Consider the following 144,179-nt stretch of genomic DNA (forward strand, 5'->3'; position numbering starts at 1 on the left):
CTCAGAAGGCCACACTGGTCTTCTAAGTGTCCTTGAATTCATCATACTCATTTGCATCACACTCTTGCTCAAGGACATTTGCCAAGAATGCCCCAAACCCCTTTTTTAAAATGGTTTTCTTTCTGTCTATAACTGATGACTTCTTATCAGGCAGATCTCAGCTTAAATGTCACCTTTCAGAGTGGCATTTCCTGACCAATAAATTTCAAGTGTCATTCACTCAAACTTTATGACAGTTTAACATTTTAATTGTCTGCATCAAGGAGAGCACTTTTAGAAAGCTTATTATCTGTGCATTTATTACCTGCACTCATCAGCTTTGCTGTGGTAACAAACAATCCCAAGTCACAATGGCTTATAACAACAAAGGGTTATTTCTTCATCACATGATGTGTGCACTGCTGGAGACTACAGTTGTGCTCCAGGCTTAGGCTGTATGCCAGTCTGTGACTTGGTTATAGCTTTATTTCACAAAGTACTGCATTCCAGACCTCAAGCTGAAATCATATACTTATGAAGACATATGTATTCTTATAATGGGAGAAACTTGTGACATTTAAACTGTAGACATATTGTATATCATGTCCACTCACATTCCATTGTCAAGGACAAGTCATCTGGCCAAGACCAAAATCAATGCAATAAGGTTATATCCGTATATTCCTCCTATGAAGGACCTAGGCAAACCACCTGGCAATAAGTGGGAATGCATAATCCTTTTTAAAGGAAGAGAAGAATGAAAGAGTGCAAAAAATATTATAATCAACAACGTAATGTTTTAGCCACTTGAAGCAAGTTGTTTTTTCTCTTGACCATTGCCCTAACTCCAGAACCCAGCAGTATCTGATATACGTATTTGTTTAATAAATGCACATATGGGAAATAAATAATGAGTAAATGTATAAATATTCCTGTGTTTCATCAACACATCATCCTATTGCCAATTAGCTATGTGTGGATCTATAGTAGCTTCATGTTCTTCCACACTGATATAAAATCTTTAGTGTCAACTGGAAGGTAAAAATGAGTATAGGCAGCATATTCTAGGATGAGGAATTCAGCTACACTTGTCATTTTATTGTAATTAAATGGCAAATATAATATGGTAAGTAAGCTATTATAGATAGGCATTAAAATATACTCTATGCAATTTATTTTCAACTGGAGAATCAAGACTGTAAAGACAGTCATGAATTATCAAGTTCTTACTATATGTCAGATACTGTGCTAAGCAATTTTCCTATGTTGTCTCAAACTGTCTTCATAACAATTGTTTGAAATGTATTATTCCTTCTTGAGAAAAAAGATAAATCGAGTTAGCTAGTTGTATACAACTGACAATAATGTGAAACAGAGTTGATTTGGACACAGTTCTGATTAACTAGAAAAGAGCCCATGTTCACTGTTATGTGATTTAATGTCAACTGTTTACCCATAAATAAATATTTAGCTTATAAAGTAAAATAAATAAATAAATAAATAATAATAATAATGTATTTAATGAAGAGGATTATTATTTTTAACAGAGATAATAACAATGATACCACATTGACAAGAGTTAAGAATTGATTACTAATAACTCCCTGTTATAGCCAGCAGGACTTGTTCATGAATAAAGTGTCTGCTTATATAATTATCCTTGAAAAACTGTATTCTGGGCCAACCAAGTCATCTACCATTTATCAGATTTTCTGTCTTTAAGAAAAACCCTGTCGCCTCTGAATTATACATATTTGATTAGGTGTAAACTTAAGAATGGAATAAATAATGAAAGGAATAAAAAGAAGGAAAGAAGGAAGGAAGGAAGGAAGGAAGGAAGGAAGGAAGGAAGGAAGGAAGGAAGGAAGGAAGGAAGAAAGGAAGGAAGGAAGGAAGGAAGGAAAGAAGGAAGGAAGGAAGGAAGGAAGGAAGAAAAACAAAAAAGATGAACAAAAAGCATCCCCCATTTTTTTTTCCAAATCTCATTTCAACATAGATAAAACAAATAAATAAATATGAATGCATTATTTGCTACCTGGAAATAGAATGTGCTCTCATTAAAAAAAAAAAAAATTATATAAAAATGAGAACCAACCCTCTTTTTAGATAAGTTGTAGAAGTTTATGTTGTAAATGTGATTTAATAGGAAAAGTGAAGAGTTTCTCCTCCTCTCTCACGTTGACATTTGTATTGAAAGTAAATGCTTTGCTGACTGAAATAATGAGGATTTCCTGGGGGGGGGGTGAAATACATATATATATATATATATATGGAATGTGAGTTATTGGGCTTGTAATTGATAATGGGAGTCGACCACTTTTGTTTGAACAATTAAAAATCCTAGTAAAAAAGTATACTGTGATTCTGCCAATGGAGAAATAAATCCATAATGAGGTTCAGTGTCTGGTAGAGTGACTCCCTTCACATTTGAAAAGTAAAAACTACACAAAGTAGTTTTCTGTTGATCAGATATTTAAGAATTTTGTTTTTCATTTTTTCCAACTATTTTTTTTTATTCCCAGATATTTGTAAGCAAACTGGAACAATAACATTTGAAAATAAATGTTAGTGGATGATGTCACAGAAATTGCAGCATGAGGAGTGCTTTTTGAAATCTTGTCTGGACGCCACAACAAATTGAACAGCTATAATTCAACAAAGGACTCCTTGCACATGACACAAGTACACCTGAAAGACTCACACTGTGAATCAGCTGAATGTGGGAAAATCAGGCTAATGGGAGAGAAGGGAAGGGGGAAGTGCAAAGATGCGGTCCTCGGCCTGCAGGACCCCAGAATGCAGACCAGAGTGGCAGCCTGGGGAAAGGGAAGAATTCAGGCTCCTGGCACACCCCTTGTGATCCACAGTTCTGCCTGAGGGATCAGCATACAAGACGGGTGAATGCAGCAATTGAGGCAGAGACCTCAGGTAAGAACTGTGGTCTAAGCTCACATGGCCAGGTAGAAAACAGAAAATAAAGACACAGAGCCTGACTGCCTGCCCCCCACCCTTCCAGAGCTTGCCCCACCCTCGCCCTCCCAGTGTTAGAAGTGGGCTCCAGAAGAGGCAGGTAGCAGTATCGGATTAAAGAACAAAATATGTACAACCCTGAGAACTGTACCGACAGTCCTGCGCACTCTGGACTACAGGGAAAGAGCAGTGGGTGGGGGGGTTTGAGACAGCTCTGGGCTAGTCAAAGCTACACTGAATTTGTAGAAACCACTGACTACATCCTGTAGACCCCTGTAACTCTGCCCTGTCCACTTACAGCTGCATTGCCAGGTGCACTCTGGGCACCTGGGTGAGTGGCCCTACCCCCACCGACTGCAGAGGAGATTTTTACAGCAGTGAACAATCCACAACAGCCTAGGGAGATTTTGGTGGTAAACAGTCACCCAAAAACTGCACTGAAACCTTTCAGGAGCAGATCTCAGGAATTTGTGAGCCTGATGTGGAGGCTGGCTGCAGTGTCCTTGGGACAAGATAAAAGGTGGTCACAGGCCAGGTACAGGCATAAGATCTGAGTCTGCATTAATGTAGTAAAAACAACTGGTCGCATTTTGTGATTCACTTGAACTCCACTACACCCAGCTAGTGCTGCATCACTGAGGGCACCCTCAACACCAGGTCAACCAGCCACATGCACACTCCTAAGGAGACTCTTTCAACATTTGGGCCTTATAGGCAAGTGACAGGTGGAAATAGGCATATAGGGCCTGGGCATTTTGCTAAGTGCCTCAATCCCAGTATTGGTGGCAGCCAGCTTCAGTTCACACAGAGGCCACCTCCACATACCTCCAGATCCAGCACATGCAGCAACGAACTGCATACAGGTTTGAGGCACCTACCAGGTAGCCATGGGCCAGCAACAGGCAGGGCTGAAACTGTCCTGTATGTGACCCCACCCAGGAGACACAAGAAACAATACAAACACAGACCAGCTTCTGACCACACCAGAGCACTACCTGGTTTAAGCTATAAGTGGCACACCCAAAGGGAACTCCCAATAGGCATAAGAGCCTGAAGGAGCAAAGCTTCCACTGAGGGTGTCAGCTGTCACACAGCAGCTCATACACTGTGGGCATAGCCAATCCTCATTGCTAGTCAGCCTGGGAGTCAGCCCCACCTAATGACACGCCAAAAGCAACCAAGGCTCACCTACAACAGGAGAATACACACAACACAAGGGACACCTCTGGAACACACACACATGAGATGAGAGAGACTGAGCAATTATACTACAAAGGACACATACTACATTGGGTCACTGAGCAAAGACTGAGAGACATAGGTGATCTACTAAATACATAGAAGCAAGCACAGAGCCATAGCCAGAATGAGGAAACAAAGAAATGTGTCCCCAACAAAAGGACAGAAGAAACCTCCAGAAATGGAACCAAATGAAATGGAGGCAATCAACCTACCAGATACAAAGTTTAAAATACTGATGATAAGAATGATTAAGGAACTTAATGAGAATTTCAACAAAGAGATAGCAAGCATAAAGGATATAGAAATCATGAGAAATAAAGAATATAATAACTGAACCGAAGAATACACTACAAGGAATCACCAGCAGATTAGATGAAGCAGAGGATCAAATCATTGATTTAGAAGACAAAGTAGAGTTCACCCAATCAGAACAAAAAAAACAAAACAAAAACAAAGAAAAAGAAAAAGAATAAAAAACACATGAAAATAGTTTAAGAGACTAGTTGCACAATATCAAGTTCAACAACATTTGCATCACAGGAATATCACAAAAAGAAGAAAGGGATCGAAGGATCAAGATTATATCTGAAGAAATAATGACTGAAAACCTCTCTAACCTGGTGAAGGAAAATGACATACAAGCCCAACCTGCACAGAGAGTTCCAACAAAATGAAACCAAACAAGCCCACACCAAGATACATCATAGTTAAAATGGCAAAGTTTAAGGACAAAAAGAGAATCCTAAAAGCAGCACGAAAAAGACAGCTAGTTACTTACAAGGGAGCTCCCATAGGATAATCAGCTGACTTTTCTACAGGAACTTTGCAGGCCAGAAGGGAATGACAGGAAATATTCGAAGTAATGAAAAAGGCTTACTACCCAGATTGCTCTATCCAGCAAGGCTATCATTTAAAATGAAAGGAGAGATAAAGAGCTTCCCAGAAAAGAATAAGCTAAAGGAATTCCACCAAACCAGTATTGCAGGAAATGTTAAAAGGGCTTATTCAAGCAGAAGAAAGGTGAAAACAAACTAACTAATAAAGACCAGAAATACAAATAATAAAATGGCAATAATGGTACCTATCAACAATCACTTTAAATGCAAATGAGTCAAATGCTTCAATCAAATGACATAGGGTAGTTGAGTGGATAAGAAAACAAGACCCATTCGTATTCTGTTTACCAAAGACCCATATAAGATCAAAAGACACACACAGACTAAAAGTAAAGAGAAGGAATAAGATATTTCACACAAATGGAAATGAGAAAAAAGCTGGGGTAGCAATACTTACATAAGACAAAACAGACTTTAAAATGAAGACTATAATAAAAGATAAACAAAGGCACTACATAATAATAAAGGAATTGATCCAACAAGAGGACATAACCCTAGTAAAGATCTATGCACCCAACATAGGAGCACCTAAATATATAACACGGATACTGACCCACATAAAGACACTGACCCACATAAACAGTAACACCATCAGAGTAGGGCACTTCAACACCCCACTGACAGCAATGGACAGATCCTCCAGACAGAAAATCAATATGGAAACAGTGGCCTTAAATGACACATTAGACCACTTGGATTTAATCAATATTTTTAGACCATTTCGCTCCAAAGCAGCAGAGTATACACTCTTCTCAAGCGCACATGGAACATTTTCCAAAACAGACCACATGTTAGGCCACAAAACAAGTCTCAGTAAATTTAAGACAACTGAAATCATATCAAGCATCTTCTCTGACCACAGTGTTATGAAACTAGAAATCAATTACAAGAAGAAAACCAGAAAACACACAAACACATGGATGCTGAATCACTTGTTACTAAATAATGAATGGATCAACAATGAGATCAAGGAAGAAATCAAAATATACTTTAGACAAATGAAAATGAAAACATAATAACCCAAAATCTATGGGATGCAGTGAAAGCATTTGTAAGGGGAAAATTCATAGCAATGCAGGCCTAACTAAAGAAACCAGAAAACTGTCAAATCTTTACACCAAAGAAAACTGGAAAAAAGAACAGCAAAATAAGCCCAAAAGGAGTACACAAAAGAAAATAATAAAGATAAGAGTGGAAATAAATGAAATAGAAAACAAAAACAAACAAACAAAAAGTACAAAAAAGACAAGTAAAACCAAAAGCTTTTTTTTTTTTTTAAAGATAAACATAATTGACAAATTCATAGCCAGACTCATCAAGAAAAAGACATAGAGGACACAAATTGATAAAATCAGAAATGAAAGAGGAGAAATGACAACAGACATCACAGAAACACACACATACACACACACGCAAACACAGACGCACACATACACAAACACAAATCAAGAAAATACTATGAGCAACTATATGCCAACAAATTAGACAATTTGAGAAAAATGCATACATTTCTAGAAGCATACAATCTTTCAAGGCTGAATCAAGAAGAAACAGAAAATCTGTGTAGACCAATAACTACCAATGAAACTTAATCAGTAATCAACAAGTACCTTACAAACAAAAGCCCTGGACCAGATGGCTTCACAGGTGAATTTTACAAAACATTCAAAAAAGAATTATCACCTATTCTCCTCAAACTATTCCAAAAAATCCACAAGGAGGGAAGTCTTCCAAGCTCATTTTATGAGGCCACTATCATCCTTATCCCAAAATCAAAGACATTACAAAAAAAGAATCTATAGGCCGATATCCTTAATGAACTTTAATGCAAAAATCCTCAACAAAATATTAGCAAATCAAATTTAGCAATACATTAAAAAGATCATACACAACGATCAAGTGGAATTCATTCCTGGTATGCACGGTAGGTTCATTCAATATCCACAAATCAATTAATGTGATACACCACATTTTATTAACAAAATAAAAAATAAAAATCATATTGTCACGTCAATAGATGCAGAAAAAACATTTAACAAAATCCAGCAGCCATTTATGATAAAAACTCTTAGCAAAATGGGAATAGAGGGATATCACAACATAATAAAGGCCGTGTATGATAAACCCACAGCTAACATCATACTCAATGGGGAAAAGCTAAACCCTCAAGATCAGGAACAAGATAAGGTTACCCACTTTCACCATTTTTATTCAACATAGTTCTGGAAGTTCTAGCAACAGTAATCAACAAGAAAAATAAATAAAAGACATCGAAATTGGAAAGAAGGAAGTAAAATTGTCGTTATATGTAGATGGCATGATACTATATATAGAGAACCTCAAAGACTCCACCAAAAACTATTAAAACTGATAAATGAATTTAGTAAAGTATCAGGACACAAAATTAATATTCAGAAATCAGTTGCATTTGTAAATACCAGTAACAAACTATCAGAAGAAGAAACTAAGAAAACAATCCCATTTACAATTGCTTCAAAAACAATAAAATACTTAGGAATAAATTTAACCAAGGGAGTAAAAGACATATACTCAGAAAATTATAAGACATTGAAGAGAGAAATTAAAGAAGATACAAATTAATGGAAACATATATCATGATCATGGATAAGAAGAGATAATATAGTTAAAATGTTCATATTACTGAAGGTAATATATAGATTCAATGGAATTCTATCAAATTACTTTTGACATTTTTCACAGAACTAGAACATATAATCCTAAGATTTATATGGAACCATAAAAGACATGGAATAGCCATAGCAATCTTGAGAAATAAGAACAAAGTGGGAGGTATCATGCTAGCTGACAACAAATCATACTACAAAGCTATAACAATCAAAACGGCATAGTATTGGCACAAAAACAGACACATAGATCAATGGAAAAGAATAGAAAGCAAAGACATAAATTCATACCTATATGGTCATTAATCTATGACAATGAAAGCAAGAATTTACACTGGGGTAAAGACAGTCTATTTAATAAATGGTACTGGGAAAACTGAACAGACACATGCAAAAAAATGAATCTGGACCACCTTCTTATGCCATATACAAGAGTAAATTCAAAATGGATTAAAGACTTAAATGTAAGACCCAAGACCATAAAACTCCTAGAAGAAAATATAGGAAGTAAATTTGCAGACATTACGCTTAGTAATATTTTTACTGATACATCCCATCAGGCAAGGGAAGCAAAAGAAAAAGTAAACATGTGGGCAACATCAAACTAAAAAAAGTTTTTTCCACAACAAAAGAAACCATCAATAAAACAAAAGGCATCCTACTGAATAGGAGAAGATATTTGCCAATGATACATCTGATAAGAGGTAAATATCCAAAATTCATAAAAAACTCATACAACTCAATACTAAAAAAAATACACAACCCAATTAAAAAATGGGCAGAGAACATGAAGAGACATTTCTCTAAAGAGGCCATACAGATGGCCAAGAGACATATGAAAAAATGCTCAATCTCACTAATCATTAGAGAAATTCAAATAAGAACCACAATGAGATCCCACCTCACTCCAGTCAGAATGGCTATCATCAATAAATCAACAAACAACAAGTGCGGGCAAGGATGTGGAGAAAAGGGAACCTTCATGCACTGTTGGTGGGATTGCATATTAGAGCAACCACTGAGGAAAACAGTATGGAGGTACCTCAAAAATTTGAAAATGGAGCTACCTTATGATGCAGCAATTCCACATTTGGGTATCTAGCAAAATAAATCCAAAACACTAATTAAAAAAATATATATTCATGCCTATGATTATTGCAGCACTATTCACAATAGCCAAGATATGGAAACAATTGAAGTGTTCATCAATAGATGATTGGATAAAGAAACTGTGGTACATTTATACCATGCAATATTACTTGGCCATAAAGAAGAATGAAATCTTACCATTTGCAATGATGTGGATGGACCTAGAGAATATTATGCTAAGTGAAATAAGTCAGGCAGAGAAAGTGAAATACCATATGATCTCACTTATATGTGGAATCTAAAGAACAGAATAAACAAACAAAATAAAAAGACTCAGAGATACAGGGGGAAAAAAAAACAAAACTGATAGTTGCTAGGTGGGAGGGGGATGGGAATTGGTTAGAAGGTAAAGAGATTACAAAGTACAAATTATTAGTCACAATATTGCCACAGGTATATGAAATACAGTTTGCAAAATATAAGTAATAATGTTGTAAAGATTATGTAGGGTGCCAGATGGGCCCTAGACTTACTAGGGAGAACACGTCATAGACTGTGTAGATGCCTGATCACTGGGCTATACATCTGAAATTGAATAATATTGAATGGCAACTATATATATATATATATATATTTAAATTATGGTTGACATTCAATATTGTTATATACATATATATATATATATATATATATATATATATATATATATATATTCCCCCCCCACAGGATGTGGAGTACCGTGCAGGGAATATAGTCAATGGAATTGTAAGAGCTATATTCAAAGTCAGAGGGATAGTAGATTGGGGGGCTTAGGGGCTCATGACTTTGTGAGGGGTGTAAATGTCTAACTATCACATTGTTTTGTATACCTGAAACTAAGAATAAATAAATAAAATAAATTTTTAAAAAGACAACAAATGTTAGTGTTGTTCTTTTAAAAACAATTTAAGTAGTTTCTATTTAGGCTTTATTCACATGTACATGGATAAATATGAAAAGTAAAAGAAGAAAAACAAATATTTTTGAGTCCATTTTAGAGACTGGGCACTTTTGCATAAACTATGTCATTTAATCTTCTAAAAATCCTCATGGGTAGGTATTTTTAGCTTCATTTTTGCAGATGAGAAAAATGAGGCTCAGAGAAGTAATGTTATGGGAATATAATACCACTAGTCTAATCAAGACTCCACATTTTCTGTTGACAAGCATTTTGATGGCCTTGGGAGAAACGAGTTCGTTACTGTTTTTAGCCTTTGCTCCAAATCAACTGTGCTATAGCAGCATAGCTTACTGTATGGTATTCATTGGTAGCAAACTTGTGTCTTTTCCCTGAAGCAGAGAAAATAAACATTCTAATCTCTCTAGATTGCTGTGAAGATACATTAGCTCCCTTTCACCAAAGAAATATGGCTCATAAGTATAACAAATAAAGAAGTAACAAACATAAATGCGATCTCAGAGTATTCAAATCAATTGGAAATATTTTTGACAAATTTTGAGAAGCTGTAACAGAGGTAACAGAAATGTCCATTAGCTTTTCAGAACATTTCCCTATTGTCAATCCTAATAGATGATTAAGTAAAAAAAAGTGAAGTGGATAAGACTAGGATGAGCAAGGGTGAGTAGCACTTTTTATCACTGCTAAAGTATTGAAGTGAATTTATAGTGATGAACTTTTGCAAGGATTGGAGTAAAATAAAATATTGACCAATACTTTGAAGTCGTATAATATCAGGATTGCTAAGAAAGCATATAACAAACAGAATGCCAATGGAGGGCATATAAATGTGCTACATACAGAAGTAAGGAAGGATACTTTTGCAATGTTTATCATTATGTGAAGAAGAATCTTTCACTTATGAGACCAAAGGGAACCATCCTATTCTTCTATCCCCAAAGGTAGCATAAGTAGGAAAAATACAAATGATTATTTCAGTTTTCCCAGGCTTTCCAAATTATAGGCACTCTATGAATATCCTATTAATAAAGCTCGGTTTTGGGGGTTTTAGCACACAGTTAGTCTTACCACATTAACGTTAAACTTTGGAATCTGACTCTAGATAGGCTTCACAGACTCTAGACAGGCTTCACAGACCAGTATTTCTTGCGTGACATTGCCTACACAATGATCTTAACATGCTCCTCTTTTGTTCTAGAAGTGATTTTAGAACTTAATGACACACAATTGAAAATATGTAACTTATTTTCCATCACTTAGGACATTTTCCTCTTCAACTATATGTAATTTTGTTTCCACTAAAGTGTACTTTAAATGTCATTTTCATTCATATTCATTCATTAAGCATTTGATAGGAGATAATAACAGTGTATAAACAATTAGAATATAAAGTCATATATCATAAGTACAGATGAGAGATAGAAATCCTGTGCTGTACGAGTGTAGAAAGGAAAATCTTTGTTCAAGAGAGTGATTAGGAATGGCATGGCAAGAAAACGGTGTTTAAACTCAACTGAAAAAGGTAAGATGTGAAATGGCAATTATAAAAGAGAGAGAGAGAGAGAGAGAGGGAGAGAGAGAGAGAGAGAGAGAGACATATGGTGAGAGTATTAAAAACACAGTCATAAAAATTAGTAATGTAAACATACATATCAACCATTGGGCTTGGGCTGAAATAAAGGAATAATGAAGACAATGAGAGAATTAAGAATTGCAGATTGTGTAGGGCCTAAATCTCAGTTGTATTTCTAAAATATTCGTTTTTATCATATATATCATGAAGTGGGGGGGATATATATATATATATATATATATATATATATATATAAATATATAGATAGATATATAGATATATATGTAGATATAGATCTTTATATCTATCTATATCAATCTATCATATATATATATGTGTGTGTATATATATATACACATATACATATACATATACATATACATATATATATATATATATATATATATATATATTTAAGGTCTTTGAGACCAGAAGTTGGTTAATTCTTTCATTCAGCAACAATAATACAATTGTAGGTTCTTATATGGATCAGTTATTGAGAGAAACACAAGAAGGTATGGTTCCTAACATGAAAGGGGAGAAATGTGAACAACTGGGATGATTACTAAATGCTTCTTACTGTGTTTCCCCAAAAATAAGACCTAGTTGGACCATCAGCTCTAATGTGTCTTTTGGAGCAAAAATTAATATAAGACCCGTCTTATTTTACTATAATATAAGACCAGGTCTTTAGAATAGAATAGAACAGAACAGAACAGAACAGAATAGAATAGAATAGACTGAGTCTTACATTAATTTTTGCTCCAAAAGATGCATTAGAGCTAATGATTTGACTAGGTCTTATTTTCAAGGAAACACGGTAGAAATAATGCATGGTAACTTAGAGGGACATGGTAAATCTGTTAATACCGAGCATAATGGAGTCAAATGGACAGACTAGCAAGGTAGAACACCCATTAAAATTTAAGTAATAAGAACCTATACTCAAGCTACTATAAAGAAAAGTGAAATAAAGACATTTCAGTGAACTATTCTGTGAGAGGTCAAATAGTAGGTCATAGCAAAGGATACCATGTCAAAAGTGATTCTGAAATTTTCCAAACATGGTGGTGTGAAAATACTTTGGTTTTGGAAATTTGACAATTCACTTTTAGGTTATACATGGACAAACAGAAAATGGTTAAAGTTAAAGATTTACATCTAGAAACAAAAAAAGGCAGATCCAGGGAAATAAGTTTTATATACCCGTGTAAAGCTGGTAGTTGAGAATGGTGGAGTAAATTCGATATCCAAGGAATAAACTATAGAAACATAATGAAAGATGATTAAAGATAGACTTACTATTATACATAATTAGATGGCAGAAATCAGAAAAAAAAAGGTTAGCAAAGAAGATAAAAAAGAATAGTCGAATGACAGTATTGTTAATTGAATTAAAGTTTCAAAGAGAAAGGTTGAAGAGGAAGGTGGTATGTTATCACCAGAGTGAAATTATGCAGAGAGATCTGGCAAGTTAAAGATGTGGAAAGGATCTGGACACTAATTAATCATTAGACATTTTCAGAAAACAGCTTTACTGAAGTAGAAGAAGAAAGAAAACTCATTGTAAGAGGTTCAGAATAAGTCTATGGTGAGGTTATGGGGTCAATAAATGTAGGTTTCTCTTTTAAAAAATGTGACAGTGGAATAAAGGGACAATATAGGGCAGAAGCTTTAGACTAATAACTTCAGTGGTAATAAAAATATTGAAAGTATTTCTGAGTATAGAAGATACCTTAACAAATTAGTCATTGGTGAGCAAGGAACAGATACAGTGGGAAACAGACAAGGATTATACAAGAAATAATAATAATAAAATCTTAGTCCAAAGAAAAGCTTTGGAATTCCTGTAGTGATAAATGCATTTTCAAGTAAGAGAGATAAAAACCTGGCTGTAAAGAAGTGAGGAAGCAGTTGAAAGTTTATAAACAGAAACATAAAATTATGAAACTTAAAAATTACTATATTGGCTTAAAAATGACTTTAAACTTAGAAGTTAAAATTAGTGTATTGGCTAATTTTGTTACTTTTTTGGGGAATAGAGGTCATGTTGGAAAAAATGTAAGCTGAGCAGTGAGAAGAAGGAAAAGGGAAACCTGCTGGGATGAACTTGAGGGATAGCACACTGACTTGAAAGAAAAACAAGATCGTTGTTAGTAAGTAGGAGTCTCTACAACAGAGCTATTCTGAATGATGGAAATGTATAAGATATAAATATGCCAAATAAGAATATAAACTGATGAAAATCACATCGTTGAGATGGTTGAGAAATCAAGGTACAGCCTGTTCATCAAAAAGAGCTTTCAGAGTGGCTGATAATGATAAAAGGGAACCAGGAAAGAAAGGAACATGTGAATTAGGTGATGAAATTATTTTTTAAAAATGTTAGAGTGCTCCTTCAATATGTAGTTCATAAAATTTGGTGTGCTTCATAATAACTCTAGGGGATTTTTAAAGATTCAGCTAGTACCTCTCAGATTTAAGGGTTCAGGTAGAACTTGAACATTTATATTTTGACTAGTCTCCCTGAAGGACTCCTGCTGCACTCTAAAATTGAGAAGTCTCCATCCTAGGTACAGATATATAATATAAGCACATGGAATAAATGATGGAGGAGGACATATTGAAATAAAGTATAAATAACAGACAAAAAGTTTTAAGGAATTTAGAAAAAAGATTTCCAGTATTTCTTAGAAGCAAGAAAAGGGAAATTTTCTGAAGGGTCATTCAGTGAATCAAAAGTATGCCCTCACTCAACGTTGCATTTTGAGTAGCTGTGTGTGTGTGTGTGTGTGTCTGTGTGTGTGTGTGTGTGTCTGTGTGTGTGTGTGTGTGAGAGAGAGAGAGAGAGAGAGAGAGAGAGAGAGAGAGAGAGAGAGAGAGAGAGAGAGAGAGAGAGCGCTGAGCTATACAATCCATCAAATCCCACTTCAGAGTAAATTTTTCAAGGACAGGTTTTGGTGTCTACCAATTTTGTGGTGTCTACCAATTATTAGCAAATTGCAAAAAAAAGTCAGTGAATAGTTTAATGGACCTACAATCTCCCATACTGACTCCAAGCAGAACACTGAAGCAAGCTGTACTATTTGAATTGTGATTACTGATAAAGATATTTTACTTTCCATGCTACAGATAAAAGCAAAAGCCTGAAATTTATTTTAGTGAGAAATTTAATATTCAAAGTTGCTAGCACTTAGTGACAAGGAAAGCAAGTCAATTAACAATAGGCCTTATTTTTGTTTGTTGGTTTCTGGAAAATATCCAGTATAGTCCTTAAGTTCATACACTTAAGAAAATTATCCATTCATGATTCTTGGATATCTCACTCAATACTAAGAAAACACCCATGTTGAGATATTATTATGAGGCTTTTGCTTAAACAAATAAAGGTTGTCTCATGAGGGAGAAATGAGTATATTTGTAAGTGAGATTTTATTATAAAGAGTTGCTTTGGTAGGTTGAGCAGAAAGGAGGAAATGTGTTGAAAGTTTTAGGAAGTATCAAAGACCTAGCCCTTAGATCTAAGCAGATGTGGGCAGCAGGCTGAGGAGAGACAGAGATGGAAGGAGAGCAGGGATCAGACTGCAACTCCTGGGACAAGGAATGGCCAATTGACTTTAAGAGGCAATGATATCTGGCATCCAATTTTGTAACTTTCTTTTCTGTGTTGTAAATTCTCTATGATATCCTCAAGTAGTTCTGAGTGACTACTGTCTTAGGGAATAAAGGAGAAGGCTGTGTCCATTTTCACAGCAAAGGATAGGCAAAGAAACCACAAAAGCATGGCTCCCAATAAAGGAGATATCTAGAAAGAATGAAGAGCAGCTTCCAACAAAATTTCAAAGGAAGATGTGACAAGTAAAAACAAAGGCATGTAAGTGCTCCTTAGGGGTACTCAGAAATATTCTGGAGGACAGATCCTCATGCAACAGATGGGAACTTTATTTAATTTAGATATTAAGGGACAGGGTATAAAATAACTTTGGGACATGGGACTGCATGTTTTAGAACATTGGTTGAAACCTACTGCTACATGCACAAACATGATACATATCAAGATGCTTCAAAAGTGAAAGTTCATCTCACAGTTCATTCTCTATTTTTATTTCCCTCCTAAGGAGTGGTTGGCTTTTTAGAGACAGTCTTCTCTCTTCCCACTTTAACTCCCTTCCCGTGGCAGAATCCCTAAAAGGACACTACCTAAAGAGCTTTAGAATTTTAGACTAGTGACTGAAAAAGATTAAAGTACACCTAAAAACACATTTGTATGTTGAACATGTTTTAATTGAAATAATGAGCCTATGCAGCAAGCTACTAAAATATACTTACTGTATATTAAAACTACTGATTAATCCTGAGAAATGTGTTGGGATGTAATTGTAAAGTTTGAGTGAATTAAATAAGCTTCTCAGATAACTTGTTCCATGGGGGAAAAAAATCCCAGGAGATATTTTTAGTCATTTGGTAATATTACACGTTAAAATTCTCTGTCTATAAATCTCTCTTTCTCTTTCTGTGTGAGTGTGTGCATTTGTGTGTGAATGTGTATACTGATCAAGCCTAAATTATTTGGGTGGAAAATTTACTGTTAGGTAATTTTACTCAGTGACTATTTATAATTTTGCTGATAATGATAGAAAACACTGATAACACCTGTGCAGTTATACACATACACATTATTTTTTCTATTTATATTTCAACCTACACATGCAGACACACACACACATATATACATATGAATATATCTAAAACATTTATACATAAAGTTTTTATTTCTGAGTTTCTGTATGGAATACAGCAAAGACTTGATTCCTTCAACATTTTCTAAGCACAAGGGACTTTTTTTTGCCTTTGTTTCACCTATTGTGTTTCACGTAACACTATTGTGATTCTCCCCATCTCTTCCCCTTTCCCTTCTCCATGCTCTCACATCAGGATGAAACTTATTACTTTTTATTTTAACCTAAATCCTAAAATGTACAAATATAATAATCTAAAGGGGGGAAATAAGCCAACATCAAAAATAATTAAAGCACACTAGTATGGCTTTGCAGATGTGCTGTTTTTCATGACTGGGCTCAAAGCCGTGACTGGCTCTACGGAATTTTGTTCAAATGTATTCAGTCTTCCATTGTAACATTCTATTATGTCTCCCTATTCGGGAATCCAGTTACCACAAGCTAGCTTTTGGATTTCTCAAATTCATTTTCACTCATCAAATTTTGTTTGCCCTAATGTCTTAATCCTTTAGCCCTTTATTGATGTTACATTGATAAAATAATCAAGTAACAAATTTATATATGAGCTCTCCTGTATTTTAACTGGGTATTGAAAAGATAATCAAGTCACATGTATCTACACTATTCATTCATTTATTTTTTATTCATTCAAGAGATACTAATTTAGTTCCTATTGTGCACCAGAATTTATATTGTATTTAGGGGCAATCATAACCAAATTTTTCTACTCTATTTAACAGAAACTTCAAGGATCCAGGCATGAAATACAGTTAAAGCATATAAGCAAATAGCTGCCTTTTCATCTCCTACCCTCAGCTTTGCCAAAATTGACTAAAATTTTATATCCTGATGACTTGAACTGTAACTTTCATGATGCTCAATGACAACATCAAAAGTTACCTGCTGGTCCAGGTGCTTCCTGTAGGATTATAATATTTGTGTTTCCTGTTGGGCTAAGATGTTTTTATTTATTATGTATCTAGGCAGTTGTGTTTATACACCAGCTAGGTAATTTGGTAGCCCTCTGCCTGACTCCGGAAGTATTTGCTATCACTTATAATACAAAGTGCCAAGATCTCATTCTTTGAGGGACATAAAAGGAATGACTATCCCAGACTCACAATCAGAACAGATCTAAAATACTTCTAACACCAGTACGAAGTATATTTAAATGGAATTACTGACTCCGTGGCAAAATGTTTTGTCTGTGTGTTTATTTTTGTACCTTTAGTTTATGGATTCATTGGACAACAGTCAAACAATAGGCCTAAAAATCGAACTGCTTACGAACCACTAAGTAACGTAACTAGACCAATATCTCTGAAAATGTCTTCTCATATCTACAAAAATTCTTTATATATAGGAATTGAGGGAGCATAATTTTACTCGATGTTTTTTCCCAGAATATATTCAGCATTCCTTCACTAAGCATTAACTGACTCTATTCTTAAGTTGATACAGATCTGTTGTAGCTTTGTTTAATAACCTCTTCTTTCTTTCACCTGTGTAATGAAAATATCAATTTGAAAGAAGTGTTATAAGAAAACATTTTACTGGAGACTCTCAGAAAGATGACACATTAACACCTAAAATAAACACCAAAATAATTCCCTGAACTTTGCTAATTATAAGAGAATTATTACGATGACATGTAAATTGCCTCTAATGATTGTAGTTACATATACATGGGAGAAACAGAAGTGGAATGTTTGGAAATTAATTTGTTAGTCTGATTTTTAGATAGATAACTCAAATTTTATTTTTAAAATGTACTTTAGAACATTATTCAATTTGTTTATCTGTAAGAATAAAGTTAACTAGCCAGTTATATCTGTACCACATCTTATATTTTATTATTTTGTCTTCACATACAAATAGCACAATTACTTTATTAAAAAAAACACTAAATAAATTCAGTAAGAGAACTGCTGATACTTATACTGAATAGTGTAATCAATGGAAAAGTCCATGTGGTTATTTCACGTCAGTCATTTATCTGTTCATTTTTATGTAGTTGCAAGTCACCATATATACCTATATATTTATTGTGATCATTTACCTTCTAATTATCATGTAAGCTACTAAATTTCCTATAAAAATTATCTTGATAGCAATATACTTCCTCATTACATGGTTAAAGTATAATTTACTTAGTATCCAATTCACAATAGGTTTTTGTGGATGGAAACTATCTGAAAAATGCATAAATTAATTAATTTAACAGTTAACCAATTACTTTAATTTAGAATGAGACGTTTATAATACTAATTATTTTTTAAATCTGAATTACTCAGATAAGTATTTGAACCTAAATCTCCAATGATAGCCAATGATACATAATTTATTTTTTATAAATAATGTATTTCATATGCTTTAATCCAATTGCATAATCATTAAGTGTGTTAACCTTTATACTGTGGGCTTTAGAATGCTAATATAAATGAATATCCAAACAAATGATCTATTTAGTGTAGTATATTTAACATGTCTCTATGAGGGGGTTAACTAAAAAATAAAATGATGAAAAGGTTCTAGCTGTTTTGATTGAGCATGATGAAGCTGACAATTTCCTCTTTACTTCACCTCGTTGTGCTTCAGATTGCTTTTCTGTCAAGTACAGCAATAATAACAGCAACAATACTGTATAACAGCAACAATACTCAATGTCAAAATCATAAAAGTTTTGAGATTTTTTACTCTACTTGCAAGTTAACTGGTTATTCTGTCATAATTTCATGGATTCTGGTAGAAGACATCAAATTCCTGGGTTAGGGTCAATAAATGATTCATTACTCATAAGCAATAGTAGTAGTAGCTGAATTATCAGTATTTTTGTGTTTGTTCTCAGAGCCCCAGCTCCTACAGAGCTATGCAAAGATGGTCTGATGACACTTGTACAGTGCATTGTATTACAGGAGAGGACCCTTGCTTTTTTAGGTAACCTGAACCTTTTATAATGGGCTATAAGCATTCTTACTTCTTTTGCTCTGGAGTGAGAGATTATCTTTATTATACTGGACAGTAAGCATGCCTATCACTTGTTCTGGAGGAAGGCATTATCTCTAGCTTCCTAAACTATACTCTATACAAATATCCTTGAAAGGTAATTCAGGACCAAGGACAGTGTCTCCCTTCAAGGTGAACAAATATCCATAGAGGACTGTCTCCCAGTGCTCAACTCATAGATTTTATATAAGAATTGAGTGTGTGTAATATTCTGGGGGTGCCAAAGAAATCTATACAAGTGGACTCTTTGGTTAACGTTGCTCAAGCAGTAGTTTGCTGTAATCAGAAGCATCTGGACACCGATGGTAATCACTCTGAGCAACTCTTGTAATTGCAGAAGTCAAACGTGATTTGTATTAATCTTTTGTTATTGGTATACATTGAGTATTACAATTTTAATAGATTTTCTTTTCTTAAAATGTGTATACTTTTTTGGCATTATATATATGTATATATATGTTATATATATGTGTATATATATACATATATAGTCATTTTATATTTCATATATATAGTCATTTTACACTTCAAATATATAAAGAATACAGTGACCTATTATTGTTATTATCCAATTTATGCAATAATTATTCTATGAATATCTCTATAGTACAAGGAAATCTGATAGGTGTTGAAGATAAAAAATAAAAAGTTCAATCAAAGAAAATGCAAACTCAGGTTTCAGGCAAATAAACACAAAAATAAACAATTTGGAACTGATTAGAATGAATAGTTTTGAGTATATATTTCAAGGGTAATGACCTAGTCTGTGGTGACCTGAGGAATCTATCTTTGATTTGAAATCTGAAACATGAGCAGAACTATGCAAATGGTTTGGGGAATGGGGAACATTCTAAGCACAAACATTGAAAATTTCTAAGGTTAACAAGAACATGATGGCTTCAAGAAATAAAAGCAGACAGATGTGGCTTGAGTATAGGAACCTGAAAAAGAAAGGTAAAATATGACCCTGGAGAATTTGATTAGTCTAGATCAGGCAAGGATTTTCCGGTCATGCTAGTATTTTGGTATTGATTCTATGGGCAATGCAGTATTAGCAGAGAAGACATACTTCTCTTACACGTCAAACAATCAGGATTCCAGCTCAGTTACTTTTATTCACTCAATCACTATTTCCATTCTTCACAGAAAACTGAGTGCATAAAAAACCCCAGCTTCTTTTCTCTTTGGTACATTCAATTAAGTTGAAGTTACTGTGTTCTCCATAATGATGTAAACGCAATTTTTAGACAAGTTTAAACCTGAGAAAATTGGGGAGAAAAGAACCGCAGAGTGCTAATTATTTCCTGGGATTACATATTAATTTTGTCATTTTTTAAAAAATGGAAACAATAATGTATTTTACTTGCAAATAATGAGTTATTTGAAAAAAAATAATGATGAAGGCTCTATACTGGTGAAATACACACACAACGAAAATGAATTTTATCAACTGAGCTCCCCTTTTTAAACTTCAGTTGAAAAGTTAAAGAACCATATAAATTGCAAGCAGCCTGGCCAAACAAGTTCAGCATTAGACTTATGGCTTTGAACTATTTGCTAACTGTAGTAACTATTTAGTAGGCTAAATTTTGAATTTATTTCAAAGTCTCTAGAGGCCAAGGGAATTTTATTATGTAAATTGAGGTCCATAGAGGCTTAATTCTCTCATATTCAAAATTTAATATTCTAGAGTAATGGTTGGCAGGGAGTATAGAAAAGGACTATGTCACTTTAATAAATGATACAGTATAATCTGAATGTAGAGAATGAAGATCACATGCATTCCCTGCAATGTAAAATTTGAGAATTTTTATATACTACGTAGCATTTTAAGAGCAGAACAATTTGATTATCATAATCTAAATTCACAGAAATATAATTTTTTATAACATCATTCACACTTTAATTCTTCACCCAGCTACATTATCTCATGACAACTTCTGCTACCATAACCAAGACTGTTAATGAAGATTTTGGAAATATACAAGATAATTATAAAGCCATGATAAAATTATTAAAGAAATATTGAGGTCATGTTGTTGGGGCTAAAACTTCTCCAAATAAAGAATTTGGAGGTGTCATTCCTTTTAGATACATATATGTGTCTACCAACAAAAGAAACTATTCAGTGTAAATTATTAAATAATCAACATGTTAGTGGGAAACAACCAGCTAGACTTATTATAAGAAAACCGAGCTGGTAATTAAAAACAAAAAAGCTTTCCAGTCTTCACTCATGTTTGAGATCTAGTGCACATATTTATGTTGCCCAATATGTTTGCATAAAGATTCTGTGCAGAACGACAACAAACTTTATAATGTATAGGTACAATTTCCTAAATGATGTCCTGTGGCTTTTGTGCTACTATTTTTGCAATATATGTTACAGAAACATGTCTTCAGACAACAGAAATGTCAATAAATTAGAGTTATTAGAGTTACATATAATAGTTATAGTTATATAATAGAGTTACAAAGGTACTAAAAATAATTATAGTATATTTATTAATTTATCAGATATTTATAGAGTGCTAATATTAAGCTAGGATCTAGAGGCATACAAAAATAAATGTCATGATATCTACCTTCAAAAAAAATTACTGTTAGGAAGGCAGCATGCATACACAAATAACTATGAAATCTAATGATAAAACTGATATATCCCTGGGACACTTTATATATTTGTCTCCCTCATCAGTGCTAAAATCAGAATTCCTTTTTTTTTTCAATTACAGTTGACATTCAATATTATTTTATATTAGTTTCAGGTATGTAGCATGGTGGTTAAAAATTTATATAATGCATGAAGTGATCCCCCAACTAGTTTAGTACCCACCAAGCACTATACATACTTATTACAATTTTATGGACTATGTTCCCTATGCTGTACTTTACATCCCCGGGAGTCTTTTGTAACTACCAATTTGCACTTCTTATCCCCTTCCCCTTTTTTACCCATCTCACCAAACTCCCTCCCATATGGCAGCCATCAATTTCTTCTCTGCATCTATGAGTTTGTTTTTGTTTTGTTTGTTCATTTATTTTGTTCTTTAGATTACACATATAAGTGAGATCATATGGTATTTGCCTTTTTCTGTCTGACTTAGCATAATACCCTCTAGGTTCATCCATGTTGATGCAAACTATAAGAATCATTCTCATTAGCACATAATTAAGGTATATTTTAAAGACAGGGCTCATTAAGTTTAGCATGCTATGATTTCATATACAACCAAAATATCAATTATTTTCGTGTTCTATTTGAGGCCTTTCAAATGATATCTGAATATGTCATACTCCACTGCCTCTCACCTATATCCAGTTAGAGGGTGACTCTCTCATATTTCTCTACCCTTTCCGAAGTTGTATTTTCAATTATCATGCCCACTGTGGGAAGCAAATTTTTAAGACAGCTCCTCATGATTCCCATCCCATTGCATGTTCCCCTCCCCTTGAGAGTAGGCAGAACCTGTAACTATGATAGGGTATGGCTCCTTTCATTAAGTTACTTACTAGTCAGTACTTTGAGGTAATGAAAAGAGATATTCTGTGTGGGTCAGACCTAATCAAGTGAGCCCTTAAAAGAAGTACTGGGTTCTTTCTGAGTCAGAGAAATCCAAAGGAGGAGAAAGCCTGTGGAAGAGGTTATGTGACAAGGAATTTCAGGGTGCCGCTGGATGCTGACGTGGCCCCAGGCCAAGAGGTAGCAAAACAACGGTGGCCTTAGGTCTATAACTACAAGGGACTGAAATTTGACAACAACCCATTGAGCTTAAAAGAGGATCCCAGGCTCGAAGAAGGAACGCAGGCCAACTGAAACTTTGATTGCAACTTTGCAAGACTCAAAGCAGAGAACCCAGTTCAAATGTATCTAGGCTTCTAACCAACAAAAACTGTGAAATAATAAATGTTGTTTTTAGTTACTAAGATTGTGGTAATTTGTTATGCAGTAACAAAAAACTAAAACACCTATTTTCCATCCTAAAACCAAAGGTGAAGGCACATTTTGTCCCCTATCCCATAAACAGTTCATTCAAACTGCTGGGAAGCCAGGCCTGCTGGGCTTGTCCCTGTCTCTTTATTATACCTTATTGAGCCTCCCACACTGAATATTTGCGTGTGCACCAACCCTCCTTAGAATCTCAACTGAATAAGAGATTCTGTTAACCACTCTCCCTAGAGGCCAGATATTTGCTAATTTCTCTCACATTTTGATGGCCTTAAAGGACTTTTTCCCTTAAAAACCAAACAAACAAACAAAAAAAACAATGAAGTTCTTTTCCCAGAATTCTATGTAGCTGCTGTCGTGACATGGTAGCTTAGCGTTCATAACTCTGCTATAGGTTAATGATAGCAGAAAGGTGCCCATGTGTATTTCTGTATCTTTGTTGTGCTTCCATCTTGTTGCTTGTGATCGATAGCCCTATTTAAACCTGCTGTATAGGTACAACATTTCATCTTTAACATTTTGAGAGTCACTTCAGTATTACTTTCTCACAGAACATTATTTATTCTTGATTTAGGCGTTTTAGATTCTTTTTTGTTGCTACTGTTTTTGCTGCAATAATGACACATCCAGACCTACATTTTCTCTTTACAGAATATTAATTTATGAAGCAGGATTCAAGTAATTGAAAGTAATTAAAAGAGGAAGGAGGATAAGTAGGAAAAAAATTCTACTTTCTTATTTACTTCATGTTAAATATTTTATAAGGTCTAATTTAAACTGCTCCAAATAACAGAGTTCTTTTTTTCTTTTTAACTGCAGCCCCTCCCAGCCTATACTACTCATATCTGATACCCCAAAACCACGACTCCACCCCAACAGTATGAATCTTAGCCAAGTGTTCCCTACTCGTCTCCCTCAGGTACCTCCCAGCTTTTGGTATGTGGAGCAATCTACCTCATCTTGTCGATTTTATTTTCTTTTTAGCTTTTTTAGGTCTAATCTCTTTCTGTTCAATTTTAGATTCTGTGTTCCAAAGTTACAACAACCTGTTTGATCTTCTCCTCAAAAGGAGAGCAGGACACATACATAGAGAAGTTTCTTGGGCAAAACCCAGTTGTGTTCTGCTTGCTTGTTCCTAGCTAGTAGAGGAGTACAGGCTGGTTATCAACTGATATATTTCTTTGTCCTTTTTTTTTCTAACTCTCCCATATGAATGAATTCACTTAAAATTTCTGAGTAAATATTTCTATTTGTAGATTTAAAAAATATGTATATAGCCAAAAAGAGCACATAACTCAAAGGACTTTTGACTCAATCTCTGACACTTACTTCAACCTGATGTAGCTAACAGTCATACTTTTCATCTAGAAATTGAACAAGTTAACTCCCTTTCAATTAGAGGGCTGTAGTGCAGTGCATAGAAGTGTGAATATATGGACTGTGCCCTCTGGTATATTTGTTAAGAGCAAGTTACCAGAACAGACCCCAGAGAAATCCTGGCTTGTTTTGCATCCGCATTCAGGTAACCTGATTTCCCACAAGCATCTCTGGAAGTCTTACACTACAAGAGATTCCCTTAACCTGGCATTAGTTGTGATGTAGTCTGTGTGCACATTCTGTTGATAGGACTGATAAGAGCTTAGAATGTGTAGGAAACAGGAAGAAAGAGAAAATGTCTCTGGAACGTATAAACAGCAGAGTGACCATAATTAACAATACTGTACGGTGTATTTGAAACTTGCTAAGAGAGGAAGTCTTTGAAATTCTCACCACAAAAACAAACAAATAAAAACTGTAACTAAGTAAGGTGATGGGTGTGTTATCTAAACTTATTGTGGTCATCATTTTACAATATATACACATATCTAATTATTATGTGCACATTTTGAACTTATACAATGTTATACATCAATTGTATCACAAGAAAGCTAGAAGAAAACAAAACAAGCGAAATGATAGCAACTTGCAAAATATTAACCAATACAGTCCGGAGGCATTTGTTGTTTTTTTCTTATTCTCTTTTAATGAGTTTAACTAGTGGAGATTTAGACATCAAATTCTGCATTTACAATAAAAAGCATTTTAATAGAAAAAAGGAAAGATAACATGCATCAGGCAAAAAAAAAAAAGGAATATCAAAAATACTGCGTTACTCATAAAGATGGCATTTGACTTAAATGTTTTAAATTATGTTTTGTTGTAATGTGTTTAAGATATTGACATTTATATGGTCATGTATTTGCATACTTATATATGTACATTTATGTATATATGCACATACATGTATTTATAGGTGTGATCTATACATGTGTGTGTATGTAAATATATATATGTGTATGTATATATATATATGTATATATATATACATATATATATATTTGTGGGCACATAGGAGCTACTGCTCTGTCTATGCAAATTACACACAGGATTGCAAGATAGTATTTGTAAAACAAGTAAGCCTGCTGGGTTTAATCACCGCAAATAATAAGTCTCTTTAAATTTGCTACTAACAGCACTTTGGTGTCTTTTATTAGTATATGTATAAAGACCCCTTTGAATTTTTAAAATCCTTTGCTGTTGCTTTCCTTACAAGTGTTGGTACAGCAATATTCTGACTGACCCACTTTCTCCAGATTAATATTGTACAGCTCCCCTTCTTACTATTAAAATAACGTACCCGGGCAATGGATTTGGAAGATCAGTAATTGCTTTTTCTTCCCAGGATTACGGCCAAAAATATGCTTTAGGAAATAAAACATTCCATTCTGGGTAACACCTCTTGTCTGGGTGAAATAAATCCACTAGCCTGCATAGCTCCTCAGTTAGCTATCTACATTAAACAACGGAACCCGCTGCTTGCTAGTACCCTGGGACACTCTATTCTTGTCCCTTCACCAGAGACGTAACTTTCCCGAGGACTGATGAACCTTCAAAAGTATGTATTTATACATGTGACATGGGCAAGTGGGAGACAGGGCTTTCACTCCTCTTTACACAAATAAATTGGTCTGTGCACAATTTTACCAGCCCAAATTTTACTTCTGAACTTCAACGTCACTTTTTTTCATGGTTTAAATCTATTTATAAATGGATTTATAGTTTCATTTCTTGTGTAGAGATGGTACTAGTGGCAATGATTGAGGTGTGTGTGTGTGTGTGTGTGTGTGTGTGTGTGTGTGTGTGTCTGAAATCAAATGGTGATTACTCGGTGTTTAAAAGCAACCTGTGTCAGCAGCAGGAATTTCTAGTGGATCTGTTTGTGTGACTGTGTCTTCAGTTTGGGTTCTTTCTAGCTCTTTTGTTAAAAAGCCTCCTTGTTTGCATTATTCTGCCATTGCATCATATGTCCTAGCCTATATATGCTCATTTTCTTTTTTTTTTTTACTCAGTAATGAGTGTTTTAAGAAGTGTCTTCCATTTTCCCTGTCTTTAGCTGTTCCATTTCAAATCACTACTGTAAAGAACCCAGGAGTCAGATATTACAGGGTCTCTGTAAAGAGGCAACCAAGAATATAAGAAAAAAATTGTAGCCAGAAAACCCTGGATATATTTTCACTGTCAGATATTTATAAGGCCTTGGGAAAATTATGTATAACAAATTGCCATTTTACTCTCATCTGCAAAATGTGCCTAACAATGAGTGCCTACTTTGTTGTTTCAATTATGACATTGTAAAGAGAAAATACACAATGAAAAGTAACAAATGGATAGTATAATACATCTTGCAAAGAGCTAGAAGTTAGTAGAAGACAAAGACCTTAGAATTATAGTGAGAAGAGCTTTGGAAAGCGTTGGGAAACAATTCTCTATAGGGGTATTGTATTTTTGCATCTCTTTTCAGCAGAAATATTAATCCCATTTGTATGGAAGAATCTTCTCAAGGATGTATATATAGCAAACAGCCCAAGAAGGTAGAGAGAGTGTCTTCCTATGGAACAAACAACAGGTTTGTTTAATGTTCAGTATAATAAAGAAGTTTCCTATCAGGAAAATAAGGCAGGCTTACTGCCCATTAAAAATATTTGGTTTTCCCTACACTCAAGGCTTCCCTCCTACCACACAATGAACTGAAAGAGCAGGTGTCATCTGGCACTCTTCATGTCACCTGTGGAAACTGGAACTCAGGGAAGAAGCAAAAATGCTGATAATCTGGCTACTGCTAGTGCTATGAGTAATAAACTGATCCAAGGGTCTCCAGCCTTCTGCCAGCATTCATGAAACGGTGGTGGGTCTACTTAACAGCTCGTAAACAGATTACACCTCCAATCACTCAGCTTTTGGCAGACTGATCAGGAAACCCAAAGTCAACTTTTTTCAAATTTGTGATCAGAATTAGAGCAACTTACTTAAACTAACCAAGTCTCAGGTTTCTATATTGTGACATTAGGGGATTGGCTTCATACTTTCTAAATTATGTCAAATATTATAGACCAGGTCCTAGAAATGGAATTTCTGATAAATGGGGAAAGAGATAAGAAAAGACGGAGTTGTTTTGAGGGAACTTTATGTATGGAGTGGTTGCAATATCATTTAGAGTTATGTGATATAGGGTAGTTGATTAATAAATGATCAGATATGTTTTAAAATATCATAATGCTATCATTAGAGCTAAAGGTTTCCAATTTAATATCTTATACAGTTTGCGATAATAGCAAATTTCAGATTTAGTTCTATCAGTCACACTAGCACCTATTCACAAGGTGGCACGTGAAGAGTCACAAAAATTGTACTATGTGTTTTATAACTTCCCTCATAGCACTGTGCATGAAAAGTACATTCAAAGAAATTGCAAAGATATTATAGTATCAGGATGCAGCCCATGGCATGATCTGTTCAGACAGGAACAATACTTAGAGTAGAAGGCAAAACAGAAGGATAAAATGGGAACAAAGAACTGATAGCACAAAGAAGAACAAATAGTAGAATGGCAGATTTAAACCCAAACCTATCAAGAATCACATTATACATAATTTTTTAAATACCACAACGATAAGACAGATTATAATATTCATTAAAACTCAAGCCCAACTATGTATTGCTAAAAAAGAAAACCACTTTAAACATAAAGGTAGAAATAAGTTAAAAGTAAAAGGCTTGTTTAAAAAAAGTATACCATACTAATATAAATCAAAAGAAAGCTCAACTGCTTATATTAATGTCAGACAAAGTAGCTTTCAAAGCAAAACATAATACTAGGGATAAAGAGAGTCATTTCATGGGACACAAGATCATAAAGAGACATACAATCAAAATGACTTAACAAGCATAAATACTTATGTGTCTAACAGCAGAACTTCAAAATACATGAAGTAAAAATTGATAGAACTGAAAACAGACTTAAATAAATCTTCAATTACAGTTGGAAATTTCCACACTCCTCTCTCTGCAATTAATATAGCAAGTAGACACAAAATCAGTTAGGATATAGCATACTAGGATATAATGAGACTATTAACAAACACCCAATTATGACATTTACAGAACTCTCCACTCGACAGCAGCAGAATACACATTTTCTTCAAATGCACATAAAACATATTCCAAGGTAAACTATATTTCGGCTCATAAAATAGATGTCAGTACGTCTAAAAGGAGTTAAATAATGTAAAGTATGTTATCTGATCATGCTATGCCAATTCTCTGCAAACTGATTTACAGATGCAATGCAGTCTCAATCAAAAATCCCAGCAGTCTGTAGAAAGTTTCAGGTAAATTGATTCTAAACTGTGTATGGCAATATAAAGGAGCTAGAATTGTCAAAAGACACTTAAAAAAGGAGAGCAAAATTGGAAGATCTGTACTCCCTGATTTTGAGACTTATAAAGTACACTAATGAAGCAAGTTTGTTATTGGTGGAAATAAGAAATATAAATGAAACAGAAAAAAGAGACAGAAATAGACCCACACATACATGGTAAACTGATTTTTGAAAAACAGTATCAATTAATGAGAAATAGATACTTTTTTCAAAACCTGTTGCTGAATCCTTTGCATAATCACACAGAAAAGGAACTTCAACCCTTCCCTCATGCAGTATAAAATGTTAATTCAAAATGGGTAATAGCTGTACGTGTAAGAGCTAAACTGAACTTCTAAAGGGAAACTTGTAAAATAAAAGCTAAAACAAACTTTTTTAGTATAAAATCTTACTGACCTTTGGCAAAGTTTGGAAAATGTTTCTTTAATAGACACCAAAAGCACAAACTAAAAAAATAAATAAATAAATAAAATAATAATAATAATAAGAAGAATAAGAATAAGAAGAAGAAGAAGAAGAAGAAGAAGAAGAAGAAGAAGAAGAAGAATGAATTCGATTTCCTAAAAATTAAAACATTTTATTTTAAAAGGAAAACACTATTAAGCAAATCAAATTCGGAGATAGTGTATGCAAAATATACATGTGACAAAGATTTGTTTGTTTGTTTTTAACATAAAATAAGTAGAGAACTCACAATGTGATAGTAAGACCAATAACCCAATTGAAAATAGCCAAAGATTTGAACAATAACTTCATCAAAAATGGGGGTGGGTAGGAAAAATAGGTGAAGTGGTCAAAACGTACAGACTTCCAGTTATAACATAAATAAGTCCTGGGGATGTAAATGTATGACATAATGACTATAGTTAACAATACTGTATTTTATTTTCGAAAGTGAGTGGATCTTAAAAGTTCTCATCAGAAGAAAGAAAATTCTAACTATGTGTGGTGATGGATGTTACTGTGGTATAAAATCACCTAATAAAAATCATATGATCATATCAATAGATGCAGAAAAAGCATTTGACAAAATCCAGCAGCCATTTATGATAAAAACTTTTAAGAAAGTGGGAATAGAGGAACCATATCTCATATATGATAAACCCACAGCTAGCATCATACTCAATGGGGGAAAGATAAAACCATTCCCCTTAAGACCAGGAGCAAGGCGACGTTGCCCACTTTCTCCACTTCTATTCAACATAGTGCTGGAAGTTCTAGCCACAGCAATCAAACAAGAAAAATAAATAAAAAGCATCCAAATCGGTAAGGAGGAAGTAACATTGTTATTACATGCAGATAACATGATACTATATAGAGAGAATACTAAGACTCCATCAAAAAACTATTAGAACTGATAAATGAATTTAGTAAAGTGGCAGAATACAAAATTAACATTCAGAAATCAGTTGTATTTGTATATACTGATAATAAAATATCAGAAAGAGAAATTAAGAAAACAATCCCATTTACAATTGCTTCAAAGACTATAAAATACTGAGGAATTAATTTAACCAAAGAAGTAAAAGATCTGTACTCAGAAAATTATGAGACACTGAAGATAGAAATTAAAGAAGATACAAATAGATGGAAACACATATCATGCTCATGGATAGGAAGAATTAATATCGTTAAAATGTCCATACTGCCTAAGGAAATATACAGATTCAACACAATTCCTATCAAACTACCAAGGACATTTTTCACAGAAATAGAACATATAATCGTAAAATTCATATGGAACTGTAAAAGACCCTGGTTAGCCTCGGCAATCTTGAGAAATAAAAACTAAATGGGAGGTATAATGATACCTGACATCAAATTATACTACAAGGCTACAATAATCAAAACAGCATGGTACTGGCATAAACACAGACACATAGAACAATGGAAGAGTGTTGAGAGCCCGGAAATAAATCTATGCCTATATAATCATTTAATCTATGACAATGGAAGCAAGAATTTACAGTGGGGTAAAGACAGTCTGTTCAATAAATGGTGCTGGGAAACCTGGACAGACACATGCAAAAAAATGAAGCTGGACCCCTCCTTACACCATATACAAGAATAAATTCAAAATGGATTAAAGACTTAAATGTAACATCTGAAACCATAAAACTCCTAGGAGAAAATATAGGAAGAAAGTTTACAGACATTACCCGGAGTAAGATTTTTACTGATATATCCCCTCGGGCAAGGGAAGTAAGAGAAAAAATAAACATGTGGGATTATATCAAACTAAAAAGTTTTTTCACAGCAAAGGAAACCATCAATAAAACGAGAAGGGATCCTACTGAATGGGAGAAGATATTTGCAAATGATATATCCGATAAGGGTTTAATATCCAAAATTTATAAAAACTCACTCAGCTCAACTCCAGAAAAACAAACAACTCAATTAAAAAAATGGGCAGAGGACATGAAGAGACATTTTTCTAAAGAGGACAAATAGATGACAAACCGACATATGAAAAAATGCTCAACCTCACTAATCATTAGAGAAACACAAATAAAAACCACAATGAGATACCACCGCATCCCAGTCAAAATGGCTATCATCAATAAATCAACAAACATCAAGTGCTAGCGAGGCTGTGGAGAAAAGGGAACCCTCGTGCACTGTTGGTGGAATTGCAGACTGATACAGCCACAATGGAAAACAGTATGGAGGTATTTAAAAAAATGAAAATGGAACTACCTTATGAACCAGCAATTCCACTCCTAGGTATCTATCTGGAGAAATCCATAATTCTAATTTGAAAAATTTTATGTACCCCCATGTTTATTGCAGCACAACACACAATAGCCAAGACATGGAAACAACTGAAATGGCCATTGGTAGATGACTGGATTAGGAAACTGTGGTACATTTGTACAATGGAATATTATGCAGCTATAAAGAAGAATGAAATCTTACCATTTACAACAATATAGTTGGACCTAGGGAACATTATGCTAAGTGAAATAAGTCAGACAGAGAAAATACAAATACCATATCATCTCACTTATATGTGGAATCTAAAGAAAATAATAAATGATTGAACTAATCAGAAACAGTCTCAGAGACATAGAGGAAATACTGAGGGTTGCTAAATGGTAGGGAGGGTGGGGTAAGGGCAAGGTGCAGGGATTAGAAAGCACAATCGATAACCACAAGATGGCCATGGGAATGTGAAAGTGAATTTGGGGAATGTAACCAATAATGTTGTAAAGATTTTGTAGGGTATCCGATGGACACTTGTCTCATTAGGGAGACCACCTCAGGGATGATGTAGATGCCTGATCACTGCACTGTACACCTGAAAGCAGAGTACCGCATTAGGAATAGAGACAGTGGAAATGCAATGGCTGTATGCGATGTCAGAGGGGTAGTGGATGGGGGGAGGGTGGTTATCACTGTGTGAGGGATATACATGCTAAATGTCTAACTATTACAGTGTTTTGTGCACGTGAAACTAAAAAAAAAAAAAAAAAAGACATTTTAACCTGAAGGTGATACCTGGAACAGATAACAGATGTTGTCATAACATAGCAATATGCTCATAAGTGCTAGAGAAGAAAGATGGATCCTTCATAATGCCATTGAGTCACTGATTTAACCTTGAAACAACCTACTATCTAGAGTTTTGTTATATGTGTCAATATAGATTCATCCATTATTGCTCAAAACCAAAATTATCTCATGTGGCACAAAATATTTGCTATATTATGAACATGAGTTCCAAGTAATGATTTAATTAAGCTAAAAAAAAATGGCCATAGGAATAGCATGCTGTTGATCTATAATGTTGATATGGAAAAGTAGATGAGTGAGAATGTCCAGGAAGATGTGAAAAATAAATAATGAAAGAGGACTAGCCCAACAGTATATTAAAACAAAGAGCTATACAGAATATCGTCCAATAACAGAGCTATGTGCATATAGGAACTTACTATATCATAAAAGTTTCATATCAAATTAGTGGAGAAAAGACACAATAAATATTTGGGTTTGGGAAAAACATAAAATAAAATCACCATGCCGTACACCTAAGACTAATACAACATTGTATGTCAAATATATCTCATTTAGGAAAAAAACAGAAAAAAGAAATAAAAAAAATCTATACAGTCACATAATCGAAAAACAAGGTATGCCTGGAATACTATTTGGCCATAAGAAAATATAAAATAGTACCATTTGTGACAACATGAATGGATCTTGAGATTATAAGGCTAAGCAAGATAAGTCAGATAGAAAAAGTAGAGAACCATATGACTTCACTGATATGTGGGACATAAAATTGAAAACAACAAAGGAACAAGATAAACAAATGAAGAAACAAAAACTCATAGACACAGATAATAGGTTAGTGGTTACCAGAGTGTAAGGGAGCAGGGCGGTGGGAGATGAGGGTAAAGGGGATCCAATATATGGTGATGGAAGGAGAACTGACTCTGGGTGGTGAACACACAGTGTGATACATAGATGATGTATTACAGAGCTGTACACCTGAAATCTATGTAACTTTACTAATTGTCACTCCAGTAAACTTTAATTTAAAAAAATAAAGTATATACCACCAAAAAACAAAAACAAAAAAAAAGGAAAAGAAAAGGTATGCCACATCATTATTTATTAGAAGTGCAAACAAAAGCTACATTAAGTTTCTACTATACATTCAATATGATGGCTAAAATTTAAAGGACTGAACATGTCAAGTGTTAGTGAGCATGAAGAACAACTGAAAATCTCATGCACTGCTGGCAGGAATGGGAAATGATAAATTTTGCAAATTCCTTACATAGTTTCTTAAAAAGTTAAACATACACCCACTATCTGATATAGTCATTCTACTATTTTGCATGAACGTTCTCAGTGATTTTTATTTCCAATAGCTTCAAAATGGAAAAAACAACAACAACAACAAAACAAGAAAACACACACACAAATACACAGTATGTATCAACAGATGAATAAATAAACACATTTTGGTATATTCATACAGTAGAGTATTATTCAGCAACAAATAGGAATGAACTCACATATGCAAAAAACATGGGGGAATCTCAAAATAGAGAGGGTGCCACAAAATGTATACCCATTTTAAGAAAGAAAAAAATTGTATTAAACTGGGAATACTCGATATATACTGATAAAAGATGAATCAAGTCATGTGTATACATGTTTTTGAGACCCAAATTTTTTGGCACCCCCGGCATACAGAGTAAAAAAAAAAAAAGACATATAAATATAAATGCTATACACTATGATTATATGCTTATAAAATTCCAGAAAATTTGAACTAATCTATAATGGAAGAAGCAGATCAATGATTACTTGAGGACCAGAAACCGAAAGAGGGAGGGAGTGAGAAATACTGGGAGGGGATGGAGGAAGTAATCACAAAGTGGCATCAGGACATATTTCCAGTGATGCACATGATCGTTATCATAACTGTACACTTTTAATACATACAATTTGTTGTACCCAATGATATCCTAATAAAACTGTACAAAGGAAGAACACGGGATATTCTGGACTTTGAAGTCCTTGTCAGAATCAAGTATATCACATTCTAAAAGGAATTGACTACGGGGCTATCTAGATTTTTTTCATACTACTCAGACAAGGGTAAAGTATGTTATTCAGGTAAGTTAACAGAGGTCTCTAGTGTTGTCTAGAGATCAAGAAAGCCAAATCATTTTTAATATTTTTACGGCCATATCTAAAGTATGCTCTTCAGATTAGAAGCTTTCAATTGGTAGCTGACTAGCCTTTGGATAAATATCTTCTTTTAGAAAAATTCACAATAGCTACATTACAGATTAAAAGTGATATATACACACACACACATATATGTCACACATGCACAGTAATATAATGTACAGGCACACCTTGGAGATATTGCAGGTTCAGTTTCAGACCACCGCAATAAAGTAAGTATCGCAACAAAGTGAGTCACACTAATTTATTTGGGTCTCCCAGTACACATAAACATTAGGTTTACCCTATACTGTAGTCTATTAAATGTGCAATAAAAGTATGTCTAAGAAAACAACGTACATACTTTAATTAAAATATACTTTATTGCCAAAAAATGCTAACCATCATCTGAGCCTACAGTGAGTTGTAATCTTTTTCGTGATTAGTCAGCAGCCATCAACACTGAGGGTGATGGTTGCTGAAGGTTAGGGTGGTTGTGGCAATTTCTTAAAATAAGACAACAATAAACTTTGATGCATCGATTGACTCTTCCTTTCACAAACAGTTTCAATGTGGCATGCGATGCTGTTTGATAGCATTTTACGCACAGTGGAACTTTCAAAATTGGAGTCAATCCTCTAAAATCCTGCTGCTGCTTCATCAACTAAGTTTTCATGTAATATTGTAAATCCTTTGTGGTCATTTCAACAATCTTCACAACATCTTCAACAGGTAGATTACATCTCAAGAAACCACTTTCTTTGCTCATCCACAGGAAGCAACTCATCATCCATTCAAGTTTTATCATGAAATTGCAGGAATTTAGTCACATCTTTAGAACTCACTTTGAATTCTGGTTCTCTTGCTATTTCTACCACATCTGCAGTTACTTCCTGCACTAAAGTCTTGAACCCCTCAAAGCCATCCATGTGGGTTGAAATCAACTTTTTCCACACTTCTGATAATATTAATATATTTCACCTCTTTACATGAATCATGAATGTTTTTAATGGTGAATCTTTCCAGAGATTTTCAATTTACTTTGCCCAGATCCAAGAGGAATCAATGTCTATGGCAGATATAGCCTTACTAGATGTATTTTCTTAAATAATAAGACTTGAAAGTCGAAATTACTCCTGATCCATGGGCTATAGAATGGAATTGTGTTAGCAGGTATGAAAACATTAATATTGTTGTGCTTCTTGACCAGAGTTCTTGAGTGACCAGGTGCACTGTCAAAGAACAGTCATATTTTGAAAGAAATCTCTTTTTTTTTTTTTTGAACAGTCGGTCTCAACAGTGGACTTAAAATATTCAATAAACCATGCTGTAAACAGAGGTGCTGTCATGCAGACTTTGTTGTTCCATTTATAGAGTGCAGGCAGAGTAGGATTTTGCATAATTTTCAGAATGGTCAATGAGTATTGGCTTCAACTTCAAGTCACCGGCTGCATTAGCTCCTATCAGAAGAGTTAGCTAGTCCTTTGAATCTTTGAAGCCAGGAATTAACCTTTTCTCGCTAGTTATAAAAGTCCTAAATGGCCTGTTCTTCCAATAGAAGGCTGTTTCACCTACACTGAAAATCTGTTGTTTTGCGTAGCCAATTTCATTAATTATCTTTCTAGATCTTCTGGATAACTTGCTGTAGTTTCTACATCAGCACTTGCTGCTTCACCAGGCACTTCTGTTATGGATACGGCTTCTTTCCTTAAACCTCATGGACCAACCTCTGCTAGCTTCTACTTTTTTTTCTCTAGCTTCCTCACTTCTCTCAGTTTTCATAGAATTGAAGAGAGTTAGGGCCTTGCTTTCTATTAGGAATTTGCTGAAGGGAATATTGTAGCGGGTTTGACCTTCTATCCAGACCACTAAAACTTTTTCCATGTCAGCAAGAAGGCTGTTTCACTTTCTTATCATTTGTTTGTTCACTGCAGTAGCACTTTAATTTTCCTCAGGAACTTTTCCTTTGCATCTACAATTTGGCTAACTATTTTGCTCGAGAGGCCTATCTTTCAACCTATCTCAGCTTTGACATGCCTTCCTTACTAGTTATAATTATTTGCAGCTTTGATTTAAAATGAGAGACTTGGGACTCTTTGTTTCATTGAACACTTAGAGGCCATTGTAGCGTTATTAACTGGCCTATTTTCAATACTGTTGTCTAAGAGAATAAGGAGGCCCACGAAGAGGGAGAGAGACGGGGAGAAGCTGGTGGGTGGAACAGTCAGAACACGCACATTTATAAATTAAGTTTGCCATCTTATATGGGTGCAGTTTGTGGCACCCCCAAAACAATTACAACAGTGACATCAAAGATCACTGGTTACAGATCACAATAATGAAAAAGTCTGAAATACTGTGAGAATGACCAAAATGTGACAGAGAGGCAAAGTAAGCAAATACTGTTGGAAAAATGGTATGGAGAGATTTGGTTGATGCAGAGTTTCCATAAACCTTCCAGTACATTGTGAAAATGTACTCTCTGCAATCTACAATAAACTGAAGTGCAATAAAACAAGGTACGCCTGTAAGTGAAACAATCATTCATTACCTAATTTATTAGGAAATGTTGTTCATCTTAATAATTTATTAGGTGATGTTGTTCATCTTAGCCTTGTTGTACATCTTAATAAAAAATAACGATATCATTTATACTGCTTGTAAAGATCAAAAGAGATAATGCGTATAAAGCATGAGTACATAGTAAGTATTCACTTCTTATTATTTAATATGGGATAAACTGCTTTCCTACAGCGAGGAAAATCAATTCATGAAATAATCTTTTTCTGACTTTGCCAGTTGGAGTTTCAGCAGTTGTCCTGGGATTGTTTTTGTGACTTCAGTGGGGGCTAACAATAATCAGAGGAGGTTTGAAAGGTTTTTTTGTTTTGTTTTGTTTTCTATCTCATTCTCTTTTTCTGACTTGAGAGAGAATACTGTTTCGATTATATTATGTTCAAAAGGAGATAATAGAGGCCGTTTATTTTTATAGCCCAGTGGTTTCCATCCTGACTACATATTAGAATCAAATGGAGAATTGTTTAAATGCTTCTAACTGGGCCCTATTGCAAACCTTAGAATCTCTAAGGGTGTGACATAGGCGTCGGTATTTAAAAAAATAAACATCCTGATAATTTCTAATGTCCAGCAAAGACTGAGAATGATCAAGTAATACTTTCTGTTAAGAACTTTCCTACAGGACTTCAATAAATAAATACTCTGACAATTCTATGAAATTAGAAATTTATTCCAGAGAGGGGAATAGATACATACTATAATATACTATTTATATATGTAATATATAAACTTTATAGTATACTATATGTGATGTAAAAAACTTAAAGTCAAATAGCAAGTTAGACTATTTTTACAACTTTTTGAACTGTTCTTTTCCTGACATGTTCTTCCTGACTTTTGCCTCTGTACGTTATCTATGTGTGACAAAGAGTTAACAACAAGCATAGCACATCGGACCACTTGTTGACTGTGCACTTTGAATCATTTATTAAATTTATTAAATTGTGCTTACTGCGAGTGCCTCAAATCTGAAACTAAAATTAAATCAAGAGGAGTCAAACCTAGGGACTGGTAGCAGATGCTAGCCTTCCACTTAATTGTCTTACAGCATATGCAGAGAGACAATCTCCAAGGCAACTGAGACATAGAATCACGCAGAGATTTGATTTTGGTGATTGAAGTCACAATGAAGAAATTACACAATAAAGAAAAAAGGAAGTCATACGAAAGAATAGGTTAGTATAGGTTGGTAGAAAGCATGGGAAACATGATCTTTAGAAATTACCATTTGTGTGCTGAGGTTTAAAGCCCAGATCAATGCTGGGGATAGGATATGGATGAACAGACTCCATTTTACCCAGGGTAGCAAAGATACATACATATATGCCTATGTATGTTCCTTTACATATACTGGAGACTGGAGACACTTCTTCTATTCAGCTTAAAGAGTCCACGTAAGGCTGTGGTACAAAACATATTGTCCATTGTTCACTGGGTATGAATATACCCACTTTTGGGTCTCAGTGAGGTGAATGACTGATTTTAATAGTTAGGAGTACTATGAATTTTCCCTGTAAAGATGTAAAACCAAACAAATTACTATTTTTTTAAAATTTCCTTTGCTTAGTCAACAGTCAAAGCATAAGAAATAGATAGGGCCCAATGCATTTATACAATGAATAATTGCAAAGGAAAGGTTATACTGAGAAACTATGATTACTTCACTGTGAGGGGAGTACGCTTTACTTTAAATCCAACCTCTCAGGATTCCTCTAGGTGAGAAATCATTAAAAATTTAGTCAGAATTTTTTACAAAATATCCTTCACTTTATCACAGCATTGATAGTTTGATGCCTCTCTTAATTTCTTAATACCATAATGAGATACACACTGACAAACTCAGCATTGTATTTGTTTTTGCTGGGTAACAAATCAGTTTTAGTTCCTCAAAATTAACAACCATTTGTTGAGCTCTTGATTCTGAGGGTTAATTTGGATTGGACTTGGCTAGGTAATTCTCTGCTGGCCTAAGCTGGCCTCACTCATTCATCTGTGGTCAGCTTCTGGTCAACTCAACGGATCTGTTTCAGGAGATTAAGTGGATGACAGCTGGGTAACAGGGGTTACTAGGCCACATGCCCTCTTTCATACAGCAGTCAAATCTGTTCTGATTTGCAGGAGGACAAAATGTTCCCAAAACAGCAAGTACAAATGGTCTTCAAATTGATTCACGCTTCACACTGGTCAATTTCCCATTGGCTGAGGCCAGTCACATGGCCAGTACTGATTCAAGAGGTAGAGAAGGAGACTCCTCCATCTCTTGATGGAAGAAGAAAATTGTGACCAGTTTTGCAATCTCTCATATTGTTCCTTCTGGCAATAATCATTCATATTCCCTCCACTAGCAAATTATATTCACTCTATCCCAACACTCAAAATTCTCATCCAGGTTCGGAGTCTAGGATCAAATGACATTAATGAATTCCTGGTACAGCTCTCTTCATCCAGAAAAACCTATTTGTTTCCCAATCTGAATAGATTAACAGCTCTCCCATCCCAGATACTTCTGTGATTTTATTTCCATTGGTCACAGTGCATTTTTGTTTGAACCAACTTTCATCCTAGCATGAGTACAAGGGCAGAGTCAGAATTTCATATATTTCTGCATATCAAACCCTAATTTACTTTTGTATGGTCATGTTTTATACAGATTTTTAAAATTTCTGCATGAACAAATAGTTGAATAAATGAATGATAAAAACTGATAGCGTGACGATGCGAGGAGGTGTTCTTTATGCAATCTGACGTAGGCTATTTTTTGTAAGAGTAATATCCACAATTCAGCTTTCATGGGATAACAAAAAGGTGAAAGCGCCAACATGACAATACCCAAATGAATCTTTAATTAGTGTATAGCAGGCCACTTTTCAACTTTGATTGTCACTGTTTAACTCATACATTATTCATAAACTCATAGACATAACCAGAAAGAATTGGTCAATTCAGAAAATATCAGAGGTCCTACCTGTAACTTCTGATTTCTAAGGATTTTCTATCATCTCAATGTTATCATTTATGTTATTTTTGGTCATCTGCTTTTACATAAAGTCTAAAACCAAATGCAAATGGGTAACATAGTAAATCCTTTTTTTTATCGTTATATCCCTGCCATTTTGGACCAGAAGAGTCAGGAAGACTTAGGCTTATTTAAAAATATGAAGATATTCAGAATGTAAAAACAACTCTGAGTATGTATTTTTAATATAGAGCATGCGTGGGCATATCTTTGTGTGTCAGTGCACATTTACTCTATGACCCATGTTTGATCTGTACAGGAGCACCTTTATAAGGGGCACATTTGCATTTCTCTGTGTTTTTGCATTACTGTATTATTTTGGTATTTCTATTTTTGGGGTATAAATTTGTGCATAATGGAATTAGGATATCTATGGGTATATTATTTGTGTGTGCAGTTGTAGTTTGGGGATTCAAGGGTTGGTCAGGGGATCATGAATTTCAGAAGATTGCGTTACTTCTAGGAGCATTTCACAAGTATATGGCTATAGTATACTTTGTGGCATATGTCTACTTATGACAGTCCCATACAGTTAGACATACCTAGGCTTTCTAGATCTGCCTCCAAAGCAAACTATTTAGCTCAGCTGAGATATCTGGTTATCAGAAACTTTTCAATCATTTTATTTATTTTTTAACTTTAAGATAACTAGGGGAAAACCAATCAAATTTATATTCTAGTTATTATTTTACCATTTATCCATAGTTTTGAATGAATTATTTACCAGATGTCATTGAATTGCCAAATCATAATATAGCTGTGTTAGAGGGTCTGTAACTGTATGTGCATACTTGTATTGAATACTAGAATCACCACTAACTGTATATGTGACTTTGGGCAAATTATATCCCCAAACCTCAATCTCATCATCTGTGTAATGATTATACTAATAAATACTGACTCGAGTGTGTGACAATCACATAATATAAAATCACGTAAGAATTACATGAAATTAAGTGGCTTAAGTAGAGTGCAAAGTGCTTGGCAAGTAAAAGGTGTTGAATAAATCGTAACTCCACTTCCTTTTAAGGAGTAGTGCAAGAGAGAGAATGCAGATAAAGTTAAAGTGGGAGTATCACTTTATTTGCATTATCTGTACAAATACAAACAATATCCATTTTTTATTATACCAATTACAGTATAGTTCTGTATGATATTGATTTGATATTATATCAAATATTTTGTACCAATATACACAAAAGCCTATTATGGAATACCACGAAATAAGAGATATGGTATAAAAATATCCATCTTCAAAATTAAGTAAAGGGATGCGAAAACAAAACTAATCAAGAATCAGAAACTATTTAATATATACCACTAATATCTTGATTATCATATGAATTTTAAGATCAGATTGACTTTCTTATTCTTTTAAAAATCCAAAGCTAGATACTGAAAAATAACCCATAAATTCAAGGATGCTCGATGGTGTCTTTCTCATCTGCATTCAAATCTGAAAACTAGGTTATATCCTTTTTTAAAAAAAATTCAAATAGTCACTAAATAATAAAGAATATTATCCTATAATTTTTATTATGCATCGCCTATTATCTATTAACACCCTGAAATAATGTGCCTTCTAAAATATTCCATCACTAGTTTTTTAAAGGATTATTTTTAGAGCAGTTTCATATTCAAAGCAGAACTGATAAGAAGGTACAGAGATACCCTACATACGGCCTGCTCCAAACATGTACAGTCTCCCTCCATTTTCAACTTCCCTCACCAAAGGGGTATATTTATTACCAATGCTGAACCCACATTGACAGGTCACTAACATATATTTTTTTCATTTTTAAGTTTTGGACCTTTTTACACTTAGCTGAGTAAGTCTTCCCTGTTTCTCGTCTTATTTGTCAATATGTACTAACCTTTCCACTAAGGTAAGCATTAAAGCACTCACAATATTTACATCAATGAACTGGCAGTAAACATTTCTTAAATCTCACTAAGAATTCTATGCATCAAAACAACTAATTAGGATATATAAATATAGATAAATATATAGAATTTGGGGGTATAAGACATGAGCATATTGGATTAATTCAAAATTGACAGCACACCTTGACCTTGACCTTCCCCCTGACACTTTTAAGAGAACATTTGAAAAAACGCAGTCTACGTATTCTTTTTTTCTTCATATATCCTCCCCCTTTCCAGGTTCTATTTTATTTATTCAACTAGATTTCTTTTAAAGCAGTTAATTTATACATCAAACAGGATGACCTAACGATCATGTATAATTTTTTTCTCATCTCCCTTAATAAACTATTACAATAACTGACTTTTATTTAGCATAGTAAGCAACATTTCTAATACTGTAAGGAGGAAATGAATGAAAGAACAAACAAAATCAAATCAGATTTATTTTTAACTTAGGTATAACATTAAGTATTTTGAAAATTTCATAAGTTTTAAAAGAAATATACATATTGATATGAGTGTTTTCTCTTTTTTAAATTAACTTGGCCTTTATTAAAACTCATCACATATTTCTGTATTAATCTAAGAACTTTCTTTAATGTAGTAGTGACCAATTATTTTTCTTTCTTTCATGCCATCCGCTTACACAGAGCACATCGAAACATTTATTTTATTAAACATTCTCTACCACGAAGATACCATCCCAAGGGCCACTTAAAAGAACCTCCAGATATTCTAGGTGATTGTGTATCAAATACTCCCTCCCTCATGTACCCTAAACACCATTTCAACTACAACTATAACTCAAATGTGTTAGGTAGAATCGTAAAATATTCCTAAAATCTCTGAGCATAATTCTGCAGACTGTGAATATGATGATATTATCACTTCCATGATTATATGATGCAAGTATGGCACAGTTGACCTTAACATAGGGAGATAATCTAGGTGAGCCTAATTTAATGAACAAGCCCTTTAAGAACAGAGAGTTTTCCCTGGCTGGTAGCAGAAGATAGAGTTTCCAGGCATGGGAGGGATTTGACTCATCCTTGATGGCTTTTAAAGGTGCCATGGGATAAGGAATTCTAGCAGCCTGTAGAAGCTGACAGGAGCCCCTACTACCATGTTTACCTGAATATCAGACCTAGTGGGACAATCAGCTCTAATGCGTCTTTTGGAACAAAAATTAATATAAGACCCAGTATTATAGTACATTATATTATATATTATATTATTATACCCAATATTATATTAATTATTATATTATATTATATACTTTGTCTTATATTATAGTAAAATTAGACCAGGTCTTATATAAATTTTTGCTCCAAAAGATGTGTTAGAGTTGATTGTCCGGCTAGGTCTTATTTTCGGGGAAACACAGTAGTTAAGAGCCAGCAAACAGATAAAGAACTTCAGTCCTCCCTTTCCTTTTTCCTCCCCTTCCCCCCTTCTCCAACTTCTCCTTCCTCCCCTGCTTCTTCTTCTTCCCAGGTACAAGGCTGCTGACTTTGACCAGCAACCTAAAGACCTAAATGAGTATGGAAGCTGATTCTTCTGAAGAGTTTATAGTTAAGAACCCTGCCTGGCTGACACCTTGATTTCAAGCATAAGCACAAAACCTAGTTGACGCCACCTAAACTTATGACCTACATAACTGTGAGATATTAAATGGGTGTTGGTTTAAATTGTTAGTTTTAGGTAATTTGCTCCCTACCAGTGGAAAACTAATTCAGTCTAATGTGATTATTTTCAAAATGCTGGAGCAGATCCTATTTTTCAAATTAAGCCTTGCAGAACGTCAGTATGCAAAACTTATATAAGCAGAGTTTCTTGGATTAAAAAGGTGGTCAACTCTACACATCAACACAGACCCTCACTGTATCTCCTGTGGCCTCTTACTGAACCCCAGGATTCTTCAGAATCCCAGGAGAATCCTTGAACACCAGATGAGTATTATTTGAATCTTGAAAAAGGTGTTTCAAACTAAAAATTTATTCCATCTACTCCTGATATAGGATACAAGTAACATTTAATTAGCCACTTGGATTTATCAAAGGCTAGACACAGCTTTTACCTATATCTTTAATAGTTCCTACATCCTAATTCTGGCAACAGCTCTTTGTGTTTCATAGTTCAAGCAGAAAATAGCCTACTGCTACCTCTAACCTTCCTTTTGGCTCAAACTGAAGGAAAACATAAGAGAAAGCATGTGATGGCATATATCCCACATTGTAATGCTTTCTTGCCAAGCTGCAGAGCATGCAAAACTGCAATCTTCCCTCCCACACTTCGGAAAGCCATGAACCTTTTCAAGAGTGAATTTCATCAAAAAAGAAAAAAAAAATCAAACAGCTAGGTTGTAGCTGAGAAATTAACCATTCGAACAAAGGATCCTCAAGAAAACAAATAGATTTACTGAGAAAGCAAGCAATTCTTAAACTTAAAACTCTTTTCAGTTTAAAAAACTGAATATGCCTTTTAGACGATACTCAGAGAATTGAGCAGGATGATTTATTTTTACAATAATTATTGGGTCAGTTATTCACATTTGACATCTATTGGCAAATACCTTCTCAGTGAAATATGTGCATGTATAATTTCTCTTTCCACACACAGAGCATTTCTCTATTGTCTTTGCACTGCAAGGTGTTTGTTGAGCTTCTCAAACAGAAGTTCCACGAAACAGATAATGAACTGAATACATTTGGGAGATTATTTTCCCTGTGTGATAGAGCATCCCTGCATAGCTAAACAACACAGGGCTTGCTTTGGCAGAAGCATTGCTGGCACCTCTTTCTGAGGACTCTTGTTTGTAAGTATTCCTAGTAGATCTTCAAGCAGCTATTACTCATTTGTTTGAATGGTGTTAGTGATAATTACAATTTCCATGTGAGTAACACTCCCAAATGCCTGCTCTTTCTGCACTCTTTTATTAATTTGAAGTAAGTTGATTAAATATCACATACCTATTTTGTTTGGTCAGGAAATTTTATGGAAAAAACCTTTCAATGAGCAAAACTGATAAGTGAGTGTCCTGTCTAGTGCATCTTTCTGGGTTATCTGATTCTATGTATCTGTTATTGTCTTTGAACTCTACAACTCTTTAAGTCGCAGGAAAAACAGTGATGGCAATGTCGATGATACTTGTCCATGGAAATGCAAATGAGTTTTATCCAGTGGATGTAGTTGATCACTACCCTGCAGATATTGATCAGTTTTACATCTATTTGCAAAATCGTTTCAACATTCCTGATCACCTATATACATGTTATTTGAATTATCCTTTGAATCAGTTATGACATGTTATTGGTTTCCTCATTAATTAATGAGTATATTGGTTTTCTATTGCTGCATAACAGTTACCACAAACATAGCACAAAAAGCACAAATGAATTATTTCATAGTTTCTGTGTGTCAATAGTCTGGGCAATTCTTAGATGTGTCCTTCGTTTGGATAGTGAGGGTACAGCCTCAGATTGTAATCTCGTCTGAGGACTGGGGTCTTTTTCCAAGCTCACTGAGTGTCGGCAGAATTCATTTCTTTTGACTAGAGGGCTGACTCCTTGGTTCCTATAGGGCTTTGGCTGTTCCCTGTCATGTGGCTCTCTCCAGAACATGGCAGTGTGCTGCTTCAAGGTCAATGGGAAAGTGCTTTGCTGCTTCTAGTCCCTCTGACTTCCTCCATCTCAGAACTGGAGACCTGCTTTTAAAGACTTCACCTAATTAGATCAGGCCTACCTAGGATGTGAAGTTAGAATGAGGAGCTGTAACATACATACTATCAGCATTCCAGAAAGAGAAAAGAAAAGTAACGAGAAAGACATTATATTAAGAGGTAATGGCTAAAAATTCTCCAGAAATGTTGAATGTACCAATGCTCAGCTCTAGAAAATCTAAATGAATTCCAAGTGAGATACAAGGAAAAATACATTATTTTACATAATTTTCCAGTGTGGTGAAAACCTCAGAACATGACAGAATATGAGATGACTTCAAATGCAGCCAATACAAGATAAATTAACTACAAAGGAATGACAGATTTAAAATAACTTCTCCATATGCTGCCAACAAGAGACTTACTTCACATCAAAAGACACACACAGACTGAAAGTAAGGGGATGGGAAGAGATATTTCATGAAAATGGAGACAAACAAATCAACAAACAAAAGCTGGGGTAGCAATACTTAACACCAGACAAAACTGACTTTAAAGCAAAGACTATAATAAAAGACAAAGAAGGACCTAGTAAGCTTCTGGGTATTTATCTGAAGAAACAAAAATGCAACTTCGAAGGGATGTGCTCATCCATATGTTCATTGCAGCATTATTTACAATAGCCAAGATCTGAAGGCAACTTGGGTGTCCCTAAATGGATGAATGGATACAGAAGAGTTGGTAAATATATACAATGGAATATTACTCAGCCATTAGAAAGAATTAAATCATGCCATCAGCAACAACACGGATGGACCTAGAGTATAGTGAGTCAGACAGCGAAAGACAAATCTCATATGATTTCACTTATAAGTGGAATCTAAAGAACAAAATAAACAAAAAAATAATGAAACTAAAACAAACTCATAGATACAGAGAACCTTTTGATGGTTACCAGATGGGAGGGAGGTTGGCGGTGGGTGAAAAAAAGGAAGGGATTAAGAAGCACAAATTTGTTGTCACACAGTAGTCAAGGGGCAGTAGAGTATAGAGAATATAATCAATAATATGATAATAACTATGTATAGTGCCAGGTGGGGACTAGTCAGGGTGATCAATTCCTAGATTACATAAATGTCTAACCACTATGCTGTACACCTGAAACTAATATAAAATAATATTGAATGTCAACTGTAATTGAAAAATTTAAAAAGGGGGTAAAAGATAAAGAAGAATAAGAGGCTCAAAGTCCCAGGTATAAAACAAATAAGTCTTGGGGATGTAATATACAGCATAGGAAATACAGCCAATAATATAATAGCGTGGTACAGTGTTAGATTGTTGCTGGACTTATCATGGCGATCACTTCTTTAGCATAGGGAACATAATCAATAAAATGGTAATAACTATGTATAGTGCCAGGTGGGTACTGTTGAATAACTATGAGGTACACCTGAAACTAATATAATATTGTATGTTCGCTATATTTCAATAAAAACCTTAAAAAATAAATAACTTCTCTATAGAAAATAAAATGGAAGTTGGAAAACAGTGATATATCTCTAAAGAATCAAAAGAAAATTTCTGGAAAGTTAACTTTATACCAAGCAAAATTATCCTTTAAAAAAAGAGAGTTGAATAAACATTTTCAGACAAACATTAGCCAACAAAGTTTCGCCTCAATAAATGGTCACTAACAGAAATTCTAAAGGATGTATTTCAAGCAGAATGAAAATGATTCCCTGATGTGGACTGAATCACAGAAAGTAAGGATAGATGAAAAATATTGGTGAACAACTGAGCAAATTTAAACCAATTCGCAATTGATAGAACTTAAAGTTATTTCTAGATCCTTTTATTATTAGTAAGGGAGGTATTTGAATGTTAAGTATGCTTCTTAAAGCAGCAAGAGTAACAATACCCAAGACAGACATAATGCATATAATACAAAAATACAATATAACACAGAAATACAAAAAAAAAATCTGAAGAGGAAAAAAAAATCTTACATTTGAAGGAGTAACTCATTTAAAAACACAAGTTCATGCATTGAGACAAGAATAGAGGAAACAAAGGAATGAGAAAGAAAGAAAGTTAAAAACATTGATTCAGTCTAAAAGATGTCACAAAAGGAAGAAAGAAACCATAGAGGAGTCAGGAATAGAGCTGTTTGTGAGACAGAGTAAAGTTTTTCAAGACAGAGAGGGCAAAAGGTGGGCACTAAAATTCCATAATTGTGACAATAAACATCTAATGGCAAAAAAATACATACAGAAAATGTTGGGTATGGAGGATGAGAATATATTTAATTGTCTATTTAAATGAAGAGTAATTGAGGATGAAGCTGTTTGATGTGGAAAAATATCTTGGTTTAGTGGACTGGAGTGTAGACTGGGCTCTACTCCCAGTTCAGCTATTGAATCCGGCCGACTTTAAACAGATTACAGGAGACCAGGAATTGAAAAGGATTTACGGGCTCCTTGTCCACTTTCCTCCAGAGCCCTCAGTTTTTAACTGCATCTTGGAAAATCTAAAAGTCTGCTCCCAAATGTTATTCACCTCCCTTTAAAAACATTGTCACACATAGAGTATGGATAGATACAGCATAGAACAAATAAAGGCATATGTAGTAAGGAGAAAGGTATATCATCAGCAAGTTGGTGTTTATGAGTTTGTAATTGTGAGTATGAAACTCTGCTAAATTGGTTAAAACATAATGATAGGTTGTACATGACTGTGTGCCCTCATCCTACCGCTCATGATTGGACAGCATCAATCCCTTATTTTCAGACGCACGAGGAAAATGATGGTATTTCTTACATGAACAATTTTGTGCTTCATTGCTCTTAATTGCGTGCTTAAACCCCACTCTTTGAAGGCCTGCAACTTCTTAGAAATAAAGGAGGTTAATATGTGAGATCCTGCAGAAATACAAAAAAAAAAAAAAAAAAAGTTGAAGAAGAGGCAAAAAAATCTGCTGTTTGAAGGAGTAACTCATTTAAAAATACAAGTTCATGCATTGAAATTAAGTACAAGCATAGCCTATAGGCAATTCAAAAGAATTTCATTACACAAAAGAGTAGTTGAAATAAGTAACAAACTGCCAAATTCAATAATAAAAGCAGAGTGGTATAAATCAGCTCAAGAGGGGACTGAATCAATTTTTGAAAAGAAAGAAACCAGGGCTACTGCCTTGATTCTTCTAGTAGAAAAAAATATCTAAATCAACTTATTCGGGTTATCATTGAATTTGAACTATTCCTTACTAGAGCTAACATGATTTATAATCTCACAGGAATAGATTTTAATTTATTATATTTGCTAAATAAAACTATAGTTTTCCTTTTACTTAACCTCAGTTCTATGAAGAATGAGACTCTGAGTAATTTTTCATTGTTTTATTCCTACACCCAGGGTAATGCTTAGCAAAGAGTAGACCCTTGGTTATTAGTTATTAAATGACTTAATAAAGAAATGAAGAAAAACTCTCACTCATGACATGTGAGATATTTGATCAAAATATACCTGATTAAGGCTACTTGCACCAATTCTAGCTCACAACAGCAAGAACCATCTATTACTCTTCCAACAATAGAGCACTGTGGCTCAAAACAAATCTTATCCTTAGAACTATGATTTCTTTTATTTCTGGTGTGTCAGTCTTATTACCCTCTATTCTCCATGCTTCTACAGTAGTCACTCATATATACATTTCTTTTCCTTTCTAAAAGAGTTAGGGCTAGTGATTTTTGATTGCCGTGGACACTTGCTGCCATATTTCTTTAGTGAGTGTATGGAGTAGACAGACAGGACTAGGTACCACGCTTTCATTGAAAGCATTTCTTATTTTTTGTGATGCTCTCATTGCTTGACAGACTTAATCATCTTTCATAAGCTCCTCATATGCTACTTACTTGAGCACTAGGAGGAAAAGAGCCCAGTAAATACAAGGAGACCCTTTTTAAAATCAGGCCATAATGAAGATCTAAAAATTTGCATGTTCCATGGATTCCCCCTAGAAGATTCATTTTTAAAGTAATTTCAAAATGAGGTTGGTTTCACACTAAGTGGGATGCGAAGACTTTGTTTGGGCGCATTTTGGTACATACAAACAATATTGGAAATCTGTCCCTAAATTATTTTTGAAATCCATTTTCAGTAGAAGAAATTCTTCTTCTACTATCTAAGGAATCTAGCATTTCTTTTTATTAAAAACCCATTAATTACTTGACTTGGGGCTGTTGCTTGCAGGAGAATGCTTATTTTCCTAAAGATACCCCTCCCCTATTTGTCAGTGCCTCTGGATCCAAACTTCAGAAATGCAATCTCTACAGAAGAAGATAGGCTATACACCAAATAAACTGCAAGATTTTACCACCTCTCAGGGTATTAAATCTGACAGGACCATATTTATCAACAAAAGTGGTTTTAATCCAGTATCCGACATTTAACATGTTGGTCCAAGAGCTCGAAAATGTACTTAAAAGTTTGACTTTAGCATATTGAAGCCTGGGGAAAATAGTGACCTACAATTAATGAGGCGAATAGGCTATACTTCTTGGTATACTATACAGGAAGGGATTCAAAGGCTGACTGAGAGGGGCATGTTGGAACTGACCTGAGTGTTCCAAAAGTTAAGAAATACACTTTGTTTCTTTGTTTGTTTGTTTTATGTTTTTGTTTTGTTTTGTTTTTTGGTGGGGAATACCAGCATCTATGAAAAGATCCATAGTGAGTCTCCTCTGTAAGCCAGAGATAAACATGGGCAATGATATCTTGAAATTGAGATCCCTGGTTTTCAAAAGGAATAATGGCATCTCTGAATGAAGGCCATTTGGTAGTGCTGAATGGACAGAAATTGGATAGGAGTAACTGCCCAATAAGACTCATGGACCGAGTTTTAATCAATTATTTGAAACAACTAGGCTTTACTAAAGATGCCGATGGATCAGAAGGTCCCTAGAAATAGATGAGCAACCGATTAATATGCTATTTAATATTTATGAATGGGAAATTTATGTCTGGTGGGCGGCAATCTGACTTTAGGCTCCAAAAGAAAGGTTCAAAGCTTCTCGCACAATATTCAGACTGAAGTCAATTCACAGACATGGGACATACTGAGGAAGGTGGAAGGGCTCCTTTTAAGAAAGACCTAAAACTTAGCCACAGATATGTACATTGATATTTCCTCCAAACTTTCTCTAGAAGCACTTTGGCCATTTATACAGTGATTAGGCATCTGGGCAACATAAAACATAAAGATCTACTAAGATTATTTATTATGAGTTATGAAAAAATGTTGGGCTCTACCAACATTTGGGATCTACCATGCAGAGTGGAACTGCCAGAAGTCAGCTTGTAAATGGTCCAGTAATCCATCCTGTAGTTAGAGCCTGGACTGTTGAATGAGTAATTTAAAAAGCCACACTGAACAACTAGCAAGAGTCTTTCAATTGTTCCCTGACCCTTGTTAAGATAAGATCAAATAGAAGTCATCAGAATATTACGCATTTTATACCCTATTTTCACCAAAATAGTAAGCAAAAATAAAATCAATACCACTTACAATAGAAAAATGTAGATTATACCGCTATTTTCAAAATTGTGATAGGTCAAGGTTGGTTGGTACTCTTTCGCCTTTGGCTGGTGAAAATGTTTGATTACTCCTGGAGAGGAACTGTGTGCATTACCATAAATGTGATAAGATAGTATTACCCATCACTGAAGGTCAAGATGCTTATACCTTTACTGAAAAGAAATAGCACATTCCCTGGTAGCTGGCACAAAGTAACTTATCTGGGAAATGCTTTTTTTGTTTGCTTGTTCCTGTTTCCAATTCATTCAGTAAGGAAAGTTGGAAGCATGCTTCTTTGAGCAGGGAGGATATTACCCCTTTATCGAAAGCTATGACAAGTCTCTGCTCTTTTTCATAATGTAATCTGCAGAGACCTCAGTTACCTGAATACCCCTGCAGGCAGGAGAAGCAAGTACCCTAAATATCTTAATAAGACACATGAATTCTGGAGAATGGGGAATCAAAACATAAAATTTTACATGAAAGCATTATTGTTAACTTTTCTAGGAGTTCAATGGTCTCTCAGAAGATTCTTTCTAAAGTAAAAGACAAACTGCTGCATGTAGCTCCACCCATCACTAACAAAGAGGTGTGGAGGGCATGTTTGGATTTTGTATGTAACACATAACACATTCGGATGAGGTTCTTTGAATTATCTACCAGGTAATCCATGAAGATATCAGTTTTGAATAAAGAAAGACTCCACAGCAGGTCCATTCTGTGACACAAACTGTTTTGCCCTTGTACTTACAGCCAACAAAATGGTCCTTGAAGAATCCATGGCAGATGAGGATGCTATACGGAGCCTTTCTGAAGCCCCACTGGGAAAATCATAGTACGTATTCGTAGAATGTGGGGCTAAAGCCATGTCCTTTTCTGCCAATAACTATCTTTATCTGCCAATAATTATAGCCCAGGACTTATAATTGTGCTATGATAGAAATTCAGTGCTTCATCTAGGGCACCAAGTACGTTGGTATACCAAACTGGGTGGTATACAATGCATCAAATCATTAAATCGGACTTATGCTACACAGCATTGTATCAGTAAAGAAAAGTTTATATGACACCAGGCTCAAGCAGGTCAAAGAGGCACAATGAAGATTCATAAGTAGGCACCTCAAACTATACAGTAATTAGTCCTGATATTTTGCAACCTCCTTCTAAACCAACACTAAGAGCTTCTTCCTCTTAACAGAAAAAGAAAACATGCAAACAAACCAACAAACACGGAGTTGCAGATGCTTCTGTATGGCATACTGAGTGACAGTAGTGGAGAGAACTTTTCCCTTAAAGTAAAACTTAAACACAGAACATGTTGTTTTTCACTTTGATTGGAAGAAAAGATGGACTAAGGAATGGATTTATACCACCTTATGGGTAATAGTTAAATAAACTGCATAGCCACTCAGTGATTTATTTTGAATAAACCTTACAGGTTGGTAACAACGAGGTCTGGAAAAGAGGTATATACGTGGACTTCTGGGAAAAGGCAACAACTGAGGTCTTCCACTTTTAATAATGAGTTAGACAAGATCAACAATCCTCTGTACACCAATTGTCTTTATCCATCAACCCTGGAGCTTGCTCAATGAACCTATGTATAAAGTAGCCTTACCTTTAACAGGTTAGAAAGTCGGCATGATTTCAAAAAGATTCATTTCACTTAATCAAGACTAGTGTGACTACTACCCTCTTTGCTGAGTGCCAAACTTGCAAATGACAAAGAGCAATATGGAGTTTCTGATTTTGCACCACTACCCAGTTAGACCTGTTAAACACTTGGAAAAAATGACTACATTATACTCCTCTATTCATTGATGAGGCAGACATTCATCCTCTTGAGAATAACTAATCTGAGTATGTTTTTTTTTTCTTTCCATGTCTTAAACAATTCTGCTACTATTATCAGGTACAAACTTATAGATAGTTTCATTCATTACCATGCTAACCCTACACAATATTGCGTCTGCCAAGGAAACTCATTTTACCATGATATTATTGACGAAGTGGGCCCATACCCATACAATTAGTTTTACCATGTACCTCACACTCAGGAAGAGCTGACCTGAGAGAAGAATGGAATGGACTATTGAAAGCTCAGTTATGACACTATCAGTTTGAAAGGATGGGGTGCTATCCAGCACAATATGATATATATTTTAAGCCAGCAACCAATACATGGCACTTTTTCCTTAGAATTTAAGGGGATGGGTACCAAGAAGTGAAGGTAGGAGTGGCCTAAATTATACATAATAATCTATTTATGTTCTTGTTTTTTTGTTTTATTACTGTTTTGCCTTCCTCTCTCATAACCTAGTGAGTTTGGAGATTTTACTTCCCAAGAAAGAAAAGCTTCCACTAGGGAATACAGCCATGATTTCATTAAGGTGGTTGTTAAAACTACCTCCTTGATACATTGTGCTTCTCATGCATCAAAAATGCAAATAAGGGAGTTACCTTTCTGGCCAGAGTGATTGATTGATGTTTTAGTTAGCTTGGGCTGCCATAACAGAATATCAGAGATTAGATGGCTTAAAAAACAAATGTTTATTTCCCAGTTCTGGAGGCTGGGGATACTGAGATCAAGGTACCAGCATGGCTGGATTCTTGGTGAGGGATCTCTTTCTTGTTTATATACAGCTTCCTTCTTGCTGTATCATCACATGGCAGAGAGAGCTCTAGTTTCTTCATCTGCTTATTCAGGCCACAAACATTCTGCCCATAACTATCTTGATTATCAAGGGGAAACTAGATTGCTGCTATACAGTGGGGACAAGAAGTGACTCAATAAAGACAGAACCAGTAACAAGTAGATGTTATGGAAATGGAGTTTTTTTGTTACCCCTGATCAAGCCAATATGCTGCCTAGGATAAGGCAAATATGAAATAATGGAAATTAATTTTTTATGCAACGATGGAGTTTCTTCAAATATTTCAACCAAAACAAAATACTGAAACAGATTAAATGCAGAAGCATGTATGGCAATCCAGCTGTCTTCAATTAATTAAGACAATAAGGTAATTTGCAAAAATGTAAAATGAAACAATTATTTTCAATTTATATTTTATTTTTGAAAAAATGACGTTTTCTTAAAAAATATATAACGTAATGGATTTATTATTATTTACTTCAAATTAATCAATTAAATTTGATTTATTTCAAATTAATTAAATTCTATTAATCAATAAAATTGATTAATTTAAATAATTAATCAGTTTCCATTTTAATACAGTAAATAGTGACAGATTTAACCCACATAAACAAAAACTTTTTGTGGTCCTCACCTTTTTAAAATATGTGTTGTTGTTTTTTTAAGTACGTAAAGTATTTATTTTTTAACTATGTGAAGGGATCCTCAGAGGAAAAACTTTGAGAACTGCTGAATTAAAAATTCTATATAATTTAGTTTCCTAACAGAATCCTTATTACGTAAGTACTTCTTAGCCCATGGATTTTTTTTTAAAGGATAAAAAAGTATATAAATTTTATAAGGAAATCACACATAGACAAAAATAAAATGTAATCCAAGAAGTGTTACAACTGAAGACTAACCCAGTCTAGAAAAATCTTCAAAGGGAAGATTTAGAATCAGTTTGGAAAGTAAATGATAGTATCTCTGTCCTTATAGTCTAGGATCATGAACATAATAATAAGGCTGGTATCTTTATTTGTAATTTAAAATAAGGAATATAGTAGAAGAAGCATTATATCACAGTCAGCAAGAGAACAACAGTAAATACAGCACCGTGATTTCGGAAGAGAAAGAGGCAAAATACATGAGAGCTTTTGCTATAAAAGCCAACCCTTTCTTCGGGTGATGAAAATAATTTATATTCATAACCATTAACATGGGTTATTATATGTATTTAGAGAAAATAATATTGTGGTTAAAAGAAATTGAGTAACAAGCTTAAAGTCGCACAGGAAGTAAATACTGGAGCCAGTAGGAAAAATACTGGATCCATGTCCAAGGCCTCTCCTTTTATCCTTACATTACATAATAATTTTGTCAAAACATATTAGAATTGCTCTATTCTTCCCTAGCATATATAATGCATACTTTGAATATTAAAAATGTAATCCCTTCATTAAAATTCTAGCCTACATATATTGCAAAGAATGTGGATTGTGCATTAGTGTTAAATTTGTATTAATATGCACTGTGAGCCTAAATAAATGGAAAAATCAATAAATGCCAGTGGCATGCTATGCACTCTATAAGGCGAGATTAGGCAATATTTATACATATCAGCAGCGCTGTGTGGGGAGAAATTTAAACTAGTATAGGACTCATTGCTTATGGAACATAAAATGTATTATACATTCTTTAAAAGGGTTTTGGACTACAAGAATATTCACTGGAAAATCATGACACATGTGGCTAATAATAAAAGGTACATTCTTGCCTTAGTATTTAGAGGGCTTGACTGGACAGACATAAGAACTATAAAAGAAATATAGACCCTCAGCTTTCCCATAGGTCTTATAAAAGTATTTCAAATTCTGTATTTCAGGAATTCCTTCCCAAAATAGCCTTCCTCCATCTGTCCTCTATCACTGATGCTTGGCATGCCTGAGTAAAGGGGCAGGATTTCATTCTATCATCATGGGTATGGCAGAGCATAAGGCAAGAGCAGAGTCTCTGGAGCTTAGGTTCTCTGGATTAAAAATCTTCACTGCTTACTTACTGGGACTCTCGGCAATTTACCTCAATTATCTGTGCCTCAGTGTTCTTGTGGGTTAAAACTGACATGTTAATAGTATCTGCCTCCCAGCTATTATCTTATTAGTGATAAATTAAATAACCCTGAGACAAGTTTAGATGACTTAAATTTTCATATTAGCATGAATTAATCATGGCAGATACTTTTCTGGGAACAACTTTTGCTCAGAGATAATGCGAGAGCCAGAAGTGAAAACTTCTATTCCTGGAGTTTAGAGGAACATATGGTACAGGTCCTAAAGATGCTAAAAGGCATTAAAAATACAATGTAGTTAATTGTTGCCTGACAAGCAACCACAGAACTACAGTGGCATACAATAGTAAATATTTCTGTCTTGCATATTTGTAAGCGTGTATATGATTCTGGCTGGGCTTAGTTAGTTTGTTTTACTGAGCCTCGCTGGACTCTATCTTGCATCTACAAGTAAGCTGGGGTTTGGTTCTAGCCTGGGTTTGGCTGGACACCACATCTGGAGCATCAACATGTTATCCTCCTCCTTTGACCGGAAGACTAGCTCAAGCATGTACTTTTCATGGAGATGACAGACGTACAAGAGAGAATGCCCAGTTTCACAAGTGCTGTTTGCAGATCACCTGGTACCTCTCATTGGTCAAAGCAGATGTAGCAGGTTGGATAGTGGTCTCTAAAAAGATATGTCCATGTCCCAGAACCTGCTACCCTGAGCTTATTTAAAAGAGGCATCTTGCAGATGTAATTAAGTTGAGGAACTCAAGAAAGATGGTCCTGGATTATTGTAGTGGGTCCTAAACCCAGTGACAAGGGTACTTAAAACAGAGAGAAGAGGAATGGACACAAAGACAGAGGAGAGGATCATGGGAAGACAGAAGCAGAGCTGGAGTTATGGATAAACAGTCAAGGAGTGCTTGAAGCCACTAAACCTGCAAGAGGCCAGGAAGGGTTCTTCCCCAGAGCTTCTGAAAGGCAGCATGACCCTGCCGACACTTTGATCTTGGGCATCCGCCATCCAGAACTCAAGAGAATAAATTCCTATTGTGTTAAGCCACCAAATTTGTGGTGTTTTGTTATGGCAGCCTCCTAATATTACTGTAACCGGTAACATTTTGAACTTAGATTCAAGGAATTAGAAAAGTAAGCACTGCTCAGTGAAGAGGCACTGAAACATTTGTATGGAAAAAGGGCTGGATACAGAGAAGTTTGAAGATTTAAGGTAACTGATTTAATCCACCATATCTACCAGGATTCAGTCCCACTCCTAAGGAAATGGAGAAGCCTCGTGGCACTTTTGTTTACAAAAAAGTTCTAAGAAACACTACAAATAAACATCTATCATATACTCTGATGCTATATTACTTGACACTGTTTTGATTAATTATGTGTTTCGAGAAAGACTGGAAGAGGGCACCTATGATCCCTGCCTCCTGGTGACCACGTTTCTTTTCTTTTTTTTTTTTTGTTTGTTTGTTTGTTTTGAATGGTAACATCCGTGACTTGTTTGTAACTAATAGAATATGGCAAAGGTGATGGGATGTCACTCCTATGATTATATTACCTTACAGAAGACTTCATCTTGTCAGCTCACTCACTCTTTTGCTGGCTTTGAAGAAGTAAACCTCCACGTTAGTAAGCTCACAGGGCAAGTTGCTGAGGGCAGCCTCTGGGACCTGAGGGAAGCCTCCAGCCCTCAGCCATCAAGAGGCCAGGCAGTTCTACAGCCACATGGAAATAAATTCTGCCAACAACCTGAGTGAGTTTGGAAACGCTCCTTCCCCGTCAAGTTCCCCATATAAGAACACAGCTTGGATGACACTTATTGCATCCTTGCGATGTCCTAAGCGAAGAGCCCAGCTAAGCTGAGCCTAGATTTCTGACTCACAGAAACAATGAGATGATAATTGTAAGCTTGTTTAAGCTGCTAAAATTGTAATAATTTATTAAACAGCAATAAACAAATAATACAAGTGGGTAAGTGAAAAAGGGCATTTTCAAGCTTGTTAATCATATGTTAGTGTCAATATTTAGGGAAGCAATCCAACATTAGCCACAGTTCTAAGATTTCTTTGTTTCTAAATCTGACACAGTAATTTAAATAAAAGGGAGAGTGATGAGTTTGTAGGTGGGCAGGAAAGAATTATTGTAGTACAACATCAAAAGACTGCATCCTGGGAAGTAGAGTTTATTTACAAGAGTGAAAAAAAGGGTTGAATTAAAAAAAGAAAATATATATTAGCTTTCTTTAAAAATCTGGAGATTTTTCAGCAGGAAAGGGTAGTACACTCATTTTTTTCCTGCTCTGGAGAACAAAGCCATGACTAATGAATGAAAAATCATAAAAAATGCTCTTAAGTCTCTTTACTCTTAGTAAAAAGTAACTAGATGTAGACAACTAGAGAATTGGCTACCAGAGAGACTGGTGAGTTTTTGTTCCTGGAGAAATTTAAGCAAAGGTTGAATGAAAACCTATTCATGATATTATGGGGTGGGTTAGGGTGAGATAGATAAATGATACATAGATCGATAGATAGATAGATAGATAGATAGATAGATAGATAGATAGATAGATGATAGATAATGGGCAGATGAATGGATGGATAGGTGGACAGTTCGATAGATGGAAATATGAGAGATAGACTGATACATGGAGAGATGGAAGAGAATTGGATAAATAAATGGACAGACAGTATTATGGATAGTCTAACAGAATTTAGATAGGTAACAGATAGATGAGAGAGAGGCTTAGCTGGGTAAGTGAAGAGATAGATGTATGGGTGAATAGTAGGATGGTCAGGAATATATGGAGAAGATAGAGAGATAGATTAGATAGATAGATAGATAGATAGATGATAGATAGATAGATAGATAGATAGATAGATAGATAGATAGATAGATAGACAAAATAGATTGAGGATTTTGTTTTGTTTTTTCCTACCCTCCTCTTCCTTGAGTCCTAAACAATTTCAAGGTTTTTTTTTTTTTTTTACTGATCTATTGCCCGGGGATGAAAATACTACCAATGGTGTAAACTGCTGTGCTAAAAGCATCAGAAGTACGCTATGTACCATAAGCAGCAGGGAGTGATAGTCCCTTTATCAATCAATCCCATTCCTCTCAATGGCTGATATATTTCTTTTTTAGACTAATTTGTTTGCTGGATGGTGAGTGGATTACAAGCAGTGCACGTTGGAATGCTTACTCTATCAAAACAGAAGTCAGCTGCTTTCTATAGCAATGGCTTATGCCAGCTGGCTAAAGAATGGCATTGGTTCCAGCTGTGTTTTGAAGCTACACTTCATGTTTTACAGTCCAATCAGATGCACGGGCACTGAACGAAATGGTTTCAGAAAATACAAGAGAAGATGAAATGAATAGAAAAAGAGGATAATGCTATGCAGTATAATAAATTCTAGTCAGGATTCGACTTAATCGATCACATTACATACACATATTCACAATTAAAAATGTGGAAGCATTATTTCCTTTTCTATGAAGCCTTTCATATGTAGATTTCAGTTACATTATATGTATATATTTACATGAACAAGTGGTACAAGTTAGGAAAAAAGGAAGAAAAGATGTCATCTTTAGATTTGTTTCATTTACATTTTTGCAAATTATTCCTATATTTCTTTATTTAGCATTTAAATAAGTCATTCAAATTTTAATTTCTTTAACATTATAAAAAGAGAGTGACGCTTCTAGATTTTTGAGTAAGTGAATATTAATATAAAGTATATTATTTCTACCAAATCTCAACTTTCTTAATCCCCCGATGTTTTCATTCACCTATTCAAATCTTGAACACTTACCGTGTGCCAGAAACTATGGATACGAAGACAAGTGCGTTATTACCGTTAGTCTTAGGAAATTATAAGCAGAAAAGAGGCACAGGAATAAATATAAATGATTTATAATAGGTGTTAGAATAGAGATTTTTCACAATATGACAAAGGCTCAAAGGAAGGAAATTCTCTCTGATGGGACTTGTGAAATTTGTTTAGAAAAAAATGAAATTTTGTCACACCCTCTAGCATAAGTAGGAAAACCATGAAGAGAAAAGAACAACGAGAGGAATGGAATGTCACCAGGTCAAAAACACAACAAGAGGTTTTGGGCATTTGGAAGAAGAGTGAGTAAAATGGTATGTTTTCTTGCCCAGGAAAAACTTTTAATGCAGTCCTGAATAAAACGGGGAAAGATGGAATACGGATGTAAAGGAGTGAATAAAACAGAAAAAAAAAAAAAAAGAAAGAAAGAAATGAAAGAGGCAAAGTAAATAGACTAACTAGAGTGTGAGCAAGTGGAAATGAAAAGAACTAAGATAGAAGGGGAGGAGAGTCAGACAAGTGTACAGATGTGAAAAAATCATTTATCTTATCATGTTCATAAAGTATTTTGTGTAATTAATGTAAAACAACTTACATAGTCATGTATCTTATCATGTTCATAAAGTATTTTGTGTAATTAATGTAAAACAAGCTACATAGTCATGTATATTTTAATGTTTTATTATTAAAAGTAAATCATTAGAAAAACAACAGCTAGCAATGTAGTTTCTAGGCTTAATTTGATGGTATCTCCTATATTCATATTCCAGGACTTTCAAGGGAACTTTTACCAGTGTGATTATTTATTGCTTAAATTCATTTACTCATCTATTATATCTATCCATTCATCCATTCATTCAAAAATGTTTCATGAGTCCCTGTGAATTTAGAAATAATGCAAATGTTAGAGCTGTCAATGAACAAAATGGTCCAAGTTCTTGCCTTCTAACTAAAATAACTTTTCTAACTAAAACGATATCAGAGTTGATAAAAAGACCCAAATTAAGAATACAAAGTTTCAGATATCTTTGCTTGCCATTTAAAATTGTCATCACTTCTTGTATTTACTTTCATGGGCATGGCGCTTACTTTGCCTCTGAAGAGTTCTGATTTGTCCAAAACGACCACATTCCATCTTTCTGAATGCAAGTGGAGACATCTGTATAAGAGCTTTGTGTATTGATTTTCTTTGTGGTTTATTTTGGGCCACTATACCACAGCCTTTAATTAAACACAATTGTTATCCCTATATTTATCTCGTTATAATAATCGGTACCTTAATTTTTATGCCAACTTTTCTCCATAAGCTGCCACAGGAGGGTCCTGGTAATTGAAAAGCCTACAAAGAGGTGGGGATAATTACTGTGACCTGCTTGTCATCAGAACAAATTCTATTAATCCTCAGAGAAAGTCCTTCCAATCCAGCAACCTTTCTTTCCCACTGGGAGGCTAAAGCTCCTTGTCCCTTTTTTCCTGCCTCCTCTAAATTGCTGCCCCACATTTCCTGCTGCATCTGCATTATTAGCCAGTGACCTGATGTTTTTCTCCTGCCTGCCAAATGGTTAGGAAACCACACACAGGCTGTTTTCCTTTTCTGGAGGCAAAATTACCATACACAAACATCTGACTCAGGATAAGTAAATTACCTTGGTCAATTGATTTACGATTTATCTGGGGCAAGGATTTGATAGAGATATTAAAAGGGAAGTAAAATTTATAACACTGACATAAAGCCCAGAATTCACTGCTTCTGCCAAGAGCAGCCGCTTTCTGCACTCCACCAGGCAGGTTAACTCAGCCTTTTGGCTTATTGGATTTTTCCATTTCCGACAGTTTCACTTATGCTTTGGGGTTTAAATAACCGTCTGCTTAAGGCCCCATGCCTTCAATAAAGGAGAGCCTTGTGTATATGACAGCAGTCACTCTATAGTCTCCTGGGTGTGCTCTGGAATCCTATTACCCCATCCCTTCCTTTAGATTCCCCCTTTCTCCAGTAGGTGGTAGACAAGCAGTACCGTGACTACTTATATAAGCTGCCAGAAAACTGAGGAATAGAAACCAGGGCGTGTTTTTCCCCAGGCGAGGAATAGTTCAGGATAGATTACACTGTTGCTGTTTTCTCCCTAACTCTTGTTCTGGCCATCGAATTCCCCCATGTAAAAGTAATATATCAAGTCACATTTTTGTAAAACATTACAAAGGCTGGTCTGATAGTATTATTCTAAACAACAATAACAACAATTTGCAATAATAAAAGTAAAAAATAAATAGCTTTTTTTTTTCAGAGAATTTTTTTGAGGGGTTATGAGGATGATAGATACTTTGCGAAAACAAAGTAAAAGAGACACAATGCTACATACTAAACAGCAAACTACTGGAGACAAGGTCCTTTTTCTAAGGACTTATCTTTACTCAACATTCTTTAACAATAAATGACAGATTGAAGATGCTTAGTAAATTTATGTTAAATTTCTCTTGTAAATTTTCTTGCTAGGATTTAATGAGGAAGAATCACATAGTTAAAATGGCCATATTACCCAAAGCAATACACAGATTTAATGCAATCCCATCAAAATCCCAATGGCGTTTTTTTTAAAGAAATAGACAAAAAAATAATCAGATTTGTATGGAGCCACAAAAGACCTGAATAGTCAAAGCAATCCTAAGAAAAAAACAGCAATGCTGGAGGTATTACACTCCCTAACTTTAGCTTGTACTACAGGGCAATAATACTCAAAAACAGTATGGTATTGGCAGAAAAACAGACACACAGATCAATGGAATAGAATTGAGAACCCAGAAATAAACCCACATAAATATGGACAGATAATTTTTGACAAAGACACAAAAAACATACAATGGAGAAAAGAAAGCCTCTTCAATAAATGGTGCTGTGAGAGTTGAAAACCCACATGCAAAATTCATGCAAAAGAATGAAACCAGATTGCTATCTGTCACCATGTACCAAAATTAGCTCAAATGGATCAAAGACCTAAACATAAGACCTGAAACAATAAAATGCATAGAAGAAAACATAGGTACTAAACTTACGGATCTTGGGTTCAAAGAACATTTATGAATTTGACTTCAAAGGCAAGGGAAGTAAAAGCTAAAATAAATGAATGGGACTATATCAAACTAAAAAGCTTCTGCACAGCAAAAGAAACCATCAACAAAATAAAGAGGCAACTAACCAAATGAGAGAAGATATTTCCAAACAACACCTCCAATAAGGGATTAATATCCAAAATATATTAGGAACTCATACAACTCAACAACAAAAAGACAAACACTCCAATTAAAAAATGGACGGAGGACCTGAATAGACATTTCTCCAAAGAGGACATACAGATGGCCAATAGACATATGAAAAGATGTTCAACATCACTAATCTAAAATGCAAATCCAAACGACAATGAGATATCACTTCACACCAGTTACAATTGTTATCATCAACAAGACAAATAATAACAAGTGTTGGAGATGCTGTGGAGAAAAAGGAATCTTCCCACACTGTTGGTGGAAATGCAGATTGTTGCAGTCGCTATGGAAGGTAGTGTGGAGGTTCCTCAAAAAATTAAGAATAGAATTACCATATGACCAGCAATCCCTCTCCTGGGTATATATCCCCAAAATCTGAAAACATTTATTGGTAAAGATGTGTGTGCTCCAATGTTCATTGCAGCTTTACTTACCGTGGCCAAGATATGGAAACAACCAAAGTGTCCTTTGACAGATGATGGGATAAAGAAGATGTGGCATACAAAGTGTGCCCCCAAAAATGTATACATATTTTAAGAAAGGAACAAACTATTAAAATTGTAATTCTCAAAATATACCGATAACAAAGATGAATACAAGTCACGTTTGACTTCTGCAATTACAAGAGGTGTTCAAAGTGGTTACCATCAGCATAATTTTAATATAGTTTTTCCCTTTCTTAAAATGTGTATACATTTTTTTGGCACCCTCTGTATATACACAATGGAATACTACTCTGCCATAAGATGAAACAGTGCCATTTGTAACAACATGGATGGATCTTGAGATGGATGCTGAGTGAAACAAGTCAGACAGAAAAAATTGCAAACCATATGACTTCACTGATATGTGGAATACAAAACTGAAAGCAACAAAGTAACAAGAAAAACAAATAAAGAAACAAAAACTCATAGACACAGACAATAGTTTAGTGGTTACCAGAGGGTAAGGGGTAGAAAAGGGTAAACAGGGTCAAACAAATGGTGATGGAAGGAGAACTGACTCTGAGTGGTGAACACATAGTATAGACTTGTACACTTGAAACCTATGTAATTTCACTAACCATGTCACCCTAATTAATTTTAATTTAAAAAAAAGGTCAAACCACTATCTATTTGGTTAACACACTGCATTCAAATAATCTTGCTTGATACTGTATGTTAAATCATCATGTAGCTTTCAATTACTTGAGAATACATGAATAAGTATCTAAAAAATAAAAAGCAAAAAACTAAATAATACGAAAAAATGAAGTTTGAGAACTGTAAATATTCTCTTATATTCTACTGTTTTTACTTTTCTGTAATCAGAATTAACTAAAAAGACTGACTACCTCTGAAAACAATAATTATTATTAAAACTCAAAAATTAAACACCAAAAAGTGGCTAAGTCATGGTCATTCTTTGACAACTGTATAGAGATGTGCCATCTGTTCCAAATCTTTAACCTATCCATAGTCCTCCTGCCAGTTACTGATTCCTATCTACCTCTTTGTATCCAAATTTTCCCCACCTGTTTGCTTACATCCTTAACTCTCCTGTTTACCTATATCCTTAAATCTTTCCATATGCGGTTTCATCCCAATTTAAACATCTGGACTTAATTCTTCGTCTTACATGGCCAAAGGATTTTCTTGCAAATATTATATTATGTACTGAATATCACCCTATAGTATTAAATTGTGTTGATCTTATTTCTGCCCATCCTCTGTAACTAAACTAGACCTGCCTTTATCTTACCTTCTCAACCTACCTTTTCTCTTGAGTGTTAACTGTAATGTGATCTGACTTCATCTCAGGACTTGTGGTATCTCCACAGCAAATTTAAAGGTACCAACCATTTGTTTACGCTATTTTGTATCCAAATTATTCTTTCCAGTTTTAAGATACCACCAACCCCCATTTTCCCCAAATGCTTTTATGTCTGAGATCCATATAACACGAGTCAGGATGTACGAATGAGAAAATGATCTTGCTTGAATTTAACCTTGGCAAATTAGACTGGATACAGTAAGATTTAATGACAGGGAGTTTCCTTAAGGTGTACCTGACTCAGTAAAAGTAAGTTATTCTTTACTAGTTTAGTGTCAAATTTATCTTTATTCTAATGGACATTTAAAGTTCCCACTTTGACAGAGGGAAGAAAACAAATGTAGATGGTTTAGGAGTAATGACATCTGTGTCAACAGGGTTGGGGGAGACCATGTGAACTTTAGCCGTGTGATTCTAGAAAACACGATGGGTAATGAAACTCTCCCACCTTTTTGTGTTCCTGGACATGGTGTTCTGTAAACAAGCACAATTCTCCATACGATTTAGATAAAATTCATGAATATCCTCTTTTCTTACCTAAGGTAAGGCCAGACAGACTTACAAATTCCCATTTATTGTCTCATAAATGAACAGCTGAATTGATTTGGCTCCACCTATTAGTCATAACTAAATGCTTGTCACCTGAACATTGGTCAAGATTCTCTACCATCCCTCATGACCCTGAATTTTGAATCATCCTCAGCCTGAGCCAGGGTAACAACATTTCCTTAACAGACCTTTTCCAGAATAGGCCGGCTTTCAGGATAAAACATTCACTGACCTACTTTCCAATCATACCTCCTTGCCCATCTCACTTCCCCAAACCCAGTTTACTAGCCTTCAATATTCTCCTTTATGAAACAAAAGCCCCTTTCTGTTTCATCTTGGAGATGCTGGCAGATCTCTCGGTCAGAACATTCTCTCTTGCAATAGACTCTGTCCCATTTTTGCGAGAATCCCTTTCCCTTGTTTTGCAATATACCTTTCGAATAAAGTCTCTACTTATGTTGGTCTAGAGTTTGTTTTTTATTTCACAGTTTTGGGTGCTATGACGTGAATCAAGATCAAGCTCTACCTATGGATTCCCACTACCCCACACAGGTTACGGTGTCTTGAGAATCCTTTGAACTCCTCTGCTGCTAGGAGACTTGAGAAACTCTTTCACTGAATTTGCTTCTCGAACCAGAGTTGCAGTGATCTCATCAGTTGAAGTATTGTAAGGAATTATTTTGATATTTTTCATGCAAAGAAATTGTTATTCTTTTTGCTCCTCTCTGGGGCTCGTCTGTTTTTCCTAGGTTCCTCACACCTGGGGATCATGTAAGGCATTCTCTCCTTTCCTTTGACCCCAGATATTCCCTAAGGACTTTCCTCAGCTCTCTGTCCTAAGAATTTAGTGAGGAAGTTAACCAAGTGGAATTCTTCCCCAGCTTCTGTAAAGTTTGTTGTTGTTGTCATTGTTTATTTTTTGTTTTTCCCCATTGACTTAGCTATCTGTTCATCTGATAGGTAACTCCCTCTCTCAGGCACCCTCACTTCTCTTCTGATGACTATAGGCTTTGCTGTTCCAACACTAATTCAGTCTAATATCTCCAGTAATGGTTAATCTTTACCAAATGCAATTTAGAATTCAAATAGCATATTTGGGAAACTTGGGATATGCCCGAACTGGCTCATCTAAGCCTCTCCTTTACTGTCATTTCTCCCTTCTCCCTCCCTCCTTTGTACTATCTTCCATCTTTTCCTCAGCTCCCTTGAATCTTTATTTCTGACCCCTTTCAATACCTCTACCTACTACACCCCTTTATCCACCCTTGCCAGACCTTTCTATCGCCACTTCCGCCCCTCAATTCCCTACAGTCATTTGTGTTTAAGTCCTTTTTCTCTATTAAGGGCTCTCCATGGGCTCAAGTATATGAAGAGCGACCATGAGAGGTGAAATACAATGGCTGGAAAACAAGCTAGATGTTTTACCCACTTGGATGGGTAAAACAAGTGGGGACACTCAGAGGGCTTCTTGGTCTCTCCTTAGTCTTTTGCCTGAAATTTAGTCCATATTCTCCACAAGGTTATACATAATGACAAATAAACTCTTAAAGGTTTTCTCCATAATTATTGGTGGGAAGCAGGCAAAATCAACCTGTCCCATCTTCCAGAAAAACATTCCTGGTAAAATGTAGAAGAGGGGAAAGGACAAGAGTCAATTTCTTTATATAAACTGGAGGATTTTTGTCTTTTGTGTTTACGTCTGAAACATAGCTAAAATTTTAGAACTGAAGCTATAGGCTATTTTTGTCTTGTCTGCATGTGTATATATGTATGTGTATATGCATATGGTGGTATTCCTAAATTTCATTATACAATCCCTTCAAAGAGCTCTATTAGAATCAGTTGATAGATAATTAAGCAGTTGCATAAATCGAATATTCTTAAAATTCCCAGAAAATAATGAAATTGAACTTACTCTGAAAAAAAAAAATCAACAGTAATTCTGTTTGTAGTTCATTAGCATACAGATGGTTTTCAAGACTTTTTAGTAATTTAAAATCTTAGACTTATGATAAATTAAGTATATACAGTATGTAGGTTATGTTTTTGATAAGGAAAAAAAAAAGGTAATGTTTTCCTAAGGTAAAATAACTATTTATTCCAGAGTAAGGAAGATGGAAGTATAGGGAAAAAAAAAATACATATATATATATATATGAATATGAATAGATATGGAGAGTTGTAGAGAGTTTGCAGAAAGGAAATTTTATTTGCCAGCGTCAAAGCTGTCTAAGGTTTGATGGGTTTATTTCAAAGATTTTAAAATATGAAAGATTTAACACGAAATATTATACTCATAAAAAACTAGTGTTTGATTTTCTCTTTGTTAAAATGACAAAATTATCTTGGATTATTGGTCTCCTCTTAACAAGAGTTTCAAAAGCCTTTTTTAATTTTAATTTTTTTAATTTTTTTTTTTTTTTTTTACATTCTAAATAATCTTCCTGGAAGGCAAAGGTTCTATGTCTTATCAAAAACAGTTTCCTCTGCTTTATGTTGACTTTATCATGTCCTTGATTATTTAGGAGAACAAAGTCAAGTCTTTGTACTTTAAAGACAAGTTAATGGTTTTTGTTTTTTACAATTATGTTATCTCATTTATTTACTTCTAATGTCTTCTGTTGTCATTTTGGTAATCCTATTTAACAATTTTTGTCACTTTCTTTCCCAAAATCAAATCACAAATATTTTTTGTACCAAACATTGTCTTTGATATTTCCTAGAGGGTCTCTGAAAATTCACAAAGAATTTGTCACGTTGTAAAAAGAAAGGTGCTAAATATAAATAAGTTTATTTGATATGTCATTAGATGCATGGGAAGTGTTATAGCAGAAGAGATGCTTAATCTTCCCTGGGTTAAATTTGCATGGGTAAAATATTACTAATATAAATATTTCAGAAATTGTATGAAGTTGTGAGAGACCTAAGAAAGTCCTTGCTGCCCATGATACTTTCATTTATCAGAGTCCTTATGTTGATTTGCCTTATATTAGACAACAGTATAGTGTTACCAGTCAGAAGTTGTTTTTTAAAATGTGCATGCTACTGAAACAACCAAATTTCCTTGTCAGATGCCTTATTTTTATAATAAACTTGTATTAGTCATTTAAAATCTTTAGTAGATTTTTTTGATTGTTTTACTCTGATCTCTGATACTTCCATGATTGTGCTTGTGATCAGCCAGAGACCAAAGTGCTTCATCTTCAAAAAAAAAAAAAAAAAAAAAAGGATTTTATCAGAGACACATGGTAAAGACTATGACTATGTTGGGTACTTTTGAGAACAAATTTGTGATGACACAACTTAAATAACTTTGAGACCCTATAACTGGACAGAGTAAGGATTTTTAGAATTCTAATTGAAAAGCTGATGGATTCATTAGACTGTCAACCCAAGAAGGTTGAAACAAGAATTAATTGCACAGGACTGAAAGAACTAGTGGGGGATGGTTACGAGTTCCGTAAAGAATATTGCTGATGCTTTGATGCTCAATTTTCTGGAAGTAAAAAAAACCTCTTTCTCTTTTTCTCTGAGGCTATCTATAATTCACATAAATTGAAGATCCTGTGCTTTTGTAAATGCAAAAGGAACATTTATGTTTTTTTCTCCCTGCCTGATCCCTCCAGAAATTGATATATCTTATGTTTTATTTACATGGCCATATAACTTTTTGCATAGGTCCAATAAGAATCAGGCTTCCTTGTAAACAGAATATAATTGGAGACACTGGTCATGTAACCGAGGCTTAGAGTGGAATGTCAGAGATTTGATAATGATATTTGATTCAAATTCAACTAGACACTTTTAAAGAACTATGGTTGACTTTACAGAATCAGTGCTTATAGAGCCCTCTTGGGAAGCCTAGCTTGGTACCTGGCTTAGAGGGTTCATAGCCTTACAGATGATTAAGGAAAGTAACTTCCTGGCAGGCTCAGGGAACTTAGGATATTTTGACACTGAGAAGAAACAAATTTACCCAAATCGATAGGTATTGCAAATGAAATCGTGTGACAAGTTCTTGGCTTGGCTTCCTAACCTCAAGAGACTTTCAAAACTCTAACCTGAGATTCTTTATGAAAACTTCCAGCAAAACCAATTTTTAATGGTTAAATTACTATTTTTGCTATACTTATGTAAATAATAAGGCCAAATCTAATGAGATCAGCTTTATTTCTGTGAGCAAGAATAACCTTTCATTAGCATTATCTTTGATTAAAGAGTGGTGACTACAGAGAGAAATCTTGTGTTACAATCTTGTGCTTTACTTGTGTAAAGCACACAGTAGGGTATTAACAGATGCTGGCCCTGTTCATTGTCTTGAGCTATTTTGTCCCTGATCTTCTTTATAATGTGCAGGTAACTGATAGATACGAAAAAAGAGTTTGCTACCTATTTATAAACAGGATTGGAATCTGTTATCTTGCACATAGTGTCAATCCTTACCAAAATTTCAGTTCTTCCGATTTCTTTGGATATCTGGTACAACCCTCCAAACAAACATATTCATTTTTTTTCTTTTTTTCCCTCCTTCCTAACTCAGTGACACAGAACTAAAACCTGACTGCCTACATCATTATTGGAAATTCAGATTGACTTTACTTTGACTTTTCTCCCAAGTCTAAAGAACTGTCAGTTACACATAAAGCCTAACGAGACTTGGCATATCCCTCCAAGGACTTAACCACCACAGCCGGCCATGCATGGGTTGGATTTCTCCCTGGAATAGCTGCTGCCTGGGTCACTGAGGAAGTCTGGTAAAATGCTCATGCTCTTATGGGAGAGGGAACTTAACCATGGCTGTGAAAAACATCACCAAGAGTTTCAACTTCTTAGCTTTAAGAACTCAAAGAACAGTGCCGCATAATAAACATATTTTAATCCACTGACTTCTTAAACTTTAATAAAAATGCTTATGTTAATATTCCTATTTTGCATTTTGGGAATCCCTCTTTTAAGATGCCTAAAGCAACCAGCATTTGTCACCACTTCTCAGTAGATGGCTCAATTGATTTTACAGAAACTTATCAGCCAGAATCCTCAGGAGACTATTCCTTAGACTCTATTTTGCTCTACTTGGGAGATCTATAATTTCTCTGAGTTGTTCAGCAATGAATATGTATCGTTAGTCTTGCACATAGCGGGGACTGACGATGTAGGAGTTTACCCAAGCCTTGTGATTCTGGAAAACAGGGAAGGTTAATTAACTAAACCCCCACATACACTCTTTTGTGTTTGGAAAAGGCTTACCGCAAATAAAAACTCTTCTTCTTAATGACTTAAAGACTCAGGAATGCTCCCCTGCTTACCTATGACAAGGCCAAACCCAGGACAACAATTTTCATTCTTTTTTCATAAATCAATAGCTGAACCCTTTTGTCCTCCTTGATTAATCATAATAAAATATTTGCAAGTGAAACTTTAAGATTATTTTCTCTGACACCTGGATTTTGAGTCACCATCACTCTAAGCCAGCATACAACCCCTCCCCCTTACCCCTCCCAAAGAGTAGGGTGACCTCAAGGTGAATCATTCTTCAGTCTAGGACCCCATCATGCCACCGTTGTTCGTTCCACTTCCTGAAACTTGCTTTTTCTTTTCTTTCTTCCCCTAGAGTTGGTTGCTTCTTCTTATAAAAGAAAACCCTTTCTTTCCTTCCTAACCACTGAAAATCTTTCAGATCTCATAGTCAGAGTATTTTTCTCATTACAGTAGTCCTTTCTCCGCTTCTTGCAATCATCCATTTGAATACAGTCTATCCATTTGAATAAAGTCCAGAGTTTGTTTTTTGATAAGGGATATGTAATATCAGTTAATCTTAGGATTGTATATGGCTTCACATTTGGCCTGGTCCAATGGCTTTTGAAGTTATTTCAACTGCAAAATTCTTTGAACAAACAGTATACACAGGACTTCACTGTGTAGAACTGCAATAGAAACTGATGTATGTGAGCCAAGTTCCACATCAGCAGTAAAAATATATAGATGATGTATTACAGAATTGTATACCTGAAATCTATGTAACTTTACTGACAATTGTCACACCAATAAACTGTAATAATAAAAAATAAAAAAAAAAATCTAAAAATCTCTTACAAAGGTCTGCTATTCAGATAAACACATAATTTCTTAATAAGTACCAGGGCCAAATTTTCCTACATCATTGGATACTTGGCATTTCTTTGGATATGCGCTAGTGGTTGGCTTGAATTGAAAAGCTGTTTGAAAAATATAGTTCTTCAAATTCTACAATCACATTCAGTGCTGTAAGATACCCAGAGAATAATCAGTACAAAGAAACTTAGAGAATCAATCTACCAGTATTTCTCATTTCACTCTGGATATGTACTCATTTGACTATTTAAAATTTAATTTTAATAAGTTTAATGCTTGTTTTGATGTGACTTACTGTACTGAAAGCTGCTTTTGTTGAAATTGGAGTGGTAGGTTCATAGCTCCACCCACTAAACGCTCTTGCTTTCTCTTAACTCCTAAGAATCCCTAAATTCCATTGAGCATTAATTCATACTCCTGATGTAGCCCAGCCACTCATTCAATAATCTGATATTACTTTTCAAATATGCATGCAGACAAAAGGCATTCTGCCTTCCCCATTAGTGCACATATTCTGTTCATGTGTTATCTTTTTCAAGTCACATGAGCTTCATTATACTTAAAACTCTCTATAAGAGCAACTTTGGGGCCTGTCAAAAACTGTTTTAAATAGGCTTGGAATTGTCAGGTTATTTTAAAGAACATCTAGAACTCCTGGAGTTAGCAATAGGTGGAGACTATATATATTTTTTTCCTTTTACATACCTTGCTGGGAGACACACTACATTGAAAATAAGATTTTGACCAAATTCTGTCAAAACTATAGTATGAACATTAATTAGCAACTGAGAACCAAAACAGCTGTTTCATCTTTTTACGTAAGCTTGGGGAAGTCCTTGTTCTCTTCCCATAAGCACTGTGACAAGCAAGTTCTGGGACACAGAACCAAATAAAACCAAAGACCCAGAACACCACTCAGAAGGCTATTACTTTTCTTGCTGAATTCTTATACCTTGTTTGTACTCTGGACCTGAATCATCTTTCTAATGAATGCTGTAAGAATATAGTTTCATCAATGGAAAATAGTCTCTAACATCCTTTATGCCATTTAGTAAATTCCTAGACCATTCCTAGATCATGATATTTAAAATTCTTCCTTTCCTTCCCGGACTAAGATACCTAATTAGGCCTTTCAAAAACTATCTACACATTCCTGGATTGTATCTTGATTAAGATGGTTCAAATGCTGACTAACTTCCTTGGTGTGTAGAATTTATTCAGATTTTTTTTTTTTTTAAGTGACCCTGACACAGTCAAAAAAACAGGCCCAAAGTACATAAAAAAGTTAACAGGTGTCCCAAGTGCCACAGAATTACTTAGCAGGCATAGTGACATATATTCAAATTATATCTAGAAAAGCATTTACTCTTGTTCTTTCATTGATTGATTTGGTTATAGTCAAACATGTAGTCTTCCACAGAGTAGTAATGGGTCTCAATAACAAGAACATCTGTCCGAGGGTCTTTCCAATACACAGGTTAAATATCTTGTTTCTGAAACCTTGTTTGCACCTGCAAAACCTATAGTTTATTTGTAATGCTAAAACTGATTAATTTATAAGAAAATTCAAACTTTTTGTAAAGTAAATCAATGGAAGTTATAATAAAACATTACAAAATAACCATACCTCCATCTTTCTCCCTAGTAAAATGATCATTTACGAGTCCTAATTAACCTTTAAGAGTTCTTGTCAGTCTTTTGGAAAGTATTAACCATTTGTAAGAAAAACACAAAATGCTGGCAGGTCATGATTTATGAGTAATTAAATTTTCAACTTAGATTTGTTTTTCTTGTTTGGGCATATAATTTACTCTCTACTTTTTTAATTTTAATTTTAATTTTTTTTTACCACTTATATTTTATATTCATGACTTATATGATTTCAAAAATGTGTATTTGTTCTCATTGGGTTCATGAGTACATATGAAGAATATGTTTTTCTAATTTAGTGAAGTATAATTTCTACTTCTATAAAGCAAATAGTTCATTTTAACTTGGTGCATGTCGTTTCATATCTTATAATCCATTGCTAGAATTAAAAAGAAAAATTTACAATTGCTATCTTGAATATAAAGATGTTGATTATTCTAAAGTGTCAAAATTGCTATAAAACGTTCAAAGTATTTTCTTCTAGAGGATAGCAAATGCTACAAATTGGAACTGGGAAAATAATGTAGTCAAAATATGGCTCATGGACACCGCTTATTTCTAAGTAAACATTAAGACAAATTATGAATATTTTAACAATTTTAAACCAATGATGTTTTGATCTGTTAGCATATGTTGAACACAAAAAAAACTTCAGCACTTGATAAGGCAAATATTTCCTGAGACATGATATGTTTTTTTCTTTTTCTATATGCATTATTTATTATCAGATAAGTAAGATCAGCATGCTTTGAAGAAGCTCATCATAAAGTGTCAAGGCACTAGGTAACAAATCAATGGCTGTTAAATGATTGTTTCTCCTTGAGGGAAAATATATTTTGGTTTGAGACCTAACTTCATTATGCTTCAATACATACTGAGTGAAAAACACTATTTCCGTCATTAATGTGTTTATAAAAGCTTTTTGTTCTCTCCACTGAAAAGTCATTTGGTTGAATTTTTTTCTTGTGATGTACTGTCTGACAGTAAAAGCTAATGCACTCAGTAGCATTTGTAGACTTTCAAATTTCAACTAAATTTTTAAAGAGGAATATGAATAACTATATTATTAATAATTATGAGTTATTATCACACATCAATCTGAAATGTATATGAATTCGATTTTTAAAAAAAACTAAGAACATCAATCCCTCCTCATACATATTTCACATTGTTCAAGGAGAGATTTCAATTGTTTAATTTCACTACAAGTGATCACTGCTACTTGAGCTTTTCAAACTCTACTGAGTTTTTCTGTCTTTTATTTTATTTCTATAAAGATATTTCTAGAGGAGTAGCAGAATAACTAATATGTGAACTATTATTGCTATCATATTTGATCCTGTAATATATAAACTTTAAAGAAATTTTCAACTAAATGATATTGATTAGTTATAAACATTCAACTATATTTACTTTTTCTAGCCATTTGTAGTTTTACATTCTGTCATTTACTTTCAAATATTTCAGTATATATACCATCACACATTATTGTGCATGTTACCTTCAGACTATACTCTAGAGGCTATTAACTAAAGTTTCCTGAAAACTTATTAGCAATTTTCACTAACATAGACGTTACTACATTAAAGTTTCAGATTTTTATGTTTAACTGGAAAGAACATGTACCATATTAAATAACATGAAGTGTCAAATATATAACATTAAATATTGTATCTTAAAGGTATTTTCCATCTTAGTAGATTTAAGGCATGTAGTGAGCCATGTCTGAATCTAGACTAACTCTACTTAATGAGTACACAATTCACACTCACATTTCTTAGTGGTAGGGTTTTAAATCCTCCATATTTTAATCTCTCATTGGGTGCTTTGGTCACCTGCTTGATATAGAGGTTTCTCAAACCATGAAACCTTAGGAAAAAACGAGAGCATGCAACCTGTGGTGGAAGCAAGTGCCATAAAGCATGGAAGCTCAAGATTCTTATTTGCTGCAGTGGGGAACTCCTTTTCTGAGGTTGGTTTCCTTAGGAGTGTTGTTGTCCATACACTGTCTATGATTGGCTATATGCAAATTAGAAAGCCCTAAGATGTTAATCATTGATATAATTAGTACCAATTGCTGGTTGTGCTACCCATACCTATCTTGCTGTAAGTAAGTGTTATGGATGTGCAAATTAGAAAATCCCATTATGTTTGCACTGAAAAGATGCCCTCACTGGGATTTAGGCAAGGCCTTTCGAGTTGGAATTGAAAAGGTGCTGTGACCAGAACTGGAACTAGAGCTAAAATTCATCTATGCTCACACTCTACAGATGAGATATAATTAGAGTTTAAAATGTTCTCTTTCAGTAGTTTCCTTTAATAATCTTTAAGCCTGTTACTTAATTTCAACATACTTAAGCCAAGTACATTATGTCTGGAAAGTGGGAACTACCTACATTACATTTCCCTAATTATTTTGTAAATTCCCTGACTGCAGAGCTGATTTAATGCTGCTTTTATAACATTCCCTTCAATCAACATGTTATAATTTTCCAAGAAACATTACTTTAATTCAAGTTTGGCTTTCCCAATATCTTTTTGCCATGCTATTATTATAGAGTTCCCTATACGACCCATATTACGGATGCATCTGTCTAGATTCACATTATCTTTTATCATAGTAAAGGCTCAGATGTATCAATCATATTATTTTGTGAGGGCCAAAGAACTACTGGCATAACAGACTAGAAACTATAAACCCAAGAAAAACATCAAAAAGCTATATAATTTCAGTTTAATCTTCATATCATAACTTGGTTTCTAAATTTAAAAAATTTGAGCCGCATTTCTATTTTGCTTTTTTTTCAGATATTTGAACATAGTGATACAGGAGAGTGCTAGCATGTCCCTAGGTAGACAGGGAGGTCCCTGGTGGAATAAACAAACAGTCATACCCTAAAACTTCAGGTTTTGAAATCACTCCTTCGCTCCAGGACATAATGTAACAAGGCCTTGAGGTTAATCATAAAATTAATTTTGGCCTGACAAACGGAGCAGATCTGATAGATAAGAGTAGATTACTTTGCTAATTCCTTTAGGATGGGCAAGCAGACGAATTTCATTAGAAGGCGCTAGTTCGCTTCTTCAAACAAGTTCCCTTTTGCAAACAGCTCCCCTTCCCCAAGGGAAGGGGCAAGGGAAGGTATAAAACAGCTTTTGCCTCAGTCATGGGGCACTCCCCCATTCGGGACCCCCTCCCACTCAGGAGCTGCAACCTCTTCTCCTGCCTCTAATAAACTATCCTCTTTTTAAAACTTTTTGCCTCTCCCTGGTCCATTTCCATTCTTCGGCTTCACGAGACACGATCCCGGCCCACACTCAGAAACTTCTAGCAGATCCAACATCACCCATATCAATAGTACTAAGTAGCCATATACATTTTTAGAATTCTTGTAGTATGGTTAAAAATAATCAGGTAATAATGAAAGGTACATAATTTATTCTTCATGACATTTGAGAATTTATGGAATTTTAATGATTAAAATATCTAAATTCTGGGTGGGATATTAATCTTTGCCGTCATCTTTATTTTGATGCTATAAAAATCATGAAAATCAATGAATATTAAAAAATATTCTGTGATCCAAAGCCCACTACCATTTTTTGAGAGATTGAGTGTGTATATTTAAATTTCTATTTTCTACAAATAAAACGGAAATATAAACTTGAAAAAAAAAATTCTGTGAATGAGTCACCTGTGATTAAAGATTCAAGAGTCACTGCACATTTATTTATACATAAAATTTCACCTCTGACATTTTATGGAGACAGAAATTCACATAAAACCAGCCATCTATATTGAGCATATAATATTTGTGAGGTAGTACTCTAAGTAATATCACACATTAACTTATTTTATGTTCACTAAAATTCTGTAAGTCAAGTGTTGGTTCTTCACTTCCAATCACAGAAGTTAACATATTCCAATCACATAAGTGGCATTAAAATTATATATACTATATATAACTTTTTATATATATATATAAACCTATATAAAACTTATATACATATAAAACTTTAATGCCCTATAGTGAATTTGCTGCATTTGAATATTCAAACTGAGAGTACTAATTGAGTTGCTTATATTTCTCCCTTCCTTATTTTTAATAGACTGACCTTGAAATTTTAAAGTGAAGGATTCTTAACCCCTCAATAATCAGAGAAGACGATTCATTAATCTAAAGTCCCCATAATAAATCCTGAATACACTAGCCTAAAGAGATATGGTATCATTTTACTTAAGATCATAATAGTTTCGAGCCAGGGAGACAAGGGTCGAAATTCTTTTGTTTTCTTAATATTTGTGAAAAAGTCTTTGGTATCTCTAAGCATCATTTTATTATCAAAAGTAAGTAAAATAGACCCATGAATTCTCAATGCACAAATTATATATATATAATATATATATTATATACCTAAAGAGTATATATATATATATATATATATATATATATATATATATATATATATATACCTAAAGAGATGTCTATTCCATTTGGAATTGGAGCAGAAAGTCTAGATTTATCACTTAAATAGAGTATTCTTCGTGTCAGCTATACTTTGGTTAATCTTCTTCTCACTCTTCTTTTTCCATTTAAATGTATTATATCTCAGCTTCAACATCAACCTTCAATACCTGCTCTGCAATAAAGGATGGAATTCCTTTAACAATTTCTCTTTTAAAACGAGCAACAGAAAATAATGAAATCTTACCATTTGTAACAACATGGATGAACCTAGAGTGTATCATGCTAAGTGAAACAAGTCAGACAGAGAAAGACAAATATATACGATCTCACTTATTGGAATCTAAAGAACTTATGTGGAATCTAAAGAACAAAATAAATGAACAAACAATACAGAAGCAGACTCATAGATGCAGAGAACAAACTGATGGTTGCCAGAGGGGAGGGGAGCTGGGTGAAAAAGGTAAAAGGATTAAAAAAATACAAATTGGTAGTTACAAAACAGCCATGGGGATTTAAAGTACAGTTTAAGGAATATAGTCAATAATGTTGCAACAACTGTGTATAGTGCCAGGTCGTACTAGATTAATTGGGGATCACTGCATAAATTGTATAAATGTCTAACCACTATGCTGTACACCTGAAACTGATATAAAATAATATTGAATGTCAATTTTAACTAAAAAAACGTATTAAAAAATGAGCATAACGTGAAAATTTGACAGTAGAGTTTAGTGTAGACATTGCAGGAGGAAGAACGGTTCCCTTGCAGGTCCATGCCACTGCCTGATTGGTCAGTGGTATGGATGTGAGGGTATTTGGTGGCGCTCTGCTCCAGCCATGGTCCCTCAGCAATCTCAAAAAACTGGCTCAAATTAATGACCACTTTTTTTTGCGGTCCTCTCAACAAGGAAACTAGTCCTCTAGACCACCTCTACAAAGTGGTTTCTTGACTGCCTCTACAATGGCTACTGACCTGTAAGTCTTTCTCCTGAGTTCCTTCTTATGCGGACATGACAAGCTTCAGGCCATCACCTGCAGAAACACACCAAGGCCCTCTTCATATCCCCCCGATGGTGGCAGCTCACTTGCACTCTAAAGGATAGTTTCCTGTTTGCCTGATGACCTGGACAAGCTCTGGTTTGGGGAACCCAGTGAGCTTCACTATTATCCAGTGAGCGCAAAACACTCTCATCAGTAAGGTCCAAACCCCAGTCTTTTGGAAGGAACCCCCTTTCCAAGCTTGTACTTTTCTCGGTATCCTCCCTCAACTCTGCATTACCGTTTAGAGTTATATTTATATCTAGTTACTTTCCAATCAAAACTTAATACTTCTTTATATTAAAACTTCTCCTTTTAAATTACTGATAGGTTTTTTGCTCTGATTTGAATTAAACTAACACTACTGTTTGCCAGATGTAACCACTTTGGAGACCTATCCTGTCCAGTTTTATTGTGTATCACATGCGGCACTGTGGGTGAGATACAGTCCAATTTATCTGTACATTTATTGTTTCCCTAATTATTATTTAGGATTTGTACATTTTGCTATTTGTCTTGTTCACTAATGCTAACCATGGATATAAAAGCAACGTCACACTTGACCAAGATGTTGAGTAAATACTAGAACTATCTGAAAAACATTGAGAATTCACAAGTAAATGGTACAGGTCAATCCATGCTGTGTTCTCACAAAAAAGAGAAAAAGAAAAAAGAAAAAAAGTTGACTTTCTAAGGCCAAATTAAAGAAGGTTCTATTGTTTGCCTTTTGTTTCTCATTTCTGATGATATTTCTGCTACTTTTGTAGAGACACGTTTATTAAGATCGTGGCTGGGCTTGCAATGCAACAGAAGCATGCAAATACTGATTTATATAATCTTTATAAGACATTGTATAAAGTATATTGATTTGCATAATTGTTGGTCAAGATGTTCTCTTTCAGACTAGGCAAGGGTCGATTACAATACCATTCTCATTTAATAGTTGTCATCATTTCAATAAATATTATTGAAATCCTGAAAACAAGACAAGTTAATTTTTTTGGTATGATATATAAAGGCACTTGCAGCGGCTCAAATTTGTTAAAATGGGAATCAATAGTTTAGCAATAACAAATAGTGTTTACAGCAAATTGTCTGAAATATAGCAAGTGCTCAGTAAATAATAGCTGTTATTACTATTACCAAGTTATTTTCTTTTCCCGTTTATTTATATATTTTATTTTTATACCCCACTTATGGTTGCTGTCTGTTTTTTATCCCAAATTTAGAGAGGGAGTTCTTTGTAACTCAAGTTATATTTTACCTAGGAGCAAGCCTTTAGCTTTCTCTGTTGCCATATATTTAGAAGAGTTTATGAGCCCAAGCAGTTGTTAAGTGTAGGCCAACAAGGATAAAAAACAGAAAAATGAATTGTCAGAAAAATTCCGAAAATTACTTGCTATATTTGCTGTATTAGCAAGTATGACTTTTGCCTTGAAGTGAACATAATTATTTATATATGTTTTCACGCAAGAATTAGTTCTTGAAGTTAAAAATTACATATTCCCTTTTACCTCTATGCAAAAACAAACAAAAAAAACGTGTTTTATATGGAGTGCCTGCTTTAAAATCAGTTAAATATTATAGATGGATTCTGTTTTACCAACATAGCCATCAATATAACTTCAACAGCATCATTATGTATTACATATTTCAGGCTATTTCTAAAGATCACCAATAACTAATTTAAATGTCACAGATAATTAACTCACACAAAAAAAGTAACTTTAGGATAAATTTAGCAACTTCACACACAGAAACACGACTCTCAAACAAAGTGATCCCGAAGATGACTGCAAAATTCTTTTTCACTTCTCTGTAAAAGTGGTGAAGTAAAACTACCAATATGAATTTGCCTTTTCACTTGAGGAAGTGAGTATAATAACCAGATTGAATCATAAAATCTCAATATGTTATGATCATTCTGGGTACAAATGAGAGCCAGAGCTATTGTTTAAAGTTCTGTAAATTTAAAAACAATTGGGCTGAATAGCAGAAAGAAATCTAGCATAAATAGCAGAAAGAAATCTAAGGATGTAGGGTTTATTTCTCACTTGAACATTAGTCAGCTATGCTAGTGGTCTTGGGCAAGTTATTAAAACCTTCTGGGTGAAATATGGGGGTTGGAGCAAATAATCTGCAAATTTAATTTCAGTATTATTGACAATATTATCTTTTTAAATCTGTAAAATAAGTTAATCAGTAATTAACTGATTAAAAACAGTTAATTAAACTGATTAAAAACAGTAATTAAAAACAGTAATTTTTTGAAAGGATGTTTAATTATATTGCCAAAAAAGTGCATGCACTTCAGATTAAAGTTAAATGATTTATTCTTTCCTTCCTTTTTCCTTTCCGTCCTCTCCCATTCTTCCCTCCTTCTCTCTCTCTCTCTCTGTCTCTCTCTCTCTCTCTCAATCTCTCTCACTCGTGATCTCTCTCTCTCCCCCTTCCCTCTAAACTAGATAATTTAAAATAATAAAAATTTAAAAGATGTAACACAAGAAACTAAATATAGACACATGAGTTAAGAATAATGTAACAAGCAAAATCATATGGATAATGTTGTCAAAAGTCTGTCCTAAGGATAATCTTTCTATAGCATAACTATTTAAAAGCAACAGAGCTGACCTTCTTTGTACCAAAGGCAAGAATGACAGTTTAGAAATTGCGCAGTTCCCGTTATTAAAAGAAGTCATTTTGAATAATTATATATTAATCATTACATTTTCTAAACTAAATAAGAACAATTTCCCACTATGGGCTTTATAAAAATTTTGAGAATAAAACAAAATATTGAAAATATATCCATTACCAACATTTATAGTTAAATTAATGCTGAAGATGTTTTTTTAATGATATATCAACTCAGTGTACAATCAGGAGCAATATTTTAAATCACTGTTTTGTGAACATAATTTTGTAAAGATTATTCATAATAATGAGTAAGAATATTGTTTTCTGGAATTAAGATATAACTAGGTAGAGTTAATGAATCTAAAGCAGAAGTTGTGAACACAAATGTCCATAGAGAACAGGCAGGGATCCCTGTGAGAAATGGTTAGCTGTATTATCTAGCACCGTGTGAGTGGCAGAGGCTATGTGAACCAGGGAAGCACAAGGTCATACAGAGAGGGTTACAACTCGACTCCAAATAATTTGTGCTGTTGTGACCTTTTAGAAAAAGCTTGGACAATGTAATAAATTATAAAAATATTTTAACCAAATTAATAGCCACAATAATAATTTCATTTCATTTTATTTAAATAATTCATAGATTTTTTTTTTCTTTTACGTTTTCACTTATATTAGCTTTTACTTTGGAGCAAAAGTGTGAGGTCAGAGAGAAAATAATATTATTGCTGGTTTATATCAAAGGAAATTAAAAGAACTTAAGAGACTTGATCAAAGTCAGGCCTAGGATTTGAATCAAAGCTGCCAGGATCCCCTAACCATGCACATCCTGTTATATCACACAATACTCCTTGATTTGAACTCAACAGTTTACACATGTCTATTGACTCAATAGATGGAAAAAAAATAAAAAAAGAAGTCATCATTGTTTAAACTTTGGCCCACACTAAAGATAAAATGTCAATAATAGACATTTCCCAATAATAGGTCCTAGAACACAGGGGTAGAAAAAATCCTAAACAGAGACAATAAGATACAAGAAGATACTAAAGAATATGCAACTATGTAATGATTTTAAATACTATAGCAGGAGATATATATTATATATCTATACGTATCTATACATATTTATACATATGTTACTTATAACATATATAGATATATACATATATATGTATGTGTGTTATATATGTCTTTCTGCTTTGCAAATATTATTCCTCTCATCTAAGAGCTTGCAATCCATGAACTAGTTCCGCTTATATCTACATTAATATACATAGAAATAATAGAAAGTAAGACCTAATTTAAAAAAAATGTTTTCTGAACTTACTGATAAAAGCACTACTGCAAAATGGCTAATTGTTGGCTCTTAATAGAAAGTTCCATATTCTAGCTGTACTACCAAGCTGATAGCTTGGAGATGTTTATTCATCTTCTGAGCCCCAGACATGAACTTAGAGATGTCTTAAGGATAAAATGAAACATACATATTAAGCAGTTAGCACAGTGAGGGACCATGGAACATAATGTCAGAAAATGTGGAGGATGCTCTGATGACTCCCCAAACTACCCTCGAAATGGAGTGACGTTCCCTTCAATTTCTTGCTTACATAGATAAATGGTCATCTTTCCTCAAGACTGTCCTTAGGTGAAAAGTGATGCCTCACTTAAGTCATGCCCCCTTTCCAAAGGCAACCCAATCTTATGACTGCTTCACACAGGTATATCAAGACTTGGTTCTTTGGCCCCACAAGGCAACACTGTGAAGGGCCACGCCAGCTCCAGAAGTCTAGCAGATTCAGCTGTGGCCTTCATTGAGACTACACTGCAGCTGATTTCATTTCCAACCCTGCTCTCTTCCTTCTGTAAAAAGGTTTTCATCCTGAGAGCATTTCCCAAGTAACTCTTTGTACAATAAACTGCTTAATCGGGAACTCAGGCTCTTAACACATAACTTTCACCTCAAATTTTTAAATTTTGTATATTCATTTGTTTAAAGGTAATTTTTATATTTGATCCTTTTTAAACATCACATCATGGATTTAAGGCATGAAATACTACACTTATTTCTTTATCTGACACACTCATTTTATGACTTGAATTCTTTGGAATATGTGATACTTTCTACACTTATTCTTTTAGGTCCATAAAGCAAGGCTACTAGTACAAACAGGCCCCAAGGCTCCATTCAATAATGAATTAGGGGGAAAAAAGCATCAGAAGATCCAAGATGGCAGAATAGATAAACGCTATGCTTGCCTCATCCTGTGAACACATCAAAACTACAACCAATTTATAGATCAACCTGCAGAACCATCTGTAGTCTAGCTGAACAGAAGTTTTCTAACTAAGGATATAAAGAAGCCATGTCGAGACTGGTAGGAGGAACAGAGGTGTGAAATTGGCTGGCCACAAACCTTCATGTGGTGGATGAAAGCTATCTCGGCCATAGAGGTCCCTCACGAAGGAGCAAATGACCCCAGGCCCACACCAGCCTCCCCAGCCCAGAGTACTGGTGCCGGGAAGAGGAGCCCCACAACTTCTGGCTGTGTAAAAGGGTGGGGATCCTGACAGTCTCAGTAGGACAGAAGGCAGTGAGCAAACCAAGCGTCCTCTTAAAGGGCCCATGCAGGCACTCACCTTGAGCTCCAGCGGAGGCACGGTGACTCTGGAAGCGTTGGAGACATATGGAAAAAGACTGAGTTCGGTAACTTTGTGGAGGGACTGGAGGGGCAGACCACATTTTCGCTGTGTGGGGCCCTTCACCCCTGTAGCCAGCAGGCAGGCACCTCCTTTCTTGTGTTGAGCCTGCCCTCATAGGCCAAATCTGAATCTGATTGGCCTGGTGAGCTCCACTGCTCCACCCTGCTGACTCACTGAGACCCTTCCTCACCCAACTTCCATACTGCCAGAGGCTTTGAACTTTATGGGAGCTGGAAGATGGTAGAAAGCCTCAGAGTGTCCTGGCTTTGTGGAGCTACCCAAGACTGGTACTGGTAGCAGACATCCTTAGTTTGCAGCATGGCCTCTCCCACATGCCTCCAGGTACAGCACAGTGACCTATAGCTCCTACCAGGTAGTCCTCAGCCAGTCCCAGGCAGTGGCTGACTTAAGCTGTGGGGACAGAGACCCAGAGAGCAGTTTCCAGGCTCTCGGCCTCACGTGGAGGGTTGCTGGCTCAGGTAGTAGATGGCCGTCAGCTGTGGCTAGTTGGCCATCAGCTGTAACCAGTGAGCCATTGGCCACTAATATAACTGCCATGGCTTTGCTAGCAGAAAATGGGGGCTAGCAAGAAGATGATGGCTGAGCCTGCAAGCGGCGCAGTGAGGGTTGAGAATTGTGTGGCTCCTGTTTCCTGTTTCTCCAACCCAGCCGCCAGCGAGAATATAGCAGTATGACTCCCCTACCTATGGCTCCGTGGGTGTTCCTTTTTGGCCTCACCATATCCTGCATTCTTATGTGGGGAGCGGGAGCAGAGACTCCGCAGGCCGCCCCACACGACACGTGGCGCAGCGAGCAGGGTACAGTGCCGGCCAAAGCTCTTCGAAGGATGGTGGAGCAGTTTGTGCATCTGAAAGCTCCGTCTTAGGAAGACCAGGAGGAGCAGCTGCTGGAGAGCTGGAACCCCGTGGAGGGGTGGGAAGACGTGGACAGTTCTCCAACCAGCAGAGGCCGGAGAAAGCAAAGGTCTTTGCAGCCCTGTGGGCGGGGAAGTGCTTGCTGAGGCAGCCCGGATGCGGTACTTGTCCCAGGAGGAAAGGCTTGCTGAGTCCTCCTTGGGAGATTAGGGTGAGGTCAAGGTCATCCCACAACCCCAGGACAGCCCTGGCGAATGACTATGGACTATAGGGAACTGCCTTCCATCCCTAATTTAATGGATCACTTGACTGTTTGGGAACATACCATCATGTAGTAGAACTGGAGGATGTTTGCTTTGGTGGCTTGACTAGCTGCCATCGAGAATATGTAAGCACCTTGACTGTGAGCCGCTGTTGTTCCAGCACGGTGCCCGGAGAGGTCCAGAGAGAGTGGCAATGCCCTGAGAGGCCCTGGCTGTGTCCAGGAAGTCAGACTGTGCCCCAGAGAGAGTGGCTGTGCCCTGAGAACACTGGCTGAGCCCAGTAAGTCTGGCTGTGCCCAGAAGGACTGGTGGTGCCCTGAGAAACCCTGGCTGTGTCTGGGGAGAATGGTGGTACCCTAAGAAGCCCAGGAAGTCTAGCTGTGCCCAGAAGCACTAGTGGTACCCTGAGAAACCCTGGCTGTGTCCAGAGAGCCTGGCTGTGTCTAGGATTCACCTCCAGGATCCTTGCACAGGGACCGTCTTGGAGGACGCTTGTCACGTAGATTGTGAGGTGAGATCCTGTAGGGGTGGAGTGTGGGGACAGAGTCTCAGAGAGCAGTTTCCAGGCTCTCGGCGTCACGTGGAGGGGTGCTGGCTCAGATAGTAGATGGCCATCAGCTGTGGCTAGTTGGCCATCAGCTGTAACCAGTGAGCCATTGGCCACTAATATAACTGTCATGGCTTTGCTAGCAGAAAATGGGGGCTAGCAAGAAGATGGTGGCTGAGCCTGCAAGTGGTGCAGTGAGGACTGTGAACAGTGTGGCTCCTGCTTCCTGTGTTTGCAACCCAGCCACCAGTGAGAATATAGTAGTATGACTCCCGTCCTATGGCTCTGTTGGTGTTCCTTTTTGGCCTCACCATATCCTGTGTTCTTATGTGGAGAGTGGGAGCAGAGACCCCGCAGGCCGCCCCACACAACATAAGCCTTCACTGGAGCCCCTCCCAAGAAGCTATAATATTCTAAATATCAAACTTTCTTTTACATAAACTTAAGGGTAACCACTCAAAAAACATCCAGAACTGAAATATATACTGTAATAAAGAAGAAACAGAGGGAAACATCATAGAATATCACCACACAGAAATAATAGACAACAATAAAAAGGCAAAGAAACAATGGAGACACAGCCTTACCAGAAAACTAAAGAATGACAGGAAATCCTCACATATCAATAATCACCCTAAATGTAAATAGACTGAATTCACCAATAAAAAGGCACAGAGTAGAAGATTGGATCAAAAAACTAAACCCAACCATATGCTGTCTCCAAGACACACATCTCAGCTACAAGGACAAGCATAGACTCAAAGTGAAAGGGTGGAAATTGACACTCCAAGCAAATGGTACCCAGAGAAAATCAGGTGTGGCCATCATGATATCAGATGAAACAGACTTCAGGGTGAAAAAGATAACAAGAGACAAAGATGGACATTTCATAATGGTAAAGGGGGCTATACAACAAGAAGACATAACAGTCATCAATATTTATGCCCCCAATCAGGGAGCCCCGAAATATACCAAGCAACTAATAACAGACCTAAAGGGAGAAATTGACCAAAACACAATTATACTAGGGGACTTAAATACATCATTGACAGCTATGGATAGATCATCGAAACAGAAAATAAATAATGAAATAGCAGCCCTAACTGACACATTAGATGAAATGGACATAATTGACATACATAGAGCACTTCATCCTAAAACATCATACTATACATTCTTTCTAGTATACATGGAACATTCTCAAGGATAGACCATATATTGGGACATAAAATCAGACTCAGCAAATTTAAGAAGATTGAAATCATACCAAGCATATTCTCTGATCACAAGGCTTTGAAATTGGATATCAACTGCAAAAAGAACGCAGGAAAAAACATAAATACATGGAGATTAAACAACATACTTTTAAAGAACGACTGGGCCAAAGAAGAAATTAGAGGAGAGATCAAAAGATACATAGAAACAAATGACAATGAAAATACATCCTGCCAAAATTTGTGGCATGCAGCGAAAGCAGTTTTAAGAGGGAAATTTATATCATTACAAGCCTATCTCAAGAAAAAAGAAAAATCCCAAATAAATAAACTCATGTTACACCTTAAAAAACTAGAAAAAGAAGAACAAGTGAATCCCAAGGTCAGCAGAAGAAAGGAAATAACAAAAATCAGAGCAGAACTAAATCAAATTGAGAACAAAAAGACAATAGAAAAAATTAATGTGACAAAGAGCTGATTCTTTGAAAAGGTTAACAAAATTGACAAACCCTTAGCTAGACTCACTAAGATAAAAAGAGAGAAGACACTAATTAGCAAAATCAGAAATGAAAAAGGGGAAGTTATCACGGATACCACAGAAATACAAAGGATCATCCAGGAATACTATGAAAGACTATATGCCACCAAATCAATAACCTAGAAGAAATGGACAAGTTCTTAGAAATATATAGCCTTCCAAGGCTGAACCATGAAGAACTGGAAAATCTAAACAGACCTATCACCAGTAACGAAATTGAATCAGTCATGCAAAACCTTCCCAAAAGCAAAAGTCCGGGACCAGATGGCTTCACTAGTGAATTCTACCAAACCCTCAAAGAGGATCTAATACCAATTCTGTTCAAACTCTTCCAAAAAATTGAAGAAGAGACAGTACTCCCTAACTCATTTTATGAGGCCAACATTACCCTGATATCAAAACCTGGTAAGGACAACACAAAAAAAGAAAACTACAGACCAATATCTATGATGAATACAGATGCAAAATTCCTAAACAAAATTCTAGCAAATCGAATACAACAATGCATTAAAAAGATTATTCATCACAACCAAGTGGGGTTCATCCCCGGGGCACAAAGATGGTTCAACATCCGCAAATCCATCAATGTGATACATCACATAAACAAAATAAAGCACAAAAATCAGATAATTATATCAATTGATGCAGAAAAGGCATTTGACAAGATACAACACCCATTTATGATTAAAACACTTAATAAAATAGGTATAGAAGGAAAATACCTTAACATAATAAAGGCCATATATGACAAGCCCTCAGCTAATCTCATAATTAATGGTGAAAAACTGAAGCCCTTTGCTCTACGTTCAGGAACACGACAGGGCTGTCCCCAATCACCTCTGCTTTTCAACATAGTGTTGGAAATCCTTGCCAGAGCAATCAGGCAAGAGAAAGAAATAAAAGGCATCCAAATTGGGAATGAAGAAGGTAAATTATCACTCTTTGCAGATGACATGATGCTTTATATAGAAAACCCTAAAGACTCCACCAAAAAGCTATTAGAAACAATCAACGAATATAGTAAAGTTGCCGGCTAAAAAATCAACGTACAAAAGTCCATTGCATTCCTATATACTAACAATGAAATCTCAGAAAAAGAAATACAAAAAATAATTCCTTTTGCAATTGCAGCAAAAAGAATAGAATACCTAGGAATAAACTTAACCAAGGATGTGAAGGACCTATATGCTGAAAACTGTAAGACATTTTTGAAAGAAATTGAAGAAGACACAAAGAAATGGAAAGACATTCTGTGCTCATGGATTGGAAGAATCAACATAGTTAAAATGGCCATATTACCCAAAGCAATATACAGATTTAATGCAATCCCCATCAAAATCCCAATGGCACTTTTTAAAGAGATAGAACAAAAAATCATCAGATTTGTTTGAAACCACAAGAAACCCCAAATAGCCAAAGCAATTTTAAGAAAAAATAACAATACTGGAGGTATCACATCCCCTGACTTTAGCTTGTACTATGGGGCTATAATAATCAAAACAGTATGGTATTGGCAGAAAAACTGACACATAGACCAATGGAATAGAATTGAGAACCCAGAAATAAAACCACATAAATATGAACAGATAATTTTTACAAACAAGCTAAAAACATACAATAGAGGAAAGACAGCCTCTTCAATAAATGGTGCTGGGAGAATTGGATAGCCACGTGCAAAAGAATGAAACTGGACTGCTATCTGTCACCATGTACCAAAATTAATTCAAAATGGATCAAAGACTTAAGCATAAGAACTGACACAATAAACTGCATAGAAGAAAACACAGGAACTAAACTTACGGATGTTGGGTTCAAAGAGCATTTTATGAATTTGACTCCAAAGGCAATGAAAGTAAAAGCTAAAATAAACGAATGGGACTAAATGAAACTTAAAAGCTTCTGCACAGCAAAAGAAACCATCAACAAAATAAAGAGGCAACCAACTGAATGGGAGAAGATTTTTGCAAACAGTGCCTCCGATAAGGGGCTAATATCCAAAATATACAAGGAACTCATGAAACTCAACAACAACAACAAAAAAAACAACCCAATTGAAAAATGGGCAGAGGACCTAAAGAGACGGTTCTCCAAAGAGGACATACAAATGGCAAATAGACATGAAAAAATGCTCAACATCACTAATCATCAGAGAAATGCAAATAAAAACCACAATGAGATATCACCTCACCCCAGTCAGAATGGCTATCATCAACAAGACAAATAGTAACAAGTGTTGGAGAGGCTGTGGAGAAAAAGGAACCCTCATACACTATTGGTGGGAATGCAGACTGGTGCAGCCGCTATGGAAGGTAGTGTGGAGGTTCCTCAAAATATTACGAATAGAATTACCATATGACCCAAAAATCCCTCTCCTGGGTATCTACCCAAAAAATCTGAAAACATTTATACATAAAGACACGTGTACTCCAATGTTCATTGCAGCTTTGTTTACGGTGGTCAAGACATGGAAACAACCAAAATGTCCTTCAATAGATGAATGGATAAAGAAGTTGTGGTATATATACACAATGGAATACTATTCGGCAGTAAGAAATGATGATATAGGAACATTTGTGACAACATTGATGGATCTTGAGATTATAATGCTAAGCAAAATAAGTCAGACAGAAAAAGCAGAGAACCATACAATTTCACTGATATGTGGTATATAAACCAAAAACAACAAAAGAAGAAGACAAACAAATGAGAAACAAAAACTCATAGACACAGACAATAGTTTAGTGGTTACCAGAACGTAAGGGGGGATGGGAGATGAGGGTAAAGGGGATCAAATATATGGTGATGGAAGGAGAACTGACTCTGGGTTGTGAACACACAATGGTATGTATAGATGATGTGATACAGAACTGTACACCTGAAATCTATGTAATTTTACTAACAATTGTCACCCCAATAAATTAAATAATAATAATAATAATAAAGAAAAAAAGAAATCAAGAATGCACTATAAGGAAACACCAGTGGACTAGATGAAGCAGAGGACTGAATCGCCAATTTGGAAGACAAGGTAGCAGAAAACACCTATTCAGAACAGCAAAAAGAAAAAATAATACAAAGAAAAAAGTAAATTAGGATCGTTTAAAAGACCTCTGGGACAACATCAAGCAAAGCAACATGTGCATGAATGTTAGAGAGAGTTCTTTAAAATGGAAAAGGAAAAAAAAATATATATATATATATAGATATAGATATATATAGATATATATGATTAGAATAACTGCCTATCTATCAAGGATTCCTTTCATGTAAGTGGATTAAATGATCCAATCAAATACATAGGGTGGCTGAATGGATAAGAAAACCAAACCCTTACATATGCTGCCTACAAGATACTCACTTCACATTGAAAGACACACACAAACTGAAAGTAAAGGCATGGAAAAAGTTATTTCATGAAAATGGAAATAAACAAACAGAAAAAGCTGGTGCAGCAATCCTTATACCATACAAAATAAATTTTGAAACAAAGGCTATCACAAAGAGATGAAGAATGAGCCAGTAATCCCACTTCCTGGTATTTATTCAAAGAAATCCAAAATGCTACTTTGAGGGGACGTGTGCATCCATGGTTCATTGCAGCACTGCTTATAATAGCCAAGATGTGGAGACAGCCTGGGAGTCCATCATTAGAAGAATGGATAAGAGGAAGTGGTACATATATACAGTGGAATATTGCTCGGCCAGAGAAGGGAATGGTTCTTGCCATCTACAGTGGCACGGATGGACCTGGAGGGTATCATGCTGACTGGAGTATGTCAGACAGTGAAAGACAGAGGCAATGTGATTTTGCTTATATGTGGGATCTAAAGAAAAAAATAAACAAACAAAACAGAAACAGACTCATCCATACAGAGAACATGTTGTTGGTTGCCAGGGGAGTTGGTGGTGGGTGAAAAAGGGCAAGGAATTAAGAAGCACAAATCGGTTGTTACAAAACTGTCAGGGGAAGGTAGGGTATAGCATGAGGAATAAAGACAATGATATTGTAATAACTATTTATGGTGTCAGATGGGTACTAGATTTTTCAGGCAGATACATGGGATGGCGGTTAGGAATAGGGTGGAAAAGATGATGGGATTAAGTACAAATTGGTAGGTAGAAAATAATCATCGGAATGTAAAGTAAAGCATAAAGAATATGGTCAATGACATAGTAATAACTATGCCAGATGGGTACTAGGCTAGTCAGGGGACTTAAATTTTATATATGTCTCACCATATGCTGTACATATGAAATCAATATAAAATAATATGGAATGTCAACTGTAACTGAAAAAATTAAAAGGCGGGGGGAGGTGAAGAGCAATAAGTGGTCCAAATTTCCAGGTATAAAACAATTAAATCCTAGGGATGAAAAGTGCAACATAGGGAATATAGTCAATGATGTTGTAATAGCATGGTACAGTGTCAGATGGTTGCTGGATTTATCCTGGTGATCACTTCTTTAGGTATATAAATGTTGAATAACTATAGTGTACACCTGAAACTAATATAATATTGTATGTTAACTATATTTTTAATAAAAATAATAAAAGACCGAATTGGGAAAATCAATTAGGTACCTACTGACGTCAGAATATTCAACGATATTCAACTAGAATTCAGTCGTTCAGAACCATCCTTTTCTTCTACTTCCCTTTCATGAATCCCTATAACATCGCTTTTAAAAATTTTAAAGCTAATATTCCTCTTGCATGCATATTTGTTCATGTCATTTTCTGATTCTAATTAAAAATAAACCTCTAGAGTTCTAATTTTAGCTTGGAAATGTATAAATTTTTATCTAAATACAAAATTCTCAACAAAATGTAATAAATTAGTAGAATCATTCAATCACATTAAATTTTTTCTAAGATCCAGACACAAACATAAGCAAAATTTCCCCAGACTCTCAAATAAGGAACTTAATTAAAGTCATTAGTTCAACCTGTTAAGTCAGCTCTACTTACCTTCAAACTTGGCTAACTTGCCAACTTTTTGACGTTAAAAGTACTTTAGTAGAAATTTTGATATTTGTATTCTCTAATTTGTGTTCTTTCTTTGATAATTGTCCCAGAATTGTTAGTATTCTAAGGATATAAAGAATGATTCAAACTGGATTCTACACATACTGCATGTCTTGTGTCTGTGAATCTTACAAGCATGCTTTCCAGAACAATGTAAAGAAATATAGTCAACATTTAATTGAATATATTTCGTATTTCTTATTTGAAAATATATACTTGTTCATTGTCGAATAGTTTAAAATTTGAAAGAAAGGTAGTTCAAATGCTACACACACACACACACACACACACACACACACACACAAACACAGAGGGTGCCAAAAAATGTATACACATTTTAAGAATTGAAAACCAAACTGTATTCATTGTAATACCCAATATACTCGTATACTGATAACAGAAGATGAATACAATTCACGTTTGACTTCTGCAATTACAAGGGGTGCTCAAAGTGTTTACCATCAGCGTCCAGACACTTCTGATTAGTTGAATGATTGTCCACTTGTATACATTTTTTTGCCCCCCCGCCCCCGCTCCCCGGTATATATATCTTATTTGTATTTTTGTAACTATTTGTAGACACTGTTTTTCTGTGTCTGTTTTTTTTTTGTAAATAATTCAACGTTTTGCCCTATTTAAAAGTTAATGCTGATAGAATAATATGCTAATTTACATTTTCTGATTGATATAATCTTTTCAAGAACAATGAAATGTATAAAATCTCTTAAACCACTATTGATAAAAGTGATTTTTCCTCATTTCCATGATATTCAGTAATTGTTTATAACCTTTGTTCATAAATTTCTATTTGTAGTCTGGCAGCACAGGGTATTATGTCAAGTATTAACAATATATTGGAAAAGAAAAATATATAAATATATATTTATGTTAATTTTAAAATTCTGAATCATGTCCTATAAAATTTCAGCATTTAATATTTAAGTCTATGAAAAAAATGAGACAGACTTAGAGACAGAATAAAACATGCATTACTTCTTGGAACTGCGTTTTAACTGATAAAAAATATAAAAACTTTAAAACCATGTCAAACTAAGTATTCAAAATAGCACTTCCAAGTAAATTTTTTAAAAGGTGTAGGTCTTGCAACCAGAGTTGGCATACATGTGAGATTTTAGTCCAGAAGAATGCTACGTCTTCCTAAAAGCCTCAAACAAAATATTTTAAATGGATCTAAATTTAATGATGCTCCCAGATGATGGAAAGATATGATCTCAATTACTCTCTTTAGGCTTTAAACATTGACCAAACACAAAACTTCAAGTAATATTAGCTTCTTACACTTTAAAAGAATGCACAGGAGCCAATGTCTCAGGGGTGAAACAACAGAATTAACAAACAGTAGAATTCAATTATATATATATATATATATGAACTTAAGAAGTTCAGCTTGAAAAATATTCAAATAAGAAAAAATTATATAAAACCTCAGTAGTATTGAAGGGTCCCTATAGAACTCGTACAACCAAAACAAACAAGTAAAATGTAAAATTCAATGAATACTCAAAAAAATCACATTAAATATTCAGAGAGAATAAAGGAGTGGAAGTTACACAGAAAAAAAAAATAATTAATACAGCTCAGGAAAACAAAGATAAGCATAACCTGAAATAGAGGTTAGGGGACTTGCAGGATAACACGACAAGGCTTTAAATAGATGTAAGTGGATTTTCTGAAGGAGATAATAGAGAGAATGGAGAAAAAAAGGACTATTCAATGATATAACAGGTAAGAAATTTCTAGAATTGTATAAAGAAACTAATCCTTAGATCCAAGAATCCCAAAACATCCCCAAGAAAACTCAAATTCTAACACTTCAGAATAAAAGTGCAGAATTCCAAAAGAAAAAGATATGGAATTAGAATAGAAAAGCAACAAAAACAAGAGTAGAACACTTATAAAAATGCACTGAAACTGACAGCTTAGTAACAATATTTAGAAGACATTAGAATAATGTCTTCACTGAGCTAAGAAAATATTTTTGACCTAAAATTCTAACCCCAGAAAAATTTTTTTATAATTAAAGCAAAATAGAGAGCAGGATATTTAAAAAAAATGCACGTTAAGCAAATATGAAAAGATGTAGATGAAGGACGTATATAAGTAAAAAGGAAAATTATCCCAGATAAAATATCTGAGATGATAAAAAAAAAAATAGCAAAGATTCTGATTTATATGTAAGTACATTTAAATAAATCATGAATAAATAAATGTAGTAACACATAAGCTGTAATAAAAATAGAACTTTATAAGACTACCAAACAAATATTTTGCAACATACTTTTTTCATTTTACACTCCCACCAGCAATGTGTAAGACTTTCAATTGTTCCATATCCTTCCAGAGTTGAGTTTTTGCTATTTTTGTTTGTTTGTTTTCAAAAATTTATGAGCAATTCTAATAGTTGTATAATGGGACCTCATTTTGTGTTTAATTTCCATTTCCCTGTCTAACAACATTGAATATATTTTCATGATCTTATTTGCCATTTTTATCTCATCTTTGGTGATTTTGGTTTCAATAGTTTGCCCATTTTTTTTTTAATTTGGCTTTAATTTGGGTTCTTTGTTTTTTATTGAGTTTTCAAGGTTCTTTATATGTTGTGGTTGCAATTCTTTTTTCAAGTATATTGTTGACAGATATTTTCTCCTGTCTATGGCGAAATGTCTTCTCATTTCCTATAGACTATATTTCAAATCTCCATTTTGATGTTTCATGGAGTCTAATGTATCTATTTTTTATTTTATGGTTTGTGTTCTACCAAAAAAAAAAAAAGTGCTCTCGCTCAATGATGTACTGCTCAATTTTTGGTTGTTTTTGTTCTTTTCATGTTTCAAGATAATTTACCCTCTTGGGTTTACTCATTTTAAAATGTAGTTAAGTAGTCTAGATATATTTTGGAGTGAAACGCTCCTTATGTGCTTCACATATTGAAATTCTACTAGCCAATAGAAGTTTAAATGTATGTCTGTTTCTCTAAAAATAAAATACAACAATAAGTAATGTGATTGCCTGGTATACATACCAATTCACCAAGCTGCACACTGTAGGTTAATATGCTATATTGTATTTTTGCTACACTGCATTAGAAAGTTAAAACAAAAAACGAAAAAGAAAGAATGAGAATAATTGCCTTGCCCAAGATTATATAGAATTTCATTATAAGCATAAAATGCAGCAAATATCTTTGAGAGACGAATTGTGAAAATATACTTATTTTTTAAAGCATTTAACTGTTTGTGTTTATAAAAATAATAACAGAAGAGTTAATCATATTCAAATATAAGTAAATAAGAAAGTAGATTGGCAGCATATTCAAATTTTAAGAAAAAATATGATAGCTGGCTAAGTACTAGTTATGATTTGAACCCGGGTTGTCTGAATGCACAGCCTACAGGTTCAACCACTAAATTGTATTAAATTAATACAAAATATCTAATTGACTGTCTAGTTGACTATGAATAATTTACACATATTCAGCCTTTTGGAAAAGTTGGCATTCCAGGAAAAGCCAGTTTGATAGACCAAATTCATTAGGAAGGCTAAAAACATGAGGTCTTACATTCAATGAACAAAATTTGAAAAGAAAGTTTGATATTTCACAAGGTTTTTATGATCCTTAGAGGAACAGGTTACTAAGAGGAGAGATGAGTGTCCTGAAATATTTGAAGGTTCTCCAAGTGTCAAATCAGGAAATATTCTACCCCAGCCTGCAGCTGGGAGATCACAAAACATCACCGCATCTTTGGGGACACGTACTTACTCTCAGGGAAAGACAGCATTTTGATCTACTAAATGCCTTTTTTGCTGAGTCTGAAATGGAGTAAATACATTTTCACTTATTTGCATTCTCTATAGTCTTCTAAAATGTTTAGATTTAGCCAGGGTTGATTAGTAAGATGGATAATTTTATGTGTCAACTTGACCCCATGGAGTTTCAGATTCAACGTTATTCCTCGGTGTGCCTGTGGTTAGCCTTTGAACTGCTCAGTACATAGATTGCCCTCTCCAATGTGGGTAACCATCATTCAATTCTTTGAGGACCTGAATAGAAATATTGAGGCAGAAAAAGGAGGACTTTGCCTCTTCTTTTCCTGCCTCACTGATTGAGCTGGGACATCTTATTTCATCTTCTCTGGCCCTGGAACTGGGATTTACATCACTGGCTCCTTTGGTTCTGAAGGCGTCAGACTGAATTACACTGGCTTTCCTGGGTCTCCAGCTTACAGATGACAGATCATGCGACTTCTCAGACTTTTAATAAATTTTCTTATATATTTATATAAATCCTGATCTATTTTTCTGGAGACCCTGACTAATAACATTATATATCATCAGACTCATATCTCAACTCCTATGGGAAAGGTAGACCAATGTTTGTCATAGGCCAGCCTTCTCCAATTTCACACACCCAGAATTTACGGATCCTGACGCCAAACTCATTCCTGACTGAAAGCTCCACCCAGGGTCTCAGCAGTCATGGGAAAAATAAAGCAAGCTACCATTTCATTCATCCCACAAGACTCCTCATACTGACAGTTTTGGAATAAAGACCTGACTGACTGACTGCTCACAGCCTCTTCTCAGCTTCACTCTCCATCCTATGACATGACCCGTGGAACTATGCTGGGTGCTCTACAAAGAAAGCTACTAAGCACAGGTCCTATTTTCTAGATGACTGGGTGGCAGCCTTTAAGAGTGGCAAATTGACTCTTCTTTCATCACTAGTGTTGAGGGGGCAGGGCATGAAGAGAAGACAGGTTGAATTGTGAAGTTTCCCTACTCAATCTCTACTAGGGAAAGCTGCAGAATGAGGTGGCAGCTGTCCTTCATAAGTCAGTCTCAGGCATACCCCATTGAAACTCACCCTACTTAAGTGTCAACTCTGGAGCAGAAGGAAGAAGTATACGGGGTACAGCCTCATCTCTATCATTTGGGAGTCCTGAGCAAGAAGTATAAATGGAAGCCCACACATATTTCTATCATTTTAACCAGGAATTACATTGTTATTAATAAAGAATATGAAATTGAAGAATGTCACCTGACGTATTTGATAAAAAAGTCATCAATAAATTATCAATAAAACAAAAACAGGAGTCCAAAACGATCCATTTAAGCACCCAATAAGTAAATCAAATAATAATAATAATAATAATAATAATAATAATAATAATAATAATAATAATAGAAACTGCACGCACACCCTCAGTCATGGAAAATACTTAGTAAGTATGACCTACCACAATTCTGATCTTCCTAAACTAAGAATTTAGCTTTCTTTTACGTGCTCATTAATTGTTATATTGTGGTTTTGTTCAACTTTCTTTTTTCATTTGATTATAAGCAGTAAACACATTTTGGCTATTGCTTTGACAACACCCACAAACACAGAGAAAAAAACTGATATAGGTAGCAACTGAAGATTTAAAATTATCCGTTTTTCTTTTTTTAAAGAAACAGACACAAACCTCACATGTTTCATGTAGTTTACACTCAAAGAAAATATATAAGGGTGGGTTTGGTGGTAGATTTTAGGATTTTATTACTTTATGGGGATCTCGTTTAGAATGTCTTTGCCATGAAATCTTCATAGATTTTAAAGGCTAGTTTATGGGGGAAAGGGTTATCACTGTGTGAGGGATATAAATGATAAATGTCTAACTATTGCATTGTTTTGTACACTTGAGACTAATAAAAAAAGAGATTTACATGTGTACTCTCATAGCATGTCTTTGCTTAGCCATTTTTATTCTGTTTACTGTTACAGTTGGGTTCAAATTTCCTCCTAGAATATAATAGGTGCTAAATCATTATTGTTAAATGACTAGATTTTTTTTTTTTAGAAGAATAAATGTTTTGGGTTAACAGGCTGTGGTAAATTCCAAAGTTGAAAAACATAAACTTCAATCCTATATTGTCAGAGAATTCTCCAGCTTTTGTATGTGCTGATGTGTTTCATTGTTCCTTTAAGTGCACATTGTAAAAGTGAAAAAAGTGCAGGAAACTTGGAAGGAAATTTCTTTGTGTCTCCGCTTTTTTAATTTTGAAGTGTTTTAAATGGGTACTTTTCCTTGTTTGAGTAATATAATGCTAACATTATTTATATACATTTATTAGATATAATTGTATAAAGAATCATGATTATGAAGATGTGAGTGCTGTATTGTATATAAAGTTAATCATGAGTAAGCTATATTTTATTGGTTATAGCGGTACATGCTGTTCAACTAAATAAAGGGTGTAACTCATGGAAATGCTTAGCTGATATTATGAACAATGGAATATAAGTACTGCTGTTCATGAATAACATACCAAGTACTGAATTATAGCTTAACTATTATATCTTGTTGTGTTGTATAAGTATTATAGATTCTTAAACAAGAGTGTACAAGTTGAAATATAATTTAATCCTGTTAAGTTACAGAAACCAGTAAAGATTTATATTATAAAATTTTATACAAAATAGAGATCTGCTTGTTGTAATTTTTTATATTGATAAATTCATATATATATGTATATATATATATATATATATAACAGGAATTAATATATCCACCATTGATTGATGTTAATATGCCAGGCACATATTTCTTAGCATGTAATAAATATGTTATTTCATGCAATCCTCTCAACAACCATTGGCAGACACAAGTTCTATGTTTATATGAGAAAAATAAAAACTGCAGAGGTCAGGCCACTTTCAAAATCACACAACCAGTAAGTGACCACACTAGGATCTGGATACCAACTTTCAGACTCAAAATAATTTATATAGGTAATCATTTTCAAAATGTTTTTAAACATTAAAAATGGCAATTAAGATAGGCTCTTTGAGCTTGGAAGTTGAAGCAATTATGAACAAAAGTTAACAGCATCACTATTAGGGATAAATATTTATTGAACAATTCCTAGGCAGGATTAGGATTGGGGATACATAAAGATTTAAAACTGTTCCAGCTTTTAAGAGGTTTATGCTTCATTTGAAAAAAAAAAAAAAGAAAACTATTTATTTCAAGAAAAAGTCCATGTATACTAAAAATGCATTTAAAACAATAACTAAATGAATCAAAGTCTGGTCACCTGGAAGCTGGATATAAATACAGAACATCAAAGATCTCCATCCCAGACCAACTAAGGCAGAATCTGCATTTTAACACAATTCTCCTTTATACATTAGAGTTTGAGAAGAGATGGAATAAACCTTGCATTGAACTGTATTTTATCCTATCCTATGTTCAGTTAATTTGTTTTCTAACTAAAGATATATTATAAAAGTATTTAATCACAATTTTCTTCTACTATAATCCCTTCTTTTCTAACCCCAACTGAGGCAGGAAAGGAAAAATACTAATTTTCTCTATGAAATATCATATAAATGGAAAAAAGAAATATTCATGTGTTTGTCTTTAGTGAGGTAACTGAAGTATGACAGCCCAGAGGATTTTAAACTCAATATTATATTGTGTGTGGACATTTCATTTGGTGGAATATTCTAATTCATCTCAGAATTATTTACCCTGGTTGACAATGAGATTCTGGGTCTTTTCTTTTTAACCTTCATTGGTTAACTGTGTTCAAAGAATCTAGGCTAGTTAAATATAAGCTTATACCAAGTACTATTAAGATAATGTTAAAGAAAATATATCATATATTCTATATTACATTGTGAGATATAAAATTTTTAATCATCCTCAAAGTCCTGTTCAAGATTGTGGTGTAGGTAATGCTGTGCTTACTTCCTCCCATGACCACACCAAAATTACAACTAAATTATACAGCAATCAATCTGGAGAACCATCTGAAGACTAGCTGAACAGAAGTCCTGTAACTAAGACATACAGAAGGCACATCGAGACTGGTAGGAGGAGTAGAGATGCACAATCCACTGACCCCACCCATGTGGAGGTTGAAACCACCCATGGGGAGGTTTATCTCAACTGCAAAGGTCCTCTCCTGAGGAGTGAGCATTCCCAGCCCCCCACCAGACTCCCAAACCTGGAACACCAGTGACAAGAAGACGTGCCCCAATAATATCTGGCTATGAAAATCAGTTAGGATTACATCCCTACGGGAGAGACAGAAGGCTGCTCGGAAACCCAGACATCCTCCTAAAGGGCCAGTGCACAGACTCATGTGTTCATGGGCACTCACCCTCGCCTCCCGTGGAGGAATAGTGTCTCGGGAGGCACCAAACAGACATAGGGAAAAACTAAGTTGTGTGGCTTCAGAGCAAGGGCCAGAGGAATGGCTGTTACTGACCCTGTGTTGAGTCCTCCCACAACATGGCCAAATCTGAATCTACATCAGCCTGGTGAACACAACTCATCCCAACCTGAAGACTGCCCAAGATGCTGCTGACTCAACCTTCGAACTGCCAGAGCTCTTTCAAGGCAGGCAGCCAGCCTTGGCTCACACTGCAGTTTTTCTTAAAAAAAAAAAAAAAAATCTCAAAGTTGTTCTGCAGGCCCCAGGCAGATTACAGCTGGCCTCAGTGAACTCTAAGCTTTTCGCTGGTCCTCCTTGGGCTTAACACTAACCCTGTGACCATTCTGAATTTGAATCTGCATTAATCTGGTGACTACTTGCCCCACCCTGGTGACCACCTGAGACCATGCTTCACCCAACTTGAGTACCACCCAAGGTTCTTTCAGCAGCTGTGCCTTAAGGGCAGCTGGCAGGCAGCAGCAGGCCTTAGATGCACATGTCTTTGGCTGAACTGCCCCAGGCCCAGTACAGGTGTCAGGAAGCTTTTGTTCACAGTGTAGACTCTCCTACATGCCTCCAATTCCAGTAAAGGCAGCTGACAACCACAGATCACTTTGTACCTCTTACTAGGTAGTCCCAGGCGGTCACAGGCAGCAGCTGACCTTGGATGGCACCAGAGTCCCTCCCAAGAGGCCCCAGAACCAACACACCTGGTAGCTGGCTTCAGAATACAACAGAACACCACCTAATTAGCACCAAAAGCGGCACACACAAAGAGTGGAATTAGCAGGCACCAGAGGCCTCTGGGGCAAATCCCACGTTGTGGGTTTAGCCCCTGCATAATAGGTCACATGCTGTGGTCCTGGCCAATCCTCACAGCCAGTCAGTCTGAGGGTCAATCCAACCCACTGATATGCCAATAGCAGTCAAGGCTCAACTACAACATGTGGGCACACACAACCGACACAAAGGACAATGCCATATCAGCCAGCTCAGATAATCAGGGAGACTGTGCCACTGGGCCCCACAGGACACCTGCTACATAAGATCACCCTGCCAAGACTGGGCGATGTAGAATATCTACTTAATATGTAGAAACAGAGACAGAAAAGCAGCCAAAATGCTCCATGAAACATGTTCCAAATGATAGAACAGAACAAAGCTCCAGAAAAAGAGCAAATGGAGGCAAGCAATTAGACACAGAAAAGAAAACATTTGTTATAGGGATGCTCAATAACTTAGTGAGAACTTCAACAAAGACACAGGAAGTATTAAAGAAAAATAATAATAACATAGAAATCTTAAAAAAATACCTATCAGCAATGAAGAATGCGATAAGTGAAATGAAGAATATACTAGAAGGAATCAACAGCAGATTAGATGAAGCACAGGATCAAATCAGCGATTTGGAACACAAAGTAGCAGAAAACACCCAATCAGAACAGTGAAAGGAAAAAAAATAATCACAAAAAATGAGAATAATTTAAGGGATTTCTGGGAAAACTTCAAGTATAACAACATTCACATCATAGGGGTACCAGAAGGAGAAAAGAGAGCAAGGAATTGAGATGATTTTTGAAAAAACAATGACTGAAAACTTCCTTAACCTGGTGAAGGAAACAGAAATAAAAGTCCAGGAAGTACAGAGAATACCAAATAAGATGAACCCAAACAGGCCCACACCAAGAGACATCATAATTAGAATGGCAAAGGTTAGAGACAAAGAAAGCATCTTAAAAGCAGCAAGAGAATGACAGTTAATTATTTACAGGGAAGCTCCCATAAGACTGTCAACTGATTTCTCGACAGAAATCTTGAAGACCAGAAGGTATTGGCACAAAATATTCAAAGTGATGAATAGCAAGGAGCTACAATCAAGACTACTCTGTCCAGCAAAGCTATCACTTAAAATTGAGGAGAGATAAAGAGCTTTCCAGACAAGAAAATGCTAAAGGAGTTCATCACCACCAAAAGAATATTACAAGAAATGTTAAAGGGACAAGAAGAAGAAGGAGGAGGAGCAGGAAGAGGTGGAGGAAAATATAACAAAAATATGACTAATAAAATGGCAATGACAATATACCTATCAACAATCACTTTAAATATAAATGGATTAAATGTTCCAATCAAAAGACACAGGGTAGTTAAACAGATAAGAGAATAAGAACCACACGTGTGGTGTCTCCTAGAGATCAAATTCATATTGAAAGACACACACATACTGAAAGTAAAGGGATGGAAAATGACATTTCATGTAAATGGAAACAGACAAACTAAAAAAGCTGGGATAGTAATACTTATATAAGAAAAAAAAACAGCAATTTAAACAAAGGTTATAATAAGAGACAAAGAACAATATTTCATAATAATAGAAGGATCAGTCCAACAAGAGGCTATAACCCTTGTAAATACGTATGAACTCAACATAGGAGAACCTAGATATATAAAGAAAATATGGACTGACATAAAGGGAGAGATTGACAGTAACACAATCATAGTAGGGGACTTTAGCACCCCATTGGCACCAATGGACAGATCTTCCAAACAGAAAATCAACTTGGAAACAGCGGCCTTAAATACACACCAGAACCGATGCATTTATTGATATTTTTAGAGCATTTCACCCCTAAGCAGCAGAATATACATTCTTTTCAAGTGCACATGAAACATTTTTCAAGATAGGCCATGTGTTGGGCCACAATAAATTTAAGACTGAAATCATGTCAAGTGTCTTTGATCACAATTGTATGAAACTAGGAATCAATTACAAGAGAAACCCTGAAAAGCACACAAACACATGGAGGCCAAAAAGCATGCTACTAAACAATGAATGGGTTAACAATGAGATCAATAAAGAAATGAAGATACCTGGAGACAAATTAAAATAAAGACACATGACCCAATATCTATGGGACACCGTGAAAGCAGTCCTGATAGGAAAATTTATAGCTAGACATACTGTTTTTCCCTGAAAATAAGACCTAACCAGAAAATAAGCCCCAGCGTGGTTTTTCAGGATGACGTCTCCTGAACATAAGCCCTAATGTGTCTTTTGGAGCAAAAATTAATATAAGACCTGGTCTTATTTTCAGGGAACCATGGTAGAAGTCCACCTCAAGAAACAAGGGAAATCTCAAATAAACAACCTTCCAAAAAAAATTTAAAAAACAAACAAAGAAACAAAAAAGCTAGAAAAAAAATAACAAACCTCAAAGCAAGTAGAAGGAAGGAAATAAAGATCAGAATGGAAATAAACAAGTCTATGGGGAAAAATGCAAAAGATGAATGAAACAAACAGCTTGTTGTTTGAAAAGGTAAACAAAATTGATAAAACTTTAACCAGACTCACCAAGAAAAAGAGGACCCAAATAAATAAAATCAGAAATGAAAGAGAACTGACAACTGACACTACAGAAATACAAAGGACTATAAGAAAATACTGTGAACAATTATATATTAACAAATTGGACAATCTGGAAGAAATGGATAAATTCCTAGAAACATACAATTTTCCAAGGTTAAATCAAGGACAGAAAATTTGAACAGGCCACTTAATACAAACAAAATTGACATCAATATAAAAAAAACTCGCAACAAATACAAGTCTTGGAGTGGATTGCTTCACAGGTGAATTTTACCAAATATTCAAATTGACACTTATCTTTCTTAAACTATTCTAAAAAATTCAAGAGGAGGGATAGCTCCAAAGCTCATTTTACGTTAAACTACCTTGATTCCAAAACCAGACAAAGACTTTACAAAAAAAAAAAAAAGAAAATTATACCCTTGATAAGCACAGATGCAAAAATCCTCAATAAAATATTAGCAAACAGAATTCAGCAATACATTAGGAACATCATACACCATGATCAAGTGGCATTTATTCTTGGGATACAAGGTTGGTTCAATAACCACAAAACAATTAATGCGATATACCACATAGACAAAATGAAGAATAAAAATCATATGATCATATCAATATAAGCAGAAAAAGCATTTGATAAAATCTATCTGGCATTCTCATGCCAAATGTATTTGCCAAGATAGGCCTAATTGCATTACAATATTTTTCCTGCTTAGAAGTCCACAAGGAGACCCCATACCCTTCTAAGTAAGAGCCTACCTTCTTCCATTGGCATTCAAGACTTACATGTTTAACTCATCTGATTCATTGGCTACTATCATCCATCAAAGTGCTGCTGTTCCAAACATAGTTGTCCAATTCAGGATCTACACCTTTGTTATATAATCCCATGTAGCTTCATGCCACCTTGAGTCCTCAGACCTTTGAACTCTGGCAACATTTTGTGGTATTTATCACCATTAAGGAGCACAGTCTTACGCTGTTTACTTTCATTTGTGTCACTACTTGAATAATGGATATGGACATTTCTTTACTCTGAAATAGATCATAATTCCTTGATAAGGATTTATTATATTTTATATTACTCTGCATTTCTTTTCAGTTTACTTCAGTATAACACTATACTATGCATATATTTCAGATTAAAAAATGCACATAGTGTATTACAGTATATAATGTCCTAATAACATGACCTAATAATATTATTTAAGTATGCATATGTGTGAAATAGGTTTTATTGTATCCTATTAGGTAGATGATGTGTACAAAGCCTAGGAACATTAAAGAATTCAATCAGATCCACAAAGCTAGTAAATTACAGAGCCAATATTCAAACCCACCTATTCCAATCTTATATTTGCAATCAAAAAGTTCTATAGCTAACTGTAAGCTATTTACAAGGTTAAGGTATAAAGAAAGACCAAAAAATTCATATGTGTATAAATTTTGTGTATGTGTATTTGTGTATTTGTGTCTGTCTGTGGTGTTGGAGAAGAAACGCTTGAAAACAGACTTAATTATGTTCATAATTTAGAACTGTTAATATGATTTTGGTAAGTGATCTATGCACCTCAAAAACTAAAAACTTCATCTTTCAAGTAGCTAATACCATTTGAAGTTCACAAAAATTTAGATAACTTTTGCCCTAATATTATTAAGAAAATAATATAATTTTATGTATTTTGATTGATTTTGTTTTAATCAGAGCATTACCTTTAAATATGTCATTTTCTTTTTTGCATTATTGAATCTAATTTCTATTCAGATAGAGTTAAAGTCCATATATATATATGTGTGTGTGTGTGTGTGTGTGTGTGTGTGTATATATATACACATATATATATATATATATACCTAATATCAAATATTATATATAAAAGGAGATTCACCTGGAACCTTGTTTCCAATCTATTCTTTATTGAAAATCAATTCCAAAAAATCATACTGTGAGAAATACAATCATTATGTATGTGAAATATTTAAAAAAATCCCTCCTATAATTTTATGAGACTGTATACTGCTACACTGAAATAAATATCCAATAGTTGACATGTTTTCTAAGTTACCTGACAAAACTAACTTAATTCTGATTCTTTGACACACCATAAGTCTTGTAACAGGCTATAGAAAAATGGTTTTTGAAACAAACCAATCTGAGAAAACAAATCTTAGAAAAGCCTTGGGTTTTGGGGAAAAAAAAAAAAAAAAAAGTACCTGAGGCTGTTTTGAGAAAGCTGCAAGCTTTTCCAAGATTGTTATAAGCTAGCTGGTCACCCAAATGGAACCCAGTCACAATTCATGAATTATGTGACTCTGATGAAAACATGACAGCCTTCTCCCAAATTTGACGATGGAAATACGGCAACGAAGTTCAATGATCAATGTGTTAATTATCCCAGATCCTGTTATCACAATCTTGTTCCTTGTTCTTTCCAAAAGAAGGAAGGAGAAAAACTAGAAAGATACATATATTTTTTCTAAATATGTGTGAGGAAATTGACTCCAGAATTATTTTCTGAAAAATATCCCATGACAGGAAAACTCAGGGGACTCCTAATCTGTTTCTAATTAACAGGAAATATTTGTCTTTTCACAGGCTGCTTATCGTATTCAAATGTTATCCTGGTATCTTTTGCACAAATATATATATGTATATTAAATGATAGGGAGTCAACTCTTTATATACTGCACATTTCCTGCATAATGGTGCCCTTAGACCTAAGAGCAAAAAGACAAGACTACACGAGGAAAGATATTACACTTACAAAAAAATCAAGTTTCGCGCCTATGAATGCCCTGGGCTTTGACAGCTTCCAACCTTTTAAAAGACTACGTTACATTATCAAAGCTTCAAAAGAAATGTCTTAGTAAATAAAAATTAGTGAAACAATCCATATTTATATTCTTCTTTCTAATACACTCCCATAGCAATTTTCTTGTTCTTCAGTAGAGCCCTTGACACACGTTTCCTTGTTTTGGCACTTATCTTCACTACCGGTGAGTATCTTGAAAATTGGCATTGTGTTTCATTTCTGTCTCTTTCTGCACAGCCTCTGCAGAGTGTTTGCTCATAATGAGAACTGCACTGTTTTAAATGTTAGACGAAGATGTGGACTGGGGTGTTATAAATTTTATAAACAACATTAAAACTATTCCATGGAACTCTTAAACAAAAGTATGTATTTTAATATGATGCTTTTAAATGAATCTTCTTTATGAGATTTAGAATTCCATAGGTAAAGTCAGTATGAAGTATGTTCCTAATTCCAAAATAAAGCATGAAAAATTGAAAAGGTATGTGAATTTGCTTCACTTTCTCACTAACAGGATTTGGTTGACGGATAAATAAATCAGTGAGTGTTGTTATGATTTTGGTATGGAAATTTAAAATTAATCTAATTCAGTTGTCACAGTCAAGATAATCAGATGTTAAATATTATACGGATATATTTACTGACAGTTAGAAAATATAACCTGTAGATTGTGTAGACATAAATCTATTACATATTCAGGACCAACACACACAATAAAAAAAACAACAACAAAAAACAGCTTACTATTATTTTTTATGAGAAATGTTATATACTTGGTTTTCTGATTCTGAACTTTTTTTTAATCCAGTAGTTAAAATGGGTCCAGACATTCAAGTTCCTATGTTAAATAATACGGTATGGAGGTAGGAAGAAGTTCTTTAACTCAGAACTTGATGCAAAAGGCAAAATAATTTATGAACATCACCTCCGGCATTTATTTGATATATGTTACATAGTCTAATATTCATTATTCTAGGCATAGATATGTATAGCAAACCACATTGGAATTTAAAAAAATTCAAATCTCCACTTCTGACTTTTTATCATTGTAAACAGTTTGAATATCCTTAACAAGTGAAGCTAAGACATTACTTTTTTTTTTCCTGTATTATTTTCATTCATCCTTTAGTAACCTGTGAATCAACAGCCCCAAACAAAAATTAGGCCTCCTACAAAACACACACACACACACAAAAAAAACAAAAACAAAAAAAAACACCTGCCTCCCAATGAATGCTCTCCCAGTTCCATCTTCTAGCTTTCCCTTTTTATGCACTTATTGCATCTATGTGTAATTGATGTAATAAAAAGTTAATGAGGATTTAGAGTAGGTGTTATTATGATCATCAAAAGCAATCTTTTAGAGACTTGTTTGCAAATTTAATTTTATACTGTTAAGATTATCGCTACGTCATTGCACACTGCTGTAGTTCATTTATTTTGTCATGCATGTCTCACCATGTGTGACTATATCTCAGTGTATGAATTCACTGTTCTGTGGTTATATACTTGATTTTCTGTAGGTTTTTATTTTTTACTGTGAACAGTGTTTCCTGGAAGTGCATTTTACACATCTCCTATTGAACGTGGGCAAGAGCTTTCCTTGTATACATGCGTAGGGGCTGAAGCACTGGGTCATAAAGGTATATGAATGATCCGCGTCAGTGGCTAATATTAAATGGTTTCCCAAAGAGACTATATCAATTCGTACTCCAACTCACCTTGTGAATGCACATCCTTCTCAACACTTACTGTCAGATTTCATTTGAATTTTATAGTTTTGTTTTGTGTTTTTGTTTTATTTTGTTTTGTTTTGTTTGCCACTGAAATGGGTATAAAATTGAACCTCAGATTGTTCTTTAATGTCATTTTGCTAATCACAAAGTTGAACATCTACATTTATAGGTTTATTGGGCAAATGTATTATACCCTTCTGTGAATTTCCAACAGAAGACAGTACTTCTGAATTTGTTTTCTGCTCCATAAGTTAATCAATAATATTGCACTGACTTTACAAGTAAATATTATCAAATAGTTTGTTATAGCCTAAGTGTCATTATGTCACATAAAGTTAATATATATGTATATATATGTGTATATATATATATATATATATATATATATACACATATATATATCCAAAACAAACTTTTTAATAGAGTATTTTATTTCCTGACTGACTTAACATTCACTCTTCCATAGATGATTCTCAATGTTTCAATAATACAGCTAGAACTTTTGTACCTCTTTATGTTCATACATACATCAACAAATCATCAGTTGTGTTCTTGTTATATATGTTTCTTATTGTAATTAAGCAGCTTGAGTTCTTGATATTATTATGGATTCTGGAATTTTTATTGTATCATGAAGTGAATGCTTTTACACCCAGAATTGAACGCAGTATTTTGGCACAGTCTATACCACACTGATAATTATAGGTCTCTAATTTTACATTATAGATAATGTATTTATTCATTTACCTATTAAAGATAAATATACCACCTGGTTACTATGTATCAATGTGTTAAATGTGGCAATATTTGAGGAGACAATGATTTCACAGTATCTATTCTCACAGAGTTTATAGTTTAATAAGCAATATTGTTAAAATGTAATTTTTAAAGGTATAATTATGACACTCATGTAAATATAATATGGCATCAGTCATTATAAGCTCTTATTCAAATGTTTAATTAGAAGGGTCTTAGAAAGAGTTTAAACCAATTCAAAAAGCATTTGAGAAGCTGGGATATTTTCTCAGAGTAAGGTACAACACTGGTCACTATTCAACAAGGTGCAAACATATTAATTGCTGGGGTTGTCTTATTTTACTGAACCAAAATTATCTGTATCTATACTAGCCCAAAATCTACAAGTTACATGCCCTACAGAGTAGTAAATTATCCTAGACAAGACAAAGTCAAGTCCAGTACTGCACTGACAAAACACCCAGCATCATCGTTTACCTTTTCCCAAGTCACAGATCAATTTTGTAACAGTATTAATAAGTGAACATGTAATTATAGACAATAATATTACAATTAATATGTCTATGATCACAGTCTATTAGCATTTTTTTAAAGGTAAAATTCACAGTCACTGCTAAGACAAAGTGATTGTTTGTAAAGGACAAAGTAACATACAATGGGATCCAGCAGCTTAGATGTTAGGGCAAAATAGGTCTGAGTGGGTAGAAGGGAAGGTTGATTGCCATGGAAGAAAACAAAGGGTGCTCGTAACAAATAACTTCTAAGAGAGAAATTACAGATCATAATATAACGCAAAGATACCCCAGTGGATCTTTCTACTTAATGAAGTACAAAAATGAAGTTATACACTATTGTTTACTTCAACTGCAGAGCTCATCTTAGAATTCAATGGCCCTGCACTTCTCTTCCCTTATTCTGAAAACATGGAAGTGAGGGAGTGGAGGAGAAAGATGGGGGGCGGGGAGAAGGGACTGGAGAAGATGGGAAGTGGGAGGGGGGTGGAGAGGAGAAAAGCAGGGAGGGGAGGAGAGGATTCAATGAGCCAGGGAGATTGAGGTGGTTAACCACACGTTTAGGATATTCAGTCTCTCAGAAAAGGGTACTTATTTCATAGATGATGATGCCATAGTAAAACACCTTTGCTGCTCTAAAAAGATAATAAAGACAGATACATATACATGTTTAGTGTATTAAAGCGAACGATTTAAACAATTTAATACATTATAGCAATTACATTTTGAGATGGTTATTTTAATGCTGTTTCAAATATGAATTTCTCCTTTACATCATAATGGGCATAGTTGTTTTGAATATTGGTGTTTCTAGTAAAACATGGCAGGCAAAACAACAGTATATATTAAAATGGCAACTTTCTGTGGGAATACAACACTGCATGGATATTTTCTCTAAAATTTCTGAAACTGGAATGTTGGCTAAATAACCTAAATTTTCTATGATTTCAACAGACAACCGAATATTGAAAACATCTGGTTTGTTAATGCCATCTGAAGAAAAATACAGATAGATGGAAAATTTGTCTGTTACCTGGAAGTTATGACATTTTTCTAAAACAAGAAGGCAAACATAATTGCCTCCTGATAAGTCCATTCACCTTAATTCACAGCATTTTCTCAACTTTTCTACTGTTATCTAACTCTGGCATGTATCCAGTCTATTACAACTATATTCATAAAACCACTTCTGGGTTTGTAAATTGGCTCCTTTCCAAGACCTTGTAATCAATGATCCTATCTTTCTATTTAATGTTAAGTATGGCTTGTAGGTGCCCTGATGGGACTGTTCAAAAAGTCAGATGTGACTTCTGTAACAGATTAAACATAATCTTTAATTAATGGATCTGTGAAAAGAAAAGAAAATCCAAAGCTATAAGCTCTTCATATCCTAGACACAGGCAACTTGACATTTGCATTGAAATCCCTTCATTTTTGTATTTTACAGAATAATGTCTTCCCTTTATCTTTTAAATTAAACAATGTATAATGTTCATTGAAGAACAAAATCATATCACTGTGAAAGTCATGTTCTAAGATGTGCTGTAGAATTTTAAGTATAGGCAAGGAAATTTGTTGAAATGGACCAAATCAGTTCAAGAAACCTGTATGTTTTGGGTCTTCATGAAATGGTATAAGCAACTTATAATACATTATTTCATTTTATTCATATTTAAATACATTTTAATTAATACTGTGAATTCTACTTTAAGGCATGCTTTTAAATAAATGTGTATTAAAGTTGTTGCAAACCTATAGACTGAGTTTGGGGTTTTGATTGGTGACAACCCAAAGCATATCAGTTGATAGGCTCCTACACTAAATATATCTTTACTTTATTTCATGATAGATTAATGTATGGACTAACATGGATGAAGATATATATGTACACATAGCTCTCTATATATGCATACGTATACATATTTACATGTTTATTTAGTTCATATATGAGAGATAAGGCATTTTGATTCTTTGAAAACAAAACCTCACATAGTGTAATATGGATTAAAATACCAGGGGTGCCAAAAAAATGTATACAAATGGATACTTTTGTCAACATTGCTCAAACAATTCACTTTAATCAGAAGTGCCTGGATGCTGATAATAACCTCTTTGAGCACCTTTTGTAATTGCAGAAGTCAAACGTGACTTGTTTCATCTTTTATTATCAGTATATATCCAGTATTACAATTTTAATACTTTTACTTTCTTAAAATATGTATACCTTTTTTGGCATTGTATTATGTATTGTAACACATAATCTTATTTCCAAGGAGATATATATTTAAAATTGGCAATACACATCTTCAGTTTGTATTTATGCTACTTAACCATAAAGCATAATTTAGTAGCCTATTCTTGGCTGGCAGTTTGGAATTAGCCTTTCTAATTACTAATCTCATTTGCCATTCAACTTGTTGCAAATGTCCAGAGGTAATAGTTTTCAGCACATCTGGAAAAACAAATGAGAAAATAACTAGATAAAATTGTTATTAATGATGGGAACGAAGTATGGAAGAAGTTGATCAGGCTAACATTCACTTTAAGGTTAAATCCTCTTATTTCTCATATTCAGTGATGGTATAAAGGAGCTAGCTGTGTGGGATAGGACATCACATATCCAATTTATACTTTGTATTTCTAGTTAATGATACTCTGTGTACGTAATTATGTGTCTCGGGGTTGTCATTGATACTAGCTGGCTAATAATGTAAGAATTAGTTCAGAAAATGCAAAACATAGAACCTTTTTTTTACTTTAAATAATAATTTTCAAGCTTCCACTATGTGTTAAATACTGTGTTTATTTAATAACACTTATATACTCTTTTATAATTAAGGGATATATGGTCATTTCCAAAAATTTAGAAAATAAAAAATATATATATCTAGAAAACTGAAAAAGTTAAGTCATAACTTGACAGGTATAGTTGATCTATTATCAACAACTCTTAAGGGAGTCCTGCAAAATGGAAATGTTGTATTTTTCCTGTGTAATGAGAGATGACGGATGAGACTCCAGGGCTGAGATTAATAAATTGCCCACATAGTGGAACCAGGATATAATGCAAGTTGAGATGGATTTTAGATTGTTTATAATTATTATTATTAAAGTTTATTGGGTGACAATTGTTAGAAAGTTACTTTGGTTTCAGTATACAATTCTGTAATACATCATCTATATATCATGTTGTGTGTTCACCACCCAGAGTCAGTTCTCCTTCCATCACCATATATTTGATCCCTTTTACCCTCATCTACCAACCTCCTTTCCCCTTACCCTCTGGTAACCACTAAATTATTGTCTGTGTCTATGAGTTTTTGTTTTTTCATTGTTTGTCTTGTTACTTTATTGTTTTCAGTTTTATATACCACATATCAGTGAAATCATATGGTTCTCTATATTATTTGTCGGATTTATTTCACTTAGCATAATAATCTTAAGATCCATGCATGATGTTGCAAATGGCATTATTTCATCTTTTCTTATGGCAGAATAATATTCCATTGTGTATTTTAGATTTTTTTTATTTGCTTTCTATAAATTGTTTCTAAACTGGGAGGTTTCAAAGACCATTCTTATATTGTTATTATTATGATTAATTTTTTCCAAGGAATACCTACATATAAGAGTCAGCTTTGTGTAGTAGGCAAGAACATTCCCTCTGAAGATCTAGATTTGCATCCTATACCTTTGGTGTTCCTGTCACGTAATTTTGAACAAATCAGAACTTATCTCCATTTGCTCATTTTTGATCACCTATTATTCATAGACTTCTTTGAATAGTAAAGTGTTAAAGACTTCTAAAGCAATAAGAACACTAGCTAGAATACATATTACATACTCATAAGGGTCAGTGACAAGTATAGTCACTGTCGTCGTCATCATCATCATCATCATCATAATCAAGTGATTAACATTAAAAGAAAAAAATAGTAAAGGAAAAAGACTCTCCAAAATTATTAGCACGTATCATCCTGTCAAACAAATTTTAAAACCAAAAAGAAAACTTATAATATGAGAAAAACAAAGATTATTGGTTTCCATGAAAAGAATGTTGAAAACCTTATATTAGTACATTCTTATTTTCTAAGTATCTATTATTAAGTGTCTACTGCATAATACATAAAAAGCACTGTATTTATTTTGAAAATATAATGTTGAACAAAGAGAAATAACCATTGTCACAATGGCAAATTGAAATTACAATCCAGGGCAAACACTGGCTAGTCCACACTGCATAGAAGCACATAGTAGGGTGATAAGAGGCACCTCACTTACAATGAGCACTTTAAAAATCACTTCCCAAAGGAAGGGATGTTCAATCTGAAACTGAAAATAAGGAGAGATTTTTAGGTAAGATTTTGAGTTTTCAAAGCCAAACTGCTAACATGAAGATAGAAAAAGAGAACATGACTCCTTCACTGAAATAATCTGCACAGTCCTAGAACTTTGATGGTGTGTGTTTGCAGTGGGGTGAGGGTAAGGGGAGGGGAAGAGAGAGGGGAAGAGAGGAAGAGGAGGAGGAGGAGAAGGAGGAGGAGGAAAGAAGGGGGGGGAGAGAGAGAGAGAGAGAGAGAGAGAGAGAGAGAGAGAGAGAGAGAGAGAGAGAGAGATACTTGAGGCATGTTTGTCAGAGTGGAGAATGGAGACATAAGCAGTGGATAAATGTACAGGGCAAAGTAAATAATGCAAAGTAATTTACACTTTATTTTTAAAGTAATAAGGACCATCACAAGAGTTTAAGCAAAGGAATTACATGTTTGGTTTTGGATTTTGGGAAATATACCACAAGATTCTGAAGGTAAGCAGAGCTTAAAAGAGGGAGACAAACTAATTAGCTATTGCAGTAATGCTGATGAGAGATAATAATGTTTAGACTCAGGTAGCAAGAGTGGGGGTAAAGTAAAATTGATAGAGTCAAAGGAAATGAGGATGTATAATTGATGGACTAGATTATATGTTAAAAATGGGGTGAAGAAGGGAAAAATAAATAATGACTCTCAAGATTCAAGTTTTAGAACACAGTGGTAACATTTATTAAAACAAGTAATGAGGAAGATAAAAGCAGATTACTAGAGCCAAACAGAATGAACTTGATGCTAGAGACATTGATGTAACCTGTTAGATATCCAGGGAGAAACGTAGAGTAAGAAGTTGATTATATAGGTTAGAATCTGAAGTGGATAATATTAGTTGGAGATTTAGATGTGGGACTAATCTGTGTATAAAATATGACTGAAATCAGGGGAGTAGATGTGAGACTTGAAGGAGAATGTATAGAGTGAGAAGAGAGGAAGGACTGAGTTAGAACTCAGAGCACTGACAGCATGTAAAACAGTACCAGGAAACGGATTCACCATCCCTGTTGGCTATAATATTACTGAAATATGACAGAAGTCACGCTCTTGGATAATCATACTATCTCTTGTCAAAGTGAACTTGAATAAGCAAGATAAAATGACATATTGTGAGACCAATGACAACGATTAAGTACTGACCATTTACTGAAATGCTTGGTCCAATTCCTTACTACATACAAGGAAGGGGTAGAGTGACCTTTTGAATGACACAATCTGTGGTAGAATGGCCTACACTTGAAAGATTTCTTTTCTTAAATCTTGACAGAGATGAAGAAAAGATTTTGATACTTTAAAAAAGTAGAGCACGTTTGCTCTCAGAGATAAAATAGCTGCTGATCACAGGAGCTGAGAACCTATACTTCTAAAAGATGCTAAATTAATAAAACACTCTTATTTGGATCCACACAGGTCAGTCACTTAATATGTCAATTACCTGCCTGGTCTTCTCTGAGGAGGAAGAAATCGTATCTTATTTTTACCATATCTTCTTTGCCCTGTTAAACAAATACTTATTACTCCAGGCATTATGCTCGGTCCTGGAGATGAAAACATGAACAATGAAGGTTCCTGATATTTGTGATTACTATCTAGTCAAAGAGGCATACATGCATATAGCTAAATTAAATACAACATGACAGATTCTATAATAGAGGTATGTAAGATTGTTTTATCCCATGCATAAACTCATTGAGAGTAGGGATCCATCTGTTCATCATTGCATCCTCAGGAATAAGCACAATGGCTTTGTCGGAACTTAATATTGTCGATACAAGAAATAGCCATACCTGCAGATAATTTTTATGAGTTTATTTGAGCGAAAGCTGACAATTGCCAGGAAGCAAGATCACAAATGCTTTGGAGAATAACAGTTTTGCAGTTTGTTTAATGCATTTGAAATTTAGGAAGGGATGAAGAAAGATTACATCAAGGTAGGAGAAAGCAAGGCGGGGACTGGATTACAGGTTAGTTAAGATTAGAGCTCTGTTGAAGGTGGTTATGCCTTTGAGGGGTATTACTTCTGGTATTGAAGGTGTACTAAACTAGATGCACAAGAAAATGGACGGTGCTGGCTTAAAAACCTTCCCTAAAGAATTTACAGGCTTGGGGCATGACTATCCAAGATTTATGATTTATTACGGCACCCATTTTTCATTTGCAATATTTAGCAAATATGCTAAAAAATATATGCTGAAGTCCTAATTCCTAGTATATCAGAATGTGACTATTTGGAGATAGAGCCTTTAAAGAGGGAATTAAGATGAAAGGAGACCATATGGGTGGGCTCTAATCCAATATGACTGGGGTCCTTATAAGAAGATTAGGACATAGGCTGCATTGATTGAGGGAGGACTATGTGACCTAGAAGGCAGCCATGTGCAAACCACAGAGAGAGCCTCGGAAGAATCCAAAATGCTGATCCTGGACTTGTGGCCTCCAGGAATGCAAGAAATACATTTCTGTTGTTTCAGCTCTCCAGCATATGGTATTTTGTTATGGGAGTCCTAGTAAAATAATACAATTCCCAAGGTAATGGTACTACCAGCAGACATAGTTTATGAAGATTAATTACAGAGACGATATGGAGTATGTGCTAGAGTAAAAAGAGTTTGAGAACAGTGCTTGGGTGTAGGTTAAAAACTAAGTCCTAACCTAAACTCATGCCAGTGAAAATGTCAAGGATAAGCTGGATTTCAGAGAGATATTTGAGGTATAATTAATTGCCTGAAAAGTGTGGTGGAGATAGGTCTCAGTAACGAGGAAGCATTAGTCCATAGATTCTAAATTTCAATACTGAGTTGAAAGTATTAACCAAGACTAGAAATTGCTGAGTTTAAATGCCATGCATATATATATATATATATATATATATATATATATATATGACATATATATATATTTAAATTTATATGTTTATATATATTTAAATTTTAGAGTAGGTTTAGTTTTGAACGCATGTTTATGTCACAGGGAATGAATGTGTTAATGAGGTCTGTTTTAGATATACTGAGTTTATGGAGTCTTTCAAACATTTTTTTGAATTTCTTCAAGTAAATATAAAATAAAAGTCTTGAGCTTGGAAAAATTGTCCTATTTAACATTTGTATCAAGAAAATGGCTGCTTGAAATGAAACATGAGCAATCCATTAATTTGGAGCTGCTCCTATATAGCTATTGAAAGAAATCCACAAATGCTCCTCTTCTTACAAATATCTTTGATCTAGTATCATTTTCTTCAACTTGACTTTTCTCATAGTTTGAAAATCTTTTTCTATGTTCCAGGAATAATAAAAGATGGCAGCCTTATCTCCCCCAAAGTCACAGTTAAAATGCATGAGTCATTTATGAGCAGATTGTGGGTACACTGGTAGCTAACTCGCTCACAATCACATCACACAATCAGTTTTGCTAGTTTAAACCTTAGAATGTAGGAAAGGAGCATATTGAGTAATTGGGTTCTCAGTGTTTTTGTATAGAACGCAAACAAACAAAAAACCTTCCCCAAGAAACCTTGACTGGCTTGAGTCAAAAACACCAAGAAGTGTTTTGCTTCACATGAAGGAAGTAGTCAATAAGTTTATTGAATTAATACAGTATGCTCTTGACCCTCGATTCAACACACTCAGGCAAAAGAAAATGGATGATCCCATGAGTAGACAATCTTATTTATAAGTCTCTAAGAAAGAATAAAGTTAGTTATCCACATAATTATTTTGTATCCCTGATGAAAATACCATACAATAAGGAATGCATTCCTCTTAAAGTCCACTCTCAGATATTAGTGGCCATAACAGAAAAGATGTACAAAATAAGTGCTAAATGAGGTGTTTGCGGAATGAAATGGTTTCCAAGTCTTCCTTTCCTAAAATCACAGTGTTGACATAGTCAGGAAACAATATATTAGAAGGGACTCTTATATGTCGCTCAAAATAATGTTTTAATTTTGTCCTGCATACTTAGAGAATTCACTATTCAAAAATCCACATATAAATATGTCTATGTTGTATAATGAAGTTTAGAAATGGATTAAAAAAAACATGCTAGAAATCACATTGGTGAATGTGCAGAGTCAAAAGGGAATAATGTAATTTTATTTCATAAATCTGGGAGGAACAAATGCAATTTAAGAAATATTCTAAGAAAACTAAAAACAGAAACAAAGATAATCAAATCTGCAAATTCAGTTAGAGGTGGTAGAACCTAGGACATAAGTAAACAGTTTAAAGCACTTTTTTAATGGTGAGTTTTATGCACCTGTAAGTTCTCATGGAAAACACGTGTTTTTTGTGTTTTTTTTTTTAAATATGGACCTTCTATGATAAGCATGGAAATACCATGGGTGGGTGGGGAAGGAGTTAAAATGAGATAAAATTTTCTGTCTTTGTTTTGTGAATATTTACATATTTATTAAATAATTCGAAGAAATAAGAATTCAGATAACAGATACTATCTAAAGGAATTAACATTTACTACTAGCTGCTTTGTTCACCTACAAGACTTTTAGATAATGAGCCAAACCAATAAAGACAGCTATGAGAAAACACACTCCTTTAAGGGCCCAGATCCTAAAAGGAAATCAAGGAGACCTAATGAGAGTAAAGCAGCAGGCTTAATGAGAAATGTAATATCTTTCTTGTACTCTCCTTTCTGTTCTGGTTTTATTTTAATGGGAAAATGTGGAGAAGTCTAAACCTATTTATGAGAGGCAGGCACCTTTGTTTGAGGAGTCTAACGAAATCAAGAACAGGGAGAGAAGATGGGAAAAGATTTGAAAGGGGTGACATTAGGAAATTCATTTAGACGCACAGACTTGGGAAGACTTGTAATTCAGGGAAATGACTTGCAAGATTGAATCGAAACATTCTGTTACAGTCATATTATGGTCTTGACTTAATTTTTCCTGAGAAAATGAACAAAATGAGTATTTTGTCTAACTTGACAATGATCATTTCCCCAAATTCAAGAATAGAACACTCTTATTTAATAAAAAGGGTTACAGGCAATAATTTACACCTTGCTGTTTCACTACCTAAGGTAAAATGTCCAAAAATATTGTAAATATGTTTAAGGAAGTATATTCACAATAATTATATAGTCTTTAAATGACTGTATGACTTTATATTACTTTAAAATCAAGTTCTTATTTTAAAGGGGTAAGGCTATACTTATGATTATTCTAAACACTAACTTTAAATATTATCCTCTATTATACAAGTCAACAATGTTTAATCTGTTGTTAGAACTCTGGGGGAATAGCTAGATCAGCATATAAACATAATGTTTCAGGTAATTCTAAATTAGGACAGGTTAAGAGAAGAAAGCACAGATAATACAGCAGCACCAAGACAGGTTAGAAATATGAAAATGATTGTGCTAACTCAGAGTTAGCTTGTAAAAATGTAAACCACATAAAGCATCAAGGGAAAAATAACCTTGGCACTTTCAAGGAGCAGGTACAACGTGGGTTTAGTGCCAAAAGAGACCCAGGGGTGATACTATAAGGCAGATTATATACAAGCTTTCAATGCAATGTGAAAACAGAAATAACCAACCTATTTTGTGATCTCTAGAAGTACAAATCACATTCAAGAATATGGATGTAATAATTCTATCTCAACTAGAAAAAAAAATCATTCTCAAACATTCACTGTACTTGTCACTAAAAATTATGTATAATAGTTGTGGTAGATTCTAATAGGCCAATAGAAGTTATTAGGTACATTGACAAAGTATTTATAAGAGAGTGTAGAGATGCAACATTAGATTAGAGTAGGTTACAAACATATTATTTTTTTTATTTCTGGAACACAGTTTGGGGGAAATTAAGTTTAATACAATAAAGAATAATATTACATGGAACAAACTTAAGAAGAAAGGCCTGAATTTACAAAAGAAAATAAAACAATTAGAATTTGTCAAATTACAAAACAGGTTCCCAAAGGATATAGACTAAAACTTCACTATAATTTTAGAGAATATATCTTCTGGCATTTCTATATTTGCACAGTAGAATGATCCATTTTTTCTTAAGTCATTACTAAATGTGATTTCATAGAGTTTTCCTTTTTGACATTCTCACAAATGAGACTAGAACTTCTAATTATGTTATAATCATCCAAAATGTAGTTTTGAGGATTAGATTTTCCCTGTTCATTTAGGAGGTCAGATAGGAAATGTATTCTTACTTCTGTTTTATCACATATTTTAATATGATAAAACATGACATACTCTGTAGTTGCTAAAAACTTCCATGAATTAAGGTCAGTTGTAGAAGTAGAAGAAGGTTTATATATAGAATGACAAAGTATACTGGAGAGGATCAAACACTCCATAGTAGTCCATTAATTCTTTAAGAATCAAAACCCTAATAATATTCATGCTTCTAGAAATTACAATACCTAAAGTTTTATTCACTGACATTTTACAAAGTAAATATAGGTAGACTAAAAAATGTATAGATGTGGGTTTCCCCTGGATTACAGAAAAGTAATATGAAAAGAGAGGTAGAATCACATAAGAAATGTAGATTCCACAAATTCGATTAAAGGACAATTAAGCATCACGATAAGACTTCACTCTAGAGTTAAAAATATTAGATAATCCAAAAACCAGATTATAGCCCCAGGTTGTGATTACACAAAAATCAATTTCTGGGGGCAAAAGACATTAAGATCTAATAATTTTAAAGAACAGTTTGGATAACAGCTATCATCATTTTGGGTTTTGAGTACATATCAGATTTAAGATTTCTGTTTATCCACTGAAATATCCTCAAGGCCTATAAATGCTTCTGTTCACAGGTCCAGTGCATGGAACCAAATAGAGGGTAAAGCGTTCCTGTCTCATTCCTTCATCATTCCTTTATCATTATCTACATTTCCTGTTTATGTACTCTTTTATTTTTAAAAGGAGATAAATATATTTTAATTTATAAATGTATTTTTACTGGCTTTTTAATTGCTTTAAACTACTTTCCAAAAATAAATAAATAATGTATGCAGAGTAAAGCACCATAATTTTTGAACTGTACTATAATACTTTATCTGATTTGATGGTATAAAGCTCCAGAAAAGAAATAAGTATGCCCGCTTTAAGTTATTATGCATTTTTTTCAGTGAATGAGAGAAACTATTTCAACCAGATATTTTACATTTTCCTTCTTAACAATAAAGTCAGAAAGACTTTTAGGTTTTGTTCTTGTTGCTTATTTCTTTCATTTCTTTTTTTTGTTTTTTGTTGTTGTTGTTTTGTTTTGGGTTTTGTTTTTGGTTTTTTTTGGTCATGTTTTCTTGTAGCCAAAGTACTGATATATGCTTTTAAATACTATTATTTTAGATAATAGAGGAAATTTTTGAGCATGTATATTACAATAGCAAGAATTCAAAAATCAGGAGAACCACATGCAAGTAAACAGCCCTCTAATTTAGCTTCTAGTACCTCTAAAGCTGGCTTTGGAATTAGATAGGTAGGCACTCTGAGTAACCAATTTATCCTGGGAAGCATTAGAGCAAAGATCATTCTTACTTTTCTCAAGAACTCATTTTGGTAAAAATTATGTTGTCAAGAGACAATTGTGAGTTATTTAAGGTCAGAGATTAACTTTTATTCACTTTTAAATCCCTAACATCAAAAGCCGAACCTAATGCCTGATACATGGTAGGACTTAAAAGTGAATTTAATCAGTTTCTGAAAGAGTTTGGGAAATTGAATTCACTGAAATTGATTAAATGTGTTACTGTGTTTCTAACTACATTTTTTTCAAAGTGAGACATATAACTGCTAATTACACAAGTCAAACTTATTAAAAAACTATTTTCAGATATTGCATTAGAATGCACACACTTGTCAAATATTAAATAACTTGATAGTGAAACTGGCAATGCCAACATTCAAAAAACAATTTAGAGATATTTATACGTTTTATTTTATTAAATGAGTATTTCATTTTCACCAAGAATATTTATTGAACATTGTAAGTACAGAATGTCCCATTGGACACTGGAATTAGCAAATATGTAGAAATAATTATGTTATGTAGGCCATGGATGGTGTTATTTGATTCTGTGAGATCTGTTTGTTCTGATTTTCTGAAATAGCTTACAACAGGTTAGTGTTATCTGTGTAAGATGTTTTTTTAATGATGATAATAAATTGCTCTGTAATTAAAAGGCCATCTTTTTTCCACCTTTTTTTACTACAACCCAAGACATGTAACACTTAATTCCTTTCTAATGGCATTTCAATCGAAATTTTAAGATAAGTTGTACCTAATATAAATGTTAACAAATGAACAAGATGCTTGGATCAAGAGAAAAATGTGAGGCCCTCGAGCAAGTTTAACTTGGTGACATTTTGCAGTTTTGCAGACTGTTTTTTTCCAATAGTTAGTGGGGACACATATCTAGCCCCTGTTCTACTTTTTGGGCGCACATGGAGGTACTTTATTCCAGAAGAGATGCATTTTTGTAATTCATACAGAGATGTGGGTAGGCTGACATTGGCCTTGAGAGTCGGAAGACCCATAAAATTTGTTTTTAAGGAAAAACCCGATTCCTTAGTGCGTAATGTCTGCTTCTACCCTGTTCTCCTTTCTACCTCGGAATTTTTTTTTTTTTTTTTTAGGAAAAGTTTTTATCACACTTTTAATTCAGGTAATATGGTGAAATTATTTTTCCCCCAATCCACTTTAAATCTTTATAAGGGGAGAAAAATCTAAGTGTTTCCTGGAAAGATCTACCTCAATGATTGCATGGAAGGTTTACAGGAAAATAGGATACCTAAACACAAAGCAATTGTTTCTTTGATGGGTCAAATTTTATGACTCCTGAATTTCCATGTATCTCTTAAAAATTACATAAAAGGGTAAATCAGTAAATGGACAATAATCATTCTCTGTAAAACCTGAACACCAAAATTAAGTTTTTCCTCCTTTCCTTGTTATATTAAGAATTGCTAGAAGAGGAAATGGTACCGTGTACTTAAAGTACTAGGCACTTTGTTACTCTTCTTAGATGCCTTCTCAATGTTTGACATTTTCTACAAATGAAAATAGCCATTATTGGATTTGGACTTCTAAGTGTAGATTAAAACAGATTAGCAATAACCCTGATGTTTTGTTCAGTTTCTCTCCATTTCACATTTTGTAGAGAACCAGTTTACTGATCATGGATTCTTGAGCCTACATGAAAAGTCAAAATGATATTGTACTTCTTTCAAACTATTCATAACAAGTAAAAAAAGGTTCTCCTTTAAATAACCTTTGCTGCCAGCTAAAATGCACAATGAGATATAAAAGCACTTCAATTTCAACACAGGTAACTGAATAAAATGAATAATACATTATTCTGAATACTAACTTAGTGTGCTGCAGCCAGTTATAATGGCAAGAAAATGGGTGCATATTGTGTATAGGAAGTTAACCAAAACATAAAATTGCAATAAAGTAGCTAAGAAGAGAGTAAAATAGTTGTTTAATACATAATGCGACATATATGACTTAATTGTCATAAATTGCTACAGATTTCAAAGTGAATCTCTTTATTTACACATTTTGAAAGTGGTTATTTTGTGAATGAATAAAGAAGTTGTGGTATATATACACAATGGAATACTATTCAGTGGTAAGAAAAGATGAAATAGGACCATTTGTGACAACATGGATGGATCTTGAGAATATAATGCTAAGAGAAATAAGTCAGACAGAAAAAGTAGAGAACCATGTGATTTCACTGATATGTGGTATATAAACCAAAACAACAAAAGAACAAGACAAACAACTGAAAGAACAAAAACTCATAGACATAGACAATAGTTTAGGGGTTACCAGAGGGTAAGGAGGGAGGTGGGGAGCAGGGTTCTAGAAGAGGGTAAATGGGGTCTAATATATGGTGATGGAAAGAGAACTGAATCTGGGTGGTGAACACACAATGCCAGATATAGATAATGTATCACAGAATTGTAGCCCTGAAATCCATTTAACTTTACTAACAATTGTCGCCCCAATAAACATTAATTTAAAGAAAAAAAAAGAAAGTGGTTACTTTGTGATTCAAAGCTAAAAATATGACAAGAGTTGCTATATACAAGTTATCCTATGATGCTCGTATAGGCATAGTAATTCAACATTGCATCTTTACTTTAAATATGCTTTTTTTTCCCCTGAAAATACCATGTTCTTTCCCCTGAGGCTCCTATGGCACAATTGGTTCTGCATTAAAAAAAAAAAAAAAAAAAAAGTGCTTACAAATAACACGTGTTAAAATGTTCAAAATCAAATATATTCTAGGTGATGTGGTCAGATGCATGTTGCATAGTATCTGTTTATAAAGGTTAAAGGCAAGCCAGGAACAAGGTTCCCTCTACACTGATATTTTTTACTAAATTCATACTAAAGTATCTATGTGTCATTCATTAGACTCTTATTTCAATTGCTTTCACTGACAGTTAAAGTAACCAAGTGGTCACTTGGATCCAAGGATTGATATTGACAATTATTATGTTAGCCATATGGTAGTAAAATATAGAGCAATTACTTGAGTCAGGGAAATCTGGGAAATCCTTGCTTTGTATGAATATATGATCAACTCTGTCACCTTTTGAGAGTAAATTAACAATAATGAGCCCCAATTTCTTGTAAAAAATACTTGTTCTAAGCATAAAAAATGGCAACTCAGGAACTGGCTACAGGTGCTACATGCAACCATGCAGCTGAAGTTTCCATCTGGTAAAGTTTTTATTGTTTATTGAGGCACTGGACTCCAGCCAGGGTAAATCAGGAGCAACACTTCTTGCTTTTTAAAATGTCCATGGTTCTTTTAGGCCACATCAGTTGAATCATCCTTCCTTGCTTTTCCTGGGGCTGATCCACAGATTTTCACTTTCAAATATCAACATACAGTTTCATTTTTTAGGTATTGTCTAGTCCATTACAAACTAAATATAATGTTACTTTCTGTTTTAATTCAAAGATAATGTGTGCTGAGGTCCTCCCCCAATCTCATGATAATCCAAAATCTTCCCCGTCATTCTAAGATTGAAATAAAAGTCACTTCAGCTTGGCTTTTTGCAATTGATCTAATCTCACTCAAGCAAAAAGGGAGGCCGCAGCCTCATTTGGGTTGCCCTCTGACCATTATTCCCAAGGATCATCAAAGAAAGTTTCAGCATTTTTAATTCCTTTACAAAATCTCTTCTTGCCCTAGGATAGCAAACCTCATTACCTAGCTCATAAACAGATAAACTTCGTTGCACTCTAGATGCAATTCCATGACTAGAGCTGAGTCCCCTAAACTTGGTGGCACATTTTTATACTTGAGATACTCAATTATTTCTTATACTACCATATTTCATTTCTTATTTCATAATAATCATCAGCACCCCCAATTTTCCATGTGAATGATATAAATGACATTTCGTAGAATGTATGGGTCAAAGGAACATTGCTTTCCATAACAATATTTTGCTGAAAATGTCCAAGTAATCCAACTGAGTTCTTGACATGCCAATGAAACCTGAAAATTGTACTGCTGCTCCCTCTTTCCAAAAGAAGTGATTTATAAGTTTATCATTTTTTTGTTGCCAAATACGGTGTTTACTGCCTGAATTTCCTTATTATCTACTGCTTACAATGAAAATATATTGCCACCCATCACCAAAGAAAGTGAGCCTTTTACAGGATTAAATGCTGTTTCTTCTGTTTTTCAGGCTGTTGACACCCACTTTCCACTTGCATTGACTAACTTCCTTGTCTGAACGGCAATATTGTGTAATTGCTATAAACAAGAATGCTAGTTTTTAACTGCCTATATTAGGCTTTTGCCACTACTTCTAAACCAGCTGGCTGGATTTGGGCAAGTTAGTTTACCTATCTGTGCCTTAGTTTGACTGCTGAAGTCAGCAAGTTAAATGAGAATATGGTAGGGATCACACCTTTTTCATGGTGTCATTAATTTCTGCAAATCTTATGACATTTGAGACGATAAAGACAACACAGACGTCTTCAAAGAAGCTGATTGTTCCATTTTGTTCCAAAAGGTCTCTAAGACATTTTGAACATCTTAGAGAAGGGCGTATCTTCTGGGCCTTTCTGGGGTTATGGTTAGCAGGTGGTGGATTACGTTTCTCAAAATAATTTCATTCCAACATTTTCATTCCTTGAGCCTTGAAACTCCTTTCTCTATAGTATGTAAGAGCAATTCCAACAGTTTAACTTAATTGATTTTAGGTCATCATTGAGTCCAGGCTTCAATTAGTTAGCCTGATAGACTATTAACAGCACGCCCAGCAGATCAAACCAACACATGAAATCCCAAAATCTGGAGAAGCATACCCACGCTAGTGAGTCTGTCCAAACTGAACCCAATATTTGATTTACCTGTTGTCTAACTCCCACTCTCTCGCATGCTCTTCAGGATCTTGCTAATATGAATTGAAGTGTTCTTTTAGATTTTTGTTGTTGTTGTTTTGTTTATTTTTGTTTGTTTGTTTGTTTTTTAGTGTAAAGCCATTGTCTCCTTATACTTCTCTTTCAGAGTTACCTGAGTCTTATTACATGACAGGTGGTAGAGGTGCTTATAAGACAACTACTTCCTTCTTCTAAGTTTCTTATATCAAATTGGGATGGTTTCCTGAAATACAAGCATGATGCTGCCTTCACAAGCAATGGTAGTTCATAGGTTTTGAAGGTTAACATTTCTTAGACTCACCTACATTTGCTCAAAGACCCCATCCCATGTCTTGGGGTTCCACTCATTCACCACAAATGTCATTCCCATGGCACAGGGGTTTACAAACATTTTCTTTAAAGAGCAAGAACATTATTTTATGTATTATGGGCCTTACACTCTGTGTTGAAACAACTCAACTCTGTCAACTCTGCCATTGATATCATGTAAATCAATGTTGGGACTATTATAATTGTATTTTATTTATAAAAAGAGGTGGTAACCAGAGATCCATAGTTTACCAATGCCTACCTAAGCAGAAGAGATTTAATAGGATTTAACTTTTACTAGGAACTGCAACTTACCTACCCTTACAATTAGATACTGGCTTGTCCTTAGCTAGATCTGCCCAGTGACTATAGGTGAAGAAAAACTCCTTCAAAGCTATGGACATCTTCTGGTTCTAGACACAGGTTGCTATCTGCATTTGCAGTTGTTTTTGTTTGTTTGTTTGTTTTTGTTTTTTTTTTCCCCTGTATATTCTCTCTGGGAATAACAGAAGTAGTCAAGTACCTATCCAATTTTGTATTTATCCTTGTTACCATGGCACCTAGATGTCATAGCTATGTGAATTCTCACCACTTTGCTGTCTTCCTGTATTTCATTCTATACTGTACCCAGAATGATTCAAATATGTATGATGAAACTTCATACCAGGGATTACATGTGTCACATTTCTCCAGCAATGAGATTATCCCATTACTGAATTGAATACATGAGAAAACCAAACCATAGTTTGTTGCATGGGGCCACCTCTGGTGCTAATTATTGAATCAGTAAGGGTCATAACAGATAACAAATGCTATAACCAAATTAAAATAATTTTATAATGGTTTAATAAAGGAGCTATTCACAAAGGTATGGGCAGTGTGTAAGAAACACATAGTTTGTTCTTTGGCAAATGTCTTATCTAAGATGCATTGATTTGTATTCTTTTGAATTCAGAAGACAGCTTAGTTTTCCTTGATATTTTTATCCCTGAAGTCATTATATAGAGATGGAATTAATTCTGATAAAATTTTAAAATATTGGGTCTGCTCAAAGCTGCATTATAATCAATGATTTGACGGGGAGTGGGAGAGGGGAAGAATATATAGCTTAGACAAACCACTATTTTATATACACATTTTATTTATTCTATTTTATATATACATATATATACACACACATATATGTATATATATGTGTGTTTGTGTATATATATGACATATATATATATGACACACACACACACACACACACACACACACACATATATATATATGACACAAAATCCAATTCACAGTCCCCAAGCCAAAAATTCTACAGCCTACAATCCACCCAGGACCTTAGGGGAAACTTCAGTAATTAATTCGAATGATTATTATTAAGATTTCCTCCAAGTCTTGCTTATATAGAAGGAAGAAAATAAAGTACGATAAAAATGGTTTAATCTAAAATTATGGAACAATTCTCCATGAAATATTTTATTTTGGTATCTGATCACACATTATTTGTCCACTCTCTAAAAGTCAGTTTTAAGTAACATTAAACTTGACCTATTACCATTTATTTTTTGCCAAATTTTAATGGCTGAAAGCTAAGAAAGATTTGATATATATTATACTCCTCATATTTAGAATTATTTTTTTTATATTGAATCAGATATTTTTGTGTTATTTCTTTTGGCCTGGCCATCAATAAAAATGTTAAAGGCTATTTTCCACTTCCTTATGATATTACTTAATATGAGTAATTCCTAATTCTACTTTCATATATTCACCATGATAATAAATACAATTGTCCAGGAAAGAAGTTATTACATTAAGTGTCTCAAATACTATTAAGATAAGTAAGAATGGAAAAGAAAGGTGGTAACCACTAAAAGGGAAATCTTTGGATTTAGGGAAACTCATACCTCCAATTATAAAAAATGAATTTTCTTGAGGATATGTAAGTACAGGCAGTTTTACCAGGATTTAGGTATAATTCATTTTTCATGTTTTTAAATATTTGAATATTATACCAATATTACACACAAAAGAAGTAACACTCAAAATGCAATTATTACTAACTTCTTTAAACTGAATGACATGCAGAGAAATATATTTTTATGGTTATGTATTTTTATCTTTTAAGAGGACTTTACTATTTCCTTTGCTCATAGTAATCTCTTCTCTTACATGAATATTTGGTTCATACTTCGTTTTACTTCCTTCTAAATGTAACACAAAGGCTCAGGATCACATTTATATCACCTACTACTAAAGTTACTTCTACGGAACTCCCATTACTCTTTTAGAAGCACCCTGACTTTTACTATGTACCTATTAGACTATATCTAACCCAATCAGTCTCATTCGTAGCATGTATCCTGCCTTTTATGAGTGACCATCAGAACTAGCTTTTTCTCCAGAAAGATATACTATGCAATCACACATAATCAAGTATTTCTTTTCAGCTAAGCTTGAGAAACTAAGTAAAACAATCATGTAAAATGTCCAATGGATATAAACACTTACTCTTGACAAGAGTTTTTTATGCTTTCCATACATTCTAATTTTTTTAAAAAAAGCATTAGAGTATTTTAATTTTATATCACAATTATCAAACCAAAATCAAACATAAAAAAAGTTTAGCTCTTTCCTTTTATAGAAAAAAAATGAGACTTATGATTAAAAGGCATCTTTTTCCTTTCAGGCCATCCTATAAAAATTGAAAAGATTTGCAAGATCACATAAGGAAAATATTACTTCTTAAAACCTATGTAATTTTACTAACCATTGTCACCCCCATAAATTTAATTTAAAAAATAAAGGTAAAACTTCCTCCAAAGTTGACGATCTTTCCATTGCTCAAAACAATTTTTGAAGCAATTATGAAAATCTGCAATAAGTATAAACATCTCAGTAGGTAAAACTTAGTCTAAAATCTGTTAAGAAAGCATTTTCAATGAAATGAAGTCCATCATAATTAAGAAACATATATTTTAAATTATTATGAATCAGGTGCTGGTTTGTTTTTATGTCTACATACGCAGCACTGACAGATTCTATGAAAGGTTTGGCTGGATGAATGAAAGGCATTTGCAATACAGAAATATATAACATGTTGGCCTTATTCTCAAGAAACATAAAAACTTATTGATAAAAATAAAAGAAAAAGCAATCTTTTCTTTCAGTTTACACAATTCATTTGCCTATCCTTTGACTACCGACCTGGTCTTAATTTGCATGTCATATTATCATGATCAGACAAATATCTGCAAATAATGTTCTTTATTTAGCTTATTCTTTTGAAGGGCTTCATGATTAATTTATAGCATATTCCACATATTAAAATAAATTCTACCCTGAAAAAAAAAAGAAAATAGTGCTTCTCAGAATTTGATTACTGCTTTCTCTAAGATTTATATAAGGGTAAAAACTTGCCTCCTCATAAGCTTTTTTGGTATCTCATATATCTTTATGTTTATATAATTCCAGTAAAACCTTGATTTTAAGCCTAAATGTGTAACAATATAAAATTTAGTAAAACAAATAAGCAGTGCTAACAAAGAAACTGACACTTGTATACCTAAAATTAAATATTTTTACAAAATAGATTGAGAAATGATAATAATATCAGTGTAAATAAGAATGTACCTAGTACATAGAATGTACCTAGTACATAAGAATGAAAAGTGTCACAGAAAGTTTCTTGGAGAGATTCCAATTCATTCTGAGGAATTTTAACAGAATTTAGCTGCATGAAGAAGGAATAAGGCACTCTAGACGGAGATTCATGAGTCTCCATGAAGCATCATGATATGTTCAGAAAGCAAATCATTCCATGTATCTAAGTGTAGCAGAATCTTTAGCTGCCTACCAAATATTAATTTTCATTCTGTATTTCTCTATTAATGCTCTCTGATTCTTAATCACAACGCTATCTAGTTCTTTAAATCAAGGTTGTGCAACATATTTAATTTGTCCCAACATATGGGAGTGGAGATCAGTTTTGTGTCCTCTGGAAGGACCCTTAAAGAAGGAAGCATAATAAACCTTCTTTGTCCCTTTTCCCATTCTGCTGTCTGGGATAAAGTTAGTTAGTTAGTTGGATATATATATATATATATATATATATATATATATATATATATATTAGTTGGATATATATGTATATATATATATATATATATGTATGTATTTGTTAGAGATAAACTAATATTTGCTTTAAAAATCTATTTTAGAGTTTTTGTTACTGGATATAAACATAATCTTAATTGGTACAAGTATGTGAAAAGAGTAATGGAGAGCAATTTTAAGCAAAAATCATATAGTGAAGGTCCTTATATGTTAAACTAAAGATCTGGAACTGTAACTTCTGAATATGGGATCATCATTAAGTATGGAATGCTGTGAATATGATTTGAATGTTACTAATATATTAACAGTAGAACAGATTGGAATGTGACCAACAGGAAACCTAGTGTAAAATCTAGTGGAATTATCTAAAATTTACCTCGGAAGTCCCCAGGTCTTTCATTACATGACTAGTGTCATTCACCAAGATGAGAGATGAAGGAGAAGGACACATTTTGAGAAAACAGAAGTGAGTTTAGATTTGATGGATTTTGAAAGTGAGTATCTGTGGGACATCGAAGAAAAACTATACAGCTCTTCCTTATTCAAGAAGAAAATTCTGATAACAAGTAGTCAACATCATTTGTATGGAAAGATATTAATAGAGTTACTAGAAATCTGCCATATGTTTTTATCAAGTCAAGCTAAACGCTTCTCTACAACTTCCCCTACCCCCCAAGAAACATAGAAAACAGTTTAAATAAATTAATTAAGAATAAAATGAACACCCTTGAACACCCTCCATCTTATTAAGACAGGTGCACTTATAGCTTATGGTCCCACTGCCTCATTTCAAAGAAGAATTAAAAGAAAGGAAACAGTGTAATGTGGACATGTGAAATATTGAAGTATTTTTCTACTTTGTCTATAGTTCTGTATATAAACTAACCTGTAGGAACATAAAAAGTGTCATTTTATGATGTCATTGTTAAGCCCTTTATGACCTTCAGAAATTGTGTGAAAGAATCTGAAAAGATTATTAAATATGGAAGGAATCCTGTGATAGCATAGATTAATCCAATAATAAACTTTTAAGTTAATGATTCTTAGAGTACAATTTAATAATTTAGTAAATGACTCAATTCCTATTCCTATAGAACTTTTGAGATATAAATTTCAATTTAGTATTTCACTGGCACACTAAAAGTAAAATACATATGCAATTCAATGTTAATTTCTTATTCTAAAAGACTTTGTAATAGACCAGTTCGTTTATCTTCCTCTTCTCTGCCATTTATTTCAGTTGAATAAATACAATACATTTCTTCCCTGTTTTGATTGAATAAGTGAGACATAATATGCCTTTGTAATTCCTGCATTCATTAACAGAATGAGTGTTCTTAGAATAGACAAAAGAGAATAAGTGCATTTATATCTAAATTAACAGGTATTTATTCTGGGATTTTTTTATTACTGAAAATAGATGCTGACTAGTTTTATAATAATTATTCTGAAAGTATAAGTATTCTAGCTAATTATTTAAACTTGCATATAAAATTAGTTTTACAATACAAAATTTGGTAAGTTCCAACCTGTTTCATGATTATAAAAATATTCTATGTAGGAATTCTAAATATATTCTTATATACTCATAAAATAAAATATCTTGAAGCCACTAATTTATGATATGATAGCATATGTAGTGTTAAGAGAACATGTTCACAGTTACTAATATGCATAAAAAACACAAATATAATATCAGCAGAATCAAATTTTGCACAAAAATATATAATACATATGCACTCAAAATGTGTTTTCAGGTACAAAGTTAAATTCTGTACAGTTTTTTTTTTCTTTTTTTTATCTATTTTGGATATCTGCACTTTTTTCCATGAAGATATGTCATTTTTATGATGATACAAACTAAAGGAACAAACAAAATAAAACTAATACATTAAATTTTTAAAAGATACACTAAGAAACAAAACTATTCAACACTCTGCTGAATGTCCCCCACACATTCCAGAAGGAAATTTACTTAGATATAATCCATTTGACAGCCAATATCAGGATAAAAATATACAATTTTTATTATTTAGGACAAGCAATGGGGACTTAAACAGTAATATAAATTTAAAAGTAATAATTTGCAATTTCAACATAATTGAGTTTGCATACATTCAGATGTGTTCTCATGTAAGTCAACAAAGTTTGACTAAAGCTAACCGCAATAAAATGACAAAGTATATCTGCAGTGAAGTATTGGTGGTTTAATCCTGGAGTGTCTCTTTCATGCAAGCGCAATTGTGTTTTTTAGGTTTTCAACTGTCTTTTATTATTATTATTATTATTATTATTATTATTATTGTTATTATTATTATTGAATTGGGCCTGACATTGGAGTCTAGAGAGAAGTGACAGTTTTCATTGAAGCATCTTGTACCTAGGATCTGTTTTGGTTATCTCTCCCTGCTTATCTAAACAGTCAAAATACAGTGGCTTAAAACAGCAGTGCATTTTTACTTTTCACGACTGGCAGATTACTAAACTTAGTTGAGTGGGTTTCAAATGAGGCTCTTCAAGCACTTGCAGTCAGTTGTTAGATGGGACTGCTGTCATCCAATGCCTGACTGCTTGAAGCCCAAGGAGGCCCATTCACTTGGCTGGTAGTTGATACTGGTTGTCAATTGGCTGCTCATCAGGGACTGTCAACTGGAGGTCCTGCACATAATTTCTCAATGTGGCCTGAGCTTCCTACAACATGAGGGTTGGGTTCTATGAGGTCGTGTGCCAAGACTGAGCATTCCAAGTGATCCAGACAAAAGCCTCAATCAAGGGTTCTACAATGCAGGTTCAGAGGTGCTGCACTATGACCTGCACTGCATTTTCTTGGTTACATAGGTCACCCCAAGTTTAAAGTAAGAGGTTAAACAAGGGTAAGAAAAGCAGGAGTGTGGATCATTGGGGATGGGAAAGGGGGGGATGGAGGGAAGAGGGAAAGTGACATCCTTGAAAGGTAGCTCCTTCAGTCAGAAAACTTACAAGCCACCTGAAATTATCATTATTTGACTGCTTAAAAGAAATACTACTCTAACTGAAAATAGTGCTCAAAACTAAATGGATCTGCAAAGTTTAATTATCACCTCAAAATACTTTCAGACCCATCCATACTCTCTAGTATGACCATTTCTAGTTCCTTTTCTATTTCTTGCTTGTTTTATCTTTAATTAGTTGATATGTTAATAAACAAGAAGTAAAGCACCTAACACTGTCTAAAACAAAGGTCTGGTTTGTTTTGTTTTTTTTTTTTTTAATTTATTTTTAATTTATTGGGGTGACAATTGTTAGTAAAATTACATAGATTTCAGGTGTGCAATTCTGTATCACATCATCCATAAATCACATTGTGTGTTCACCACCCAGAGTCAGCTCCCCTTCCATTACCATACATTTGATCCCTCTCACCCTCATCCCCCACCCCCCAACCCCTTTACCTTCTGGTAACCACCAAATTACGTTCCCCAGATTAATTTTCAAGCCCGTGGCCATCCTATGGTCACCGATTGCCCTCCAATACCCTCACCCCCCCCCCCCCCCCCCCACCCCTCCCGCCCAGCTAGCAACCCTCAGTTTTTCCTCATTGTCTCCCAAACTGTTTCTGATTTGGTTTTTAAGTGGAGCACATACCGCTCCAGTCATTGTCAGTGATAAAATAACCATATACTGGGTATGTGTGGGGGACATTCAGTAGAAGTAGACATTTAAAAAATACAGGATATTGGATTTAAACATTCAAATTATTCTACTACAATCCCCTCTTTTCTTTCAGCACAGTGCTTAATTGTCTCCATTATTTGCTAGGCTTGATCATCCCCCTCCTTCTTGACCCTGTCCCTTGCCTTTTGAGATGTGTTTCCTCCTTGGTTTGTCATCCCAAACTCGGATTAATCCTTCCCATTCCACATTTCTTGCTCTCCTTTCATACATTTCCTTAAATATAAAAAATCTATGTTTCTTCATGAGAAATAATCAACAGAAGGAACCATTATGGAACAGGGGAAAACAAAAGGAATCAAGGTAAGCAAGTATAATTTAAAGTAATTAAATTAATACATGCAGGAGAAACTGTATAGTACTTGAGTAGGAGTGAGAACGACAGATTGGTGAAGAGATAATCAACAAAAATAGTATGTAGAAATAAAGAATGGATTTCATTCTTTAATCAAAAACAAACAAATGAACAAAACTGAGGATCGCTAGGAACTCAGTAGAAATTACAACTGGAGTTAAACATCTCAGTTGCCTTGGCAACAGAACCACCACCCTATGCTAGTAATATCATGGTGACAAAAACATAGACTAATGAAGTAAATAGCAGCTAAGACCCATACTAGTTTGTTTAATTCTTGCTTGGAGAGTGTTTATGGGGAAATTTGGGAGGATTTTCTGCTGAAGCTCATGTAGGAAAAACATAACTAACATATTAAAGAGAGAGAGAGAGAGAGCTCCCACTTTGTTTCAGATTACTGCTAAGTAATAAATCATGTAATTATAAATATCCATGTTGCTTTGGCTAATTTCATAGGCACTGATGTATGGAAAGAAAGCCCAGTTATTCAAGGGCCCAAAACAGAATTCTCCTGGTTGTAGTTCGACTCGGTTGAATTCTACTCTGTTGTAGCTCAGAGCAATATAGGAAGCTATCTTTTTACATTGTCCTTCTCTTATTACACTCACTTTCGAGGGCTGTCTCTGTGCAAAATGAGACTGTGGATAGAGAATCAAGAATTTGGCCCAGTGAACCACAGGATGTGTGAGCAAGTATCTGTGGGGACTCTGGTGAAAAGAAGATTCAGATAGACTGAAAAAAAACATTGCCAAGCATGGTTAGCTGGGAAGAAATTTCCAGTAGAGCTCATCTATTTCTAACATTTCTAGTTAATACACATTTGATTCTTTAATAATACCACATTAAAAAAAATGGAGGAGGAACACTTTGAATGTACCAAATAGTCTTTGGGGGAAAATAATTCAAACAGTGCAACAGAGTTATCCTAGAGGAGAAAAAAAAATAATCTCAGAAACACCTATGGTTCAGGAGAGAAGGATCTTTGTAAAAAGTTTGGCTCTAACAGTGGCTGGGAGGTAAAGGTAGAAACCAAAGTTCCAGGATAAGGAGATCCCTGTGCAGGATTCAGTCAATATGAAGACAGGTAGTTGGAACATGAAAATAGGTATGCCAGGAAAGTAAAGTTCACTTTCACTAGGGAGGTAATATAGTTGTCTCCCCTTATCCATGGGGAATAAGTTCCAAAGTTCCCAGTGGATGCCTGAAGCCATGGATAGTACCGAACCCTATATATAGTATGTATTTTTCCTATACATACATATGTATGGTAAAGTTTAATTTATAAATTAGGCAAATTCATAGATGGAAGATTTGTCCTTACTATAGATTTTAGCAACCTCAGGATATGATTTTTTTTCCTTCCTTATTCATTGAGAACTTTCACCTTTTCACATAAAGGAAGTACTTTATAGCTTCTCTTTGGCATATCTGAATTTCCATCATCACTACTTTTTTGCTTTGGGGCCATTGGTAAGTAAAATAAGGTTTACTTAAATACAAGCACTGCGATACTGCAACAGTAGCAAATCTGATAATCCAGTCAGCTACTAAGTGACTGACAGGTAGGTGGGCAGCATATACAGCATGGAGACAGTGGGCAGCATATACAGCATGGAGACAGTGGGCAAGGGGGGAGGGGATTCCTGTCCTGGGTGGGGCAGAACAGGATAGCAAGATTGTTCATCCCACTACTCAGAACAGCACAGAATTTAAAACTTATGAATTGTTTATTTCTGAAATTTTTCATTTAATACTTTTGGAATGAAGTTGACTGCAGATAACTAAAAGCGTGGAAAGCGAAACTGGGGATAGGGGGGACTATTATGCACAAACCTAAATGTCAGCATCTCTACTAGGTTGTTGGAATCCCATTTCCAAGGCTTGTGGCCAACTATCCTTGACTGAGGAGGAAGCAAAAGGGCAGCTGGGGAAATGGACCATCACTTTTATGAGAGACTGCCTTTGTGAAAAATAGGGACACTTCTTTGAAAGTTGTCATCAATGAAGAGACTCTACAAAAGAAAAATAGATAAATGCCAAAGAAGAACATTTGGAAAAAAATAAGAGCAGAGTTAAGAAAAATTCTAGTTTCTATTGACCTTCATTGAGAAAGTTAAAAAAAAAATGACTCCAAGTTCGTATAGTACTGCAAGAATTCTGTGTGATAATTGTAATAGTAACATAAATAATTTAGGCTAAAATTAGTACTGAGATATTTAAGAGTTTTCTAAAGTAATCATGCAGTACTGGTTAATGGTAATTTCCTTTCGATATTTTGCTCTGAACCATATGAGTTAAATGTGTCTGGCCTAATGGAAATGTTGGATATTTGTGTTAGACTTCTGCAAATATACAACCTGAATATTTCTGCATTTCCAGGACTACCCTTAATTCTCAGGTATTAGAAATTAAACGAACAATTTTTAAATAACCAGATATTTTTTGTTTTGTTTGTTTTTCCTAGAAGAAGGTGATGTCCCTCCTCATCACATTGATGGGGAGCAGAGTTTGTCCCCCAAAAATACGCTTCTGGGGGATATTGATTACTTTAAGCTGGCCATTTTTAAGAAATAAAAGACTCAGGAAATCTATTGACATTCCTGTTTAGTGTCTAATAGAATTTAGGTAGAGGACCTGCTCCAGCAAGGGAGCTGTCATCATACGCGGACCTAAGTATAGTTAATATCCACTAGAGTGTGATAGACCGGGGCGGGGGGCTGGGGTCTTGACTTTTGGTTCAACAACCTCTTTGGGTCTCACTGTTGAAGATGGCCCAGCAAATATTTCTTTTCCAAACATTTGCTTTTTCGTCTCCATATGAATTGCCTTCCTAGCCTCTAAAGTCCCAAACCACAAGCCACACCCCCAACCCCTTCTCCTTAGCCCTAGATGGCATATAAGCTGTTAACTGAGCTGTTAACTGCCTTATTTGTCTTCAGATCCCATATTCTTATGGAATCCTGTATCTATATGCATGATAGATTTGGTTACTTTCTCCTGTTAATCTATCTCATGTCAATTTGATTATTAGACCAGCCTGGAGAATTTAGAAGGGCAGGAGGATAATTATTTCCCTCCCACCCCAACAAATGGAAGAGGTTGACAGTTTACCTCTTAGATTTATAAATCTAGCAGTAAAACAAACAATATGTTTGTTTATATCCATACTTTGGTACCTTGATAGTACTCATAGTTACTGTGATTTCTAAGTTGGGATACACAGTAGGTAGAGTGCTGGAGCAGTAGGTACATTACCTTTAGCACAATGTTAGAAAGTGCTTAAGACAGAAAAGGCTATTTTGAAGTAAGGGTGTTAAATGAGAAGGGATCAGTAGAAAGAAATGTCATCATATTAGAGAAGGAGATATCAAACTAACTTTAGAAGCTTTGGCACCAAGAACTTGCCTATGATAAAGATCACAGGAATGTAAGTTGACAGGCTTGAATCTTCGTCCTTAGATGACATCACCAAGACCAAGCTTTGATGAGAGAAGAAATTTAACAGATAAGGAACTGAATTATGCACAACTGAGTAAAATGAAGTTGTGTATCCCTTATTCCCAAACAGAAGTGGAAGCCACAAGGAGAACAGGGAGGAGACAGGTTCAGATGAAAATGTTCTCAGGAGGCAAATGCTTCCAAAAAGGCAACAAGCTGAGATCTTCCCCAAACAGATGATGTGACCTCTCGGAGACCAGCAGGGTGGACAATGCGATGGCCTGGAGTGTTTCCCCTGACTGAAGACAGTCAGTGAAATGGGATTCAGTGTAACTACTCCAGGGTAGTTCATCTGAAGTGTTTGAATTCCTGGGGATCACTTGCTTACTAGAGTCACTTGAAACTAATCTCATACAATCAAGAATTCTGTAATGCCTCAAGTCAGAGGAAAAAGCCTGTTTGTTGAACATAGTAATGTAGCAGAAATGACATACTGAGATATGGATATTTGAGGAGATTCTAACTATTATATAAATATATTATTTTTAGTCTGCTTTCTGGAGTAAGAAATATAGTCAGACTTCAAGAACCTATCTTGCTTTCCCCCATCTCTATTTTTTCCTCATTAATAAGAAAATAAAGAGATTAAGTACATAACAAGTGTTGACTATGTTTTCAAAAATTATAATAGTCTGATTTTCTTCAAATGACATACATTAAAAAGTTGATGTGATTAATTGGTAATACTACTGAGATTCTAGGCTAAATATCAGAAATTTAAAGAATAGTTATGACTAATGTAAAAATCATTAGTTTGTGACATTTGATTGAAGGTGCATATAAACAGCCTTCCACTTTTTGACATGAGTATAATGAGTGTTAAATCATCTACTTAAAATAAACACTTAGGATGATAGACTCAGGAATGAGGCTGCCCTTCAGACAAGATTAAGACTAAGAAAAGTGCCAGTGTTAAGGATAAACAATCAGTTGAAAACAAAGAATAAAGTTTTCCACCTGCAACTGTTGAGAACTGTGTAAGAAAAATACACAAGAAATAAATTATAAACAAAACAACAGCAAAAACCAAAAACTTTTAAAAGCAGAATATGTTACTTTACCCCCATACTTAGGAATATTTTTTTGGGCCTTAAATCTGAAAACAATCATAATATTAAGTTGTTGCAAAAGTAATTGTGGTTTAAAAGTTTACATATAATTGCAAAAAACGTACTTTTGCACCAACCTAATAATTTGCAGCTAAAGTTACATAAAATTTCAATTTCAAGGGGCAATATGCCTATTTAGACACATTTCTGAGGTTTTATTTTATTATAATCATGACTTAAAATATTTTCAGAACATTTCAAATGAAAGGATCCATGTTTCACACACGTGCACTAACTAGCAGTATGATGGCATGCAAACCCACACACATGTTAATCACATGTCTTTCTTAATGGATTGAAAAGATCATTACCTGTTGATTCTCTGAGTCAGGAACAAGGTAATTTATCATGAACGGAACCAAAATTTTGGCACTCTGAAGCTGCATTTGGGGTTATTGATTTTAAGTTGTTTATTAAGAAATAAGACTCGGAGAGAAGCATTGACCCTCCCCGCTTTCCTGCCCAAGAGATTCAGACAGAGAAGCCTGCTTCAGGAAAGAAATCTTATAATGCTGCCTTAGCCTACTCTGAATTAAGTTTGGTAAATAGGAGGACTTCAGGCAGCGATCTGTTAGCTGGAAACCCTCTGTGTCCCACTATCTCTGAGTTGCCCAGTAAGAATGTCCCCGCTATGTGTGTATGGCTCTTCCTCAGCTTTGTTTAAATCACCCATTCTCACTTCTGAATTCTAATACACCTTTCCTGCCCTTTTTCCTTAGTCCAAAATGTCATATATACCCAATGTGGCCTCACTGTCTTTGGAATTTTCATGCTCATGTGTGTTCCTCATGCACACACAATCAATTTTTTATTTTCCCCTGTTAACCTGTCTCTGTTCATTTACTAGTACAGCTAGAAGTACTTAGATGGTGGGAGGAAAAGTATTAATGTCTTTTAGCCCCCCACAAGAGTTTGCACTGATTCTTCTTTTAACAATTTTTGAAAAGTTAAGAAATATCAAAGGTATAAAATAAAAGACATCAGAAGCCAAAATGAGAACTGACTTGTAGCTCAGAGAATCGTAGTGATCCTGGAAAGCACTGTGCATGTAAATGCAGCCACTTTAAATGGTGCGGCAAGGCCAAAGCCCATGAGACTTTTAGAAATACCATTTTATTCGTTTTTTTTTGTTTTGCAACCTTACCTCAGAGACTAATAAGTTTATGTAGCTTATACAACATTGCTGGATTTATAAAAACTGTTTTCTTATAATCTCAATAATAAATACATTTACTGACACTATGGGAGACACTATAGGTTGTTCATGTTTAAACAATTGATTATTTTCTGACGTACAAAAATGGATTACAGACCCAGAGCAACTTAACTTTAATAATTCAAATAACATCCTTTTTCTTGATCATAGATATTTCTAGAAATAATAAGAGTTTATAGTAAATCAAAATTAAAGCTATATTTTTGGTTGGATTAGTTTTGCTAGTTTTTTTTTTGTTTTTTTTTTTATTACACAGAATAACAAACATAAAAAAAAGAAAAGAGAGTCTGTCTCTGTTTCTGACTTAATGTAAAATGCTACATGAATCAGACATGAAGCATAAAAAGTACATGAAGAAACATATAACTTACTGTAATTTATTTAAGAAAAAGCACATAAAATGAAGCCTTATTTTTGTAAATATAGTTTATCTTTCAGTATCATGATTCATCAAGATTTATTTACCAGCTTTTTTGCTATTTGAATATAAACAGCCATCCTGAGTCTTTCATGCTTTCATTATAAAGTCTATTCATCTAGGGTTTCAATGTATGTTATTGAGAAAAGAAAAACACACACACAAAGATTCTTTCTGTGTAAAGCACATTGAGTAAATACTTTTATTCAATTTATAAATGAAATGGGTTACTTCTTGATTAAGTATGAAGTTGGTGAGTAAAATTCTATGAAAGAGTGATGATTTAGAAACATTATGCAAAGTTTATAAGTAAGGAATGAGGTGGGGGCAGGTGCAAAATTCCATATCCTATTGTTTTCACTAATGCCAAGGGAAAAAAAAAAAAAACATACAGTAGGGAGTTCTTGCCCACACCTGCTGATTTTGTAACACACACACACACACACACACACACACACACACACACACACACTCAGACCCTTGTAGGCAGCCTGGCATAAACTTTTACTAAGAATTCATAGTTTTGCTGAGATTAACCTGTAATCCCACTTAGATCACTGTAGATGTCATAAAGTTTGTATAACCATATCCTGTAATTTGCTAAGAGTTTAATAGAAGGGCTGACACTTAATTAGTTAAGTTTTCTTCAGTACCTACGCCATCCCTGCTACTGACAATTGTCAGAACTGTTTATTCAGGCATAAGCCCAGGATGGTTTGCAGGACCAGGGGTTTGATCCAGCACAAACCACCTGAGACCGACAGAAGGGGCCTGGAGGACCCTATACTGACCTCTCCATTAGCTATTCTCATTATACCCTCATTATAATATTAAAATCTCCCCCAGGGGCAGAGATTTTCTTCCAGTATTGAACATGCAATGTATGCATAGGTATGTTTTCTAACTTTGCATGCACAGAAATGTCCCGAACTATACATGTGATGACAAGTTCACATTAATGTTTATGCATGATTTCTCTGAATAAAGATGAATCTGATCCTTTGTTTCAGACACCATTTTCAGATGTGACAGCCCTACCGCCATCCCCTTATGTCCTTGCCTGCTGGCTCATGATAAAGTATGTCCCTTCTCATAAAATCTTCTCGGAGTTGTCTTTTGGCTGGCAAGTACTGAATAATTTGGACCTGGTTCAGTTCGGTAACAATTTTCCTTGACTGTCATTAATAATAGATAATTACAAAACACTTACTAAATTAGGCACTGTTCTGAGCACTTTAAAGAATTAACTTAAAATTGGTAGGAACCTCATGTCATGTTATATCCAAAGTACAAATAATGAAACTGGACATATGGAATTAGATAATGAAGCAAATTAGAGTGGGGGTCATAATTATAAAAAACAAACAAACAAAAAAAAACAATTAAAGCTAAATATAGATGAATTTGGTCTTTGGACACGTAAGAGGAATTTTTCCCTTCTGGTCAATAGAAAAAGCTGATGGAGTCATTTTGTAAAATAAGATAAGAAAGCTGCAGCAGATTCCTTCTGAGGAAGAGTTTATCTTCACATTTACCACACCTTCAGAATTGTTCTATTGTAAAGCTTGGAGTAAACAAATTCTACAAGACCCATATTGCTGCTATTTAACTCATCACAAAATGTAAGCTCTTGAGATATCCATCCTCCACTATATTCTAACTTTCTTACTGCTTCACACTTCCTTTCCCTAGTTAATCCACTCTCTTCTTCCCAACTTTCCCAAACTTTCCACCATCCATTTAGAAGCTCATCATATGGTTGAAAACAAAACAAAACGAAACAAAAATTCCTGTATATATATACATCTATATATCTCCACCCAAAATATCAACATCTGCATCAAAACAGACAGACAGCCAAAGTTAGAAATCAGTGTATGAAAAATCAATTGTGTTAGGGGCAGACCCTGCTGCTCAAGGGAAAACAGGTTGGTAGTTTTACTGTGATGTTTCACATGGTGCCATTTGGGTGATTTAGCATTTGCATGATTCAGGCTTCACTGCTTACCCGGATTTCTTGGCCAGTTAAGTGAAAGAAAGGTCATATGGGGACAGAGTGTTGCTACTTTATAATCCAACTTGTACTTTGACTTGAATTTATAGTTTGTTACCTATATAAAGCAATCATACTTAAAATTTAGAAAGTCAGTATTGATGGGATTTTTAAAGCAGGGATTAAAGAGATGAAAATATGGTTTTGTTTACACTATTTCACAGTAAACACCAGCAAGATTGAAAACCCAATGGGTAGTAGTAGATATTAGTTTTTCCAAGTCATGCTCAGCTCCGAAGGGCCATAAACTAAATTGTTCCAGCTCATGTTGACAAACCCAAATTTGAGAATTCCTCAAGTCTCCTTATAAACACATCAACAGTATATATTTCATTCCAAAACTGAATATCCATTATATTTCAAATTTCAATTTTTACTGAAATTTCAAGTAATATCCAGATCAGTAATATACAACGTGTAATTACCAAGTCCTGCCTGTTCCTTATGCTTTCACACTGTCCCCTTTCTTGTTTTCTTAAGGGTCCACAATTTATTTGATAGGTATATGGATTTATGTCTCCCAATTTATGTCTCTCTCTACCTCCTCTTTGGTTTGTATCACTCTCTCTCAAGTTCGTGCACACTTAATGTGGAATACAAATTTTTTTCTCCTCTGAAAAAAGAGTGAGAGGCATGAGAATATCAGACAGGTGATGCAGAAAAATATCACCTAATCTTTTCCTAGCCATCCTAATATGATTAGAACCTAGAAGTGTGCCAGTTGTTCTAACTCACATTTAGTTTTGACTACCCACTCACTCGTA

Source organism: Rhinolophus ferrumequinum, chromosome 5 (assembly GCF_004115265.2).
Source record: "Rhinolophus ferrumequinum isolate MPI-CBG mRhiFer1 chromosome 5, mRhiFer1_v1.p, whole genome shotgun sequence".
Classification (NCBI taxonomy): Eukaryota; Metazoa; Chordata; class Mammalia; order Chiroptera; family Rhinolophidae; genus Rhinolophus; species Rhinolophus ferrumequinum.